Here is a 136,552-nt window from a genome sequence, read left to right as displayed (position 1 = left end):
GCTGCGCAAAGAGACGTCTGGGATGGAATGAGCAGATTCTGAAGACAAAGATATTGCTGAGGTTCAATTCGGGAGTGCCCCGTGCCTGACCTGGTCGGCCTGGTGAGGTGTCCAGGCTGGAATGGGCAGAGGGTGGCTCAAGGGAGTGCCCGGGCTGGGGACGTTGCTGGGGTCAATGCAGAAAGGGGGGCTGCTCAGGCCAGAGTCATTAAGGGGGTTGTCCAGGCCAAGGGAGGAGGTGGGCTGGTGGAAAGTGTGGGCATCCAGGCTGGGGGTGTTGTAAGTGCCATGGTGGGGGTGGAATGAGGAGGTTCCTGCCCGAAGTTATATGGCGGGAAAGACCACTGCCCAGGTTGGGGCACCAGGTGGGGAACATATCCATGGGCTTCTTATTGCGGAGAAGATGTGGAGCCCTCTCTCTGGATCATGCCAGGGGGATGAACAGGGCACAGTTGGGCTGGCTCTGGATCCGTCCCCGGCTTGGAGCAGGCTTGGGGATGGGTGTTGCCACCTTACACCTGCCGCTCTCCTCGAAGTCGGTCCAGCAGAGAGCGCTCTTCCCTCTCCTGCAGACAGGTGCTGGGCCGCCCCGGCTCACCATCTTCACGCCTTCACGTGGGCTCCTCACTGGAGGGTGCAGAAGTCCTTCAGGTGCAGCACGGAGGCACACGTGGCAGTTGTAGCTGGCAGCTCAGGGGAAACACCACAGCCTTGGGGTCTCCCGGAGCTGAGATCACATCCTAGCTTGGCCATTTACTCAGTGACCTCTGTCAGGTCGCTTATCTCTCAGAGCCTCAGTTTCCCCATCATAAACAGTGGTTGTTGCGAGGGTTCTGTCAGTGACTAGACTCGAAATCCTCTGTGGAGAGCCTGTTGCAAGCCTGGCCTGTAGTAAGAGCTTGGGAAAGAGTGGCTGTTGATCTCGGATGTTCTGAGGCCTGGGCCAGGCTGGGAGAGTGAGAGGGGTGGCTTATGATTTTAACCTGGGCCCTGAACCCTGGAGGTCACTTAGCTCAATTTGCAGCCTCCTGGCAAGATGTCCCCCACCCTTGACAACATAACAGATTCCTCAGCCCTAGGATATTTCTCTGCCACCCCCGTCACACACACACACAGCTCAGCCCTAGAGCTACGCTAATAGGATTGTCCATCCTTCCCTCTCACTGGGGATAAGCCATTTCTCGTGCTGGTCCAGTGACTTTGGCAGCCATCCCGGGTACAAAGGGTCTGTCCCAGGCTGCATATTCCTTCCGCTTGAGGTCCCAGGAAACCTTGAAGGCATCCTCGGCCTTGGTGGTGGCGGTTGCTGGTTGGTGCCCTGTAGGATCTTGGGGACTGGGCTATGTGAAGTCAAGCCACTGGTCAGTGAAGGCCATTTGTTGGCCTTGGAATGGGGCAGTGGGGTACCCTGGGGGTCTCAGAAGGCCCCAGGGCAAAGTTGCCCTTGTAGTTGGTGGTTCTGCTAGGGGCTTGCCACTTCCTGCTCCATATTCAGGTTAGGAAAAGGGGAGTAGTCCAGGAGATCTTGGTCCAAGTCCTGACTCCACCTCATTCCAGCTGTGTGACTTTGGATGCCTGACTTAGCCTCTCTGCGCCTCAGTTTCCTCGTTGGAAATTGGCAGGCGTAGGGGGTGGGAGAGATCGATAGCAAGTAGTTCACAGCATTGTACTGATTCAGTGAAATAATGTCCGTAAAGAACTCAGCAAGAAATACACACATAATGTGTAGTGGTTGTTATTATTTGAGGAAATACCCTGCTGTTTTCGTACTACAGTCTACCGGAAGTAAAGCATTCTTGGCTTCGTGGGAAGTGGAAAAGAGGTGATGATTCTCATCAGGGGCCTGACCCTTGGGAGGCCTGAGATTTTGTTTGGCACATGGGCCATGGGTTTGAAAAGACTGAGAAAGCGTGGCAGAAAGCCCCATCTTCCAGGCCTGGGGTGCACTCTTGGTCTAGCGTGCCAGAGACGCTGCCTTCTGCTCCCAGGGCGCAGGGTGCAGAGTGCCTTCTGCTGGCGGGTGCAGAGGGCCGGGGCCTGGTTGCAGGCCTGGCATTCCAGCCGTAGGCTTGCTTCCGTCTCATTTCCCAGAGCACTCTTGTGTGCGTTTCTCTGCTCACGGGAGCACATCCTTGTGTCTGACTTGGTCGTCTGTCTCTCAGCTCTGTGGAGGGAGCCTCTGGTATGTGTGTCGCTGTCCTTTCGCGGTGTGGATGGTGCCCGGGACCCAGCCAGCAACCAGGTGAAGACGTTCTCCTTGGAAGCTCTCGGCCCCGAGGGCTGTTGCCTGGGGTGCTGTCCTGCCATGGCATTCCGGAGGACTGAGGGCATGTCCGTGATCCAGGCCCTGGCCATGACGGTGGCCGAGATCCCCGTGTTCCTCTACACAACGTTTGGGCAGGTAAAGACTGGGGTGGGCTATGGTCTCGTCCTCTACACCCCTGGTCCCTGAAACACTGAGCCAGTCCTCCAGGCTCCCTCAGCATCCGAGAAAGCTGGGCCCTCCCTGCTCTCCCAGGTGTCCGGTGTCTCCTCTTTGATCAGAGTGAGAAGGGCTGGGTTAGGAGTCTGGGGCCCCGAGCCCAGTCTTCACCCACGGTCCTGTGACTCTCGACCTCAGTTTTTCAGTCTATAAAAGGGGACAATAAAGCCCTTCCTGCCAACCTCAAATGTTTGTGGCTGACCAGGCCTCTCGACACTTCCTGAAGTTCGGCCCTGAGGGATGCAGCCCCTCCCGGGGGCTCGCAGGCCAGCAGGCAGAGAGCGAGGGAGGAGCAGCGAATGGTAGGATGAGACTGCCGGGTGGAGTGAATGTTGAATGTCATCGTCTTCGAGGAGTCGTTAAGAAATGGGGTCAGCCAGCCTGGGTTCGATTTCTGTTGCTCTGTCACCTTGAGCATGTGTCTTAATCTGCGTGAGCGTCAGATGTCTCACCTGGAAGGTCCCAGGCCTTCAGACAGGTGGCACAGTAAAATCCTGGTGCAGTGCCTGGCATAGCGGGTGCTCAGTCGCTGGAGCTGTTAGAGTCACGGCTGATGGTGTTCAGATACCTGCTGGACCCCAGATGCAATCTCCTTGGCATTGTCATTTTGCCGTCCCCAGTGCCCCTCTTTACATTGCTGTGGTCCACATTTCAGAGGGGCTGGCCTGGTCCCCCCTGTCGAGGTGGTTCCCTCTCCAGGGTTCCTGACCAGCAAGTAGCCCCAAGTGCCCGATGCGTCCCCGCCCCTTGGGCGCTCCTCAGGGCAGCTCGGCCTGCCTCGGGGCTCTCTGGGGAAGATGGAACCCAGCTGCCTCCCGCTTCTCCTGCAGTCTGCATTCTCGCAGCTGCGCTTGACACCAGGCCTGCGGAAGGTCCTCTTTGCTACGGCCCTGGGGACTGTGGCCTTGGCCCTGGCCGCCCACCAGCTGAAGAGGCGACGGCGGAGGAAGAAGCAGGTCGGCCCCGAGATGGGAGGCGAGCATCTGGGCACAGTACCCCTCCCCATCCTCATGGCCAGGAAGGTCCCGTCGGTGAAGAAAGGTAGGTGTGAGGTGGTGGGGAAGGGCCTGACCTGGAGTCACCTCCCAGCTGGGCCCCTGTTAACCGTGGGGTCTTGGGCTAGTGACATTCTGTCTCCAAGCCGTGGTCGCCCCATCTGTGAAGTGGGGGTGACAGCAGAACCTCCTTCTCTGAGTCACTGTAAGGATTGGTGGGTGATGTGGCCAATGCTCATCTCCGTCGGTGACGGTTGTTCTTGTTATCAGACGACCCTTTGGGAGCACCCGGGTCCAGAGAGGGCTGGTGGGGCACAGCTCCTCTGTCCAGGGAGGGAAGTGCCCCGGCTCGGGTGCTGGAATGGCCCAAGTTTCCTGGGCCAGATGGTATTTTCCTCATCTCCCTCTTTTTTTAAAGTAAGGTTTGCTTTGCATACAGTAAGAGTCACCCCTCTTGGCATACAGTTCCATGAGCTTTGACGAACACGTGTGGTCATATAATCACCACCACAGTCGAAGACTGTTCTATCACGCTTTAAGCCCCTGCTTTGTGCAGCCCCCTGAGCCTGCGCAGATGCTGATCTGTTTTGTGTCTGCTGACGTGGCTTTAAAACCTCTGTGGCCCTGGGGCGGCCTCGTGGACAAGTGGTTAAGTTTATGTGCTCCGCTTTGGCGGCCCAGGGTTTCGCCGGTTTGAATCCTGGGCACAGACATGGCACCGCTCATCAGGCCATGCTGAGGCGGTGTTCCACATGTCACAACTAGAAGGACCCACAACTAAAAATACACAGCTATGTACCAGGGGGCTTTGGAGAGAAAAAGGAAAAATAAAATCTTTAAAACAAAAAACAAAAAAACAAATGCTCGTCTGTGGCCCCGTTAACGCTGTGACCTGGCCCCGCGGTGTGTGCCCCGCCTGACTGTGTCTAGATCACTTTCCAGGGCGAGGGCTTCACCGACGCTCTCCTCTTGGGAGAAACCTGTCTTAAGAAGCAGAAGTCTCCCCTAGTGAAAATGAATTTTAACTGTGAATTGTCATTGCGAAAGGGAAGTTCTCTCTTTATAATTAGGGAAAGAAGTTTTCGGTGAGTTGAGAGACGTGCGTGTGGCCGGGTTTCCGTGTGGTGTTGGCGCCCGGGAAACCTGGAGCCATTTCCGCACCAGCCTCGCGCTTGCCTCCCCTGGACCACCACCACCTCTGCTTTCACCTTATTTCCCTTCCCTGTGTTTCTCACTTTTAAAAAATCTTTTGAGTATGTAAAAATGTTGTTGCCTCAAATCCTGTTTTGGAAGGAGGAGAATTCCAAATGGGTCACTCAGTCAGCAACACGGGGGAGGCCGAGTGAAGAGGAGGCGAGAGCAGCCGGACCTTATCCTCAGCCTCAGCCCGGCAGGTCGGCGCCCCTCCTCCGGGCCAGGCCCTGTGCTGGGTGACAGGGATGTTTGGTCACGAGCAGGGCGACAAGCAGGGGCCAGCGCTCTTCTTCTGAGTGCATATGCTTGTGGTGCTCTGTCGTCACCCTGACTTCGACGGTCAGGACAGGTCCCCAGATGAAGAGGAAGGGAGGTGGCCCGGAGCGGGGAATGGCCTGTGCAGAGGCTGGGTGGAAGCCTGCGTGACCCCTGCCCTCGTGTTCCTCACAGGCTACTCCAGCCGGAGGGTGCAGAGCCCCAGCAGCAAGAGCAACGACACTCTGAGCGGCATCTCCTCCATCGGGCCCAGCAAGCACTCAGGGTCCTCCCACAGCCTGGCCTCGGTGAGGACCTTGGGGAGGGCGCCAGGGTGCCGGTCATGCCTCGGCTCAGTCTCTGGCCTCAGGGGGCTAATGGACTGGTAGGAAGATGGGATAAGAGATTTCAGTCATTCAGCCTCTCAGCCGTTCGTTCATCTATCTGTGCCTTCTGAGATTGTCCTTGATCACTCTCTGAGTGCCAGGCCTCGGTGAGAGGAAGGGGGCGAGGTGCAGGAGAGAAGCTGATGGTCTCTTGGGGAAGATACTGTCTAGGAATAAAGTACATGCGTTCGTTCATTCGTTAGACATTGAGCAAGCACCTGCTCCGAGCCAGGGCCTCTGCTAGGTGCCGAGGATGTAGAGATAAATAAGACAAAGGGACATTTATTTTCTCATGGGGAATGGCTTTGGCTCATTCACTCAGCTGGTCATTCATTCATTCAGCAAGCACTGAGTGCCAGCTGTGAGCCAGGCACCACCCTGGGGACCCAGAGGCGAGCAAGAGGTGGCTCCTGTCCTGGAGGAGCCCACAGCTGGCAGTTTCTGTGAGGTGTCGTCAGGTGCTTAGAGTTGTCAGTGGAACCAGGCTGTTCTGAGGGCTTGGCCGCTGTGGCGGGGGGCTAGCTTCAGGGGTAGTATTTGGAGAGAGCGTGTGGCATGTGGTCAGGCAGTAGGGGAGGCTCAGAGGTCCTGCAAACGGTCTGGGAAGCCCTCACCTCTTGCCCTGCTTGACGCCCAGACGGTGGCGGTGAACTCATCCAGCCCCATGGCTGCGAGTTCGGGACCATGGGATGCCAGAGGGATGGAGGAGTCCGTGACCACCAGTGACGGCAATGCCGAGAGCCTCTACATGCAAGGTACAGGCCAGGAGGCGGGCCCCAGGGCTCTCCTGGGGCGGGGTGGGGAGGACTGGCCTCCTCCAGAGCCAGGTCAGGCTCAGGACACTTCCCCAGGTGCTGCTTTGCAAACCCTTCGCCTGCCCCAGAACCCCCATTCAGTGGTTTCCAGCCATTTCTGGACGGGGCCATTCTCCAGGAGCAGATCTGGTCTGAGTGAAGGCCTGTAGACTGACCTGCCCTGAAAACGTGATCAGGACCCAGCCCACATGGTCCTGCCCGTTTTTGTCCTTTGGGGCCCTCCTGCCTCCTCGCTCTTCTGAGCCCCGTCTTGAGTGACATTGTATGGGGCCCAGCTGCTCCCCGTCTGCTGGGGGCCTGACTCTCCCTTCTCTCCCTGCCCGTGCTCAGGCATGGAGCTGTTCGAGGAGGCCCTGCAGAAGTGGGAGCAGGCTCTGAGTGTGGGGCAGAGAGGGGACAGTGGCAGCACCCCCACACCCGGGGACAACCTCCGGAACCCCGAGACTGCTTCAGAGGCGATGTCCGAGGTAGGTGGTCCTCCCCTGCGTCTTTCCTCCCCGCCCTGGAGAAGGTGGCATGGCAGAGGGACAGCCAGACTTTGGGAGGCCGGCCAGCAGCCCTGCCTTCTGCCAGCCAGTCACTTGTCCTCTTGCATGTGAGGGTTCCCCTTGGCGAGGATGTCGATCCAGGCAAGTGAAATATTCTTTTCTTGTAACATGCTTAGCACATCCTGGCCCTGGGTAATTATTCCATAAACGGCAATGGTGCTCACACCTGGTCCCGACTCTGAGGCATACTTGCCTTCAGGAAAGACCAGAGGGAAGTGGCTGTGTCCTTAGTGGAGTGGCTCACATGGCCTCGATCTTGGCTTCACAGTTTTTGGCACCGTCCAACTTTTCTACAGTGAACATTTATTTCAATATCAGGAAAAAGAAAGAAAGTAAAAAAGCTAAAATAAAAAATTTTTGTCAAAAGCACATCAAATATATATCCTAGGATGGGTGTTCACTGAAGCATTGTTTTGTAATAGTTGAAAACATGAAAAGCTGGAAACCATCTAAATGCCTGTCAGTAGTGTCTGGAATACTACACAGCCGTTAAAAGGCTGAGGGAAAGCTGGGTGGGCTGATCAGTTGCTTTCTCCACTGATGTATCGTTAAGTGAAGGAAGCAAGATGCCCCATGTCTATAGTGTGACCTGAGTGTGTCCACTTTTGAAAACACATCCGCGCATATGGGCACCTGTTGGTAACTGCGGGGGTGTGTGTACGCTTTTATTTTCCTCTGGGCAGATGCACGGGAATTATTAGTGCTGATCTGTGGGGACAGGGTCTGCAGGCTTTTGTTTTACTCTTCTGTACGTTTCAGTCTTTCTTTACTGTTTGACTTCTGTAATTTCAAGCACATGCTTATAGGCAGGGTTTGTGTAGGTGGTGGTATTGTGGGCTGTTTCTATTTTATTCTTTATACTTTTTGTATTAAAAAATACCCCCAGGGCCGGCCCGGTGGCGTAGTGGTTAAGTCTACGCACTCTGCTTCTGTGGCCCAGGGTTCATGGCTTCGGATCCTGGGCACAGACCTATACACTGCTCACCATGCTGTGCTGTGGTGGCATCCCACATACAAAATCGAGGAAGACTGGCACAGATCTTAGCTCAGTAACAATCTTCCTCAAGCGAAAAAAGGAAGATTGGCAACAGGTGTTAGCTCAGGACCACTCTTCCTCACCCAAACAAACAAAAAACCCCAAAAGCCCTTGAGCTCCTGTCCTCTGCTGGAGCGAGGTCAAATGTGGGGACACGTCTTTGGGGAGCAGTCTGACAGTATCTGGAGAGTCAGTCCGAGACTGGCCAGGAAATGGGAACAACTTCAGGTGTTGAAAAAGGAGGGCGTTGAATCTGGGGCATTGGTTGCACAGGTGAGGGAGTCACTGAGAGGCCCAGGGCTGGCGAGGGTGTGCCCAGCGCTCAGGAGCCAGGGACCTCTTGTGGGAGCTAACACCACGATGCAGGCTGACCAGCAGAGGTTGTCCCCACTTGGTGTGTGGGTGGGGGCAGGGATATGGTGTGAGGCAGGACAAGGAGAGGAGAATTGTCATGGCCTGTCCCTACCCACACCCCCCATCCCCGGCCTTCTTTCTTCCACCTGTGCCTCTGTTGGCCGGGGGCCAGTTGGCAGGGGATCTGGGAAACAGAGTTTGCAGTACGGGAGTGGGGGCATGCCTGGTACAGCCAGTAACGAGTTGAAGGTGTGTGTGCTGGGGGCATTAGCTCAGAGGCCTGTCACCCAGGCATGACCACTGTGGTTGTGGACGTGAAGGAAGCGTCTGGGGCTCAACAAAGCCTTCAGCGCCCGGGGGCACAGCTGCATCAGGTCACCTCTGCCTGTGGGCAGACGACGGGCGCCTGCAGGGGTGCATCAGGGCAGCGAGAAGAGGGCAGGTGGCTTGGCTGCAAACGTTCTATGTATTGTTGATGCTATATCTTAAAATTATAGAACTTCCGTTGTCTTTCTTGTTGTGAAAACAATTAAATATTCTTCCTAGAGTAGTGAAAACTACAGAAATAGAAAAGAGAGGAGAACAAAAGCACCCGGGCTCTAATCAGACAGCTCATGGTTGTGTCACGTGGGCAAAGGCCCTCCATCTCCCTGAGCCCTGGTGTCCTCCACGGGACAGGGTACCAGCTGTGTGATCCTGGCCCCTAGTCGGCGCTCAGTGAATGAGCTTTGTCATCAGCGTTATGATGCCTGTAACCCTTCATTCAGACAGAACCACTTTGTATCCTTCCAGGCATTTTTCTCTGCTAAACGTTGTTCAGCAGGTCTGTTGAAATATAATTCACATTGAAATATAACCCGCATGCTGTACATTCAGCAGGTTAAGTTGTGCAAGTCAGTGGCTTTTAGCATAGTCAGAGTCACGTGAATACGTCACAGCACCACAGTCGATTTCAGAGCGTCCTCATCACCCCAAACAGAAATCTCATAATCTTAGCAGTCACTGCCCCCCGTTCCTTCATCCCCTGCCCCAGCCCTAGGCAACCACTGATCTACTTTCTGTCTCTATAGAGTTGCCTGTTCTGGACATTTCTATAAGTGGAATCATCCAGTGTGTGGCCTTTTATGACTGGCTCCTTTCACAGTTTAATGTTTTCAGGGTTCATCCTTGGTGTGTGGGACCCTGTTTTGTTTCTGGTGATGGCTGAATGATATTCTGTTGTGTGGGTCGACCACATTTTATTTATCTGTTCATCAGTTGATGGACGTTTGTGTTGTTTCCACTTTTTGGCCGCTACAAACATTTATGTACAAGTATCTGTGTGGACATATGTTTTTAATTCCCTTGAATATATCCTCAGCAGAGGAATTGCTGGGTCATATGGTAACTATATTTCACATTTTGGGGAGCTGCCAGACTGTTTTCCAAGGCAGCTGCACTGTTTCACATCCCACCAGCGGTGCATGAAGCTTCCAGTTCTCCACATCCTCGTCAACACTTGTTGTCATCTGACTTTTTGATTCTAGCCATCCTGGTGGATGTGTCTAGCCGTCTCGTTGTGGTTTTGATATGTGTCTCCCTGATGGCTAATGATGTTGAGCATCTTTTCATGTGCTTATTGGCCACTTGTATATCTTATTTAGAGAACCGTCTATTCAAATCCTTTGCTTTATTTTTAAATTGGTAATTTATCTTTTTATTATTGAGTTGTAAGGGTTCTTTATATAGTCTAGATACAAGTCCCTTATCAGAGATAGGATATGCAGATCTTTTCTCCCATTCTGTGGGTTGTCTTTTCCCTTTCTTTTTTTTTCTTTTTCTTTTTTTTCCTTTTTCTCCCCAAAGCCCCCCGGTACATAGTTGTATATTCTTCGTTGTGGGTCCTTCTAGTTGTGGCATGTGGGATGCCGCCTCAGCATGGCTTGATGAGCAGTGCCATGTGTGCACCCAGGATTCAAACCAACGAAACACTGGGCCACCTGCAGTGGAGCGCACGAACTTAACCACTCGGCCACAGGGCCACCCCCGTCTTTTCCCTTTCTTGATGACGTCCTTTGAAACACAGAAGTTTTTAGTTTTGGTGAAGTTCAGTATATCTATTTTTCTTTTGTCATTTGTGCTTTTGGTGTCATATCTAAGAAACCCTTCCCTAACAAAGTCACTTCACAGAGAAAGAGCTGGCAGATCTCTGCCCAAGGGACAAGGCTCTCCAGGCCACGTGGGACGCAGTCTGGCCCTGTTGGAGAACTGAGCAAAGTGGCCAGTATGCCTGGGGTCCCTTGGGCCTGGGGTCGAATCCTAGCTCTGCCAGGCTCTAGCTGGGTGGGTGCAGCCTCTTAACCTCCTTGAGTTTTCTCTGTTAAATGGGGTCACAGAATACCCCCCTTTGAGGGCAACCGTGAGGCTGACAGCGAGGTGCCTGGTCCAGGACAAGAGCTCAGTGAAAGGCAGCCATTTCCATCTTTACCGGCCCCTTTGAGCTCCTCCGGCTCTTTCTCCCCAGTGGCCTCAGGCCCCAGCCAGCCCTGGTCTCCTCCCTGGGGTCTGGTTACCTGCAAGTGCAGCATCTGGCAGCCTTTGCGGAAAACAGAGTTGGGCCTGCCCTTGCCTGGCCCCTCAACCCAGAAGCTCCTGGGTTCGAAGCAGCAGTGGCCTCTTCTTCCCACGCCTTGACTTGGAGGCAGAGGGCAGCAAGGGTCACCAAGGGGACAGGCTGCTGAGCCTGGGTGCAGTGCCTTCGCAAGCATGCATGGTTAATAGCAGTGGCGTGGTTTGAACCCAGCTCTTTCTGGGCTCCTGGCTGCTCCCTTATTATAGTAACAAGTACAGGAATTACGGTAATAGCTAACACGTTCTGATTGTCACCCTATGCCAGTCTTGTGTGAAGGACTTTGCGTCTCTTATCTCCTTCGTGTTTTCCCTGAAATCCCAGGGAGTAAGCACTCTTATCTCAGTTAACAGATAAGGAAACTGAGGCTCTGAATGGGGAAGTTATTTGCTTGAGGTCACACAGCTCAGAACTGGTGGTGCCAAGGTCGGAACCCGGGTCTGCGTGGGTCCAGAACAGTGCTGTTCAGCAGGAAGCCCCACATCTCATTTAAGTTTCTAGAGGGCCGGCCCGGTGGCACAGCGGTTAAGTGCGCACATGCTGCTTCAGAGGCCCGGGGTTTGCTGGTTCGGATCCCGGGTGTGGACATGGCACCACTTGGCAAGCCATTCTTTGGTAGGCGTCCCACTTATAAAGTAGAGGAAGATGGGCACAGATGTTAGCTCAGGGCCAGTCTTCCTCAGCAAAAAGAGGAGGATTGGCAATGTTAGCTCAGGGCTAATCTTCCTCAAAATAAATAAATAAATAAATAAAAGTTTCGAGAGACCACAATAAAAAGCAAAAGGAAACAGATTAAATTAATTTGAATAATATATCTTATGTAATCTAGTATACCCCAAATATGATCGTTTCAACCTGTAATCAACATGGAAAATCACTGAGATAGTTTATGTTCTGTCTCTTTTTGGAGCTGTTTCGAATTGGTGTGTATTTATGCTTACGGCACATCGCAGTGGAACTGGCCACATTTTGGGTGCTTCCTGGCCACATGTGGCTGGTGAATCCTGTCCTGGGCAACTCGGGTCTAGATCTCTGCTCTTGCTGCTGGACCCCAGAACCTTCTCCCCTGTCCCCAGGGGCTAGGCCCCCATCATTGGTGAGGGAAGGGGCGGTTAGCACGTGGAGCTGGGAGGGCCTGGGGTGACGGTCATTGTGTTAACTGTAGCCAGAGTCACAGCGAAGGGAGTTTGCGGAGAAGCTGGAGTCCCTGCTGCGCCGGGCCTACCACCTGCAGGAGGAGTTTGGGTCCACCTTCCCGTCCGACAGCATGCTGCTAGACCTCGGTGAGCTGGGCCCAGGCATAGGCGGCGGGGTGGAGGCAGACGGGGGCAGTGGGAAAACCAGGGTGTGACTCCCTCAGTGCCTCAGGCAAACCGGGATCCCCAGGGCCCTCGGACCTTGTCTGATCCAGGGCCTCAGGGCACAGACAGGGAAACCGAGGCCCCTCAAGGGACAGAGGAGGCAGGCAGGAGCAGAGCTGGCATGAGGCCCCAATGTGCTTTGCCCCATGGCCTTGGGAGCAGGCCTGGGGTTTGTGTGTCAACATCTCCCCGATAGCTGCCCCAGCCTTTTGTTTTGAGCCCTGTCCTGCAGGCACGGGGCAGGCGGAAGGGACGGCTTGCATGGAGATTAGCCCAAGGCAGGCCAAAGGGCCAAGATCACAAGTCCTGCTGTGTCCGTCCCATTGAGGGAAAGCGGCATGGCCTCGCTACGAGGAAATGAAGTTACTCGGCCGAACAGCCCGTGTTGTCTGGTGCCTGTGGTGGGCCAGACCCTGTGCGCTGAAGGCTACTCCAGGTTCCTTCCCTGGGTGCTGTCAGCCCCAGGGGGCGACATTAGACCCTGAGTGTCCAGCTCTCTGTTTCTACCAGTGGGGACACAGGCCCAGCAAGGGCTGGCCAAGGTGACATGTCCTCCCGCGACCTGTCCCTGAGTGACTTTGCCTATTGGAGGACTCCTGCTTCCTTTGACCTCCCCACTTGGCAGAGAAGGCTGGTGGGCATTCAAGGTGGTGGCCTCTGCTTGTTTGTTCGACAAAACTTTCCTAAATGCCCTTGAAGTCCCACACCCCCAGCCCTTGACTGCGTGGGGATGATGCCAAGTGAGTGGCCTGTGGACTCCCTCGAGCCCTTTGGTGTCAGTGGCTAAGTTTCAGCTTGTCAGAGAGGGGAAGCAACTTGCCCAGGGCCACACAGCATGAAAGAGTCTGCTCCTCAGAGGAATTTAAAATTATGGACTAAGAACAGTTTAGTGGATACCAGGGGAAAGGTGGGGTGGGCACAAAGGGTGAAGTGGTGCACCTACAACATGACTGACAAACAGTAATGTACAACTGAAATTTCACAAGATTGTAACCTATCAATAACTCAATTAAAAAAAAAAAAAGGAGTCTGCTCCTCAGAGCTCAGGGGCCACGAGGCCTCATGGTCCAGTGGTGTGGCTGTGAGCAGGTCTCCTCAGCAGCTTTGTTTCCACACGTAGCTGTGCCCACTTCCAGGGATGTCGTAGGATGGGAGGAGGTCATCCCTGGGAGGCGGTGAGCCCAGAGTCCTCCTGCACAAGTGCCCCGTAAATGGGAGCTTTGCCGTCGGCAGCCTCGTCCGCCCCAGAATTGGGCGTTAGTGGACTTTGCTATGTGCATTCCGCAAAGCTCGGTCATCTGGGGAGTCTCAGTTCCGCCCTTCTCTTGCCTTCCCAGAGCGGACCCTCATGCTGCCCCTGACCGAGGGCTCGCTGCGTCTACGCGTGGACGATGAGGACAGCCTGACCTCGGAGGATTCCTTCTTCTCCGCCACTGAGGTGACAGGGCGGGGGGATGGGTGCAGAGGGAGGGAGTGGAGTGAAGGCCAGGCCCCTGGCGACCCTCTGACCCTCCTGGTGAGCACTGGGTTGTGGGAACGTGAAGGCATTTCCTCTGACGGGAGCAGAATTTGGCAGTCACCAAATGCTGCTCCCCCCGGGACTCAATGCAATTGCTGGGGACAGAGAGGCCTGAGAAGCCAGGGGCTGTAGGACCTGTGGGTGAGGGCAGGGGTCCCTGCCCCCACTGGCTCCAGCCCACGCTGAGCTATCCCTTCTCCAGACCATGTGTCCATTGCTTGGCATTAGACTCCTGCCATGGCCACTTGTGTCCACCTGGCCATCCCAGTCTGCGGTGGGAGGATGTGGCCGAGTGTCCAGTACATGGTCCCTTCAGGAAGGAGCCCTGGAGATGGGGATGCTGAGGGCCAGAGCTGGACTCGAACCCAGGCCTCCTGCCTCTTGGGCCAGTTCCCTCTGACACCCCGTCTGAGAGGTGGGCAGACGCCCTCACCCCCTGGGATGCTGCTGACACAGGCTTTGACGAGCTCTTCCTCTTCCTCTTCCTCTGCACCCTCCCCCAGCTCTTCGAGTCCCTACAGGTCGGAGATTACCCGATCCCACTCTCCAGGCCGGCCGCCGCCTATGAGGAGGCCCTGCAGCTGGTGAAGGAGGGCAAGGTACTCTGCCGGACCCTCAGGTGAGCATGTGGGGAAGGAGGCAGGCGGGGTGGGCCCCAGCCCCCTTGGAGGAGGCCGGAGAGGCCAGCGTTGCTGCTGAGGACGCAGCTGGGCCAGGCTGGCCGAGGGCTGTGGGAGGCTGGCCGCCGTTCCTGCTCAGCCGGGGAGCCTAAGATGCCCCGGAGTGCCGAGACAGGCAGCTGTGGCATTAACAGTGACAAATTAATAGAATTAACTAATAAAATAACAATAGTTGGTGCTTGTTCTGAGTTCTCAGAGAGGCCCGGCCACAGAAACACAGTGGGCACTGTTCCTAAGCCCTGTGTCCCCATACACCGCTTTCAGCGGCAGCCCAGAAGCCAGATCCGGGGACACACAGACCCTGACTCTCTCCACGTTCTGCCACTTGGTGGTGTGTGGCCCTCGACAAGTCACCTAACTTCTCCTAGCTTGTTTTCTCATCTGTGGTAGATTCGAGCTCTTATGCATCTTATGTTCGTTCTTCTGTATGATTTGACACTCAGAATTCGGCTTTTGGTCATGACTCCAAACGTAAGCGTGTGGTTAGAGTTCCCTGAGTGAAGATGGCGGAGAGCCCCGGGTGAAGCCTTGGTGATCTGGTTACAGGGGAGCCAGGCCAGGGTGCCTCCAGCTGCCCGGCAAGGCCAGCCCAGCCCAGAGTGGGTAGTGACCCCTGCCCTGGCGTCCTGCCAGCTGGCAACAGTTTAGCCATTTTGGTCTTTTACCCATGAGGTTCTTTTGCTGGTTGAGGCTGAAAGGAGGCCGAGGTCAGCCCCACCCCCAGTGACCAGACTTGCCAGCTCCGCCCCATGCCATTGAGGCGACATGTCCTCCTCAGAGAGCATCCAGTCAGCCTCTGCCTTTGGTTCGGGGGAAACTGAGGCCTAGAAGGGGGCAGGCAGCTGTCTGAGGTCACACTGCCAGGCCAAGGCAGGGCCACCCAGGGCTCCCCCCGACCCTCATGGGGGCCTCACTGGGCGGGGCCCACATGGTGTGACTGTCTGTGCTTCCCCCTCAGGACAGAGCTGCTGGGCTGCTACAGTGACCAGGACTTTCTGGCCAAGCTCCACTGTGTGCGGCAGGCCTTTGAGGTGCGCGTGGTCCAGGCCGCCTGGGGAGGATGGAGCCGGCACTGGGGGCGGTCACACAGGTCTCCCGCCGGGCCTGCTCCCACACCTGGCTCCTCTGGGCAGATGGGTCACCCGCCCAGCCCCTTCTACTGCCCTCCCCATCGGCTCTGGGGCCCGCCAGCCCAGTGCTCATTCCCCCCTTCCTTAGGGCCTTCTGGAAGACGAGAGGAACCAGCATTTCTTTGGGGAGGTCGGCCGGCAGATGGTGACGGGCCTGATGACCAAGGCTGAGAAGGTAGCTGGGCTGCGGGCTCCCTTTATTCAGCTTTTCTTCCCTCCTCGCCTTTTTTATTTTTATTTTTTTAACTTTTATTTGGTTCTGTGAAAAAAAAAAAAAGCCCAACTGCAATCCAGCTGGGGAGCTTGGACTTCCTCCTGTGGGTGTCAGGGAGATGGGAAAGCGTCGGGGTTTCTTCCTGTGCTGATTTAGAAAAACGTGAATCTGTATTGCTTTTTATTTCTGATCACAACATAATGCAGTTTTACAAAATTCACCGACCATGAAATGCAAACCATAGGTCCCCCGAACCCGTCCTGCTTGAGGGAGCCGCTGCGCCAAAACTCCCATGTCAGGGAGTCTGACATGTCCCTCCCACGCACTTTCATGGACTCGAATCCTTGAACATCGTTATTTAATTTCCAGAGCTCGGTGTGTGCCCTCCAGACTGGTCTGCAGCTTTATTTTGTTGTGTCAGAGTAGATTCTGTCCATCTTTCCACATCGGGAGAAGCAGTTACTTTTACTGACTGCGTGGTATTCCGTTGGGTGGCTGCCTGTGGTTTATGTGGTTCTCCTGTGGATGGACATTCGGACTGTGTCTGATTTTTCCTCATCACAGACACCACTATGATAATCTTCTACAGCTCTTTAAAGGTACCTGTGAGGTTTTCCGTGGGACAAAGCCTGAAATGTGGCAATAACTGGTCCTGGGCTCAGACATTTAAGAGGCTGCCAGATCTTGCTGGTTTGCCCTCTGAAACGCTTTGACAGCTCACGTCCCCACCAGCAGGATGAGAGTGTGTCTCTTTACATCTTGGCCGATGCTGAGTATTCGTAATCTTTTAAATCTTTAGTTTATCCATTGCACCACATCTCTTTGATCATTAATGAGGTCACGTGAATTTTCGTGTTTGTCAGCCGCTTGTGTTTCTTTTGTTGGGTTGGGTTCGAGTAAAGCCCTTGAACACGGCTCTCCCCGCTGAGTCCCTTCTCCCCACATGCTGGAGCAGTGGTTCCAAAGTGCACCTCTGACCTCGTCACCCAGCGCTTGAAACCCTCCTTGGCAGCTCCGGCTGCCCTTGGTGTGCAGACCAAGCTTCGTGCCACAGCTGCTGTTCTGTGCGCTCTGCCCTGCCCAGGCCAAAGGCCTCGCGAGACTGTGTCCCCAATTGGGGCCTTGGCATGTGCTGGTTCTTCTGCACCTGCAACACTGTTCTTCAATTCTTTTTTATTATTGTTAACAACTTTATTATAAAATATACATAAGAGACTGTAAAAGTGTATCTGTAGGATGTGATGAATAAAAAGATGAACCCCTGTGTACCCTGCACCCACGTTAGGAAGAGGAACATATACCAGTATCTAGAAGCTCCCAGTCCCCCCCCCGCCCCTTCCTTGGTCACCCATCTTCTGAGTCCCCACCAGCCGTCTCTTTCCCCGGGAGGGCTCCGCCTGATTCATCCCCTCGGGCCCGAGAGCCCCTGTGCTCATCCCACCTAGCATGGCCCCATCACCCCGTGTCCTGCTTGCGGGTCACCGTGTGCTTCTCCTCGTGACTGAGTTCCACAAGGGCCGGGCCCACAGCATTCCTGGCATAGGCGTGTGCCCGGCCCACGGCCTGGCCCAGGGCAGAGCTCTGTAGACATTGATGCTCGTTCTCTCCGCAGCTGCTCCCCACCAAGCAAGGAGCCCGCACTTTATCGCATTTCCGTACCTCCCGTGGCTCATTCAGCTTGACCACAGCCTCTGCCTGGCGGATAAGGAAGCTGAGCCTGGGGAGGTAAAGGGCCTCGCCAGGGTCGCTGAGCAAGGGAGAGGTAGAGCCGGGGTCTGAACCCAGGTCAGCCTGGCCCTGGCTGTGCCCTTATCTGTCCTCTGTGGCCGCCCCAGGAGGGTGAATGACGGACGAGTGAAGGACAGGAACGTGGGGCTGCAGTGGGCGCCGGGCACGCAGCACACCGCTCGCTCTCTGTGCTTGCTCCCACAGGGGTCCAGAGGCGAGACTTGCCTCTTCCGGGCCTCCGCCCAGGGCAGGACTTAGGTTTCATTTTTATTAAGAAATCAAGAAGAGGGGCCGGCCCTGTGGCCAAGTGGTTAAGTTCACGTGCTCCGCTCTGGTGGCCCAGGGTTTCGCCGGTTCGATCCTGGGCATGGACATGGCACTGCTCATCAGGCCACGCTGAGGCGGTGTCTGCATGCCACAACTAGAGGGACCCACAACTAAAAAAATATACAACTATGTACTAGGGGGCTTTGGGGAGACAAAGGAAAAAATAAAATCTTTAAAAAATCAAGAAGACGGGCCAGCCCTGTGGTGTAGTAGTTAAGTTTGGCACACTCCACTTCAGCGGCCCAGATTTGGATCCCGGGCGTGGACCTACACCACTCATCAGCCATGATGTGGCGGCAGCCCACATATAAAGTGGAGGGAGACTGGCATAGATGTCAGCTCGGGCTAATCTTCCTCAGAAAAAAAAGGAAAGAAATCAAGAAGAAGTTCAAATGGCTGTGTAGTGGCTCCTGGGTGCCAGAGCCTGCGCCAAGCCCTGGGACTGGAGTGGTCATGGATGCGCCCTGTTGGGTCCTTCCAGGCAGGCGGGGCTGGGGCAGGCGCGGTCTGGGAGGACTGGCTCTGTGGGCAGCGCCCAGGCCCTGGAGCTGTGGAATCGGCCCACTTCCTCACTGTGTGTCCACAGCCAGACGTGAAAGCTCTCCAAGCTTGGGTCTCCTCATGTATGAACAGGTGTGTCCCAGGGACATTGTGAGATGATGTCAGACATGCTCAGCAGCCCTCAGAAGCGGCAGCCCTTATCGTCATCGTGGTCATCATTTACACATGAGGAAACAGGGTCGGAGAGGTTAAGGCACAGCCCCGGGGTCATCCTAGCAAATTCTCTTTAAAAGTTAATGAAAATAGTTTTTTTTTTTTTTTAATGAGTACAAAAATGATTCATGCTCATTGCAGAAAAAACTATGACAGTACAAAAGAGTAAAAGGAAAGAAAGACAAATTGTCCCCATCCCCATCTTGTTCACATTTTGGTGTACATCTGTTTGACATCTCCTCCGCCCGTGGTTCTTTATGAACCCGCCTGTGCCCTTCTGTGTCAGCTCCACCCTTCCTGGCTCTTGGGCACTTCCCTGACCTCCCGAAGCCTCCGTATTCTCATCTGTAAAGTGGGTGTAATCTGGACCGTCCCTCGTAGGACCGTAGGGATTAAATGGGTTGATCCGTGTTAGAACAGTTCCTGGCACATACTGGCTTTCCTCGTGTCCATAAATGCACGTCTGCAGATCCTGTCATAAGCCCCAGCTAAACCTCATGGGCTCAGAGAGTGAAGGATTCGTCCCACGTGCTGACAGACTTAGTCCCTAGCAGCAGCTGTCTGACACGCTGTTCATTGCTTAGGTCCAGGTGCTGGGCTGATGGTGTTACCTCATGAGCTCATCAACGCCCCCGGAATAGCCCTCTGAGTATGGGGCTGTCACTTCTCCTGTTTCACCAGTGAGGTCCAAGGTCATGGAGATTTGAACCTTTGGCTGCTGGGCTCATGTCGTCACGCATCTTTCCAGAGCGAGCTCACGCTGTGGCGTGTGCACATCTTCTGGAAGGCAGGCGGGGCTCGGTCACCAGCTGGTCTGAGACACTGCTATGCGCCCTGGTGTTGGGTCTCTCCCAGACATGCCCTGGTCTCTGCAGAGGCACAGCGAGGTGGGCAGGGGACACTTCCTGCCTCGTTTTCCCCACGGCTGCTGCTCAGGGATAGGCCCTGGCCTTGCCTTGGCGTGTCCTCCATCCGTGGGCCAGCCTGTCCCTGTGCATCTAGTCCAACGGGGTTTGGGCCCCTCTCATGACCAGAAGAGCCTGTGCTTCTCCCCACAGAGCCCCAAAGGCTTCCTGGAGAGCTACGAGGAGATGCTGAGCTACGCCCTGCGCCCGGAGACCTGGGCCACCACGCGGCTGGAGCTGGAGGGCCGTGGGGTGGGTTGGCTTGTGCTGCGCCCTGGCATCCTGGGGTCCCTCATAGCGGAGATCCTGGATCAGGAAGGGGGTGCCTGTACTGAACTCTGCCTTGATTCTGGGCTCTGAGATGGTGCCATCACTGCTACAAGACCCAAGTTGCTGCCCTGCCTGGGCCCAGGCTGGGAGGGAGATGGCCCCGGTTGCCCCCATTGCAGAGCAGAGATGTGTCTGCTCAGCCGTGTGTTCCCACCCAGGCCCCTACACGCCCTAGCCTCCTCTGGCCTCAGTCTTCCCATCCGACAGCGCCCTGCAGCTCGGGCACTCTGGGCCTCAGAGTGCCCCTCCCTCCCACAGGTGGTGTGTATGAGCTTCTTCGACATCGTGCTGGACTTCATCCTCATGGACGCCTTCGAGGACCTGGAGAACCCCCCGTCCTCGGTGCTTGCCGTCCTCAGGAACCGCTGGCTGTCGGACAGCTTCAAGGAGACGGTGGGTGGCTGCCCCCACTCCCAAGTGCACACACACTCAGGTGACCCCATGTGTTTGCCTGGACCCCGCTTCCCTCCGTCCCTGGCTTTGGGCACCAGGGCTCCCCACCGTCAGGCAGCAGTCACCCCTGGGCAGGTTCCCTCCCTGCTGTGATTTGGGGCTGCAGGGCCTGGCAGACCAGGCGGGTGCCCTGGAGAAGCTTCAGGGGATCGCACTGCTCTCCTCTGCACCAGTGTCGAACAGCCTGCTGTGCGTTTTCCATGTGTTCTATGGTTTCACCGAGTGGTTAATTCGACTCATTCTGTGCTGGCATGAATTCTCTTCAATTTTAATGCATCCTAGTAAATTAAGTTAAACTATGGGGAAGAAAACAGGACGAGCAGGAGAGCATCCAGCGCTGGGCCCCCACCGGGGAGGTGTGCCACTCGGGCAGCTATGCTGTGTGGCATGGGAGCATTGGTGGGGTGGGGGGGGGTGGGGCGGCGGGTGCTGGTCATTTACTGGCAGTTTACAGGCAGTAACCATGGATCCCCACAAACACTGAAGGAGGTGGGGGTGCCGGGATATGGCCATTTTACAGAGGAGGATACTGAGGCCCAGAGAAGTTAAGTGGCTAGTCCAGGGACCCACAGCAGTAAGAGTTGGAGTCAAGATTCAGATTTAAGTGTTTCTGAGTCCTGATCGAGGGGAGGGAAACAGCAGAGCTCAGGCATCAAGCCCCATCTTCCTGCTGGGGTGGGGTGAGCTGGGGTAAGGGCTTGGTCCGGGGCTGAGGGATGGGTAGGGGCTGCAGGCTCGGCCCGTTATTCTGACACCCGGTGGGGTCCCATCTTTGATTTAGGCCCTGGCCACTGCTTGCTGGTCAGTCCTGAAAGCCAAGAGGAGGCTGCTGATGGTGAGTGACCCACAGGGTCCCTGGGGAGGCCGTGCTTGGCCCTAGGTGTGGTGCCCAGCTCAGCTGACCTCCATTCTGCATGTGCTGGCCCCTGATCTGGGGCGGGGTGGGGGGGGGGGAGGCAGAGGAATGGGGCTGGTGCAGGGAGGTCTTGCTGAGCCCAGGGGGGAAGGGTGTTGTCAGAGGGAGGAAGGGCGCATGCAAAGGAGTGGCGGCTGGCTTGGCTGGCTTGGCAGGGGCAGCGGGGTGGGGGGGGGAGGCCCCTGAGGCAGGCAGAGCAGCCCCCTCCCACCCATCAGGCTGCTGTTATCTGCACTCCCAGGCGGCCACTGGCTGCATCTCTGGCTGCCATCCATGTTGCCTCTGCCAGCCGGGCGCTGCTGCCCAGCTGATGCTGATACCAGCTGCCACTGCCACTGCCACGTGCCCCGGGCACTTCCTGAGCTGAGCCCCCTGGACCCCTCCTCGGGCAGTCCTCATAGCAGACCCATGGATACCCTGTTGTGCAGAGGTGGAAACCGGGGCTTCGGAAGCCCCAGTTCCTTGCCCGGGGTCATCCAGCCAGGGCGTGAGTGAGCCGGGCCTCCCTGTGAAGCCCAGCTCTTAACACGACCCCAGGGCCTGGCCGCCTCTCCCCGCTGGGTCCCCGCTCAACCTCGCGCCCTCCGCAGGTGCCCAACGGCTTCATCTCCCATTTCTACTCCGTATCGGAGTGCGTTAGCCCCGTCCTCGCCTTCGGCTTCCTGGGACCCAAGCCCCAGCTCTCTGAAGTCTGTGCTTTCTTCAAGGTGAGCAGGGAGCGCGGCGGCGGCTGTTCCCCAGCTCTGCCCGAGCCCCGGGACAGGAGCTCCGCGAGGTGCCAGGAGTGGAGCCAGGGCCTGGGGCTGCTCCCAGAAAGGGCTGGGCGGGGGTGCCTGCAGGGGGTGTGCTGCCCCTTCCCCAGGGGCTCTGGCTGGTCGGGAGGACACGGTGCGGGGGGGCAGGGCCTCGCCTGGGCCCACACCAGTGCTGTCCCCAGCACCAGATCGTGCAGTACCTGAGGGACATGTTCGACCTGGACAACGTGCGCTACACATCGGTGCCGGCGCTGGCGGATGACATCCTGCAGCTGTCGCGGCGCCGCAGCGAGATCCTGCTGGGCTACCTCGGGGCACCAGCGGCCAGCAGCGTGGGCCTGAACGGCGTGCTTCCCCGCGAGAACGGGCCCAAGGACGAGCTGCAGTAGTGGCGGCGCAGGCTCGGGGAGCAGGGCTGCTGGGGCCTCGTCCATGTGGCTGAGAGAAGGCTGCCTCTTCCCCTCCTTTGGGTCAGCATTGAAGGGCCCGGGTGGCCATGGCCGTCAGCAGTGGCAGAGCCCAGGCTGTGGTGGCCAAGGGCAGTTGCCCCTCACCTTGTCCCCCCCACCCCCGTCATCTGGGAGCCCCCAAGGCCTGGAGGGCAAACTTCCTTGGAGAAGGATGGAGCCCCTTGGGGCCTGCCTGACTGTCCTCAGGTGTCCCTGGGGGAGGCAGAGGCTGGACCTGGCCTGTGGGGCCTGTGGGAGAGGAAGGTAGCGAGAGAGAGGAGAAGGTGTCGTGACAATTGGGACCGGCAGAGCTGGGATGCCCTGGGCGTGGGACCCTAAAACCTCCCACCACCCCAGGGCTGCTGACAAGCGGGGCTGGGAAGGTGGAGGTGAAAGATGGGGGTGGCAGGGCTCTGTGGTGAAGGTTATGGATGTTCTGAGCTAGAAGGAACCTGGGCTGGACAGTCAGAATTTAAGCCTCTGGCTGGCCAGTCCTGACGGCCCCCCAAACCCTGCCACCACCTTAGAGAGTTTGCAACTCCAGAGAGTGATGCTGGGGGGCACCGTGGTGGATGGCAGGCCTGGACTTTCCAGAGGTGGACCTGCTTTCCTTGTGCTCACGTCTGGGCAGGGACTGGACCCTTGACAAACCCAAGCGCCAAACCAGGAGGCTGTCCCCTGACATTCCCTTGCCCTGCCAAAGATTCTCATTTATCTTCCCACCTCTGCCACCACCAAAGATGGAGGAGGTGGGGCTGGTCCTCCCGTCCCCACCCACCTCCTCTCTGAACCTGGAACTCCCCGGGTGGTGCTAGGCGCTGAGCTGGGGGCTCTGACCAGGGGTCATCCCAGGCTCGTCACCTGTGCTGCCATCAGTGGTGGCCCCAGGAGTGAGGGGGCCCGGGTACCATGTGAGGGGAGATCAGGGATGTAAGTGGCTGGCCCAGCTCCCCAGCCCTCGTTGGGACAAGAAACTTTCCTGGCACTTTGCCTTCAACTCGACGCACAAATGCTCTCGGGCACATGCTCTGAGCTGTGCAGCGGTGTGGAGCCTGCCTCGCTGCTGCAGACAGGGTCGTGGGCATTGTCCCTGTGCCAAGGGTTTGTCAGCCCTGCAGACGCACTTCTCTCAGTGTTTTCACCTGCGGTGAGATGTTTTATTTATTGCCTTAACACTTTATTTTGAGGTTCTGCCCCTTCCTAGGTTGAGAGGGCTATGAGAGAGAGAGACTCCTGGCTCCTCAAACTCTGGAGTTGGAGGACTGGCCATCAGTCTGCCCTGAATGGCAAAGGAGCCCCAGGGGTCGGCGAGCTTGCCCACATGGGCAGTGGGAGAGGGGATGTGGGAGGGGTGATGCTGGGCGGGGCCCACCATCTCTCAGCCCACTCCCCTCCCCAGACTGGAGGACCGCTGTGCACTAATGCTGGTTCTGTCTCCCACCCACCTCTTCGAGGTTGATGGGTGCCGAGGAGGGAGCAGCCTCCCGGCAGGAGGGACCCAGGGTGGCCTTCCTTCATCCCGACATTCCGCTCATTTGCACTTACCCTGCGCTGTGAATGTAATCTTGGGCCTGCACTCCGGCCCGCTCTGATTTGCTCCCGAATCACACAGAAGTGGCATTTTCATTTCATCTTTGTTTACACGCCCACGCACTGCCTCTGGCACGCGATCTGTTGCCGCTTCCAACTTTTGTATAGTAGAGCCCGTGTGCGTCGACTTTGAGTCAAATAAATGATTTAAAAGATTTCCTTCCATGTTGCTGTGCTGCTGGGAACACGTGGGGCCATTTGCTTCCTGGGCCAGAGCTGGGGACCCGCTCTCGAGGGTGCGGCTGGTGGCAGTTCCAGGACAAAGGTTGAAGGTGGCCTGGTGGGGGGCTGTGAGTCAACTTTGTGCCACTTGGCAGCCTGGCAGGGTCCACGTGTCCCTAGGCAGGGAGGGCCCCTGGGGATGGGGGGTGAGGGGAGGGAGTGGCCAGTGCAGAGCTCAAGGGCACAGATGTGGATGGGCAGCCTGGGTGCGGATCCAGCTCAGGTGGCATCCAGGCGAGGTCGCCCCTCCCTGGGCCTCCACGTCCACATCTGTAAGATGCAGGGCTTGGACCAGGGGCCACTGAGGGGCTGGCACAGGCAGAACAGAGCAGATCCGAGCCTGCCAGATCTTCAAGTGTTTCCACGGGCAGACGGACATCACAAAGTTTATTTGAAAGGTACTTTTAAAAACATCTGCACTTTGAAAATTTTAAATGTACAGAAAAGTTAGCAAGAAAACTACATAAAGAACACCCATAAAACCAACACCTCAAGTCAGTAATTAACATCTTGCCATATTTCTTTCTTGTAGATATTTCTTTTGTAAAATATTTTAGAGTAAGTTTCAGGTAGTACTTCGCCCCTGAACACTTGAACAAGCAGATCTTACAAACAAGATAGTTCTCTGGCATAACCACAATACCGTACTCACACCTAAACAATTGATCAACAATTCTCTAATACCTGCTGGGATTCTGAAAAGAAGAGCTTTTCCTGGTCACCTAGAGATGGACTCCCGTTCCACCTAAAAAGGGTAAATGCTCTAATCGCCCAATTTTAGAGACACAAGCTGATAGAGTCACTACCAATGCTGGCAAATAAGTGTGTTTGGTTTAAGCAGCTTTATTACGGTTTAATCTGTATGCCGTGTAGTGCACTCACTTTAATGACTTTTTTTTAGTAAACTTACAGTGGGGTGTAACCGTTACCACAACACAGTTCCAGAACATGTCCGCCACCCTGGAAAGACGGCTTGTGCCCGTTTGCAGTGAATCCCTCAGCCCCCAGGCTGCCACCAGTCTGCTTCCTCTCGACTTGCCTTTTCTGGACATTTCCTGTAAATGGAATCACAGAATATGTGGTCTTTTGTGCTTGGCTTCTTTACATAGAATACTGTTTTTGAGATTTGTCCATTTTATGGCACGTACCAGTATTTTGATTCTCTGTTGCTGAGTAGCATTCTGCAGTGAGTTTTTCCCCTTATTTTTTGAGTACCACGATGGACTCACAGGTTTTCATTTACTCGATATTTAGAGTTAGTTACAATCATTCCGATGCTCAAATGGTCACCAACTTGGCCAGTGGGAGCCCATTTGAGCTGGCTCCTGGGTCCTTTTACCCCGCCCCACCCCCCCATCAGTCTTCAAGCACTTCCTTTCTAGCATAACAAGATGTCTCAGGAAGCCCAGAATCCCAGGGACCACAGCTGGGAAGGCCCGAGGGGAGCCCTGGCCTATTTCCATGGCAGACAGTGGACTATTAGAATCACAGCCCCCAGGAATCATGCCTCTCGGCATCACGTCCTTGGATAATGCTCTCCCATATCAGCGCTGGACTTAGCCACGTGACCTGCTTTGGCCAGTGGGCCAAGAGCGACGTTGATGCAGGCAGAGGTTACATGAGCAGCTGTGCACTGGGGCTTGCCCTTTGGGGAGGCAGCTGCGGCCATGAAGGAAACCTGGCTCCTCTGCTGGGGAGGCCTGGCGGAGGAGGACATGGGCACCCTGTCCAGCAGCCCCAGCTCAATGCCAGACTTGAGGGAGACCCTCTCGGACCACACAGGCCCAGCCGAGTCGCCAGCTGCATGAGTGACCCCAGCAGAACTGTCCAGCTGAGTCCCGCCAAAATTGCAGCTCTTGAGCAATAAAACAGTGATGGTTTTAAGGCAGTAGGTTTTGGCCTGGCTTGTTACACAGCAGTAAATAACTGATTCCAGCTCCCTTGTTGATGAAAGGGGAAGTTGAAAGGGGAGGGGGACCACCCCAGTGCATACAGCGAGTCCACGGCAGGCCCAGGGGCACTCCCACGTGTCCTGAACCCAGCCCAGTGCTGTCCACGCCCTGTGTCCCTCACCTTGCGGTTATTTGTATTTCTGCTGGGTCACGAGCAGCCCTGGAGCTTCTGCTGCATCCCCATGAACTGCTTCTCACCAGCGTGAGAAGGGCTGTGGAAGGTAAGGTGTCGTAGTGCTGTCCTTGTCCCGTGATGGGGCTCACACTCTGAGTGCTGCATAAGCAGTTGTTTGAATTACAATATGAATGGTTCCCAGGACAGATGCACAAATGTGACAGGACAGTTGGAGGATGATCACGCATCTGTTCACCAAGTCTTTATTGTGCACTTACTGTGTACCAGGTCCTGCCCAGGGGCTGCAGAGGTGGTGATGGCGTGCCCTGGGGCCAGCTTGTGAGAGCTGACTACGCTTCTCTCCCAACTCCCTGTTCAGTACCTCATGGTGGTGGCTTGAAAGTGACCCCAGGAGACAGTATTGACACCCTAAATCAGCAAATGCCACAAACCAGGGGGCCTTGCAGCCCAGGGGATGAGCCTGGCAATTTGTCTTGAGGACTTTGCCCCATGGTGTTTGGAACCCCAAGCCCTGCCTTCCAGAAGCTTCTATCCTAGGAGACAATGATTGCCTCCTCACAGAGGTTTTGACAACCAAAACTGTCACTTCTAGTTTGAAACCACTTGTCTTTCTCACTGGCATCTTCAAGATCCAGGAGTTCCACAACCGCCACGGGAACGACAGTTTCTAGAAGGCAGTGCCCCTGCTGGTCATGTTCTGTCTTCATCCCCGATAAGAAATTTTCACCTATCAAGGTATATGGGTAGCTATTCTGGTTTAAACCTGATTCAGCCTGAACTAAAGAGGGCTGACTTACGGCCTGTCAAACATACATTGTCCGTCTGCTTTAACTGTTAAAGATAAAGGATCCATTAAATATTATCTCAAAGTAAAAGCACGTACTCTCCGAAGATAAGAATGCACATTTCCTTTCCTATGATGCCTGGATCAGCACTCCTGAAGATAAGTTTCCTTTCCTGGACATCAAGGTCATGCTGACCTGCTAATCTGTAACGAAATATCTCTTTGGATATGTATCCTGGACATGTTTGATGTATGTTCTTTGCTCCTTTTTTTTTTAGTGTTTTAAAAAATTATTTTATTGAGTCATACTGTTTTACAACACTGAGTAATTTCAGTTGTATGTTATCATGTATCAGTTTTTGTACAGACTGCATCGTGCTCCCCCCCAACAGTCTAGCTCTCTTCCGTCACCATACATATGTATGTGCCCCTTTGCCCCTTTTGTCCACCCTCCAACCCCCTTCCCCTCTGGTAACCACTAATCTATTCTCTTTATCCATGCGTTTGTTTGTATTCCACATACGAGTGAAATCATACGGTGTCTGTCTTTCTCTGTCTGGCTTATTTCACTTAACATAATACCCTCAAGGTCTGTCCATGTTGTTGCAAATGGGATGATTTTGTCTTTTTTTTTTTTAAGATTTTATTTTTTCCTTTTTCTCCCCAAAGCCCCCTGGTACACAGTTGTATATTCTTCGTTGTGGGTCCTTCTCATTGTGGCATGTGGGACGCTGCCTCAGCGTGGTTCGATGAGCAGTGCCATGTCTGTGCCCAGGATTCGAACCAACGAAACACTGGGCCGCCTGCAGCGGAGCGCGCGACCTTAACCGCTCAGCCACGGGGCCAGCCCCTGATTTTGTCTTTTTTTATGGCTGAGTTGCATCCCATTGTACATATACCACATCTTCTTTATCCATTCAACGGTTGTTGGGCACTTGGGTTGCTTCCACGTCTTGGCTATTGTGAATAATGCTGCAGTGAATAATAATAGTGAATAATAGGGGTGCATAAGTCTGTTTGAATTGTTGATTTCAAGTTCTTTGGATAAATACTCAGTAATGGGATAGCTGGGTCATACGGTATTTCTATTTTTAATTTTTTGAGACATCTTCATACTGTTTTCATAGTGGCTGCACCAGTTTGCATTCCCACCAGCACTGTAGGAGGGTTCCCATTTCTCCACATCCTCTCCAACACGTTATTTCTTGACTTGTTAATTATGGCCAGTCTGACGGGTGTGAAGTGATATCTTATTGTAATTTTGATTTGCATTTCCCTAATAATTAGTGATGTTGAACATCTTTTCATGTACCTGTTGGCTATCTGCATATCTTCTTTGGAAAAATGTCTGTTCATATCCTCTGCCCATTTTTTGATCGGGTTGTCTGTTTTTTGTTGTTGAGTTGTATGAGTTCTTTACATATTTTGGAAATTAACCCCTTCTCGGATATATGATTTGCAAATATTTTCTCCCAGTTGATGGGTTGTCTTTTCGTTTTGTTCATGGTTTCCTTTGCCTTGCAGAAGCTTTTTAGTCTGATGTAGTCCCATTTGTTTATTTTTACTTTTATTTCCCTTGAATGAGTAGCCATGGTATTCGAAAAGATGCTACTAAGACTGACGTCAAAGAGTGTACTACCTATATTTTCTTCTAGGAGTTTTATGTCTTCAGATCTTACAGACAAGTCTTTAATCCATTTTGAGTTGATTTTTGTGTATGGTGTAAAATAATGGTCTACTTTCATTCTCTTGCATGTGGCTGTCCAGTTTTCCCAACACCATTTATTGAAGAGACTTTCTTTTCTCCATTGTTTGTTCTTGACTCCTTTGTCAAAGATTAGCTGTGCATAGATGTGTGGTTTTATTTCAGGGCTTTCAATTCTGTTCCATTGGTCTATGTGCCTGTTTTTGTGCCAGTACCATGCTGTTTTGATTACTATAGCTTTGTAGTATATTTTGAACTCAGGAATTGTGATGCCTCCAGATTTGTTCTTTTTTCTCAAGATTGCTTTGGCTATTCAGGGTCTTTTGTTGTTCCATATAAATTTTAGGATTCTTTGTTCTATGTCGTTGGGATTCTGGCTCGGATTGCATTGAATCTATAGATTGCTTTAGGTAATATGCATATTTTAGCTATGTTTATTCTTCCAATCCATGAGTATGGGACATATTTCCATTTCTTTATGTCTTCTTCGATTTCTTTCAATAATGTCTTATAGTTTTCAGTGTACAGGTCTTTCACGTCCTTGGTTAAGTTTATTCCTAGGTATTTTATTCTCTGTTGCGATTGTAAATGGGATGTATTCTTGACTTCTCTTTCTGCTAGTTCATTATTAGTGTTTAAAAATGCAACTAGGGGCTGGCCTGGGGGTACAGTGGTTAAGTGTGCACGTTCTGCTTCGGCGGCCCAGGGTTCGCCAGTTTGGATCCCGGGTGCGGACATGGCACCACTTGACAAGCTATGCTGTGGCAGGCGTCCCACATATAAAGTAGAGGAAGATGGGCATGGATGTTAGCTCAGGGCCAGTCTTCCTCAGCAAAAAGAGGAGGATTGGCAGCAGATGTTAGCTCAGGGCTAACGGTCTCCCCCAACCCCCCAAAAATGCAACTAATTTTTCTAAGTTGATTTTGTACTCTGCAAATTTGCTGTAGTTGTTGATTATTTCTAATAGTTTTCTGGTGGATTCTTTAGGGTATCCTATATATAGAATCATATTACCTGCAAACAATGAGTTTCAATTCTTCCTTTCCTATTTGGATTCATTTTCTTTCTTATCTTGCCTAATTGCTCTGGCAAAACCCTCCAGTACTTTGTTAAATAAGAGTGGTGAGAGTGGGCACCCTTGTCTTGTTCCTGTTCTCAGAAGGATGGCTTTCAGTTTTTCATTGTTAAGTAGGATGCTGGCTGTGGGTTTGTTGTATATGGCTTTTATTATGTTGAGGTACTTTCCTTCATAAAGAGTTCTATTGAGAGTTTTTATCATAAATGGATGTTGGATCTTGTCAAATGCTTTCTCTGCATCTATTCAGATGATCATGTGATTTTCATTCCTCATTTTGTTGATGTGGTGTATCACATTGATTGATTTGCGGATGTTGAACCATCCTTGCATCCCTGGTATAAGTCCCACTTGATCATGGTGTATGATCCTTTTAATGTATTGCTGTATTCGATTTGCCAGTATTTTGCTGAGGATTTTTGCATCCATGTTCATCAGTGATATGGGCCTGTAATTTTCCTTCTTTGTGTTATCCTTGTCTGGTTTTGGTATCAGGATAATTTTGGCCTTATAGAATGAGTTAGGAAGCATTCTGTCTTCTTCAATTTTCTGGAATAGTTTGAGAAGGATAGGTATTAAATCTTCTTTGAATGTTTGGTAGAATTCTCCAGAGAAGCTATGTGGTCCTGGACTTTCGTTTTTTGGGAAGTTTTTGATTACTGTTTCTATCTCTTTACTTGTGATTGATCTATTCAAATTCTCTAGTTCTTCTTGATTCAGTTTTGGAAGGTAGCATGAGTCTAAGAATTTATCCATTTCTTCTAGGTTGTCCAATTTGTTGGCATATGGTTTTTCATAGTCTTCTCTTATACTCCTTTTTATTTCTGTGGTATCCATTGTAATTTCTCCTCTTTCATTTTTAATTTTATTTATTTGAACCTTCTCTTTTTTCTTAGTGAGTCAGGCTAAAGGTTTGTCAATTTTGTCTATCTTCTAAAGAACCAGCTCTTAGTTTCATTGAGCTTCTCTCTTCTCTATTGTTTCTTTTAGTCTCTATTTCATTTATTTCTGCTCTAATTTTTATTATTTCCCTCCTTCTGCTGACTTTGGGCTTTGTTTGTTCTTCCTTTTCTAGTTCTGTTTAATGTAGCTTAAGATTACTTATTTGATATTTTTCTTGTTTGTTGAGATAGGCCTGTACTGCTGTGAATTTCTCTTATAACTGCTTTTGCTGCATCCCATAAGAGGTGGTATGTTGCATTTTCATTTGTCTCCAGGTATTTTTTTTATTTCTCCTTTGATTTCTTCATTGATCCAATGGTTGTTCAGTGGCATGTTGTTTAGTCTCCACATATTTGTGACTTTCCTAGCTTTTTTCTTGCAGTTGATTTCTAGTTTCATAGAATTATGGTTGGAAATGATTTCAATTTTAAATTGCTTGAGACCTGCCTTGTTTCTCAACATATGGTTTATCTTTGAGAATGTTCTATGTGCACTTGAGAAGAATGTGTATTCTGCTGTTTTGGGATAGAATGTTCTTTCTCTCTCTATATCTATTAAGTCCATCTGCTCAGTGTCTCATTTAAATCTACTATTTCCTTGTTGACTTTCTGTTTGGATGAGCTATCCATTGACGTAAGTGGGGTGTTGAGGTCCCCTACTATTATTGTGCTGCTGTTAATTTCTTCCTTTAGGGGAGAACAGCACTTTAGGTCTGTTAATAGTTGCTTTATATATTTTGGTGCTCCTGTGTTAGGTGCATATATATTTATAAGTGTTATGTCCTCTTGGTGGAATGTCCCTTTTATCATTATATACTGCCCCTCTGTCTCTCATTGTCTTTTTATCTTGAAGTCTACTTTGTCTGATATAAGCATGGCAACACCTGCTTTCTTTTGCTTGCTATTTGCTCGGAGTATCATCCCTTCACTCTGAGCCTATGTTTATCTTTAGAGCTGAGATGTGTTTCCTGGAGGCACCATATTGTTGGATCTTGTTTTTTAATCCAGCCAGCCACTCTGTGTCCTTTGATTGGAAAATTCAATCCATTTACATTTAGAGTGATTATTGATATATGAAGGCTTAATGCTGCCATTTTCTCTCTCATTTTCTGGTTCTATATTTCCATTGTTTTTTGCCCCTTGTATTTCTGACTGCCATTTCAGTTTGGTGGTTTTCTCTTTATTTATGATTTGTGACTTTGCTATGATTTTTTATTTAATGTTACCATGAGGTTGGTATAAAAGATTCATAGATGAGATAGTCCATTTTTCTGATAGCCTCTTATCTCCATGAGCCTAGGCAGGTTCCATCCCTTTCCTCTTACCCTTCTGAGTTATTGTTGTCACAAGTTATTCTTTTCTGTGTTGTGAGTTTGTGACTAAACTGAAGTATTTATAGCTATTTTTGATGCTTTCCTTCCCTTTGTCTTTTATGTTATAATTAAGTATTTACTAACCTGTTCTGATACAAAGCTGCAATTTTCTAATTCTGTCTATTTATCTCCTTGCTCAAGGTTTTGTAAACCTTTGCTTTTTAGTTTCAGATGGGAGGGCTCTTTTCAACATTTCTTGTAAGGCAGGCCTAGTGGCGATGAGCTCCCTCAGCTTTTGTTTATCTGGGAAAGCTTTTATTTCTCCATTGTATCTGAAGGATAGTTTCACTGGATAGAATATTCTTGGCTGAAAGTTTTTGTCTTTCAGTATTTTGAATATATCATTCCAATCTCTCCTAGCCTGTAAAGTTTTTGCTGAGAAGTCCACTGAAAGCCTGATAGGGGCTCTGTTGTAAGTTATTTTCTTGTGCTTTGCTGCCCTTAATGTTTTTTCTTTGTAATTGACTTTTGCCAATTTTAATATTATATGCCTTGGAGAAGGCTTTTTGCACTGATGTAATTAGGAGTTCTATTGGCTTCACGTATTTGTAAGTCCAGTTCATTCCCCAGGTTTGGGAAGTTCTCCGCTATTATTTCTTTGAACAAGTTCTCTTCTCCTTTCTCCCTCTCTTCTCCCTCTTGAATACTTATAATCCTTATGGTGCTTTTCCTAATTGAGTCAGATATTTCTTGAAGAATTTCTTCACTTTAAAAAATCTTAGTTCTCTCTCCTCCTCCACCTGAAGCATTTATAGATTTCTATGCTCTAAATCACTAATTCTGTCCTCCATAACATCAGCTCCCTTTTTTCTGGATTCTAGATTATGTTTTATCTCATTCATTTTTGGAGTTTCAATCTCTTTGGTGAAGTATTCCTTCTTCTCATTAATTTTACTCCTGAGCTCACTGAACTGTCTTTCTGAGTTTTCTTGTAACTTGTTGAGTTTCTCTATGACAACTATTTTGAATTCTCTGTCATTTAGATTGTAAATTGCTGTGAATTCAGGACTGGTTTCTGGGGACTTGTCATTTTCCTTCTGTTCTGATGCATTAGTGTAGTTCTTCACGGTATTTGATGAAGTGGTCCTTTGCCGGCACATTTGTGATAGTATCAGGTCACAGTTTCCACCTGCCATCGCTGTGGGGGGAGGGGAGGGTGGGAGCTGTGTTTTCTGATCCCACCCCACCTGCTGGAAGTTGTGCTGGTAGGGCTGCTCTGCATTTGCATGCTGGCCACAGCTGCTTGACACGTCACGCACACCCACGCAGGCGGGGCCTCTCTGCTCCACTGGTGGGCTGCTCTGGTGCAGGACTGCTGTGCTTGGGAAGGGACTGGCTGAGCTGGTGCACAAGGCAGGAGGGGAGGGGTGCTTTCTTTAGTGTAGGGGCTGGCTCTGCACTTGCAGGCAGTTGGGCTGAGCTGCAGTGCTTGGTGGGGGCTCTCTCATGGGGGCTGAGCCATACCACTTAGTAGGGAGCATTCCCACAGGCAGGGCCGCCACAGCTCGGTGGGTGTTCCCCCGGCCAGGCAACCACTCCAAAAGCCTTTGCATATAAAAAGAGCCCCTGCCTCTTCTTACAGTTGCACCAGCTGCTGTGTGAGGACCCATGACCTAGATCATTGCCGCCAGGGAGGCAGAGGCATAGGGGTCTGCTCACCTAGTTCCACTGCTTCCCAGGGATCCAGTCCCCCCACCTTTGGATGCATGGCTGCATGGATCTCTTGGACATCCTATTGTGTTGTGTGGGGAATCCTCTTTGGTTAATGAAAGTCTGCTTAGTTGTAACTTAGAGGGGAGAGACAAAGGGAACAACTCACTCTGCCATGATGCTGATGTCACCTGTTCTTTGTTCTAAAAAGGTATAAAACTGTACTGAAAACCATGCTTGTCTAGAATGCTTTCTTCCTTTGTAGAAACTGCCTTACTGGGCTAGTCCTCAGCTTGGCTCAAGCAAAACTCACCTTATCTGTCTTATCAATAGACTGGTATTGGTTATTTGCGTTGACACCCCTGACACTTATACAGGGTCTGGCTCTTCTTACGAACTCCAGTAATTTCTGAAGCGAATGAATGAACCTCTAATCTAGAGGGCAGCAGCTGCCACATTTTGGGGAAACAGGCCCAGAGAGGGGAAGAGAGTTTCTGAAGGGATGGTGAGCACAAGCCAGGGTGGCTGGGGCACAGAGCACTTTGTGCCTCGGATCTCGGGGCTGCCCTGTCTGTGAACTCCCTGCCAGAAGAGAGGTGAGAGTGAAAGGCTGACCCTGCCTGGGACAGCTGGGCTCTGGAAAGGCTGGGGTTGTAGAAAAGCTCAGCCTCTGGAAAGGCAGGGGCTCTGGAAAAGCTGGGGCTCTGGAAAAGCAGGGGCTCTGGAAAAGCCCAGGTCTTAGGGCTTGTCTGAGGCCTCCTCCAGGCAGTGGGAGGAGGCAGCTAGCAGTTGGGGTCATGGGATGCAGGGAAGTTCAGAACCTGGGCCTGCCCATCAGGCAGACCTGGGTTCAAATCCTGGCTCTGCCTTATACTAGCCAGGTGACCTGGCAATTGGTGGGGCACTCCAAGCCTTACTGTCCTCAGCTACAAATGGGGAAATTAAGAGCTGCTTTGCAGGCTGTTGGGAAGATAAGCTGAGTGACAGGCTGGAAACCTCCCACAATGTTCAGAGTGATGCCAGGGGCATCACTGGTCTAACCCTCAGCTCAGGCAGAGGCAGGTGGGTCCTGTAGCTTCCCAGGGTTTCCTTGCAGCATTCACGCCTGCCCCGCCAAGACCCTCGTCCACACGGCAGGTCTGACTTGTCACCTCTGCCATCTCATGGAACCCTGCAGTGGCTCCTAGGCACATCTCCATCAGAAATGCATCCATAGGTACACCAAAGACATGCACAAGGACATTCCTAGCAGCACTACTTGTAACATCCCAAATCTAGAAACACCCCAAATGTCCATCAAGGGTCAAATGGAAAACAAGCAGTGGTGTGTTCACAGCATGGCATACCACACAGCAACGGGAGAGAACAAATTACAAGTAGAGGCCACAGCATGGCTAAACTTCACAAACACAATGCCAGTGAAAGAAGCCACACACAAAAAGTACGCACTGTAGCATCCTGCTTATAGGAAGTACAAAATCAGACCAACCTAATATACGGTGTTAGGAGTTGGGATGGTGGTCACCTGGGGTGACTAGATGGGGTTCGGGGGCTCCCGGGGCCCTAGTTCTTGATCTGGGGGCTGCTTTCACTTTGAACAGAAAGGTAGTCAGCTTTGTGCGACAAGCCCTCTCTCGATCAGGGGGCTGCCTGGTGTGTTTTGTTTGTGAAATTTCAAGCTGTACACATTCGACTTCTGGAAGTTCCTGAATGAATGTTATATTTTAATTTTTTAAAAAAGCAAAACGAAACCAACCAACCCACCAATCCTTCAAAGCGCCCCTCTGTCCTCACCACCAGCAGTGGCCCTCAGAGTTTGGGGGGCCCAGGCCCCGGCTGACCCCCTCCTCCCTCAGCAGCCCCTCCCTCCCTCTCGCCCCTTTCATCCAGCCACACTCCTGCCTCAGGACACTTGCTGGTGCAGTTCCCTCTGCCAGGAAAACCCCATGCGGGATAACGCCCTCTCATTCTGTACTTCCTGATCCTTGTCACTTCCTTGGAACGCTCTCCCTGAGGTGAGAAGACCCTGGAACCAGACAGGCCTGGTTCTCGGGGTCTTTGTCTCTCTAGGCCTATCTGCTCATCAGTGAAATCGTCACTAATCAGGGGCAACGCAGCCAGACCTGGGATGGCTGCCCTGTCCCAGGGAACTATTCTGGGAAACTCACAGCCCACTCCTCACACCTCCTGCTCCTCAGAAGCTAATAATGGCAGTGCCTGAGGAAGCCGGGGGCAGGTGACAGGGAGACGGGGCCAGCTGACCCACACAAGCCCAGGCTGGGCTGGCTGGGGAGCTGAGCACAGCCAAGGGAGGCCAGGGGGCCCTCCTGGCTGGCTGGTGGGTTCTGAGTCACCATCATCCCCCCAGCCCTCTGGGCCGAGCCCATAGCCCTGGCTCCAGCTGTCCTGCAGGCTCGGAGAGCGAGCCATTCTGCTCAGTGGGATTCCCTGGTTTATCTTCACTTCTCCCTACAAGCATTTATATCATTTATCAGGCACTTGTTCTAGGTCTGGCCTGGGCCAGGCTCAGATATGTAACGGGCCCTGTCTTCATGTTGTGCTGGGCTTCTCCAGGTGTGGCTAGAACCGCTTGTATCAGAACCCCAGTACATAAGAATGCAGACTCCAAGGCTCAACCCAGATCTGGACCAACCCAGGCCCCACTGGGACCCAGGGATCTGCATTTCCTACAAGCTGATCTTGGTGCTGCATGAAGTCAGAGAACCATTGAACCATTGCTTACTGGGACAGACAGACAAGGAACCGACTGCAGTCAAGTGTGGTCAGTGCTGAGGTAGGAGAGAGGATGCATCTGTGGGAGCCCAATGCAGGCTCCTCACCCAGCCACGAAAACCTCTAAGTGAGAACAAACACCTGAGCCAGACTGGGCCAAGCAAAGTGGGGCAGGAGGGGTGATGCATTCCAGGCAGTGGAACAGCATGTGTAAAGGCTAGGAGGCAGGAGGGGGATGGGCGCTTTACTTGGACTGTCAGTAATTCAATCTAGCCTGAGAGAGTAGGGGTTGGGGAGGGAGAGGTGGGTGGGAAGGTGTGGCTGTTTATGCAGGGCCTTGTAGCCCACCGAGAGGAATGTTTTGGAAAAACCGAGGTGTAGGTGGAAAACCAACCGGCTTCTTGTTTAAAACGCTCCCAAGATACTTCATTAAGCAGCATAAATGTGACTGAATCAATAAATCTTTGTTAATTGAATGAAAGGAGGAAAGAGACTTTAACTTCAATTAAGCTCCCATTCTTATCATCCCTTAAGCTTCCATTTTTTAAGGCGTTTAGGGCGCCAACTGTGCGCCCCGCCCCGGGAGTTCCCTCTCCCATCCCACACACTTTTAACAGAAAGGTGGGCGGCTTTGTGTGACCTGCCCTGTCGCCAGTCAGTAAATGGGCAGAGAAAAATAAGGCCCCTACGGGCCCCTATGGCCTCAGTTTACCCATAACTAAAAGTAGGTGGGTTCAGACCCCATCGTACCAAGGATGCGTCCCCGCTTGGAGCATGCGCTCTAACGAGCGCCCAGGTCCCGCCGACCCGAGGCGGGCTCCGGGTACCGGGAAAGCCTTCACTCGGCGCAGGTCTCAGCCAAACCAAAGCTCCCACCAAAGTTCTACACGTCCCCCAGGCTAGCGCCTGATTGGCCCGCCCTGCCCACACTGAGAGCCGGCATCACCTTCTGATTGGCTGCTCTGCTCTCTGCTGTGCGCTGGAACCCTCCTCTCCCCTGATTGGCTAGGCACCTACCTGCGCTCGTCCCGGATTGGGCGCCGGCTTGGCCGCTCGCAGGCTCCTAGGGGCCCCGCTCTCTGATTCGCCGCTCGGGCCAGCCCCACGGCCTGCACGCTGAATGGCTGCGCCGCTACCTGTATCGGCCTCCGATTGGGTGCGCGGCGCCTCCCCGGCGTGATAGGTCAGGACCACCGCCCCCCTGACTCCCCATTGGCTGCTCGGAGAAGCCCGGTCTCCGGGTAAGATGGCAGCGGACGGACAGTGCTCGCTCCCCGCTTCATGGCGGCCAGTGACCCTCACCCACGTCGAATATCCTGCAGGTAAAAGGCGGCCTCGGCTCCGAGGCTTCCTTCCTGGGGCCGGCCCCTCCGCCCTGGGTGCTCGGGCCCGCGCGAGCCCTCGGAGGGGGCGCCGGGGGGCCGGAGTGGGAACTGTCAAACAGTGAGCCCTGGAGGGGCTCGGCCGGCTCGCGCGCCGCGCAGGCGCAGTAGCGCGGCGATGAGCTGGGCGAAATTGTGAGCGGCTCGCTCGCGCACTCTGCGGCTGCGCGGCCGGGGCGCTCCCCCGGGTCCCGTGGCGCGGGTGGTCTGTAGTGGGTCAGGGGTCTGTGTGAGGCGGGAAAGGATCACTGGCCTGGACCTGGGGCTTTCTTCCCCGCCCTCCCCGGAGCCAGGGAGGCCGGACTCCCTCCTCGGCGTGCAGGGAGTGCCTGTTTCCTTCAAACAGTGCTCTGGGGCTGCCTGGAAGAGAAAGAGCTCCCCGTTGCTGGGAGTGTGCAAAGCGAGACCGGGCGACTATTCGTTGTTTGAGTACTTCTGGTGCTACGCCCTGAGCAGGGCATTGCTCCACAACAGTGGGGACCCGGTGAGGGGACAGGCAGCCCCCGGGATCTTGACTTCTGGAGCTTTCCATAAGATGCATCTCTAGAAGCGCAGAGTTTTCCAGCTGGGAGGTCCTTTAGCGACCTTTCTGGAGACGGTCTAGTAGAGTGATGCAGAGCTTGGGCCTTGGGGTCAGGGGTATCTGGGCTCAAGTTCAGGCAGAGGCCTTGTGCAGGTGACTTCACCTCTCTGCTCAGTTACTTCATCTCTAAAGTGGGACTCATTGCAGTGCCTGCCTTCTCGTTGTGGTGTGAGAATCAAATAACAGGAAGCATGAGAAATGCTGAGTGCAGTGCGTGGACACAGTAAACATTTAATGAGTAACTGCAGCTTAATAATGACTGATAATACTTTATCCCGCTTTCCCAGGGCCCTCTCAAGTCCGCCCCACCCTCCCTGGGTAGGATGGTTGGGTGTCAGGGGAGCCCCTCATTGAGACCTGGTTGTCTGAGGAAGGGCCTGCTTGTGCTGTGCTCATGGGCAGAGATGTGAGAGCCTGGCCCTGCTGAGGACCCCAGGGCGGGATGCCAGGGAGCTTTAGGCTGGGAGACTGGGTGTTCTGAGTTATACTGGGGCTAGGGCGGCCCTGCCAGGTCCTGGGCCCTACTTGCCTGCCTGCTCACCCACCATCCATCCAGCCAGCCAGTATCCACTGAGCGCCTCCTGAGGGCTAGGCCCTGGGCTGGCTCTGGTTTAGAATGGTGAACAGGCAGATATGTCCCCACAGTCCTGGACTGTGGAAAAAAACCCCACTTTACAGGGGGCAAGCTGTGGCCTGGAGATGGAAGGGACTTAGCTAAGGCCTCAGCACCTTCGTCACTTGCCCCCCACCCTCTGGCCTCAGAGGAGCTCACAGTCTAACCAGCAAGAAGAAAAGACCTGGCAGTTGTGAGCAGTATGATGCAGGCTGTGACAAGGGACCTTTGCAGGAACTGTGGGTGCCTGGAGGAGGGACCTGGCTGTGCCCTGGGGCATCTGGCAAAGTCTGACCCCCGGCTAACTCTTCTGTGGCCCCCTGCGCTTCTCCTTCGTACCCCTCAGCACACTGATCCTTGCTTCCTTCATCCATTCACTTAACATCGTTTTTGAGCTCTGCTGGGCTTGAGGGGCCCCATCCTTGCTCTCTCACGGAGCCTACCGTGGAGAGGGAGAGACAGACGCTGGCCCAATATCTACACTAACAAGCATATCGTGAGTGATGCCTGATTACTGATTCCTCCCAGACGGAGAGCTCCACAACAGCAGGAGCATATCTTTTTTTGCCACTGTGGTGGGTAAATAATTTATGTTGAGTTAACCTGGGCAGCATCCCAGGTGGAGGAACAGTGTGTGCGAAGGTCCAGAAGTAGGGCAGGGCAACGTGCGCTCAGGGAACCTGAGTTCGGTCCCTAGAATTGGAGCAGAGGCTGGGAGGGAAGCAGGCCCAGGAGTGCAGGGCCTCATGAGCTGGGCAGAGGGAGCCACACAGGGGCTTGGATCAGAGTGGCGAGGCCAGAGTCGCTGACAGCATCTGTAGGAAGGCCCAAGGGTGTTGCTGGCTGTGGGACAGGCCATGGAGATGGCCAAAGGTTTGGAGGCACCAGCTACGCCCTGTCCTCACAGCCCGGTGCCCTGGGCATCAGCTGGGCAGCTGAGAAACCCAGAATTTCAGGGCTACAAGGGACCAGGCCACTGTGTGGATGAAGAGACAGGGGTCCAGAAGAGGGAAGAGCCTCACCCAGTGTCACCTAGCAGGCCTGCAAGTGATGGCCCGAGAGCTGAACCATGCCCTCTGATCCCAGTGTGGCCACGGAGCTGCCCTGTCTCAAATGGTGGGGGTGGCCTTTGGACTCGGCATCACCTTGCCCTTGGGCAAAGGAGAAAGTGGCTCTTGTCTCTTGGCTTCAGTGTCCTCATCTCTCAGAAGGGTTGGTGGTCCCCATGCTGCCTCCCTCCCAGGCCAGTTAGGAGGGGAAGAAGCGAGAGGTCAATAGGTAGCCATTTCTTGCCAGTAGGAAGGCAGTGAGAAGCGGGGGTGGTGCCAGGTGGCCATATTGGGCTATGCACCCTCCACCCAACCCTGGCCTTGGGTCAACCCAAGTCTGTGTGGTGTCCAGAGAATACCTGGGTCCCCTGGAGGCTGAGGCTGGGCTGGGGCAGCCCATGCACCTGCCCGGCTGCCTCCTGGTACAGGGCTTGGGCTCAAGGGTCAGACGAAGCCGGGTTGAAATTCCTGCTCCAGCGGGGTAATGAGTATCGGGCCAGGCCACAGACTGGGATTTTAGTCCAGATCCCACCTCCTTCTGGCTGTGTGACTTTGGGCAAGTCACACAACCCCTGTGGGACTCAGTTTCTTCATCTACAGAGTAGGGACAGTGAAGGCACCTGCTTTAAACTCACAGTCTGAACTTCAGTGCTCAGGAAATAGACGCCGGCACGTTGCACCCGTGACCGAGTTGTTCCAGCCAGCTCGTCGACGGAGGCTGCCACAGCAGCCTGGCCCTGCTCCCGGGCCTGCTGGGACCTCCTTCCTGGCTCAGGCCCTTCTGATGCCCGAGCCCCGTCCACCTCCTATTCTGTCTCTCCCAGGTGATCTCTCTGGCCACCTCCTTGCCTACCTGAGCCTCAGCCCTGTGTTTGTCATCGTCGGTTTTGTGACCCTCATCATATTCAAGCGGGAGCTGCACACGGTGAGTGAGTCTGTCCCCACCACCCCTCACCGCCCCCCCTGCTCCCCAGTGTCCCCAGCACTGGGAGGAGGGGCCGCACCGCTTCATCCCTGCCGTGCCTCCACCTTTCTAGAGATGTGGGGAGGGTCCTGGCTGCTCCCAGGTTTACCACTTGGGTGGGGAGGTTCAGGTGGAGGCCCCATCTCTGGGGCTGGACGGCGGCCAGCAGGCAGAGTCCCAGCTCATTGCACATCTTCCCGGCAGATCTCATTCCTCGGGGGCCTGGCACTGAACGAGGGGGTCAACTGGCTGATTAAACACGTCATCCAGGAGCCGCGGCCCTGTGGAGGTAGGGCCTGGGCAGCAGGGGTCTGGGGTGCCCCAGGTCGGGGCTTCCCTGGGAGGCCTGCGTCCTCCCATCACTCCCTGTTCCTTCTCTTTCCCAGGCCCCCACATGGCAGTGGGCACCAAGTACGGGATGCCCTCCAGTCATTCGCAGTTTATGTGGTTCTTCTCCGTCTATTCCTTCCTTTTCCTGTACTTACGGTGAGCTTCTGGTCTGGCTGGGGCGGCCCTGCGCTGGCCCCAGCCAGCTCTGTGGGGCTCACTGCTAGCCTTTTGGATGCCTCTTGGGGTTGGCCTCTGTGGGGGTGGGAGTAGCTGCAGCCAAGGCAGAAGGTGCCCATGGAGCTTTGGGATGGGACCAGGGGCTCTTTGGGAGGGCTGAGGCTGTCTGACAGGCTTGTTTTCCCAGAATGCACCAAACAAACAATGCCAGGTTCCTGGACTTGCTGTGGAGGCACGTGCTCTCCCTGGGTCTCCTCACCGCGGCCTTTCTAGTCTCCTACAGCAGGTATGGAGGGAGCGAGAGCCCCCCCCCCCCCGACACCCTACCCACTGGGGTCTTGCTGGATTCTTAGTCCCTATTGAGCCCCATTGTGGACCCGCATCGCAGAGCCTAGAGGGCAGGGCGGGGAAAGGGGTCCCAGGCCTCTAGTTTTAAAGGGATGGGGCTCCAATTGCCCTTTCCAGCTTAGTCCTTTCTCTCTCCTCACGGCTGAGCCCAGTGTTCTAGGGGCACCTCCGCACGTCAGCTAGCTGCTCCCAGCATCCTGGAGGAGCCCCTTGTAGACGGACTCAGAGTTCCGGGGCTGGATAGAAGGGAGGAAAATCCCAGCCAAGCCATCCCTTCATTTCTAGACTCAGGGGAGCCCCTGGTGGGGTCCAACCCCCTGCCTCCTTCTGGAAGTAGATCTGAGGCTCTGTGTTCCCAGGAGTCTGTCCTGTCTGTGTGTGTCCCCCGTGTGCATGAAGAGGTCCCTGGGAAGCTGGCACTTGGCACGGGGGATTGTGCAGGCCTGCCTCTGGCTTGCTCTCATGAGCTTCCCTCTGTCCTTGGCCCAGGGTCTACCTGCTGTACCACACCTGGAGCCAGGTGCTCTATGGGGGCATCGCCGGAAGCCTCATGGCCATCGCCTGGTTTGTCTTCACCCAGGAGGTCCTCACACCGCTGTTCCCCAGGATAGCAGCCTGGTAACTGTCTCCTGTCCCTGTTGCTGTTCCCGCCTTCCTGGGCACTATGGCCTCTGCCCCCTCCTGCGGATGGAGCCATCAGTGGGAGGACCCAGGCATCTTGACCCCAGCCTCAGTCTCCCTGGGATGACAATAGTGCCCAGATCTCTGAAGGGCATAAGGCTACCGGCCTCACTTGCCTGCCTTCCCCCCCACAGGGGTGCCGTCCCCGGCCCAGAGGCCGAGTGCCATCCTCTGTCTTTGTCAAGGCTCTCTGGGACTTAGAAAGCAAGCTGAGTCCTTCTGGGCTGTCTGTATCCTGTGGCGGTGCCCCTGCCCTAGAGTCACACAGGTGACACATCTGGGTCTCTCAGTCTCAGGGGTCTATGGCCAGGCAGAGACTCAGAGCAGTGGGGGAGGGTACAGCGCCAGCCCCAGGCACTGGTGGAGGAGTCTGGCTGGTGACGGGCTCAGGTCCTGATGTGGCCCTGGCTTTCTGGGTGTCTGTCTCTCCAGGCCTATCTCTGAGTTCTTCCTAATTCGAGACACGAGCCTCATTCCCAACGTACTCTGGTTTGAGTACACAGTAACCCGAGCAGAAGCCAGGTGAGTTAAGGGGACGACAGTCACTGGGTCCTGGCTCCATGGGGCACAGCCCCAGGGCAGCCACTGCTTCCATTTTTGGAGGGCTCCCCAAGAGCCAGGCACCTGCCTAAGCACTGTTCTTGCACTGCCTCATTGAGTCCTCCCCTGCACCCCATTTTACAGATGAGGAAACTGAGGCTCAGAGAGGAGAGGAGGAGTCACTTGACTGAGAACTTACAGATGGTGGGTAGGGGAGCTGGGCTGCGACCCAGGCCGTCTAGCCCAGAACCAGAGAGCTGGGCAGCCGAGATTCCCAGGGCGCCTGTGTGTGGACTCCCCTTGGGGCTGTTTAGCCCAGACTCTTTCCTGGAAATGGGTAAACCGAGGCATAGTGGGTGAGAGGCTGCCTGTGGTTGCACAGCAAGTCGAGGCAAAGAGGGGTTTTGGAGCCTCTTGACTCGGCTGTCCCACTCCACTCACCCCAAATCCTGGGTGGGGTGCCTGCAGGGTGGGGCTAGGCCTGGCTCCTCCCCAGGTTCAGAAGGGAGCTGAGGGGACGTCGGGCTCCAAAGCAAGGCTGGGAGGTTTCCCAGGAGCTGGTGAGAGGAGCCATGGTGGGCAGGGCGTCGGAGCAGCCGGGAAATGTGTCTAGTGCATCATGGTCCAAATTATCCTAACGAGCTTAAGGGTAAAGTCCTGGATCGTGAAGAAAGGGGATTTGAGGGGGTTAGGGCAGGCAATCCCATTATTGGTGGAAAGGGCCCAGCTGGCCCAGGCCCAGCTCTCCACCTGGCTACCGGAGTGTCTCTGCCCCACCTGGCCCCGCCTGGCCCTGCCCTCCCCACCTGGCTGGCTGCCACCTGCCTTCGTTTCCCGCAATCTCTGTGCACATCTGCTCTGTGCCTGGCTGTGTGCTGGGTGCAGGCACAGAGTGAGACAGCCACAGCAGGCAGGGGGCACACAAAAGAGGCATCTACCCGTGTGATCAGTGCCCTGTGCTCGGGAGCTCGTGAGAGGAACCCGCTGTCGGGGGAGGTGGTCAGGCCTGATGTCCAGGGGAGACAGACCTGAGTGGGGAGAAAGAACAGGCCTGTTGGAGCTGGGGTTTGGAAGGGAGAGTGCACTCAGAGGGAACAGCATGTGTAGAGCTGCGACGTGGGAAGCTGGTGAGTCCACCCGACAGACAGGCTTGTGTGGCTGCAGCCAGGTAGCTGGGGGTGGGTGAGGCTGGGCCACATCATGCAGGACCTGTGGGCACAGTTAGGCTTCTGGATTCTACCTGGGACCCTAGATGAGCCCCATTCTTCTTTCTGAGCCTCAGCCAGCCCCTCTAGAAAATGGGGTGATTATTCCTACTTCCCTCAAGGATAATCCTGGCCCATCGTGGATGTAGCCACACCCCCAAACCAGGTATCCAGTCCCCTCTGTAACCTCTATCAGTAATCTCCTGCCTTTACTTACATCCCTCCCAGCCGGAGGGCTCACTACTTCCTTGTCTCTTTTGGTTGATGGTAACAGAGCCTGCTTGTGCTGGCTTATCTGTAAAGGGGAACGCCCCATCGTTAGCTGGAACCCAGCCAGGGCCCTCTTGTTCTCTCATCCAGGCCCCCACTCCTGCCCTAATCTCTTGGCTCTGTTCCTGGACTCCAGGGCTTAGAAATCTGCGATACAGGCTCAGCCAGAGAGATTGACCCTCGCTAGATCCCAAGTCCAGGGCAGGAGCTCTGACTGACCCAGCTCGAGTCAATCACGGGCTCCTGGGGGTGGGCATTCACCCATCTTGAAGGGACTGTGGATGGGGAGGGACAGCTGAGAGCGCAGGTCGCCGAAAGCCAGGAGGCCCTTCATCTGACCCCCAGGCATTCTCCCATCTCACCCCCTGCCCATTTTGCAGGAACAGACAACGCAAGCTGGGGACGAAACTGCAGTGACCAGTGAGTGTGGCTGGGTCTAGCCTACAGATCTGGCCTGCACGATGCCTTGCAGGATGGACGGAATGACAGAGGGACAAAGCAGAGACCTCTACAGACCCAAGTCACCAAGTGGAGCCTTTTTTTTTCTTATTTTAATTTTAATGAACAAGGTGGACCAAAGGGCCAAGCCAGCCCCTCCACCAGGACCCTGGAGGGCCTGCTGCCAGGGGGCCACATGGCCAGAGAGCCTCGCTGTGCTGCTGCCAGCCCCCGGTCGGGCGGAAAGTGCCCTTGCTGTGGGCGCCAGGGTGTGGGGTACAGGAAGAGGGCTTGCACCTCTGGTCTTGGGGCCAGGAAATCCAGGCAGCGTGAAAAATACTATTTATTTCTTGGTTTTGTCAAAGGCACACGGGATTTTGGAGATGGGGCTGGAAGAGCCTGCTCGGCAGTGGCTGCCCTGCGTACAGAGGGGCCCAGGTCAGCTTCCCAGGCCCTTTGCCCTGAGCCCAGGGGCAGGCTGCCTCTCCCTGGGCCTGAGAGGTGGCCTGGGGGCCCAGGAGGATGGGAGCACCCCTATGCCCTCCCTGCCACCATTGCCATTCCAGAACCTCGTTCAGTGTTTCCTTGTCTGGGGCCAGGGCCCAGAGAGCACGCATCTGGCGGCTGCTATCACTGCGTTCTACCCCATATCCACCCTACACCATAAGGGCTTTTTCTGGTCCCCTGTCCCCAAGACAATGGTCCTTTTCTGACAAAAGAGCCTGCACATGTGGGTGAGCACACCCCGGCTGTTTACAGCCCTTCCGTCCTGCCATCCGGAGCAGTTAGTCTTCATCTCCAGTCGAACAAGACGTGAAGGAACCGGGAGCCGCTGAGCACAGTGGGGCAGTGGGTGCCTGACGTCCCCACACTTCCCCTCCCTCTGGATGCTCTGAACATTCCTCGTCCTTCCTGACCCTCCTCCAAGACGCTGGGAGCCTGCTCGGGGTCACCCTTGAGCCCGGGAGGCAGGCTCAGATCCCCGCTGTCCAGCTCGGAAGACGCCTCTTCCTTCCTCAAGGGAGCTGGTCTCTCAGTTGCTCTGAAATGGAGTTGTGGAGAGGAGATGCTTCGAGACTCTTGCAAGTTTCTCGAACTGAACCAGGCTGCTTGGGTCCTGTGTTTGAATCCCTCTCCTGCCCTGCCTTTTTCTTTATGGAGGTTCCTAATCTGCTGCTGAAGCACAATATTTTGGTGCTTTCTTTTCTCATTTGTTGAAGACAGTGTCCAAAAGCCATTCCAGATGCCAGGACCAGGGGCCTATTTCTGGGGAAGCTTGGTCAGTCCCCACATTTTCCTCCCCTTCCCTTCTTATTTTTACTTTTTACTTTTTGCCTGAGACAAGCCAGGTGTGAGGTGATTTAAGAAAAATCAATGAAATTGTTTACTCTTGTTTTAAAATAAAATCTTGAACTCTGGCGGCTTGAGCACATGTTGACTGAGCTCATGGGAGGAGGCTGGGGGCCGTTGTGGGGACATGTGACCCTGAGGGGCAAGGATATGGTTAAGCACATAAAATCACGAGCATCTCCAAGACATCGAGTCCCTTCTAGCCCCCAGAACCGGGGTTTGAATGCCACTGCATATTCTCCATGAGAGTCTGGGGAGACCTCAGCGCCATTCAGAGTTAGGAAGTTTCCCCTTTTTCCAGTCCCAGTCAGCTCCCTGTGTGGTCCTGGCCGGCTCTGCCCTCCTAAGCCTAGTTCCTCCTCCACGTGACACTCGAGGACCGGGCACAGCCTCCGCCCGGCTGAAGGCCTCCGCTCCTTGTTGAACTCAGTCTTTCGTGAGTATGTGGACAGGGGAGTGTCTTGCTTTGGAAGAAGTAACTCTAAACAGCTGTGTTTTTGGAGGCCTTGGCGAAAGAGATGAAATGTCAAACTCAAGGGCCTGGCCCAAGGCAGGGAGTCTAATCCTTCCCCGATTTGTTAAACCGAGATGTGCAACGGCTGCCCCCTCAGGGTGAGGGTGAACCAGAAGTGATCCCGTCCTCACCTGGGCTGCAGGCTGGATTTGGGGGCCACAGTGGACCATGGAACCTCGCAGTTCAGTTAGGCGGCCGCCCCAGGTGTGTGGCAGAAGTGCACAGATCTCTGGAGGAAGGACCCTTCATCCTGGACTTCAGTTATTTGTATAGTTTTTAAATTACAATAACAAAATATAGACAAAGATGGCCACGTACCCAAGGAAATGACAGCATGATTGAGAACCAGCAGAAAACAGATAGTAGACCCACAAGTACCTCAGATCCTGGAATGACCAGACACAGACTGTGCATTGTTTTACCGTTTTAAAGAATGAAAAGACAAACTTGAAAATATCTGCAGGGAACAGGAAACGTTAAAATGAGCCCTGGCAGATTTTACAGTGAATCAAAACTGAAAAATATAATAGCTGAAGTCAGAGTTCAGTAGGGAGGCTGACACAGCTGAAGAGGACTGGAGGAAAGCTCAGAAGAGTCCAAAATGCTGCAAGGCGGTGCGGAGCGGGCTGCTGTCAGGTGAGCCGAGGGATGTTCAGCCAAGCTCACTGCTTTCACTCCGATTGGCACACACCCGCACCCCTACCCTCCGACTTGGGCTCTTGAAGAACCGCCCAGCACACTCACCTGTGGGTAACCCAATCCAGCCTTTCCAGTTCAGTTGGTCGCCAAGTCTCCTTGCACTCCGGCTCATAAGCATCTGTGAAATACTCAATTTCCTCCACCTCTCAGGCCACTCTGGGTCCAGGTGCCACCAGTCCCAGCCTGCGGGCAGCCAAGCCTCGCCACAGGCTTCTGTCATCCCCACCCAGTCAGGCCCCTTCCATCCATTCCTCAGCGTCTTCCTGAAAGCCTCCCATGTCTTGGGATAAAGCCCAAGTCTTTCCGCGGCCCCGGCCGCGAAGAGCCAGCGAAGAGCCAAAGTCAAGTTCATGCCAGCCTGCATAGAGACACTTCTAGAGGATCTAGGTAAAGGCCATGTAATCTTTAATTCATTAATTTTATTACATTCTCAAATTTCAAATGATGTATTGCACAAAATATATTAATTTAGAACCGTTCTTTTTCACTCCTTTTGCAAAAAAAAATTAAATCAGTTCTTCATGTGTGTCATTGGCATCACGGTTTGGTTGCCCAAGGGACCACCTCTGGGTCAGCTGACCGATTATCGTGGGTCCACTGGCTAAACAGTTTGAGATACAGCAGCACCTCTGGGTTCCATGTGTGACGCTGTCACTGGAAAGTTTATCCAAAGCCACAAGTGCCACTGGCACAACATTCAGGCAGCTGGGTTTTAAAAATCAATGGTGTAGGAGTGTGTGACCCCAACGCTTCCCTCCCGGTGCTGAGACCTTAGAGCCCGTGCTTGCCCCGCATCCCACCGTTGCAAAGTCTCAGGTCACACGTCACACCCTCAAGGAATAATTACTAACTCTTTATTGTTTCCTTGCCTTTTTCTCCCTTACCTGTTCCACTAGGGGACCTCCAAGCGTCCCATCGACACTGCCTGGGGTTGTTTAGGTCTGAGCGTGTCTTCCCCCAACAGTACTGGGCAGCTCTAAAGAACTGAGCAAGCCTCCGTATCACGAGATGTGTAACAACTCAAATGCAAGAGGATGCTCTCACTTCTGAAAGATTATTTTTTTGGGAAAAAACTCTGCCTTATACTCAGACCCATAGGGTTCTTAGAACCTGAATTCCGGGAGTCCTGGTGTCTGGCCGTGTGGCGGCCTGGCCTGGGTCCCTCTCCCCTCCCCAGCACTGCTCACACAGCACTCCAACTCCTGCCGTGGGCCCTGCTTCCCGGGACTCCCAGGCGCTGCAGAGGGAGCAGCGTACCTGCACTGTACAGACAAGACCCAGGCTGGGGGACGCCAAGGGCAGCCTAAGCGGGGCAAGGCGCGCCTGCTGTCGTGGGGGAATTCTCTGCCAGGTCCCCATGCTCGTGACCCCTGAACAGGCACTCACATCCCCCTTCCCCTGGCTTTACCCCACCCTGCTGGCCTTGCTGGGGTCCCGAGGAGCCACCAGGCCTAGGACAACACCCCCCAACCCCCATGGTCTGGGGTCCACTTCTTGTTCCCTGGGACTCTGGGTAAGTGGTATGCCTTCTTGGAGCCTCAGTTTCCTCATCTGAAAAATGGAGAAAACTCGTGACCATTGCAGGTCAGCCAGGCCACGAAGCACCTGGCTCACAGGCTCGGTGACCTTCCCGCCCTATCGCCCTGGCCTCTGCTCTTGGGTTTCACATGTGCCTTCCTCAGGGCCAGAGTGTCCCTCAGAGGGAGACTCTTCTCTCTACAAACAGCCCAGCTGACTTTGGGGGGACACCCTGCCTCTGCCAGGTGCATGGGGCTGGGGGCAGGTAGAGGGTTCTGATCAGGTGGCCCCAGGCAGTGGCTAGCGCTGGGGGTGTGTGCCTGCTCAGCCACCACTCCTGCTGGGCTCAGCTGGGGGTGGCAGGATGAGGCCTTGGGCCCTGGGTATCCATCACACACTTCAGCCCTCCAGACCCGAGGCTACAGGGCCCCACAGCCCCCTGGGAGAGCTGTCCCCACCCACAGCCCATGGGACTGGAGAGGCCCAAGTCATGGGTAGGAGGGAGCTGTCTGTGAACACAGCCCTGAGTCTGGGGCCATTCTGGCCCAGAGCCCTGAGGTCGGAGCTGACCCTTGGCTCCCTGACCCAGGCCTGAAGTCCCTTCCTCTTGGCTCCTCTGGGAGCCCTTGGGCCACTGGCTGCTTGGACACCAGCTCCCAGACGCAGAGAAAGCCGGTAGAAGGCGTCCGCCCCCACCCTGCCCCCCTCCTTGGCTGAAACACCTCTTCACCAAAAACTTCCCCCTTTATTAATCACCTCACATTTCTACGATACAACCAGGAACGTGGGTCAGGAACCGAGCTGAGTGAAAGCAAGCGAGCGGGAGCTCTTGAGCCACATTATTCAAAAGAGCACGGCAGCCACACTGGAGATGGCAGCGCGATGCAGGGTGGGGCTGAGGCGAGGCCTTGGGCGAGCCCTTCACCAGTATACCTCACATCCCGGCATCTTAGCCTTGGCGGGGCCTGGAGCCCCCAGCTCCAGGTAATCCTGCCTCTAGGTCCTCGGGAGCTTGGGGATTGGCGTATAGACCCCAGCTGTGCAGATGGTAGGGACTGGCCAGAGCTGAGCTGGAGAAAAAAGGTCCTCCCAGTCTCCCAGCCTGAGGGACGCTCAGCGGGTTCCTTCCCCGGGGGAGGCCTCGGTGGCCTCGCTGGGCTCCTGGCCTACGTCCTGCTCAGCCTCTGAACTCAGCCCAGAACTTGGCCCTGCAGGTACTGGGGATGACCCACCACAGGCACTTGGCTCTGGCCTGCAGGCCCTGCTGGGGGTGCTGTCCCTGGTTCAGTCAGACCTGCAGGGCCCGGGGGAGAAAGAGCAAAGGAGGGGAGCCCTGGTGGGTGGCCCACCCCAAGGTGGCTTGGCTGTGGCAGTGGCAGGCCTGAGCAGGGGAGGCTCAGAGCTTGGCCCGGGGGTGGCTCTGCAGCAGAGCACGCATGTCCAGGAGTGCGTTCTCCAGGTAGTGCGCCAGGCGGACAGCGTTGGTCTCGGCACAGCTGTTGTAGGCCGACACGGAGAAGTTGATGTGGGCCTCCATGGGGTTATAGCAGACACCATAGCCGTCTGGGACCACGGGCCCAAAGAACATGACACAGTCTGTCTTGGCAGGGACCTGGGGACAGCACAGGACCAAGGCTCTCATGTTTACCCCGCCGGCTACCCCCAGCCCCACGGTAGCTCTGCTCCAACTGTGCTCTGCCTCAGGTGCCCCGTTCTCTTCTCCAGCAACCTGGTTACTCGCGCTCATCCTTTAGGGGCAGTTCTGGTGTCATCCCTCTGCGGAGCCTTCCTTGACCTTCCTGCAGGGGGCTTCAACTGCTCCCTCCCTGGGACTCCCTGGACCCCCCAGCACTTCCTGGGGGGGGGGGTCACTAGTCCCTGGGGCAGGGCCAGTGGTCTGTCCCTGATGTGTCCCGTGCCCAGTACAGGCTGGCACAGATCACACATTCCTTCATGTCTGACCAGTGAATGAATGAAGCTGATTCTCCTGTTGCGGGGGGGGGGGGTCCCAGCGAAGCCCCTGACCCTAGCTCTTCTGCCAGAACTCAGCTTCTTCTCAGCGGGCCTGTCGTGGCCTGGGTGGGCCACATCACTAAGGTCTGACCACGTTCTGGACCGGGGCTCCATTCAGTGCAGCCTGTGTCCAGCTCTAGCTCCAGTGGGTTCTTCTCCATCCCCCCAGGGCAGTGGCAGAGGCCCAGAGGGCAGGGACCCCTAGATGGCTCTGGGGCAATGGCCCACCTGGCTGGTGGAGAGGTTGAAGTGCATGGCAATGGCGTAGGAGGTGTCCATGAAGATGTCTGGCATGCTCACCAGGTCCTCAATGGCCTGTAGCTTCAGGCCCAGCAGGTGCCGGTCGAAGGCCTCCCCGCGGATGGCCTGCAGGAGGGGGAGCTGTCAGGAGCAGGGGCCGCGGGCCCACAGGGTGCTGCTGCCCTCCTCAGAACCCGTGGCAGCAACACCTCTTTCATCCACTGGCCCCTTGGACTCATGAGACCAGAGCATCCAGGCAGGAGAGCCCTCACTTCACAGATGGGGAAACTGAGGCCCAGGGAGGCAGGACACTGCAAGATTTAAGAGCATAGGCCTGGAGCTGGGTGGCCTGGCCCCATCCCGGCTGTGGGATCTTGGCAGGTCACTTATATCTTGGAGCCTCAGTGTTTTCATCTGTACGATGGGGACTGTCACTGAACTCCCCTCATGGGATGTCTGCATGTAAGATGGGCAGAGCCTGGCAAACACAGGTGCTCGGAGCCAGAGCAGATGGGAGCCCAGCCCTGCATCCCCTTGACTGCAGCACAAGCTGTCAAAGGGCAGGAACCCCACTGTCTGCCAGACTGTGCACACCCTCAGCTTCCCGGCTCCAGGGGTACTGGGGAGAGAGCATGACACAAGAGCCAGAGGCCACGCCAGGACAGGGCAGCCACTGGGCTCGGCCTCTGTTTCTCCAACTTAAAAATGGGGATATTCAGCCTCACTCCGGGTGCACCAAAGCTCAGGGGAGGGATGGCTGATGCTGAGAGGGTGAGCAGCCATTTGCTGCAGGAATGGACAGACAGATGGACAGACAGGTGGGAAATGTCACAGGTCAAGCAAGTAGGGACAAGAGGGGCTTACTCACCCGATCAGTGTAGGCTCGGTGGGCCTGCACTGCCTTCCGCAGCAGCTCCACCTTCTGCTGCCCCTGGGGGGTGAGGGTAGGAGGGAGTTGCTGTCCCTGCCCTGTCCCTGCTGCCCACCTCAGCAGCCCACTCCCCACCTGGACCTAGATGCTGAGCTCCTTGAGAGCAGGAACCGGAACTGCCATCTCTCTAGTCAGTCCCCAGCCAAGGCCTGAATAGGGCAGATGCTCATTGCCGATGAGCAAATGAACGAATAATTCCTTTTTCTCTTTGGCTGCCAGAAAGCTCAGGACTAAACTCATGGCTCCTTTTTCTGTTAGATTCCCACTGCCCACCATAGTAGGTACTCAATGCACGTGTCAACAGAATGAACAGGAAGGGAGAGAGCTCAAGCCCAGCGCCCCCATCCTCACCCCAGACCTCTCACCGCCACATTGGAATCATCCATGGCTTTGACGAAGGTCAGCGAGTCTGTGGAGGCTGAGCGGATGGTGTCGGTACGGCCCAGGTGAAACATGCGCAGGGAGGCGCTTTCGTACGTGGCACAGGCCTGCCCATAGATCCTGGGTGGGAGACGGCACTAAGCACACCCCTGGCAGGTCGCCCCCACCTCTGCCCCAGGTCTCAGCCCTCCCTCACGGGCAGGCAGGGCAGGGCGCACCTGTAGTAGGCCAGCTGCAGTGCCATCTGGATGAAGGCATCCGGGCTCAGCTTCTCCGACTTGGGGAAGTCCTTCCCAAAGTGATGGAACATCATCACAGTGAGGTCCAAGTCCTGGATCATGCTGGGGAGGGAGAGGGCAGGTGAGGAGCAGGCACCTGGTGGCCCTGCCAACCCCAGGGAGGGCCCAAGAGTGGTCTCAGAATGAGCCAGGTATAACGATAGCCCCGACGGGAGGCTGTCAGGCCTGCGGCCCAGCGCCCAGCACCTACATGCTGAGGTTCTGCTTGGCCTTCTCGATGTCGCTCTTGATCTCAGGGGTGATGTTGAAGCGCAGCTTTTTGGGCATGGGCAGGGGCACCATGGGAGACCGCACGAGCTCAGGCTTCTTCCTGCAGGAGACACAGGGCCTCAGGCTCGTGCTGGTGCTTGGGTCCCTAGCCCACCCCTGCGATTGGGGTGGGGAGGATGCGTCCCTGAAGCTGGAGGGGGCCAGCCCCAGGAGACTCCTGGGTTTGCTTTTCTGAAAACTGTTTCACTCCAGCTTTCAAGTGGCCAAACGGAGGAGGCCAGGAGAGGGGAAGAGACTTGTCCAAGGTCACGGAGCTGGGAAGTGGCAAAGCCAGAATTCCAACCCAGGTCTGACTGACTCTAAAACCCAGGCCCTCTTCTGGCTCCCTTGGAAGAAACAGATTCCCAGGCGTAAGGGAGGAGCCAGTCTGTTGCCTATGTGTCACCTGTCACTGGAGCTGGGGACCTGGGTGGAGAGTGGCAGAACTACACTCACGTGAATTCAATGACGTGGTCCACAAGGGCAACGATGGGGGGCCCCTCTGCTGCTGCGTGCTCATAAACGAGCCCACAGGAGCCGTCCTCGGCCACGATGAACTGCGGAGGGAAACGGGGCATTAGCCAGGCCCCCGGAACCGCTCTCTGGCTGGGTCCAGTGGGAAGAGCCTCTCTAAAGCCACCTAAGGGGTTGTGCTGACATTACTGTTATGAACAACAGCTAACACTCAGCGGGGGCCCATCCCAGGCCATGCCACGCACGTCCCGTGCTGACATACCTCACTGAGTCCCTGCAGCTACCCTTCCGGGAGTCCTACCACCACCCCATTTCACAGATGCAGAGACGGAAAGTCATGGCTGAGATCGCACTGCTCTGCCTGGCCCACATCGCAGGCTCTCTCTGACGTGCTGCAGGGGTGAGTTGGGGGTGACAGCAGTTTCTGGGCCAGGCCCAGTAATGACATGCTGATGGTCTGGTAATTACAGCCGCGTTCACCTGCTGGCTTCCCACCAGCTTTACAAGCTGGGAGGCCGGGATGCTCAGGTGGAGGGGCAGGAAGTCCCGAGGCTGCAGTGGGCTGAATTTGGGTGTGTGTCTGGGGTGGGAGTCATGGCCCAGCCTGGTCCTCACCTGCAGCGTCTTGTCGAACCAGCGGTTGCCACTGTTGATCTTGCTGCCCCCGCCGTGGAGCATCTGGCCGGCCACGCGGCTGCGGTACACGTCCTCTGAGACCCGAGGCACGGGCGCGTCCAGGCACACGGTGAAGATGCTTTTCTGGATGGAGCGCACCGAGTCTCGGTTCACCTTGTCTGTGGAGGCATGGTGGGGAAGACGCAAGACGGGGAGAGTGTCAGGCCTGGGGAGGCCTCGGAGGCCTCCAGAACATTCACTGAGTGCTAAGAGCTGGCTTCAGAGCTGGATACTCACTAGGGCCCTGCAGCACCCCGTGAGGCAGGGCCCAACACCTGACCCACTTTAGAAGCGAGGAAACAGAAGCCCAGGGTCAGTGCGGCAGTCTGACTCTGGGGATGACGCCCGTGACCAACAGAGGATTTGGGGGGAATGTGGAGGTAAAGGTGGGCTCCTCAGTCTGAGGACTGGACTCTCATTGCAACTTGCTACTTAATAGAGGGAAACTAAATTAACCCAACTGAGCCCAGGATCCTCATCTGAGAGATGGAGCCGACAACACCCAACCTGAGTTGAGAGGACTCAGTGAGAAATGTGGCCGCCCAGGGCCTAGTGTGGGCAGAGGCTGGGATGTGGGCCTCCCTCCCTTCCCCATGCCCTCCCGGGGGCACCTTTGATGAGGGTGTTGTACGCCTTGGCCCAGGAGTTGCGGTGGTTGGAGGTGAGGATGCCCACGGGCTCTTTGTTGGTCTGCAGTGACGAGTTCCAGATCTTCTCCAGCTGCGTGAAGATCTGATCGGAAGTCAGGGGCGTCCCATCGCTGTGGTACACATCCAGCTCAAAAAACTGTCAGGGTACAGGCAGGTGGAGAGAAGGGGGCTGGTGGGGTCTCAGACTGGCAGCAGTCACCTCCCACCCCAGCCGCCTCCTGGCCTTGGCAGCCCAGAGGTCACAGCCAGCACCATCCCAGGCCCCGAGGAGGGGATGGGGTTGGGCCAAAGGTGAGACGGGGAGGACGTCCCTGCATTGCTCTCCCCAGGCTGTGGGGTAGGCCCACAGCCCCTCCTGCCCTCCGTCAGGCCAGGGCCTCGCCGGGCCCCAGTGGAGACGCCCAGGGCATGCCTATCCTGGGGAGTCCAGGGGCAGGTGAACTGGGGAAGCTGACTTTTGGCCTGGCGGCCTCCTCCCTGGTAGCGGCGTGGGCATGAGGCCTCAGGGGGCCCACCCACTTGGTAGTTGTGCACCACGGTGATGTGCATGGGCGGCTTCTTGGTCTTGCTGAAGTTGATGACCGAGTCCTGCTTGGGGCCCGGCACGCGGCAGGAGGACAGGATCTGATAGTACTGGTTCATGCACAGCGGCTTTCCCCCCAGGTACTCCACGGGCAGGGTCTCGCTGTGGGGGCAGGGGCATGGTCAGCGGGGAGGAGGGCAGGACCAACAGGGAGCTGCTGGGCCAGGCCGCGGGGGCTCACATAGCAGTGTCGCGCCCCTCACGTCCCTACTCCCACTCAGCATGAGCAGGGGGTCTGTCAGGGCTGGGCTGGGGTCAGGAGGCCTGCATTCCACCCTGGACAGGCCTTGCTTGTGAGTCACCCCGGATACTCCCTTCCCTTCTCTGCACTTCAGTTTGACACAGAAGACATGAAGAAGCGAGTCAACTCCCGAGGTCCTCTTTGGCTGGGATGCCAATTCCAGGGTCTCTCGGGATGTCACCAGGAAGAGGTCCCAGAAGCTGGAGCAGAGTACCTAGGCATCCCAATGCCCATGCTCTGTCTCCCTAACCCCAAAAGAGGCCAGGCCAACAGGAAGAGAAAGGCACCGGGCTCTGGGTCTGCCCAGCACACGGGCTGACGTCCTGGGCCAGGGCTTGGGGCTGGGCTGTCACTGGGTGAATAATTAGGTGGGTGGGGCAGGGGCAGGGCAGGGCAGGGCTGCTCACTTGTCAACCATGGCCTTGAAATCCAACACACCCTCGATCAATTTGGCAGCGAACCTGGGGAAACCAATCAGAAGCTGTGTGAACGTTCCAACCAAAGGAGGTCCCTGGGTCAGACGCCCGCTGGGTGAAGGGAGAGGCCGAGGCAGGAGAGGAGACGAACTGCTCCACTCCTCAGGCGCTGCTGCAGGATGCTGGGCCAAGTCCAGGCGCAGGACCTGTGTTCAAGTCCCAGCTCACCCTTCTGAACCTGCTTTCTTCTAATTTCTAGTGGGAGGACTGTCAGGAGGGCTCAGGGAGATGCTGGTGGCCAAGCACCTAACAGGATTTAGGTGCTAATAAATGGCAGCATGATTATGGCTGGATTACGGGTCAGTACTGGCTGAGTCCACCCCAAAGGGCCTGAGGCTCTGGTCCATATAGCCTAGAGTCTGGAAGGAGGTCACCCAGCTCTGAAGCATCAGTTATGGAGGGACCTGGGACCTCGGGGCAGGGGGAGTGGGAATGGGAGGGCAGTGGCTTGTGGTGTCCCCTTAGCTATGTCCCTTCCTGTTTCTGGGCCTCTGTGTCCCCCAGGCCACCTCCCTCAAGCTGGCCTTCCTCCCTGGACTGTCTGGGCCACACCAACCATGCCTAATGCCTGGGGCTGCCCCTGACCCCCAACATGGGGAACATGGGCTAGAGTTCCTGGCCCTGAACCCCTGGCCCTTCCCGGGGAGCCCTGGTCCCTTTAAGAGAAGCAGGTGGTGGCTGTGAGTGGCTAGCCCTTGGGCAGGAGATCCCTGTCACTGGTATTTTTATCCTAGGTAGGACTGGAACAGAGGCCAGGGCAAGTGACATGGCCGAATGTGGAAAAAGGGACTGTGTACAAAGGTCACCCTGGAGCCAGCTGAGAAGAGAGGGAAGGAGGGGTGAAGGGCCAGAATTGGGGAGAGGGGTAGCTTCAGGCATAGGGGGAGGGGAGGGACCTGGTCCCCAGTTTGGTGGTTAACAGTTATGAAGCTTTGGAGCCGGGAAAACCTTGCTGCCTGTCCCGGATTGGCTAATTCTGAGAAGTGATTTTGGGCAGGTCCCTTCACTGCTCTGAACCTCAGTTTCCCCATCTGTAAAATAGGGATGATGTTCCCTACTTCATAAGGCTGTTTGTGGGGATGAAAGACAATGAACAGGGCTGGGGCCCCTCCAGTCTCCTGGGGGAAGTGGCCCTCAGGGCCCTGAAAATGCCTGGAGCCCTGCTCCTGCTGCCCCCTGGCCCTGCCCCAGCCTCGGCCACTCACCGGAGCTGTCCCTGCAGATCCACAAAGTCCTGCTTGGGCAGCATTACACCAGGGCTGGAGTAGATGACCAGGGGCTGGCGGTACTGGAGGTAGGCTGTCTTAAGCCACCACTCGGACAGCTGGGCAAAGAACCAGAGCCTGTGAGGAGGGGTGGGCAGGGACCTGGTGCCCCATAGCCACCAGGCCCAGGGGACCAGGCTGGGCCCCCTCTGGCCTCTCTATGGAGCACAGATTCTCAAAGTGAATGCTCAGATCTAGAACCCCCACCCGCCTAAACCCACCAGCAGCATTCCATCATCTTCCCCTCAGCCTGAGCCAACCAGCATTAGCAAGAGAAGCAGTGAGGGAAAAGGGCTGTCAGGGAACCGGGTGGGGAGGGCGAGCGGGCAGGAGGAAAGAGGCAGCAATGTGAATCCTTTTGCTTTATCTTACAAATCTTTAGTCAATGATTTTACTACTTTTAGAAATAAAAATGCATGTCTGATAGACAGAAAGGAAAAAAGAAAGATACATAAAAAGGAAGTCTGCAGAAGGCGTCTCCATGGAGACAGGAGCCCAGGGCTCAGTGCGGCCCTTGGGACCCTGGTCCTCTGTGGCCTCAGTGTCGTGGGCGGCAGAGTGGGGAGTGGACACCCGCCTGGACCTCAAGGTCAGGGAGATCTGGAGGAAGCTCACTGTGAGCATAAATCATCACACTAGTGACAAGATGTGGGTGACCCACTCTGCATCTCCACCCAGCGGTCTGGCCTTTGCCAGAGGTGAGGCTGTTTCCACCAGGTGAGCAGTGTCTCTCTGGGGACCAGCCATGGACATGCTGTGACAGGCTCCCGTCTTGGGGCTGTGTAACTCACCCTTGGGCCTTATGTGCTGACTGCAACATCCCCTCGCTGTGCCCCAGAGCACAGGGCCAGTACAGGCCTCTCTGGCAGGTCCCTCAATCCCTGGAGACCGGGCTCCCACTGTGTTTCCTCATCCCATCTCAAACAGCAGTGGGACGTGCCTCTTCACCACAGATTCCCCTTGGGGACCTGATGGCCTGTGGCACCAGGCCACTAGTCATGAGCCTTTGGCAAGAGGCAAGGGAGGGCAACATGCCCAGGTTGCACAGCAGATCACTGGGCAACTGCTGTCTGCTGACTTGTGGCCAGAGGACATGGTCCCTGATCAGCCAGATCTCCTCTATAGCTTGGGACCTCCCTGAGAGCTGCTGTGTGGCTCTGGGCTTTCAATCTACCTCTCTGGGCCTCTGTTTCCTCATCTATAGATCAGAGAGGGGCAGCTAGGAGCTTCTTCCCCTTGGGGACAGCTGGGCTGCCCTTTAGCCAGGGGCCCCCCTCCACCAGGGATCTCAGAGCTTCTGGCCACAGTTCAGGAAATGGGGGGAACCCTGCAGATGTGGGCATTCTCCCAGAGAGAATCTGCTGGGCAGTGGCAGAGCCCCTTAAGGGGCCCTGTGAGTGTGGAAGGTGGGACCTCACCCCTTTAGCCAGAAGCTTCTGTTTGAAGAGGAGTTCTGGGCTAAACAAAGTTGGAAAACTGCCGGACCCCAGACTCTCTAAGCACCTTCTGGGGCCAGCTGCCTGATTCTGGAGACTGAGGCCCGGACCTGCCGAGGCTCAGAACGCACGGCCCACCCTCCTCTGTGCAGCCCCCACTCCCCTCATAGCGCCTCCCACTTTATTGTTCCAGAACTGGCTCGGTTCCCTCCCGCACCTGCTCTTTCCCGGCCATCCCCATCTCTCCCTCCCCCAGTGCAGTTAAGTCAGGCCAGAACTGCTCCCCCCACCCCCGGCCCCCAGCAGCAAGGGCCACTGGTGCTGCTTCTAACACACGTCCTGGCCCGAACGCCTTTCTACCCTGTCCGCGCCAGCCTCTCCCTCGGGCGATGGCACCAGCCTGCCCACCTGCCTCCCACCCCACTTTCGCTTCCCTCCCGGCAGCCAGGGTGGTCTTTTTCACTCTATGTTGAGGCATAAGACGCATACAGAAAAGTGCATGGAGCATCAGTGTAGACACATTTCCACAAGCTGAACGCACTGGCGGACAGATTGAGACACAGAACCAGGGCGATCTGTCACAAACACCGCAAATGCCCTGCTTGAAGCCAGCCTGTGGCCCCCTCTGAGCTCAAGCCCAAGTGACTTCTCCGGGCACCCCTGCCCTTGCTCTCCACTCCAGCCTCTGTCCCCAAGCAGGCCGGGCTGTTGGCACCTTTGTCCACGGTGTTCCCTTGTTCTCACTCACCCAGTTCTCCGTCTTCCTGGCCCTGCGCTCCAGCCCTTTCTGCAGGCGCTCCCCCACGCCCCCCGAGGTCTGAAACTCTTCCACCAGCTGCTTGGTTTGGGCCCACTCCTCCTCGCTCACGATGGGCTGCAGCGCCTTGAGGTAATGGTCCAGGGACTGCCGCAGCGGGGGCACGGGCAGCCGGGGCAGGGAGTCCTGGTGCGCCTTGAAGCGGCCGGAAACCCGCGTCAAGGAGGAGGGCTTGAGGAAGCCCAAGGGCTTCACCTGCAGATGGAACATCTTGATCATTCTCTCTCGGCTCTGGGAGGCCCTGGCAATCCCAAAGCTGCAGTCCTGGCACTTATGTGTCCATCCCTGGGGGCAGGGCCAGCCTCTTGGGTGGTGCCCGCCCTGGCTTCCCAGCCCAGAAGCGGTAGTTGTCCCCGCCTCTCAGGGGCTTGGAGATGCAGGTGGGGAGGGGGCGGGGGAGTGTGGCCACTGATCTTGGCAGGGCTCAGTGGAACTAAGGCAGGACGAATGGCACCTGTTGTGGATGGCACAGGTGAGGGATCTCTCACCTGTCTGGATGCACAGGGCCCTGCCTTTCTCATCCTGGGATGACGAGCCAGCCAGCAGTGAGGTGACTGCTCCCTCCCAGAGGTCCCCACTTCCTTTTCTCCCACCCTTGCCAGGTTATGAAATAAGAAGGAAGAAGAGAAAATCAGAGGGAGCCAGATGATGACAGCACGCTTCGGCGAGGGTGGAGGCCTTGGCCTTTCTCCTGTCTGTGGGGTAGGGGTAGGGGTGCCACGGGGACAGCGCTGCAGCAAGAGAGAGCTGAGCGGCCTGGCAAGGAGGGTGAGAAGTGGCAGAGCGAGAGAATCCAGGAGACTCTGGAGGCGGGCAGAAAGAGAGGTGGGAGGGTCTGAGGCTGCTGGCAGCAGTGGAGAGGCAAGTAGCAGAGGCTCCGTTCCATACCTTCTCTTTCTGCTGCCCGTCCTCCATGGCAGGACTGAGGTTCTGAGCCCTGTCTGTCTGCCTCGGCTGGATCACTAAGACTAACTGTGCTACCAAGTGGGCGAGCAGAACCTAGCAAGAGACAGCCACTTGCCCCGGCTGGAAAGAGAAAAGAGTCAAGATTCAGGGGGGAGGCAGAGACGGCAGTGGAGACTGACTCTGGTGGCTGTGGTGGCATCCAGGGTTGTGGCAGCAGCAGGAGCAGTTGCTCCACCCGCCCCAGCTTCTAGAAGCGGAGGAATCAGGAACAGGTGAGAGGGCTGGCTATAGGCACTGGAATAGGAGAAAACCTGGGAAACTTTCTCCTTTCTTCTCTGGATGGGCCCAGTGCCAGGGAGACAAGCCAAGAGGTATTAAAAAGTCCACCTGTTGGAATCTACAAGGTCTGTTTGATGAGGGAAAACTTGGCTGGAGAGCAGAAACTGCCTGGCTGCTGAGGTTAAACCACAACCCTGAAATCAGTCCTGAAAATTGGGGTTGGTGCAGGGGAGCAGACACGGGGAAGGGCGTAAGCGCACAGTGGCTGCAAAGAGCCCTGCCCACGCCCCGTTTCCCTCTAGGACTCCTGGGGGTCCTTCCAGGCTACCCTTCCACCAAAGCCTGGTTCTCTCGAACTTTGGCTTATTCAGCTGGGCACCAAGAGTAGAGGACTTGGGGGATTAAAAATAAACCAAAGAGGGGCCGCCCCGTGGCCGAGTGGTTAAGTTCGCGCGCTCCACTTCCGCGGCCCAGGGTTTTCACCGGTTCAGATCCTGGGTGTGGACATGGCACTGACCATCAGGCCATGCTGAGGCGGCCTTCCACATGCCACAGCTAGAAGGACCCACAACTATAAATACACAACTATGTACTGGGGGGCTTTGGGGAGAAGAAGAAGAAAAAAATAACAAAATAAACCAAAGGATGCTGGCTTTGGGATTGGGCTAGATTTGAGTCACCAGATCCAGGGGATTCTGGCTAAGTCTCTCCTTGCCTCAGTTTCCCTGGCAGTAAAGTGATCAGGCCAGCCCTGGTTAGGTGGTTAAGATTTGGTGCTCTCAAGCTGGGGATCGTTTCCCGGTCAGGGAACTCCACCCTCCATCTGTCGGTTGTGACACTGTGGTGGCTGCATGTTGCTGTGATGGTGAAGGCTCTGCCACCGGTATTTCAAATACCAGCAGGGTCACCCACGGTGGATAGGTTTCAGCAGAGCTTCCAGACTAAGACAAACTACGAAGAAGGACCTGGCCACCCACTTCTGAAAAATTGGCCATGAAAACCCTGTCAATAGCAATGGAGCATTGCCTCATAAAGCCCAGAAGGTGAGAGGATGGTGCAGAAAGATGGGCCAGTGTCCCATTCTGCTGTACACAGGAGGTGAAACTGGCTTGACAGTATTAACAACAGAACAAGTGATCAGGCCACCCGGCAGGTCCTGGACAATGGCCTAGATGCTGTCTGTGGGATGGGGGACACAACCCAGGTGGCAGTGGCAAGGGCGAGGTGGAGCCTTAGGGTCCTGGAAGACCTGCAACAGGCTCTCCACTACTGGCCCCAGATGGGTACTCTCAGCCCTCTGGGACCGGAATATTCTTCTTGGCCCAGAGGGAGATACAAGCGGAGATATGCTTGGAGTAGAGAGAGCAGGAATCCAAATCAGGAGAGCAGCACTGCTTGCTCCAGGCTGCCCTCGGAGGAGGACTGGAGGCTGGATGTGGCCAGGTTCGGGGAGAGACTGGTAGAGAGGGAGGGCATGGAGCTGCCACCTGCTGCCTCCCGCCAGTGCTGAAGATGTCTGAGCAGCCCAGCCCGATACCTCCACGTGAGTTTCTCTGGCCACACACAGTTCCCCAGGAGCCATCTGACAAGCCAAAGGAGGCTGACCAGCTGGATGGGGTTGGAGAAGTGGCTCTAGCCTTGGCAGAAACGGCCCAGGCTGAGCGTACGAAGGGTGTGTGTCAGAGAACAACCGTGAGAGAGGCACTCCCCGTCTCTCTGCTCCTTGGCTCGGGGTCTAAAGGTGAGATGCTGCCTGAGACCAAGGTGCCCACTGTCTTTTCCGGGTCGTTGGAATTTAGCGCCATCGGCCGTGGGTTCGATCCGGCCTCTGACCTTGAGCCTCAGCCTCTTGCCCGGCCAAATGGGGGAAGCCCACCTGTCGACTCCACCCCAGCGGCTGCAGGCTGGGCTGCGCGGCAGCTGCCCGGCCGCGTCGCCTCGACGGCCCGTTTCCCCCACTCGGGCGCAGGTGCACGGCTGGCCCGGCCCGCGACCCGCCCGCCCCGTCCAGGGCCCGCCAGGCCGGGCTCCCGGCCGCACTCACCACGGTCCTGGCTGCGAAGGCCAACATCCCTGCGGCCCGCCCGCGGACACACGGTCCGCTCCGCCCCTCGCACGGGACAAAGTCCGCGCCGCCGCCGCCGTCGGTGGGTCCCCGCTAGAGCTTCCGGGCCAAGATCGCCCAGTCACCGCCGCCGCCCAGGAGAGGCGGCCCCGCGCCCACCCTCGGGGCCCGGAGGGCGGCGGACTGGCAGTCCCGGGGCAGAGGACGCTCGGGGCGGGGCCTCCCGCTGGCAGCGAACCCCGCGGCTGACCGCGGGCGCGGGGCGGGGGCGGGGCCGGGGGCGGGGCCCGGCGCAGAGAACAGTTGGGGGACGCGCGAGGCGGTGGGGCCCGGGGCGAGGGGCGAGGGGCGGGCGGAGTGATGTCCAGCTCGCTCTCTCCCACCTCCCAGCGCCGTCCAAGCCGTTGGAGGCAGTGGTGTGCGCCCCTCTCATTCCGTTACTCTCACAGTGATAGGAAAGCACAACCAGATTGACAGGGCAATGTCCTCTGCTCTTCCTCGAGATAGGGTCAGAGCCACGCACAAAGATGGCAGGCGCGGACGGCCCCGCAAAAGCATGGCCGCCGCACTCGGGGGGCGGGGGGGGGGGCGGCCCCCCCCCCGAGCCGGCCGTCAGCGCGCATGCGCCGGGGCGCCCCGCACCAACATGGCCGCCGCCGCCCCGTGAGCGAGGCCGCGCGCGCGCCGGCCGTTGCCGGGCATGCTCCCTGAGTGCCCCGCACCAACATGGCGGGCGTCTCCGCGGGGTGACTCTAATTTTCGGTTTTCGGTTATAGCCGGCCGGTGCTCATCGCGCTTCACAAAGCTGTGAGCGCGTCGTGGGGCCGGAGAAAGGAAGGGTGGGTTCCAGGGCGAAAGGTGAGCGGGGACTGCAGGCATCCGGGCGGCTCCGGCGGGAGAAAGATGGCAGAGGGCGAGCGGCAGGCGCCGCCAGGTAGGGCGGGCTGCGGGCCGGGGGCGCGGGGGCGGCGCCAGGCGTGGGGCGGGGAAGGGGTGTGGTGTGGGGGCTCGGCAGGGGAGGGTCGGGAGACGCGGGAGCTGGAGGGGCGAGAGCCGCGGGCCCCGAGGCGGGACAGGGCTTGAGGGGCGCTCACGGGGGAGCAAGACCCGGGGCCGCGAAGGGCTGGTGGGTGGACTTGGGAGCCCGGGCTGCCCGGGGCCGGGTGGGCAGCGCCGAGGCCAGAAGGGGGGCCTTGTCCACCTCTGGGCTGCTCGGGCCTAAGTCAGCTCTTGACCTGGTGGGGAGGCTGCCGGGATGGGGCCGCCGCCTTTATGACACCGTTTACCCCCGGGGTACGGGGTGATGCTCCGTGGGCCTGGGCCTCCTCGACCCCCTTTCCAGCCTCCCGCACGTCCTGCCACCCCTCATCCGCCTCCCCTCTCTCCCTCTTGGAGGCCGGGCTCTGGAGTTTGCGGGGCTGAGAATTTATGGAGAGAAACTGCCCCTGCTCGTCTAAACCAGTAGTTTAAAAAGGCTGGTTGTGCAAGGAGATACGAGAGCCTCTGGCATCACCATCTGTAGCTTTCATTTACATTGTGGCCTCTTTTTTTAAAGATTGGCACCTGAGCTAACAGCTGTTGCCAATCTCCTTTTTCTTTTCTTTTTCCTTTTTTTTAAAGATTTGATTTTTCCTTTTTCTCCCCAAAGCACCTGCAGTACACAGTTGTATATTTTTAGTCGTGGGTCCTTCTGGTTGTGGCATGTGGGACGCCACCTCAGCGTGGCCTGATGAGCGGTGCCATTTCCGCACCCAGGATCCGAACCAGTGAAACCCTGGGCCGCTGAAGCGCAGCGCGGGAACTTAACCACTGGGCCACCGGGCCTGCCCCTGTGGCCTCTTTTTAATTCATTTCAAATGACTGGTGGAGGTGCTAGGGAAGGGGTCTCATAGAGATCCTTAACCTGGAGAAGGGACAAGCTATTTGCCCACCCCCTACCTTGAGCTAAAAAGGACTGATCACAGATCAGTTTTAAAATTTTGTCAGAGGGGGCCGGCCCAGTCTGTTAGGTCTGTTAGGTCTGTTATGGTCTGTTACTGCGTTCGGAACCACACGTTTATTTTATGTGGTTCAAAAACTTTTGTGCGTGTCCCCTTAGAAATCCTGGTAATGACATCAGGAGATACAAGGCAAGGTGAATTATCAGGGAGGTGACTGTCTCTGACAATGGGTGGTGGCGGGAGAGAATCTGCACTGAGAGACGAAGGCTCAGGCGGGCTGTCTATGGCTGGGAAGATTCAGGTTCCCTGGAGGGGGTCTGTCTGTGAAGTTTGAAACAGGATGTTTTGGAACAAATGGAAAGAGCTACTTAACTGCGTGGTGGTGAAAATCTTCGGTTTTGGAGTCACACAGACCTGGCTTTGCCTGGCAAGTCGCAGCCTCTGTGAGTCTGTTTTCTTCTGTCTTAAAATAGGGCGACTATACCTTCTTCAGAGTTGTAGTGTGTGTTCCATAGCTGATGTGGCTGAAACGTGGGCGTGGTGGGCAGTCAGTAAAGGCGGATTTACTGTTACCCTTCTCAGAGGTGGTCCAGGGTGAACATGTAGACCAGATCCCAAATGGTAGATGATAACACATTATCCTCTCTGGGGTTTTTAAGGAACATCTCTAAGACTCTGCAGGTTTCCATCTTATACTGAGATGTCGTAGGGGGATCCAGCTGTCCTGCGGCACCTTTGTCAGAGACCGAGTCTGAGGCTGAAGAGACTGTGGGTCTGACTTCATTTATCACAGTTGCGAGTTTGAAGGCTTGTTTTTCTTTTTTGATTTGGGATTATATGTTCTGGGGACCTGTGTGTGTTTCATCAGTGATTTGTTACATTGCTTCCTACAAGGTAGCCTCTCCCCTGGGACCATGTTGGGTATGGCCTGGAGGTCTTCCTCTTTGTGAAACATCCCCTTGCAGGTTCTCAGAGAAAGAGCGAGTTCCCGAAAGGGCATTCCCAAAGATCATTTGCAAGTTGATTAGTTGAAATGTGGAACATGCTTTCCCATAAAAACAATGCGGTTAGGTTCCCAGCCTAATAAAGTTTTTTATTTAGCATCTTACTTAGAGTAGCAGTTTACTAATAGCAGCGTCCTCAATTTTGGGTTCTGGGAACAGGACTTGCAGAACAGGTGGGAGGAGGAAGAGAATTTCTGGTCTCTTTCTGGGGCCCTGGTTTGAGTTTTGAATTAGGCAGAGGTTTGCATGGCTCTTATCTCAGATTCTCTGTCTGTCTCCTGAGGTCTCCTGGCACTTTTCCTTTCCTCAGGGCCTCTCCAGGCAGGCTCTATTCCCCCAAATGTCATGTGTTCCAGAATCTTCTTAGGTCCTTGTCCCCTTTTCTCCATGCACCTGATGTCAGTTCGGTTTTAGGAAGACGGTGGGGATGAGACAAATTTATACTATGTTGTGAGTGACTGGTAGTCCTTTGCTCTTCCGGGAGATTTTCGTTTTTAGAGGAAGATGCTTATTACTCTAACAAATCTCCAATAGTAGATTCAGTCCGCAAATCCCAACCCCAAACCCGAGAGTCAGGTGCATTTTGGGATTCAGAGTTTTTCAGATTTCAGAAAGCAGTGCCCCGTAATCAAACAAAAATATTCTGCAGCAAAACATAAGTTTCCTACGTGGGATACACAAAGCCTGTAAATGTTCTCATGTCACTTTAGGTTTAAGTTTAGTACCAAATGGTTTTGTGCCAAACTTATTAAAAAAAAACCTTTGGGTTTTTAAAACCTTTCGGATTTTGGAATTCTGGATAGGAGACTGAGGGCTGCGTCTCCCAGTGTCGCGGCGTGAAGGGATCCTGCAGTGTGGGGAAGATATTTTTGGCTAGGGAGGCCATTCGGAGTAAGCAATCAGCTTTGGTGCCAAGTGTGTGTCTAGGACGGCTCATTAAACTGCCCCGTGTTTTCCTTTCCCTCAACTTCTGAATATATAGAAACTCCACTTAAAATAGGTTTTTTTGTGGGGGCTGGCCTGGTGGCATAGTGGTTGGGTTCACATTCAGATCCCAGGTGTGGACCTATGTAACACTCATCAAGCCATGCTGTGGCAGAGTCCCACATACAAAATAGAGGAAGATTGGCAACAGATGTTAGCTCAGGGCTAATCTTCCTCAAGCAAAAAGAGGAAGATTGGCAACAGATGTTCAAGGCCAATCTTCCTCAGCAAAAAGAAGAAGAAGAAGAAGAAGAAGAAGAAGAAGAAGGTTTTTTCTGATTATAAAAGTACTATATGCTAGTTTTGAATAGTAATATGTAGGTTAGAAAACAGAAGTCCTTTATAAATTTCACCTCCTTGAGACAAGTATTATTAACTTTGGTGGTTAATGCTTTAGGTTTTCCCAAGGCATATGCTAATAAGTATACGTGTTGTTTATATTAGTATGTAGAGTTGGGGTTTTGTTTTTTTAGTTTTTTTTGGTGAGGAAGATTGACCCTGAGCTAACCTCTGTGGGCAATCTTCCTCTTTTTTTTTTTTCTCTCCAAAGTCCCAGTAAAGAGTTGTATATCCTAGCTGTAGGTCATTCTAGTTCTACGTGGAATGCTGCCGCAGCCTGGCTTAATGAGCGGAGTGTAGGTCCCTGCCCAGGATCTGAACCGGCGAACCCTGGGGCACCAAAGCAGAGTACATGAACTTAACCACGGGGCCACGAGGCCAGCCCCTGTAGAGTTGTTTTTACAAAAGCGAGATTATATTACATTTGATATAGTACAATTTTCTTTCCTCACTTATGAAGATCTAGGCTGTTTTTCCTATGTCAGTAATTTAGATTTTATTCTTTTTAAAAGCTAGGAAGATTTCCATTATGTGGGCATATCATTATTTGCCCATCGCCTGATCGACTAACGTTTGGGTTGTTTCTGATGTTTTCGATGCAGTTAGCACCTTTTTACACGTGTGTCTCTTTCTGCGAGTACATCTGAAGGGTTGATTCCTGGAGGTGGAACTGGCGGCTCAGTGGGTGAATGCAGGCGGGGCTGAGTTGCCCCCTTAGCAGCTTCTGCCACCTGAGACTCCCCCCAACAGTGCAGGAGAATTCCTGCTCCCCCTTCTGCAGCCACTGCCCGATGTTCTTGATCTGCCAACCTGGTTTGGAAAAGTGATCTCATCTAATTTACATTTCTTTGCTTATTTGGAAGGTTGGTAATTTTTTCAAATGTTTATTGGCCATTTGTTGTTGTTCTTTTTCTTCTTTGAATTGCCTGTTTCTGTCTAAAAGATCAACTTGGTTCTATTTTTCTAACCGTTCTGCCGGTTGGGCAGCAGGAGGTGAGGGCATGGCAGAGCCCCCAAATGGATCAGCTGTTGAGGGGTTGCCACTACTGCCTGGCCCCTGTCGGGCAGGGAGAGGCAGGAGGCCGGTGGGTTTGGCTTAACAAGTCACTACTCTGTCCTGGGAGCTTGATCTCGTTTATGCTGGCCTTGCGTGTTGGAGTCTTGGTTTAAAAGTGTGTGTGTGTGCGTGTGTGTGTGTGCGTGTGTGCGTGCTGGGGGGAGGATTCTATTGATCTGTTTGCCTTTGCATTTTCTTTATCAAGATTCTTCGGAGGATGCCCCTGCAGCCACTCAGAACTTCATCATTCCAAAGAAGGAGATCCACACGGTTCCTGACATGGGCAAGTGGAAGCGTTCTCAGGTGCCGGAGGGGTCTGCCCTGTGGGCTCGCAACTGGGATGAGAAGCTTAGGCTTTTCAAAGCCTGTGGTTTTCTGGGCATGACTGGGGCTGCGAGCTCCTGCCCCTTCTTGCTCTTGGGTGCAGAGCTGTTAGAAGCTGGGGAGAGAGGTGACGGGGAGCTGGCTGTCCCTCCTCCTCAGGGCAGAACTCAGAGACGCGTTAGTGGGGAACTCTCTGGGGCCGGGGCCGGAGTAACCCCGGAGGGTTCTGCTCCTGGCTCTCATAAGCTGCCGCTCCTTGAGTGTTGTACTGATTGAACGCCAGTGTCCTCAGTCACAGGGTGGGTCCCTTTGATTCTTGGTTGCAAGTACTAGCAAGTCTGGGAGCCAGCGTATCAAAGGGAGAGGGTATCATATGGAAGCCTCGCCAGGGAGGGGGCTGAGCCTAGAGATGCCAGGGAACTGGGACTGAGGGCACTGGGGGCGGACCAGCCTTCTGTGCTGCTCGGTCCACGTGGTGGGCAGAAGATAACAGCCTGTAGCTCCCAGGCTTCTGGAAAGACTGGGACTAAGAAAAAGAAAGCCACTTTCTAATTCCCAGGGAAGGCCTTGGGTCCCGCTCCAGCCAGGTGCCTCCGCCTGGTCTGGTCAGCTGGGGTGGGGACTGTCACTTGTCAGAAGGGCAGGCTCAGGGTCCCGGCAAGCTTGGTGGGCTCTCTTTCAGGAGTCTGCTGTGCTTGCCTCGAGCCCAAACCCTACAGCTGCCAGGCCTTGTCCTTGTTGGGCCTGGGGGCCGTGGAGCCTGTCTGGCTTCTCTTTCAGAGATGGTTATCCTGTCTTTTCTGAGTTGTATTCCTCGCCGAGGCTTCACCAGGGTAAACACTTTAGCCCCTTTTCTTGCTCAAAGCACATCATTTGAATACTTCGTCGTCCTGTTGCTGTAGCTCAGGGTTTCCCAACCTCAGCACTGCTGACATCTGGGGCGGAGGATTCTGTGTTGGCCTGTGCGCTGCGTGATGTTTAGGAACCTCCTGGCCTCTACCCGCTAGATGTCAGTAGCACGCCTGCCCCCGGTTAGCACAACCTAGAATGTCTCCAAACGTTGTCAGCAGTCCCCTGGAGGCGGAGAACACTGCTCTGCCCTGAGCTTGCAGGTTTGTCTGAATGCAGACGTGGCTTCAGCCCCTTGCTTTCCCCCGGATGTCCTCCGGAGAGGACTTGGTGTTTGGGCTGTGCCAGCACTTCAGCTCAGTTCATGCTCCCAGAACCGTGGGAGGCGGCCTCTCTACTCAGCTCCATTTTGAAGGTGAGAAAACTTGGGCCAGAAGGCCAAGAAATTTAGCAAGGTGGCAAGGCTACGAGTGGTTGAGCAAGTGAGTGTGACATGGCAAAGGTTCACGCCCCGGTGGCCTGGCTCTGGAGCCCCGTCGGGGGAGCCGCTGTTCCCGAGGCTGCAGGTCAGCAGAGGAGCACCTGTCAGCCTCACCTGGCCCGGGCCTGTTTTTGTGAAGAAAGTGTTGCTGGAGTGCAGCCACACTGCTTCATTGATATGTTGTCCATGGCCTTTCAGGCCGCAAGGGCAGAGGTGAGGACCTGTGTGCCAGACTGTGTGGCCTGTGGAGCCTCACATATTTACAGAGTTGGCCAGCCCTCTCCAGGGGCCAGCGCGCTTTAGGGAGTGTCAGCCACGTTTTCTTCTGGCCTGTGTGTTCACTCGCTGGGAAGCTCATCGTTCAAGTGGATGGACCTGTTGCAGCCATGCAGGTGACTCTGTGCGGTGGTCAAGAACAAGGGCCGGGGGTCAGAGAGGTCAGAGCTTCAAGCCCAGGGTTTCCATTTTCTCTTCTTGTGACTTACGCAAGGTGCTTAACTTGACCAAGCCTCAGTTCCTGCTGCCATAACATCGTCTGGGGGCTTAAATGACTGAAAGGCCGCAAAGCACGCGGCTCAGGGCCAGGCCTCCAGGGAGCCCTACTGAGCAGCACACGTGACCGTCGTTCTCTCGTGGTGACGAAATGGTGTCAGTGGAGACTTCGCCACAGTCAGGTTCCTAGGAACGTCCTGAGCTTTAGTCACCAAGAGCCCCAGACCTGTGTGGGAGCCAGCGCTGTGGAGGGTGACGCAGCCCCTGCTGCTCCCTCTCCTTGCGCCCCAGTGTACTTTGCAGGAATGATGGTGAGCCTGGCTGCAGTCAGGACGAGGGCTCAGACTGCCCTGGGCTAGGAGAGTGGCTGTGGGTGCCCCCCGGCGGCCAGGTGACGCCCCCTTCCCCTGCGGCCACTCCATGGGCTGCAGGAGGACCATGAGAGAAGGATGCTCCCTTCTAGACACTGGGGGTTGGTGCTCAGGGCTCATCTCAGGGCTGGCTGTGGATGCCCCTGGCACCCGTAAGGCTTGGATAAGGAGGAAGGAAAAAGCGAGAGATGAAAGGGATGAAGAAGAAACAAGATGGAAGGGAAGTCACGTGCGCCCAGACCCGCCTCTCCAGGGGCCTGCACCTCCGTGCTTTCTTCACCCTGTGCTGTGTGTGACCTACAGCCCTGCAGCGGGGAGAGTGCCCTGTTGGAAGCTGGTGGGTGTGTTGGGAGACCTGGTCATGCACAGAAGACAATTTCTCCTGGGAGTATGGCAGCTGCACTGCAAGCAGGCAGTCTGGCCCGTCTGATGGGGGAAACATCCGGGAGATGCCCGGGGAGGGACCCTTGGTAGTATTCCTTGGACTCCGGGTGGGCTGGTAGTAATGGCCGAAGACTTGGCCACTCTGCTTTGGAGTTTGGCTGGCTGGGTCCTGCTCCAGTCTGATGAGATCTTGGTCTTAGGAGACCTTGGGCAAGTCTCTTCTCCTGCAGTCTTGGTTTCATCTGTAAAATGGGGCCAGTGATAGTGGCTGCCTTGTGGGGTGGTTGTGTCAAGTGCTGGCAGCATCAGTGAGCACAGAGGAAACTCTGGCTGGAGGTCCCGGTGTCGTTGTGGTCCCCGGCCTGCCAGCAGTGTGGGAGGGAGGGTGGGGGCGGGCTGTTCGGCATTATCTTTCTACGGCCCCTGCTGCTGGCTTGGGAGCCAGGGGTAGCTTGGAGCCCTTTGATAACCGGGGGGCGCTGGGGGCTGGCCAGGGCATAGAGTCCGGCTCTGACACCACTCTCCGCATCCCCACACCCACTCTATTTGGTAGGCGTACGCTGACTACATCGGATTCATCCTCACCCTCAACGAAGGCGTGAAGGGGAAGAAGCTGACCTTCGAGTACACAGTCTCTGAGGTAGGCCGGTGTGGGCGGGCACCTCCTGGGCAGGGTCTTTCCAAACATAGCTCCAGGGTCACGTGTGCTCGTGCCCACAACGGGGCCAATGCAAAAAATGAGATTGCCCAAACACATGTGCAGTTGACATTTTGGTGTCTCTATTGCTAATCCTGTCTTATCTGCAAATAGGTGGGTAGTTATAAAATTGGAATCAAAGTAAATATACTGTTTTATAGCCTGCATTTTTGCTCACTGATGTCTTTATATGACTTTTTAAATTAAAAAAGATCACAAAGAAGTAAATGTGCTAACTGAAGAGATGACTGACAGCGACGTGCATGACACTAGCCTCCCGTACAGCCCTCCTCCCTAACTCCCAGGGGCAGTCCCGTTCGTGGTGTGCGGAGTGCCACCAGACCTGCCCCCCAGTGCCTTTCCTGCTGTGTACATGGCTGCCTCATTGAGCCAGCCCTCATTTGTTTAAACTGCCCCCTAACTGTGGGCTTTTAGGTTGTTTCCCTAGACATCGCTGCTCTGGACATCCTTGCACACAGATCTGTGGGCGTCCTTTCCTGAGGATTCTTCCCAGAAGCGGAAATACTGAGTGGCAGGGTGCATGCTGCTGTGCTGCTCCGTGGCCGCGGCCGTGCTGCAGAGAGGGGTCTGTTTCTGGAGGGAGGGCGGAGCTGGGAGGAGGCCGATACCCAGGGGAAAGTGTGCGCTTGCAGGCCGTCTGCTCTGGCTGGTTGCCATCTCCCAGGGCTGGGTCCCAGGCCTTCAGTGGCCTCATGGGTTCCTGTCACAGTTGGCCCAGAGCCACCTTGAGCCTCTTATCTCAGACATCAGGGCCTCTCGCAGTTCCTTGTCCCACCCGGCTCTCCAGCCCTAGCCTCGGCCTGTTGGGTAAGGTCTGTGCTGGCCCAGTGCCTCCGTCTGTCCTGAGGCTAGCAGTGCCCTCTTAGCCCTCCTGCTCCTGGGTCCTAGCTGACTGCTGGGTGGCTGAGGTTCTGTTCTGTCACTTCTGGCGAGCCGGGCATTCACAGCTTTCTTTTGGGAGCTGACCCACCAATGACTTCTTGGGTTCCTCTTGGGCCCACCCAGCGCCCTGGGACTTTGGCTCTGGCACAGATGTCTGGGGAGGGAGAGGGCTCCTCCTTGAGCCCATGGCAGGGATGTCCAGCTGTGCTCAGTGGGCTGGGGAATGTGGTGTGGGACGGCTAATTAAAGCAGAATACTGTAATTACCCCAGCCGATCCTGAGCTGCCAGGTCCCTCTCAGGTCCCTTAATTGCCCTTGAGGCTTTGATGGCAGGCGGTCCACACCCACCAGGTGTTGTCTTGGCTCAGGAGCTGTTCTTTTGGCAGAGTTGGCAGCGTGGTTAAGTGCTTGGGTTCCAGAGGCAGGCTGACTGGTTTTGATGACCACTCACTTCTGAGCTGAGTCGCCTTGTCCCCTCTGACCCTCTGTTTCCTCATCTGTAGAGTGGGAAGAGCCGCAGGCCTGCTCATGGCCCCTGGGGAGATTCGCTGAGCTCCTGCACGCTGAGTTTTTCTTTAGCACAGCACCTGGCACACACTAGGTGGCATTATCGTTATTAGCTGTTGTTATCATTAACTGTCCTCAGTTCTAATTTCCAGCAGCGTTGTTGTTCCTTCAGCTGGGGCTCTTCCTGAGCTGGGGCTCCTCCCACTGCCGGGTGGTGGCTTCCTCCTCACTCGGTGGACAGAGGTGACTAGTTTGGTCTCCAGAGGTCTTACAGCTTCTGCCCACAGCTGGCAGGGGCAGCAGGGCCTCGGCCCACAGGTGGGGGCCTCCTCCCGCCTGTGCAGCTGCTGGGCCTCCCTGCAGGGATGGCAGCTGTGGCCGCAGAGAGGGCCCAGTGCCTCTGGTGGCCTCGGGTGGCGGCTTCCGGACCAGCGGCAAAGGGAACAAGGAAGGGCGGTGTAGTGATATTGCCTAGGCCCATATGTAGAAGGCTCTCCTTCATTTTGAAATTGTGTCTGACCTGTTCTTTGGGGGTTAAAGTTTTTGCAACATAAAAGTGATAGGCAGTAGGAGGCTTATTTTTTGTTGTTGTTCTGTTTGAATTTTTAAGTGAGAGCAAAATGAAAAATTGGCAAGTAAAGTTTTGGAGAAAATGTTCCTGGTCCATGAAATCCAAAAAGGAGCCCTGGTCTGGGGAGAAGGAGGGGAGCTCAGAGGATGCTTCGGCCTCCTAGCGGTCTCAGCCCACAGTCCCCCCACCCCTCTGCCCCAGCGAGCCAAAAGTGGAGGCAGCCCCTTGTGTTCAGAAAGCCCTCTCCAGAAAGAGGAGCTGGGAGCCTTTTAATGATTCAGTGGCCCAGCTGAGCTAGCAGCTGGGGCAGCCTCCGGAGCGCCACCTCTGTGCCCTCGGTGTCACCAAAGACTGAGCTCTCCAGGGCCTCGGGCCTTGCCGGTGCTTCCTGGGGCCAGGATTGCTGGGCCAGCCCTCCTCAGTCCTAGTTGCTGTGTGGCGTTGGGCTTGCTCTGTCCTTGTCAGCCGTTCCTGGTGACCTGGTTCTTCATAAAACCAGGCTTTGGCAGCACTTTCTGTCACATTTCATCATGGCGGCTTTATGTCCCCTGACCGCCTGCCTCAGCCAGACGCAGAGGGACCTTTCTCCTCTGATAGGTAAGAGGGGTGAGGACGGGCTGCATTCAGGGCCGTTGTCCTGTGGCACAATGCCAGGGGGGCTGTACAAGGACTGCGATGTGATTTATGCCTCCTGGAGCTGTGCAGCCGGGGGTGACATGCATTCCTTAGCTCGAGCGCTCCTCTCCCCTCCCCACAAATATGCGGCCGGCTCTCAGACCACTTCTCTGCGGAGTCTCTGCAATGGCAGGCCCGCCATGATGGCCCTGCTGGTCACGACTTTTCCTGTGGGCACCACCCTGCTGGGTCCTACCAGCGTCGGCAGCTCCTGGAGGTGTCTCCTTGCACCATCTGTGCCAGTCAATGTGGCCAGGTCCGCTTCGGGCAGGGTCTCTCCTCCCAGGGCTGCCTGACTCCCAGTGTCCCTGCGTCTGCACCGTGCGCTCCCCGAGCCCTCCGTTGCCCTTCCTCCTGGCCCGTGCTGCAAGCCTCCTCTGGGAGGAACGCTTTCCTAGCTGCCCTCACAGACCTGTGTTTTGGGTGGACAGTGTCCCCTGATTTCCTCATGGAGTGACATTTTGTGTGCGCATGCACGAGTCGGCCTGTGACACTGGTTCCACTCCTTTGTCCTGCCTTCTGTGGGAAAGGTGTCAGTGAGGCGAGAGCAGGCTGTCACACCCGCAGAGCGTTCCCGCGTCCCTTCCTCTGAGCGGACCTCTCCACAGAGGCTGGGATGCCACGTTGTTCATCACAGTGCTGTTTGTGGTGGTGAACAATCGGAAGCAGCCCAGACATTGACCAGAGAGGGAGTCAGTGAGTAAACGGCAGCGCTTCGGCCCAGGAAGTGCTGTTCACTTGTTACAGGCTATCGTGACGTTGTGTCTGCGTGTGCACGTGCAACGAGGTTCGTGAGGAAGCTGAGCAGGCTGCGAAGCAGTGTGTGCCCCGTGACCTATGTTTTTGAGTCCGGATGTGTATAAATTTATACTATCACCTCTGCCAGGTGCTGCACTAGGCATTCTTTTTTTTTTTTCCCAGAAGAAAACATCACGTTTTATAATCTTGGAGTAGAGGAGATATTTCTGAGCATGACACAAAATGGAGAAGCCATAAATGAAAAAAGTAATAATGAATAGCAATTTTAAATACCTGACAAAAATAAATAAGTACAAACAAACGAAAAAACACAATCCAAGTCAAAGACAAAGGACAGATTAGGAAAAAAACACTTTGAACAGACAATGGGGTAATTTCCTTAGTATGTAAAATGCTCCTAGTAAACAATAACATCAACAACCCAGTAGAAGAATGGGCAAAGAATATGAAATACGAATGGCTTTTAAATATATACATGTTTATAATAAATTGAGATTTTTCCGGTTTACAAATGAGTATGTTAGTGGTAGAGATGATCACCATGAAAATAAATCAGAGAAAGACATTGAGATGTTCGACTACACTTCTAGGAAACACAAATGAAGCTACAGTGAAGTGTGGTTTCACGCCTCCCAGGCCTGCAGGATCGAGCATTGATTGGCAATGGGGGCATGAGCTCCCTCCTTTGCTGGAGGAGGGGTAGCTTGGTACAACCTGTTTAGGGATCACTTACCCGTTTAGAGATCCAGGGAAAGCCTTCTGTTTCCCCCCAAAGCCCCAGCACATAGTTGTGCATCCTAGTTGTAGGTCCTTCTAGTTCCTCTGTGTGCGACGCTGCCACGGCCTGGGGTCCGCGCCCAGGATCTGAACGGGCGAACCCAGGGCCGCTGAAGCGGAGCACTTGAACTTAACCACTCGGCCACAAGGCCCGCCCCAAGGAAAGCCCTTTGACCTAGCACTTCTGCCCTAAGGAATTTAGACTACAGAAATATGCCTGCTTGGGTACAAAGACATTTGTACAAAGATAGGCAGTGCAGCACTGCTTGTTACGAAAGACTGGAAAGAACCCGAATTTCTACCAAAGGGAAACATAAATAAATTAGAGTGCTAGCGAAGTACAGTGCAGTCGTTCAAACAGATGAGTCTGGTCTAGATTTGGGAGCATGGAGGACACTTTGCAACCTGTGCCGAGTAAAAGGCTCACACATCAACACGTTAGATGCACACGCACAGACTTGCTTTGTCGACACCCGAGAAACTGGCTTCTCTCTTCCCCAGGGCACGGGAGCCAGGCCGTGGAGGTCAGGGGTGGGAAGACACTGAGTTTTTCCCCACACCCTTTTGTACTCTGAATTTTTTCCTCTGTGTATCTGAAAACGTTTTTGTCCAACTGTAAGCAGTTGCTTTGAATGTGCTGTGTTGTGGGGCCCTGGCTCTCAGGGAGCTGACATTCTGATGGGTGAGAAGACTGCAGGCTCTGTGACAAGCGCAGGCCGGGGGGGGGGCGGGGGGGGGGGTCGGTGGGTACACAGCAGGGGGTCAGGAGGGGGTGCTTCAGGGAAGAAACACTGTAGCAAGAGACTGAGAAGAATTCAGTAGGCACGCTGGGGGCATCGGCCCAAGACCAGGACATAACGAGGGCATGTCAGTCACAAAGAGCAGCTTATGCAAAGGCTCTGTGGTGAGAAGGGCCGACGAGAGAGAGAGGACTACAGACGGTCTCTGCTCCAGTAATCACACACTCACATTCAGTTTTGCTTCTAAATGTCCTATATTTTCAAAAATGTCCTTAGGCTCTGAGCAAGAGGGGCCCGTGGGACTTGGAGGGACAAAGGGACAGGAACTTCACTGCCCACCCCCAGGCCACGGCGCTTCCCTGTGTTAGAGATGGGTGCGCCGGGACTCCACGACCCCAGAGTTGGGTCAGCCCAGAGGGTGGGTGGTGGCGGGAGGACTCGATAGGAGGGCCCTGGACGGGTCACCTCCCATCTGACGCAGTGGCAGCAGTGGCACAGTCCCGTGGCCTGCTCTTTGTGTGCCTGGGGCCCGTCCTAAACTCTTTGGACACCGAGTCTCCATTCCCAACCATGAACAACAAAGAGCTCTGCAGCGCAAAGCGTCCAGTGGCCACGCCTGGCCGGACTGGCGCGGAGTGACCCACTGCCACCCTGTGTGGTGGGGGCGTGGACACACCGGGATACGCAGGCCTGTGAGCCGCCGCCTCGGCGCGCCTCGTGGAGGGGCCTTGCGAAGTCCTTATCATCACACCCATTTTTGAAATGGGGAGCAGCCTCTGAGAGTCAGTCACTGGCTCGAGGTCTCGCAGCGACTAAATGGTGTTTCAGCTGGGCTTTGAATCAGGTCCAGCTGCCTCGAAAATTCTTACCATGGTGAGCGAGAGAAAACACTGTAAAAAGATGAAATAAAAGAGGATGTGAAAGTGTTAGTGGTGTTTATTTCTGGGACAGGATTACTGGTCATTTTTGTTTTCTCCTTTTTCATCTGTTTTCTGGGATGCGTAGATATTGTGTGCTGAACAGCAGACCTCAATAAAATCTCTTAGAGAAGGTCAGGGCTGCGTTCCGCCTGTCCAGCTCCTCCTGGATAGGCTGGCTGGAGAAACCAGGTGCTGAAGCCACACCTGTCCCTTCAGCCTAGTGCTGTCCCTTTCTGTAAAGCTCCCTCTGTTCCCCCAGCCCCTCCTTCATATTCAGGACGTTTGGGAAGAAAGGGGAGAGCAAGGAGAATGCGAGTTAGTGCCGTGGCTTGGGGTCATTGGCCAGCAGCTGTTGGGACTCCTCTGTGGCTCTGGCTCGGGGCCCCTGGTCATTGTGGCTTGGCCCCCTCTATTTTGCCTCCACAGGCCATTGAGAAACTGGTTGCTCTTCTCAACACGTTGGACAGGTGGATTGATGAGACCCCTCTGGTGGACCAGCCCTCTCGGTTTGGGAACAAGGCCTATAGGACCTGGTATGCCAAACTCGACCAGGTGAGGCTGCCGCAGGACAGGCTTGGGGGCGGGGCAGGGGGAAAGCTTGCAGGCGGATCAAAATCACTGGGGGGTTTGTGAAAATGGCAATTCCATTTACCAAAAGTATGAATGCATTTACCCTCTGCCCCAGCCGTCTTCTGGGAATCACCATGTGGATGCACAGTCCTCTGCTCGGGGCTGTTCATTAGGTCATCGTTTGTATTCGCAACAGGTGGAAGTGTCCCTGGTGTCCATTCTCAGGGGAAGAACTAAATAGACTGATAGGGGATCAGTCAAATAAAATCCAGCCAGCTGGCCACTCTCCCCCCAGGGTCTGTAAGAAAGAATAAGGAGACCGACTAGGGAAGTCAGGGAAGGGCTCTGCGATTTACTGTTAGGTCAGAGGAGCCAGGGCAGGATGCGCACGGCAAGCTGCCTTTTGATAGGAAAGGAGGAAAGATAAAGAGGTGTGTTTGTATCGGTCAGTTTGCCCAGAGAAGCCTCACTGGAAGGACACACGATGGGCAGGTGCAGTTTCTTTTTGAGGGCAGGGGAGGGGGGTGGACAGGGACGGGGTGGAGTGAGACTTCTCATGCCTCCCTTTTAGAATATGTTTATTTCTGAATCATAGGAAGGTGATACCTGTTCAAAGCAAACAAAAAATAAAAATGCAGGATTGCAATGCCATCCTTAGAAAGGCCGAGTCTGTGGGTCTGGGCTGGGCCTGGGAGTCCAGCTTCTCCCCAGGTCTCCAAGACACTCTCATGCCTGGGCCACCACAGACTGGACTCAGAGAAACTTGGGTCCTAATTTCTCTGGCCCCGTGTTTTCACATGGAGCAGAGGAGAGTCCCAAGGACCCAGAAAAATGCTGTCCCTGCCTAAGAACGGCCTGGGGCTGCCTCTGGACTCTAAGATGGCATATACTCTTGGTTTTTTAAAAGATTTTTATTGAATTATAACTTAAAGCTGACAAATCATAACTGTATAGTTTGATAGAACTTAACATATGTTTTTACCATTGTACCCACCACCTGTATTAAACCACAGAACATTCTAGCACTCCAGCAGGGCCCTTGTGCCCCTCCTAGCTGGTATCCCCAAACTTCTCTGACTTCTGCTCCATAGATCGATTTTGCCTGTTTTCGAACATCATATACATGTCTGGCTTCTTTTGCTCAATGTTATGTCTGTGCAATTCATCCAGATAGTTGTGTAGCAGTGGATCTTTTTCATTGCTGTGTAGTATTCCATTGTACAAACATATTACAGTTTATCCATTCTACTGTTGATGGACATCTCAGCTGTGGGTTGTTTCCATGTGTGGCTACTGTAAATAATGCTGCTATGAACATCCTTGCATACGTCTTTTGGTGGACATATGGCACAAACTCTGTTGCTGGAAGTATGAAGAAAGATGACCTCTATGGAGTGTCAATGAGTTACGTGATAGGAGAGCTGAGTGGGTTTTTTTCAGATCCCTCCTGTCTTGCCCCTGGAACCTTGTCCTCTCGAGAAAGTGTCAGCAGACAAAAAGCCACCCCAGGGTAGTCCCTCTGTTGTGTACACATAAATGCTCTCCCTCCTCTTCCTTCTGTGACCAGTTGGAGCAGGGAGCCAGGCCCAGCTCGCATGGCATCCTGGGCTCCAGCCAGATGCTGCCCCTGGGCGCTTGCCATCGGATGCTGCCTAATCTGCTGCCACCACCTTGTGTCTCTTGTGTTATCAGGAAGCAGAAAGCTTGGTGGCCACGGTGGTCCCCACCCATCTGGCGGCTGCTGTGCCTGAGGTGGCTGTTTACCTAAAGGAGTCGGTGGGGAACTCCACGCGCATTGACTACGGCACAGGTACCTGCCTTGCTGTGGTCTTTTCTGGGTTGCGGCTCTGGCTGGCTCCACCAGGGGGCGCTGGCACCACACGTGTGGTGCCTGTCTGTACAGAGCTGATTTCTGTTCTTTGTAAAGATGCTCTGTGAGCTCATCATCACCCAAACAATAGCTTACTGAGCACTTACTATGTCTCGAGGCCACCGCTCTCAGAAGCCTTGAGAAATGGAAGAGCTTGGGAGCCTCTGGCAGCGTTGCGGCGCACCCTCTCCCTGGGCCCCTTGCTCTTGGCCACCTTCTCTGTGCTCCTGAGCTCTTGTGGGGAGGCAGGGGTGGAGCCGTGGAGGGAGAGGGAGGGACCGGAGGGCTGTGGAGGGAGCATTCTCCGGGCCAGGGTGCTGAGGAGGAGCCTGCATGGGAGGCCTGCCTTTCCTTCCTCCACCCACAGCAGGCTGCACAAGACCTGCTGCTCTGGGCCCGCCCCTCGCCTGGGGCTCAGGATCCTCAAGAGGCGCCTGGACCCGGGGCGGACCGGCCTGGCTTGGGGGAGGTTTGTCGTCTGCTCCCCCTGTTGCTGGGGAGCAGGGGTGTGAAGGGTTTTGAGACTTCCATGGTGGGGCTTAGACTCAGGCCAGCGGGCGCCCTGTGAGGAGAGCCGGCCGGCAGGGTGGGTTCCCTCTGCCCTCAGGCGCTCCCAGGTGTGGGAGTGGAGGTTGCCCCTGAGCGAGGGTGGCCTGGACTGGGCTGCTCATGATCAGAAGCCGCGCAGGTGAAAGCTACAGCTCACAGGTTTCTAGGCCCTTGGAGGGGCCTTCATTCTGCTGAAATGGGACAGGAACTCACTGAAAGATTCTCTCCCCACCTCTCTCGAAATGTGTTTTTATGATGCCGTGAACCGTGGGATTCAGTCCAAAGTCCAGTCGGTGGTTTCTGTTTCTGTACTGCTGACCGTTCCTATTTGACATGACTGGGAAAGGAAGGGGGTGCCTTTTGACCCTGTAATGTGACCATGCTTAGAAGGTGACCTGCTTAGAAGCCTTTGGTGGCTCCCCATTGCTCTAAGGAAAACATCTGAGCTTTTTACTCTGGCTATGAAGGCCTATCTGATCTCCAGCCTCATCTTGTTACACTTTCTCTCTTGCTCGCTCTGCTTTAGCCATACCGGCCTTCTTAGGGTTCTTCAAATATATCATTTTTTTTTTTTTGCCTCAGGACGTTTGCACATGCTGTTTCTGCTGGCTAGAAGGCTCTTCTTGCTCCCCTCACCTTCTGTGCCTTGCCAAGTCTTATTCATCTTTCAGATTTCAAATTAAATATTACTTCCTTAGAGAAACATTCTTGAGCCCTTATATCAGGATCTCCCTGTGATATCCTCCAGTTATCACCCTATACTTCTCCTTCAGAGCTGGGGTCATAGAAGTGACTGTATATTTAATGTCTGTCATCCTGATAGATCATAAACTATCAAACGAGGGCAGGGACTTCTTCCCACTGTCCCCCTAATGCCTGACGTGGACAGTGACCCACAGTGGGTGCTCAATAAATAGGGTGGCATTGATGACTGACTTAAACCTACAAAATTCAAGAAAATGCCTATTTAAAGAAGTCAACAGCCCAGCCCTTTTAGGAGTAGAATTACAGTGCTAGGAGCTCCTAAAAGCTCCTAAAAGGTCTTTCTGGATAAGGAGGAGGCCCCGTGGTCTCCATGTCGGCCTCCCCCCTTCGAGGGCAGCTATCAGCGGCCTGGGCTCTAGTGAGACAGGGCATGTCCCACTGCTGTTTCTGGAAGGCTGTCAAGCTCGGCGGTTCCTCCCCAGGACACGAAGCTGCCTTTGCTGCCTTCCTCTGCTGTCTCTGCAAGATCGGGGTGCTCCGGGTGGACGACCAGATAGCCATCGTCTTCAAGGTGTTCAATCGGTGAGTGCGGGGAGGGCGGGGGGTGGCTACCTGGTGGCTGAGCGAGGGCTCTGCCCTTGTTCTTGTCCGGCTGGGGACAGGTGCCAGGGTTCCCTCGTCCTGTCTTCATCAAGCTCTGGCTGTGGACAGGTGTCCCAGACTCCTTACAGGTTCAACTTCCAGTCCAGACAGTGAAGGGAACGCTGCGTGATGACGGCTTGTGCTCCCGTGGCGGATGCCATGAGGAGGCGCGTTCTGAGCGCTTTCTGTGCAGCTCACGTAATTCCCACTGCAGCCCTGGAAGAAGCAGCTCTCGTTTCCATTTTATCGATGGGGAGGCCGAGGCACAGAGAAGTCGGGTCTCTTCCCTGAGGTCACGCAGCCATCTGAACCCAGCCAGTCCAGCTCTGACCTGCTCCCCTCACCGCCCAGACTGCCTGCCCGGCAGCACGGCTGTGTTTCAGTCACCAGAGAGTGACAAGTGCCTGTTCTGGGCTCCCCTGGCGATGCCAGCACGGGGGCTCCTGGGGCAGTCTGATGTACCTTTGATGACACTGGAGCTCCGCGCTGCGAGGGCCTAGGAGGTGACCTGCCCCGCCAGCGCTCCAACAGGCGAGCTGAAGTGGGGGAGGCTGAGGCTCCTGCCCAGGGCCTTACACGTTGTCAGGAGTTGACGGCACTAACCGCGCCCCCTCCATCCCAGTCGGTGTCTGCCCCTTTCCTGGGCCAGGAGGAGGCTGAGTAGGGGAGACAAACAGCTGCGTGATCTGAGAGTCCCAGCTGAGGCATAGCTTGGACACGTGGGTTGTCGCTGCAGTGGAGGCCAGCTCCAATCTGAGGTGGGCCCTTCTGGCCTCGATCTCTGAAGGGTGAGACTGGCTTTTTCCTTTTTGCTCCCCCGTCCCCCCTCCTCCTTTGTAGGTACCTTGAGGTTATGCGGAAACTCCAGAAAACATACAGGATGGAGCCAGCCGGCAGCCAGGGCGTGTGGGGCCTGGATGACTTCCAGTTTCTGCCCTTTATCTGGGGCAGTTCGCAGCTGATAGGTACTGAAGCGGGGCAGGCGTACCCCTGCGCCCCCCAGGGCGCGTTCTGTACCCTGCCCCGCCCTTCTCTCTTCTCTCCTCCCTTCTCTTCCTGCTCAGCACGGACAGTGACAGCTTGTAAAGCAGCCATTAGACCGGCTGTTGATGGGGGCTGCTCACTGTCCACCTGCTGCTGCCAGCCAGTGTGGCAGGCTGGGGGCGGTGGGGGCAGGGCGCCTCCGAGTTAATGGGAAGTGACGTGGCTGGAGCAGGGTGCTCGCCTGGCGCATAATGGACTGCTATGCAGTGCGCCCAGCTCCTGGCAGCAGCTGCGGGGTTTAATGTTGAAAATGAGGGGCTCCTTTGACTCGGTGACCAGTGTCATCTGCTGTTATTATGGAGCCATGAGCAAGTGAGCCCTTCAGGGAGCTGCCACCAAGTGCTGCGCGGTGGGCCGCTCACTGTGGGCCCCCTCTGGGGGTTGCCCCCCACTTTCCCCAGGCAAGCCGGAGCGAGGGAGGGATCTGCCGGTGGGCGAGGCAGGTGCTAACTTCTGGTTTGGGGTAGGTTAACTCCCCTCACAATAATGCTAATAAGTGACTGCTTGTGGAGGCCTGGCTCTGGGCCAGGCGCTGCTCTGACCGCTTCAGGTCAGTTGGCTCCCGGAATCTTCTCCGGGACCCTGCCACCACTGAGCAGCACTTCCTGTGCAGGCCCCATGGCAGTGCTTTACGGTGGCTGTGATTGTCAGGCGCTACCCAGCAGCCTATGAGGGAGGTGCTGCTCTTAGCCCCGGCGCACAGATGAGGAAACTGAGTCACACGGCTAGACAGAAGCAGAGCTGCAGCTTAGTACACTAGAGTACACACGCGGCCATTTACTCTTCCTGCAAGGCCAGGTGTTGAGGGGTGTGGGCCGGGCTGTGGCCCTGGGCTGGGTGTGGTCCACCCTGGGCTGAGGCGCCCTGAAGGTGTGAGCACCTGGTTCTGAACCCCAGGCCTTTGTGCTGTTCCCAGACCACCCGTATCTGGAGCCCAGGCACTTCGTCGACGAGAAGGCTGTGAATGAGAACCACAAGGACTACATGTTCCTGGAGTGTATCCTGTTCATCACTGAGGTGAGGGCAAGGGGGTGCGCAAGAAGCGCCAGCCGCCTCCGGGCTGGGCGAAAGGAGGTAGACAAGCCAGAGCTGCTGCCCAAAGGTGGTGGGCTGGCCGCAGGAGGCGGCTTCTTGCAAGGAAGCCTCTCCGGGAACTTAAACAGCTTCTGACCATCCCAGAGCTCCTCCTGCATCAGTGGTCTGGGGGTCCCTACCTGAGCCGAGGACTAAGACTCAGTCACTAGGCGGACTCGGTTATCCATAGAGCGGGTCTGAAGGGAGGGCGGGTATTGTTGGGGGTGCGTGGGTGTCAGCATCTTGTGGGGGGGCCCACAGGTCTGGGAGCTGTGTGTGTGTGTGGATGTGTAGGGTGAACCCATTGCAGGAGTGGGAGGGACTGGAGTGGACAGGACAGACTTCTGCTGAAGGGACACATCTCTGTCAGTGCCGGAGGACATGGGCCAGGTGACGTGCCGGAGGTGAAAATGAGCAGGCCTGGTCCCCCAGCCCACCCCGTGGGGGTCGTTTAACTGGGTGGTGCTGTCTTGCTAAGGCAGGATCTCCCACAGTGCGGCCTTGGACCACTTCCTCAAGATTGCCTGGGGAGCTTGTTAAAAAGCAGGTTCTTGGGCGCCACCCCAGCTTTCTGGATCAGAATCCTAGTGAACGAGAGCTGGACCTATGTTTAAACACACTGGCCACATGACTGTGCATGAAAGGTGGGGACCCACTGTTCTCAGGGCCTCTCTTTCGGGAGGTGTTGGGACCTTTCATCCTCCCTTCCTGGTATACAGTCGTGTGTGCCGCCCCCGCTTCGCACAACTCCTGAAGCTCACCCCAGCTCTGCTGTCTGGAGAAGTCCTTCCCCCATTCTCTTCCCTGATGCCGGCATGCATGTCTGCTGGCCCAGTGACAGCCCTGGCACAGCCATGGACCTCGCCCCCTCCCCCGTGGGGGCTGCTCTCTCTGCTGCCCATTCTGAGCCCCCGGAGAGGGGTAGAAGCCTGGTTAAGCAGCCAGGGCTCCAGGCTCCTGCTGGTCAGCATTCGGCTCAGGCCTCCACCAAACTCCAGAGGCCAGAGGGGAATGACACGTTTTTCTAAGTCAGCAAATGGCGCGGGGCTGGCGCTGGGGGCCACCACTTCATTCTGCGAGATCTGCTGCCTTCAGCAGAGTAGCCGGCCCAAGGTCGGGAGGACTCCAGGGCGGCCTGGCTCACTGCTGGGAGCGCAGTCACGTGCGCTCCCTCCAGAGTGGGATGCGGGGTCTGCGGAGCCCCGGGAGACCCCGGGAGGAGCAGGAGGAGCCGGGGGACGGGTGCGTGTGCTGCGCGGAGCTGCGGCCTCACCCCTGCTCCGGTAGGGGTGAAAGGCGGCGCTGGTTTGGCTCCCTCTGGTGGCTGGCCGAGCGCCTGGTCCCCGTCAGTGACTGACAAGGACGAAGGCCAGGCCGGGCCTCAGGGGACGTGGGAGCTGACTCCAGGTTAAAACTTTGTATTTTTGTTTGGTTGGTTGATGGTGCCGGTATAAAAAACCAAAAGCTTTCCCAAAGTGTGGGACCCAGTTCCCCTGCTCGAGGAAATCCTCCAGTGGCCACTAGGTGGCGTTAAAGGCACGTTGAACCAGGAGAGGGTTTTGTGACCTTTGCTTGGGGAGAGGCGTGAACTGGGAGGGGGCAGGCCGAGAGCTCCTGGGGGTCCCGCACCCTCTCTGCAAGGCCTGGTTTTCTCTTTGGGGCTGGGTGCTCAGGCTTGGTGGTCCGCCACGGGGTGCTGGCGGTGTGCCCCAGAGCCGGGGTGGCTGTGATGAGGTCCCCTCCACCCCTGGCCAGGGCGCCCGCGCCAGCACACCTTGCGCTAGTTCTCAGCTCTGTCTGTCCCCCTCCCACCCCCCCGCCCCTGTCCACCTCAGACATGTTTGCAGCCCCTCGTCGGTGGGTGGGTGACCTGGCCTGGCTTCCCCTGACAAAGGGAGGCCGAGGGCCTGACCCTGGGGCCCAGGGACCTGGAGGCCTGCGTGCAGTCTTGCGTGCTAGGGTCGGCAAGGGGGCGGTTGCCCCTGCAGACCGGAGGTCTCCAGGGCCCGTGCCACTAGGAGGCTAAACAAAACAAGAAGAAGTTGGAAATGGAACCGCCTTCTCCTCCTGGTCTCACCCCGGGGACGGCCGGGACCGCCCTGGGAGCCCAGGGCATCCCGGAGGATGGCCGCCCCAGCAGGGCTTCTGCCGCCTTGGGAAACGCAGCCCTGGCGCCTTTAAGAGCCCAGGGCAGCAGGAACAGAATTTCAGCCTCAATCTGGCTTCTAAATTTGGAGTTTTGGGAAGGGAGGGATCGGATTTCAGCTGGAAGGGAAGGAGCTGACAGGAAGGCGCTGTGCAGCCTCCCACCCCCGCCCATCCCCCGTCACTGACAGAGGAGCCATTTACAAAAGGCCGATTCTCCCGGGAGTGGAGAGGCAGGAACGCGCCTGTGAGTAATTTCCTGCTCAATATGGCTGCTCTGACTCACACGATTCCCCTGGGGTCACTGCGGGACTGCGGCTGCCTGCTCCTTCTCGTTCTTTCTCTTCTCCCTTTGTGGCTAGAATGAGCTAGATTTTTTTTGTCTTTTTGCCCCTGATTCCTCTTTTCCCTGTTTCCCTTTCCCAGAGTTGCACAGTCTCCTTCTGAAGGACTTAGGGAGACCTTGGCACCCTGAAGGGGGTGCGCAGCCCCTCTGGAGAAACAGCATCTCGGGCCTTTCCACGGTGCGGGCCCAGCCATGGGGCTCCGCCGGAGCTCGGCCTCCCCTGGCTCTGCCAGTAGGCCAGAGGGGCCTTTTGGGGCCCCCCTTCCATGCCCCTAGTGAGTGAGGCTGGCCCAGGAAGCAGAACCTCTTGGTTCCCCGAGTCCACCCTCCGGCCCTGGCCTGGGAGACCTTGCTGAGCAGCCCCCTGGAGCTGCTGCTGTGGGATGAAGCCAGTCAGGGTCCCTGCTGGGTAGTGTGTCATGGGCCCTGTCCAGAGTGAACCTGGTTACACAGCTCCAGTGGTCCCTGAGCTCCTCAGCGCCTGGAAGTGTGCAAGAGAGAGCTGGAGCTGGTGCTTGCCCCCATGGCAGAGATCCTGGGGAAGGGGCGGGGTGGCCAGAGGGTGGAGCCTGACTGAGTGGGACTGTTGGAACAAAGCTCCGCGGAGGCCTGGCCCCAGTAGGAGGAGGGAGCCTTAGAGCCAGGAGCGAGCCTTAGATAAAGAGAGGAGGGGAAAGATTCTGGGTGAAGGGACTAGCCCAGGAGAAGCCCTTCCGGGACCAGAGTGGGTTTTGTCTCTGGCACCTTGGGCTGTGGCCTCAATGTTGGTGGAAAGTACTTGTTGTCCCTGTTACTGAACCCATGGGAAGAGACAGGCTTTTTGGGGACTTGGACTAGGGGAGGGAGGTGACCAGGGTAAATGTCAGCTTTTTTTCTTCTTTTTTTGCTGAGGAAGATTCGCCCTGAGCTAACATCTGTTGCCAATCTTACTCTTTTTGATTGAGGAAGATTCATCCTGAGCTAACATCCATGCCAGCCTTCCTGTATTTTGTATGTGGGTTGCCGCCACAGTGTGGCCACTGACAAATGGTGTAGGTCTGCACCTGGGGAACTGAACCCTGGGCCGTCAAACTTAATCAATAGGCCATGGGGCTGGCCCCGAATGGCAGCTTTTTTTGACTTAAGTCTTACATTTTTGGAGTTGGCCTGCTGGAGAAGTGAGGGGCCTTCAGGAGTGGGCCACCAGGTAGAGACTACAGCCAAAGGGTGGGGCTTATTTACTTCTGGGCCTTTACACTTAAAATGTCCAGTATGGAGAGATGGCTTTGGCCCATCCTTTCTGCCTGGACCAGCTCTCCCCCAGCCCCACCTCCACACACAGCTTCTTCTGGAACCTTCTACCCGCTTGGGTCCAAGTCTCCTCTTCCTTGCCAGCTCAGCCTCTTTGCTTTTCAGGCGCCTTCTTCTGACGCTTTCTGGGGCTCAGGGTGCTGAGCCCTGTACCCCAGCGTCAGGGCTGCTTATCAGCCCGGGAGGGGACGTGCCGAGGGGGACTGTGAGCTGCTCGTTAGTAAATACAGGTGTGCTGTCTGCGGGGACTCTCAGGCACATAGGCTTCCCTGTCTCGGTGCTGTGGTTTCTGATGTCATGGGAACTCCACTGGGCTCGCTGCAGAATTTCTCTCTTCCTTCTCAGAGACTCAAACTCTTTGGCAAGAGGAGGGACCAGGAATGGAGCTGTCCTTCCTCCTGCCTGTCCCTTGCCGCCTGGTTGCCCTCCCCTCCCCAGGTCAGGCTGGCTTTCTAAGCAGACCCTCCTCCCGAGCCTGCTGCAGGGCCCTGGCCATGTCTGCCCCTCTTCCTCCTCCCCTCTGCGGGCAGTGCACAGGCCAGTGGGATGTGTGGTTTGCTCTTACCCGCCTCGGCCCTCCCCTGAATGGCCCCTCCCTCGGCTCTTCCCACTCCCCCTGTGGCAGATGCAGACTGAGTACCCTATGGTGGAAGCCCCCTGTGTGCGGGCCTGGGGGTCAGGGTCCAGGCTGCTGCCGCTGCTGTTTACCTGAGTGGGAGGGGGTCCTGGTGCTGGCGGGCTCTCTGTGGCTCTGGCGAGTGGTGGGAGCGCACCAGAAGCTTGGGTGGAGCGTTGATTTTTCTGAGGCTGCTGGATGCGGTGGACAGTGGGAATCATTTCCCTTTTTTGGCTGTGGAAGAAAGAGGGTGACTGTGGGGCTCACATTTTCCCGGTGGGTCTTACAGGCCAGGAGGGTCCATGTCTTTGGCACTTATGTGTGCCTGTGCGTGTGCACTCCCCACAGGCAGGTGTTGTAGCCTGGTCCCCTTGTGTGCAGTGTGTGTGCACGAATCTGTGCATGCATGTGTGTGTGTGTGCGTGTGCGTGAATCTGCGTGCATGTGTGCACGCATGACCTTGCTGCAGGGGAGCAGGGGCTGGGCTCCCAGGTGGCCCGTTCTCCAGCAGAGGGACTCTCTCTTGCAGATGAAGACGGGCCCCTTTGCAGAGCACTCCAACCAGCTGTGGAACATCAGCGCGGTCCCCTCGTGGTCCAAGGTGAACCAGGGCCTCATCCGCATGTACAAGGCCGAGGTGAGCGGGGCTTGCGCTGCTCTTGGTCTGAGGGCTGTTGTTCCCTCACCCTGGCTCTGCTGTTTGGCTCTGCATCTTGGGCCAGCCCCTCTGACACTGGAGGCCTCAGTCTCCGTCTGTGGGATGGGCTGTCAAAAAAGCACTGGCCTGAGGCCCAGCTCTGCGCTGTGACTGAGCAGGGCCCTGCTGCTGGGGTGGGGGTGGGGATCATCTCTCTTCCCACCTGGTCACCCGCAGCTCTGTCTCTCTTGGGGACATGAAGACCCAGACACGCTCGGAAATGGTTTTGTCCCTTGGATGCCTCATCCAAAGTGGCGCTTCTCACACTGGTGTGTCTGATCGCTGGGCGGTGGGAGGTCTGTGGGCCCAGGAGCTCTCCCCTCAGAAAGGCAGGGAGAGGCTGGTCTCCCAGAGCTCCCCCTGCTGGGAGGCGGCCCTGGGCTCCTGGGGCATCTCATGCTCTCTCCTTGTCCTGCTTGGCACTCTTCTCCCAGCCAAGGACGTGGCTTTTTCTCTTGCAAGTAGGGAGGGGACATTCTCTTTCCATCCTGTCCCTTGCACTAGCTCCTTCCACATCTTGGGCAGACCAGTCCTGGAACTGCTTCACCTTGGCCAGGGGAGGGCCTGGGTGTGAATTCCCTCACCTGGAGCAATGGGTCCCCAAAGTCCCCTCTTTTCGCCCTAGGGCTGGTGGTCTCAGATGCCCTGTGGGTGCCCACCTCTTGACCCTGGGCCATCCCTCTCCCGTGGAGGGAGGGAGGTGCTTGGTCTGCTTCATTACGCCCAGATCTCACTCAGACCCGGTCTCCAGAGGTGGGGAGCGGGGAGGAAAGGGTGGTAGAGGGCTGGGTGTGGCTTGGTAGGACAAGTGCCTCCAGTTGGCCAGCTCCTCTGCCTGCCTGAAGGGGTTAATGGCGCTGGCCCTGGCGGCCTGGCCCCTCTCCCTTCCGCCCCTCCCCCTCAGTCCCTTCCTCTGGACTTCACATCCTGTGTTTAGGCTCCAGCCCACATACCTCTCTAATCGGAGAGGAGCGTTTGCTGGGGCTGCGCAGGCCCCTTCCGCTGCAGTCGCTGGCCCTGTCCCGCCTGGAGAGCACAGGCCATTGCCCTCTGGGTGTCCTGTTGTTCCTGACACCCCCACTCCCACAGGCCCACAGTGGGTGCTGATGGGGAACCCCGTCACCCTGCCGAGCCCTCCCTACTCCTGCACACGGCCCCCCAGCCTCCCACCCCACCCAGCGTGTCCCAGGCAGAGCTCGCTGGGATCTTAAACACTGTCCTTCCTGCAGGCTCTTATTTGAGTGACTAAACTTCTGTTGACCCAGGCCCCTGAGGGCTGAACAGGGGACCCTGCCACCTTTCCCTACCTGCCCCTTCCAGAGGCAGGAGAGGTCCAGGCTGACAGGAGGAGGGAGGAGCAAATTCAGATCTGAGGTGGTGACAGGAAGGCAGGGACAGAAGGTTCCTGGGGTGAGCGCTGTCTGTATTTCTACGGATGGTCAACATAAGCAGGGCTCCACTGAAAACTCCCCCAGCTCAGGACCAGACAGGGAGCACGAGTGGATGACAGTGCCCTCCTGAGAGCAGGGCCAAGCCCACTCGGGGCACGTGGGCGCGGCACGAGCTTGCTGCCCGGCTGGCGCTGTGGGGCGGCCAGCCTCCTTTGTTAGGGCCGCACTGGAACTCTGACTAGTTTGGGAACACCACGTCTCTGGGGTGTTGGCACTCATTTGACAGCCTCCCGCGGGTAGCCCATAGTCTCTGGTCCCCGAGAGCCCAGGGGGTCGCATTCTCCCTGCCCAAGGTGTGAGGAGAGGACTTGCTTTTTCGTTCCCGTTCTCAGCCCACAGGGAGGCGCTTCAAGGCCCACCAGTCTTGAAGTCCAGAAGGAGGTTAGAAGGGGGTTAGCAGGGCCAGGGCCGCTAGCCAGAGTTGGCTGCTGGAGGGCAGCCTTGTCCCTGAGCGGCCACAGAGGCCTGACCAGGCCTGGCATTAGGTGGCCTCCAGATTTGGGCCCAGCTGTCCGCATCTCCACACTGCCTGGCCTGGCCTTCCTGAATGAAGAGCCAGATGTGTTCGGGGCCCCTGGGGCTGGGGCCTGTCTTTGCTGAGGGCTGTCACTGTGTTGGCACTCCCTTCAGAAGGCCTTGTCAGGGCCCAGAGGGCCCCTTCTCCCCGCAGTCACCGGGACCTGGTGTGTGTGTGTGGCGACAGGCTGAGGCTGTTGCTCTGCCCCATACGCGGGTGGGGTGGGCACTGTTAGCTGGGCAAAGGGCCTGACCAGAGGCCCCCTTCTGCTGTTCCCCTGAGCCTGGGACTTGCTTTGCCCCAAACCTCCTCTTGCCTTTGACCCTGCTCCTTGCCTCTCCTGTGGCCCTGGGGAAGCTTGAGTGGAGAGAACTTCTGCCCCTGCCCCTCCCCCTAAGCTTCCTGCCCTCACAGCCTCTGTGAATAAGAGCTAGAAGCAGGTTGACCTTTGACCCTTTTTGGAATTCCAGGGCCCTGGGGGGGCCCCCCCTTTTACCAACTCCCACCACTTCCTCCATGACATAAGCACAATGGCAGCTGCCTTTGCCTCTGGCCTGGTCTGCTGCTCCTCCTCCCCCAGGGACCACTCCTGGCTCCTGCGCCCCGCTTTCTCTGCCCCAGGCCCACGAGCCTGGTTCTGGCCCGGAGCTCTGCTCCCACACTGAGCTGGGTTCCCGTCCTTCTTCCACTGCACACAAAGATTTCCCTTTTCCTGCTCCCCTCCTGGCCCCCCTTGTCCTTGTGGACTGACCCCACCCTGACACACACACTGGACCGAGATCTCCTTGTTTCTGCAGCCGGTTGTTGAGGTGAGGGAGCCTGGCCGGTCATGGCGGGCCTTTGTCCTTCAAAGTTAGTTGAGACCACAGTCACAGAATGGGACGGTCACCCCTTCTAAGGCCATAAGTCTTATTCCATGCCAGCCAGGGGGTGCCCAGCACATTCTGGTTGTTTTGTGGCCAAAAGTGTTAGAGGGGCAGATTCTCACATGCCTGGGGCAGCTGCCTGTGAGAAGCAGCTAGTGACCAGGGCCTGGGTGGCAGGCACAGCAGGGCTGCTGCGGGAGGCTGGGAGCTGGGCCCTCCTCCCCTTCCTGGTCCTGTGCGGTGCTGACGCCGTGCCCGGGCCGGAGGGCAGAGGCGTGTGGGTCTGGGGTCTGGCTGCCTGTGGACCAGGCCAGCTTCTGGGGTGCAGGCCCTGCCGATTTCTCCATCTCCTCTTCTCTGCCAGAGCCCTGGGGCTGAGGCCGCTGCTGGGCTGGGTTTGGGGAGTAGGGCCATCCCCCAGCTCTGCCACCCTCGCCCCACGCACTGGGCTGCTGGGAATTGCCGGGGGTGGGGGTGGGGGCTCTCAGCTGGTTCTTATTGTCTCGCTCTGAAGTGCCAAGATGCCTTTTTCAGTCCAAAGAACTGAAAATTGGAGAAAGCGGGCCTGGGACTCTTCTCAGGCTTGTGTCCAGTGTCCTCACACCTCTTCTCCAGGCCTGGGACCTGGCTACAGGGTCCCCAGTGATCTGGAGGGTTCTTTTCACCTCTGGTGTCCAACTTCTCCCTCTGGGCCAAGTGATGTCATTGGCTGCCTCTCTTGGCTTCTGCTCTGTGGGGTTGGGCTGCTTCTCTCCCCCTCCCTCTGTCACTCTCATGCTCGTTACTTGGTGGATCTGATTGTCATGGAGTGGGGTCTTTGGGTGGGAGGCTGTGGTCGAGAACAGCTAGGAAGCTGCCCCTTCCTCCAAAGCCTGGGGGCTGTTCTGAGATGGCCACTTCTTGGGTCCTGGATGGAAACTTCCTAGAACTGCGCTGGACAGAGCCTCGGGGCTGTCCGGGGGCCCCTGGAGGCCCGAGAGGCCGAGCAGGCCACGGCAGGGGTGTGGTGCAGCCCTCACCTCTCTGCTCTCCCCCCTCCTTCCTCACAGTGCCTGGAGAAGTTCCCTGTGATCCAGCACTTCAAGTTCGGGAGCCTGCTGCCCATCCACCCTGTCACGTCGAGCTAGGAGGGGCTGAGCAGCCAGAGCCATCCAGGCCGCACTTCCTGTGCCTGCCCCCGACCCCAGCCATGGCCCCCTCCCCGCCCCCTCTGTTCTTTCTGTTTGACAAGAGGCTCTTTCCTGGGGTGGGGGGTGAGCATGGTGTGAGGGAGGCTCAGGGCGTGAGACTGAAGGACCCCAGTTGGGAGAAGTGACCAAGTGACTTCTCCTGTGGTGGGCAGGCAAGAAGAGAGGGCCTGGGCCAGGGTCCCTGGGCCTGCCCCGGCTCCCGCTCCCTCTGGTGCAGCGCACCCTGAGGCCTGGGCTGCTCCGCTCCTCTGGGGAGGGCTATTTCGCTGTTTCTGTTGCTTCTTTCCCTTCGCAGGCCCCTTGTCTTTCTAGGGGTGGAGCAGTTGCTCCCCGCAGGATGGGTGGGTCCCCAAGCCGTGTTTGGTAGGCATCGGGGGATTTGAGGGCTGGAGGCTGAGGCTGGTGGCCAGCCTGGGGGCGGGGGTCAGGTAGGAAGAAGCAGTAGCTGTTCTGGTGACCCCTCCCAGCTCCCCTCATGCTGCCCTGGGCCTCTGGACACCTGTGTCCAGCGCCTCATCCTGGCTTTTCTGTTCTGACTTTCCTGCCACAGCCACACCTGTTTCCCTCCCCAAGGGCAGCCTCTGGAAGCTGCCCTTTGGGCGGCCGCTGGGCTCCTGGGAGGGCCCCACAGGGCTTGCTCACCGGCTGACTGGGTGAGGCCTGCCCTTCCGAAGCTCTCCCTGGCTGGGAGGGGGCCGGGACTTGGGGAGGGGCTTGGGGCCAGCAGTGGTTGTGGAGAACCCTGATTCCTCTTGGCAGTCTTACATCCGGCAGCTTCTGTTCCCTCCTCACTCTGCTTGCTTCCAGTGCCCTTGGCCCTGCTTCCCGGCCCCTGTGGGCGGTGGGTGAGCAGGCCACAGCAGGGCTCAGAAAGCAGCAGCCCTTCTCCTCCAGCCCCCCGACCTCGCCCTGTAGCATCCCAGGATGAGGGAGTGATGGCGCCCTAAGCCTGGACTTGGGCCCTGAGGATGGACGGGGGCCAGGCTGGGCAGGCCCACCTGAGGGGTGACGGGGTGCTGGCGGCAGCGGGCCAGTTCCAGAATCTTCTAGGGCTGCTCCCGGGCCTGGCTCTTGCAGCCTCTCCCCTGCCAAAGCCAAGGCCGGCCTTCTCCAGCCCCCTCCCCATAGCTGGGTCCACACACCCTTTGGGAAGGGGGAGCACCCGAGAAGCACAGTCCAGGGCATTGACCCTTGGATCTGGGCCAGTGGCCTGCGCAGAGGCTGGACAGGAGCCACAAGAGTCACAGAAACAGTTTTCTGAGGAGAGGCCCAGTACCTGCCTCCCTCCCGGGACCCAGACCACCGCCTTCCTGGCTCCTCTGTCTCCGTGCCCCCTCGGGCCCCCAGCCCCTGCGCCTTCATTGCTGTTCCGATTAAAGCCTCTGTTTTGCACCTGTTACCTGTGTGAGATGCGTCCTTTCATGCCACATGCTTGTTCCATCTCCGCATGACTGTTTGTTCCTCCATCGAGTCCCCTCCCTGGCCCTGAGGTTGGGGCTTGGGTGGTTGCGGTGGGGTCTGGGTTGGTTCCTTCCTGGGCGGCAGGAAGGCACCCAACTGAATGTGTGATGTTGCTCGAGGAGCTCGGAGCAGAGATCTGGGTTCAGATCCTGATTGTCTCCACCCCGAGCTGCAAAGTCCTGGGTGAGTCACTGAATCTCTGAGCCTCAGCTTCATCGATACAGTGGGGACCGTCACAGGGTGACTACAACAGTGAGTGAAGGGTGCAGAGTCCTCAGCCCAGGGCCCGCGGTCACTGCGGCTGCCCTCGGTGACAGCAGCCCCTCTGGACTCTGGAGTCAGCCCCAGACTGGCCTATGGGAGCCTTTGGCCTGGACCTAGCTGTGAACCGTGTCCAAGCAGTGCTTAAAGGGGGTGCTCTCCTGTCCCGCCACCCCTTGTGTCCCTGTCGTGCTGGAGTCGGGAGACGTGCTGCTCTGCCTAAGACTCTTGGACACTTCCTTGGGAATTCCTGTTCCTGGGCTTCTGTCTTTGGATGAGTCTCCTCAGACAACAAGAGCTTCCTCCTGGCCCTGGAGGCCTTGCAGAGGTCCCAGGATAGCCTGGGGCCCAGAGCCCGGCCTCTGCAGTCAGGCGGACCTGAGTTCAACCCGAGGCCCATCACTTAGTAGCAGGAGACCCTGATGGTTGACTCAGTCTCAGCTTCCTGATCTGAAAAATGGGCATGACAACAATTAGGACATGGAGTGTGAGATTCATTCATTTCTCAAGTGGTGGCTGTGTATTCCTCATTCTAGTGTAGACGACACCAGTAAATCCCTGAATCCCAGAGTGGTAGGTAGTGGTGCGTATTTTATGAAGAGCATACCAGCAGTTAGGGTGTGAGGGGGGTTTACAGGAGCTACCGGGGTCAGGAAAGACACCCTGGACAGCGTGTGAGCTGAGACCCCCAAGAGGAGGAGCAGCCTTGGGGAGAGCCGCAGGGGGAGGGGCAGCTGGGGAGAGCAGGCCGGGCTCCAAGGCGGCTGCCTTCTGGGCTCTGCCCGGGGGTTCGGGGTCTCATCTTAAGTGTTCTCTGGGAAGCTCCTGGAGGATTCTGTACCTGAGAAGGGCTTGGGGTGTGTGGGGCAAGAGGGGAGGTGGGCACCGTGTGGGAGGAGCCCTGGATTAGAGTTCAGAGTGGAGGTGGTGAGAGGTGGTCCCATTCAGGCTGTGCTGGGAGGTATTGCCACAGGAGGGAAGGTGGGAGGGGAAAGGAGCAGCCAAGAGCAACCCAGTTCTTGATGCCGGTTATGGAGCTGGGCAGACTGGCGAGAGGGATTTGCTGTTGGCGGCTCGGGGCTGGAGGAGGCAGCTGGCTGTGCTGTCCAGAGCGGGGCAGCCGGGGGGTCAGGGAGGGGTCTGCAGGGCTCCCCAAGGGAGCAGTGGGGATGAGGGAGAGAAGAGGGCTGCCTGGGTGGGAAGCCCACTCAGGACCTGGGAGATGCGACGTGGTGAGGGTTCACACTCCTGCTCATGCTGTGCTTGCTGCAGGATGGCTGCACTGCTGTCGTCCCTGAGGGTCAGCGGGGCCACGAAGGGAAACCAAGAATGGGGTGGCTCCCCAGGGCTGGAGGCTTCCCGCCATCCCGGGCCCCAGAGGCCCCAGAGAGCAAGGTGAGCTCCAGCTGTGTTCCCTCCTGGCTCGCAGGGGCCGCAGCCAGGCTGTGCTCCCAGGAGGTGAGGGCAGAGGCCTTTCCTGGGAGGAACCCCAGGCAGGAGTTGGGGGTGGAAGGAGAACATGGTGAGGGCTCGGTGTGCCCAAGGCTTGCACCCAAGTCGGGTGACATGTTTTTCTTGAGTCCAACAAGCATTATGTCACAGGCATTTGGGGGAATGTGGAGATGAAAAAGGTGAGAATCCTGCCTTCTGGAACCTTCCAACCTAGTGGGGGAAACAGAGAGACAGTGGACTAGCCATGGAAGAAGGGGGACGATGGACTCCAGGGGGAGCTCGGGAAGGTTCTGTGGAGGAGGTGGCATTCAAGCGGGGCCTTGAATGATGGGCACAGACAGAGGGCATTTTGGTGGGAGGCTGTGTGAGTGGAGGTGTGGGGGCTGCCGCAGGAGGCAGAGCTGGGAAGGCAGGTGGAGGCTGGCCTGCGGAGGGCTCTGTGAGGGGCGCCCACAGCGCTCAGCTCATCCCCTCGACACACAGCACAACTGCTTTAATTACCTGCAGAATGTATGCGTTGAAGGAATGTCTTCTCTGCTGGAAGATGCCACAGGAGGGCAGGGACCCGCTTGCTGCTGTATCCCAGTGCCAGCAGAGACTGGCACAGAGAGGCACCCGGTACACGTTGAATCAGTGACCAGGGAGGATGTTTAACTGGGTGTGTGTGTGTGTGTGTGTGTGTGTGTGTGTGTGTGTGTGTGTGTGTGTGTGTGTGTGTGTGTGTTGGATTGGAAGCTGGGTGCCAGCGACAGGGCTGGTGCCTGGGCCCAGGTAAGAGATGTTGACGGCCCTGTGCAGGGCAGAGAGGCCCCGGGCTGGGAACGGGGAGATCCAGGTAGGATTTGGTGCTGAGGGAGAGGGAGGAGTTCTCAATGACTCTGGGGACTGCCGTCTGTGCCTGGGAGGAGCCGAGGGGCAGGAGCAGGCCTCAGGGAGGATGCTGTGCTCAGCGGGAGTGTCGCTCAGCTGGTTTGAGGAGCTCTGTGGGGTAGGCTTTTGGGCCTGGCTGATGCTGAGGCTGGCAGGGCTGCTGAGACCCAACCCCCAGTGGAGTGGGGGGCCGGGCTGCAGGGACTTCCAGAACCCCCACCAGGCTCCCTCCCTCCCCCTGCGCTCTAGGTTCCGGTGCACCGGCCTCCTCTCTCTTCCTCAGACTCTCCGGGCCACTGCACACTTAGCATTTGGCCCTCTTCCCAGAACCCTTTTCCTCACTGGAACCCCTGGTCATTCTTCAGGGCTTGGCTGAGGCCTCTCGTCCTCTGGGAGTCCTCACCTGGCCCCCACACCAGGGCAGGTGTCCTGGATGTGCTCACATGGCCGCATGCCTGTCCCCGCTCTGAGCGCGTGGCACCCAGCTATGGGAGCTGCACGTGTCTGTGCAGCCCGGCAGCTCCGGGATCTTCAGGGCCGGTGGGAGGGGGAGAGGTGCAGCCACCTCATTGGAAGATAGGTGTGATACGGGCTGTTTGCAGACACAGCTTCTCTTTACTTAGGGTTCCTTGGTGGGCGGCTGGGGCCCACCCCCTGTGCTCAGCACCCAGCACCGCTCCTCCCTGCACGGCTGTCCTGTCTCCTGCCATCCCTAGGAGGGTGCTCACACTGCAGATGCTCAGGACAGTCTGTGAGTGGCTGTAACAGAGTTAGAGGCCTTTCCTGTGGAGGGATGATGGAGGCACAGAGTGGGCTGGATCACCCGGGAGAAGCCGGTGGAGGAGAGGAGGCGGTGGCACCCCGTCTGGAGGCAGAGAGATGCCACTGAGCGGCAGAAGCGGGTGCTCAGTGTGTCCACTGCTGCCCTGAGGCCAGACCGCCAGCACTGAAGTTGGGGTGTGCTGGGGACCTCAGAGAGAGCAGTTCTGAGGGCTCTGAGGCTGAAGTGGAAGTGCAGTGGGCTGGGGAGAGATGAGGGTGCGGTTAGGGCGGAGGGGAGAGAAACTAGCAGAGGGAGGAAAAAGCAGGGTCCAAGGCAGCCTATTGGAGCAGCCCTGGGGAACCTGAGAGCAACTGCAGGCTGAGGACCCAAAGTCCTCGTGGGGACCATCAGGGCTGAGCCGGGAGGCTGCTTACTGTGGCTCGTATTGGTTCACTTGCCCAGCAGACATCGCTGGAGCCCTCTCTGTGCCAGGCACCAGGATGCTACGGTGAACAGGACAGACAGGACCCTCCCTCCTGGCACATATTCTAGCATGACTTATCCTAATGAAACATTGGAAATACCCTATGTGTCCAGCAGTTGGGGATTGTTAGAGGCCGGATGGAGCAGTCATACAATGGGCCATCAGATGACGCGCTTATCCGTTTACTCTTTTGGAAAGATGCTTATGACCTATTGTGAAGCAAGGATAACAGCTACAATGACTGTAGGTAAAGTACAACCCCTTTTGGTAAAATATCTACATTTTTTATCTGTCTGTCTGCCCATCTCCATGGACAAAGGACCAGAAGGCTGTTTCTCCAGGAGTTAATGTGCTTATTATCTCTGGGTGGTGAGGATGTGAGGGTTTTTGAGAAATCCTTGTTGCTTCTCCCACTCCCCAAAGATGCTTGTGAAAATGGTAAACATTCCTGAACCCCGGAAGAAAGAGAAAGTGATTGTGGTATGTTTTAACTTTGCTTTTGTTTTCCGTAATTGATTTTTAAATCTACAATGTCCACATATTATTTTATAATGAGAAAAAAAAAGAGAAACTGATTAAAAGAAATGTTCCCCTAAAGAGCACTGGAGTGTGGTGTACCTCTGGCCGGGAGGCAGGAGGGAGAGAGGGGAGGGGAGAGCTCCTCAGGTGGATCAGGATAAAGGGCGGGAGGGAGCTCTCAGCCTGGGGTTGGCTCAGAGCCTCTCTGAGAGGGAGGCAGACATGTGGGCTGGGGCTTCTGGGAGTAAAGCACCTGTGGGACCAGTGATGGGGACTCCAGAGGCCGCACCCAGCGAGAAGAGGCAGCTGGGCTTCCTCAGAAAGCCTTCGGACAGGGAGAGTTGAGGTCCCCGCTGGTGACTTCTGGGAGCCAGTCCCTGCTCTCAGGACCCCGGCAGACATGAATGAGGGGCAGAATTCAACCCTGGAGTTGAGGTGCACTTTTTCCTGCCTATCGCCTGGACTGGGGGAGCTTATAAACCAAGGGACAAGTGGTTCCATTCTTCCCAATGCTTGCAGTACTGCAGGGGGTAGTTTCCTGAGTCCCTGCTTCATCCATCACCCTCCTCTGAGCTGGGGGCGTTGAGGGCACTGTGCCCAGGACCAGGGACACCAGGGACACACAAGGTCTCTAGGGCACGTGATAGTGGAAAGGATCTGGGAATCAGGCAGACCTGTGTGACCTCAGACAAGGGCCTTCACCTCTCTGAGCCCCTCTGTTCTCTCATCTGCGAGTGTGGATGGCAGTCCAGAACCGTGACGCTGAGCTGGAGTGTCCATGGCGCCTGGCACGAAGTCGGCGCTCCATGCATGGAAAGGCGTGGGAGGTGGGTCCCTTCCCACAGGGCGGCCCACCGTGTCCCTGGCTCTTGTCTCGATGCTGTCCCCTCTGTCTGTGCCACTGCTCCAGGACACTTAGCCCCCTCTCCAGCTGGACCTTTGCTGACCTCTTGATAGATCTCTTAGCCTGGGTGTGGACAAATCCCTTTTCCCTCTGTGTTTGCTTGGGACGAGGTTGGGGCTTTTCCAAAGGACACTGCAAAGGCAGGCAGAGTGCGGACGCCTCATCCCCGGAGAACCAGAGTCCAGCCCCAGTGGGAGGCCGTGGGTAGACAGACTGCTCAGACCTTCAGTGGGGGACATTTGGGTCGGCTCTGCTGCCTGGGAAGACCCTTCTAGAGCTGCCCCCAACCTCTGCAAGGGGTGGGGAGTGTCATGGTCAAGGTGTGTGTGGGCTCTGGGGTCAGCTCTTGCACCTCCTGCTGTGTGACCTTGAGTCAGTTCCTCAACCTGTCTGGGCCCCAGTTTCCTCAGATAGAAATTGGGGTAAATAAACACAGCCTTACAGGGTTATTGCACGACCCACAGAAGTTCACCTGACGATCTCATCTCTTCTTTACAAGCCACCCTATGGGTGGGCGTGTGGTGCCCAAGGCACAGCAAGGTGAAGACTGCCTTGGTGAGAGGTATTCACAGCTGGCCATCGGCCCCACACAGACTTCTAACCACTGAGCTCAGTCATGGCCTCTGGTTCCTCATGGAGATTTCAGGAGGACATGAGAGGGCCTGCAGGGGGCCATGGGCACTGCAGAGGACCGGGGGGATGGCCCCAGCAGAGAGGACCCCTTGGGAAGGCTCTGAGGTGTAGCCAGGGGCTGGGCATCCATTGCTGCTGCTCCCCCAGGCCCGGCCTCCAGGCTGGACCGTGCTGGCCTGGTAAGCCCTCCGGGCTGAACGAGCTCCTTTAGGAGCTGCTTCTGCCCCATTCCATGCGAATTCCTGCACCATTGCGCCCTCATTTGCCACCGCTGCTCAGGCCCCGGAAGCCGCCAGCACCCTGACACCTGGGGGTGTCCCCAGAGACCTGGGTGCGGGGGGCTCCTGAGCCCAGCCTTGCGTCTGGCCCTGGGTGAAGTGCTTAAAATGATGTCTCGCCTCTTCCTCACCATGGGCCGCCTGTGTCCCCGTTCCACAGAGGAGGAAACGGAAGCCCAGGTGGCTGGATAGGCGAGGCGTTGGTCTCTTTCCCATGGAAGCTCACGCACCTGCAGCCCCTCCCTGGGGCCTGACCTGAAGCCTCAGGGTGGCCCTGGCTGCCTTGTGCTGTCCCACCTCAGATGGCTGGGGAGCCCTCGTCCTCCCCCTGCTGGACCCGCCCCAGACCTGTGTCCTGTCTGAGAGGCTCCTTCCCGCAGAGCTCGGTTTCTTTCCGGGAGGCAGGGCTGGTGCTCAAAGATGACGAAGCAGCAGGATAGCAAGGACAATGGTGACCATTCTGGGTGATGGCCACACGTGTGCCAGCCTGCAGGACAGGCTCTCCATGCTCCCTCATGGAGTCCCTCCAGCGAGCTGAGAAAGCGGCATCACCTTCCAGGTGGGGATGACGGATCGGGGCTTGGAGGTTTCAGGGACAGCCTGGGGCCACCAGCTCCTCCTGTGGGGCCAGGTGGAACCGGGTTTGTCTGACATGGGTCCTAGTGGGTCTTTCCCACTCCACGTCCAGCGATGTCACACTGGCAGCTTGAAATTGCCAAGGTGGGAGTACTTACGCCACAGAGATGGGCAAATGCTCCGACTGAACTCTGCCTCCCAATCAGTTTTCAGTATTCGAGTTGGGGACTGCCACGAGCTGACTTACACACCGCCACGTGCGAGAGAATGGACAGTAGGAGGGGTGAAACTAGGAAGACTAGCAAGCAGGTTAGAGCCGTAACCCAGGCAGCGGCGGCGTGGCTGGACCAGGAGAGCGAGAGCCGTGATGGTGACCAGAGGGTGGGTTGTGAATCTCTCCCAAAGGAGAGCCGCCAGGATTTTCCCAGGGACCAGATTTGGGTTTATGGGCAAAGAAGCAGTGGAGATGTTCTGAAGTTCTTGACCTCAGCAACTTGCTGGTTGGTGATGCCATCGACTGGATGGGAAAGACGGGGGAGAAACAGGTGCTGGGGTGGCTCTCAGGGGTCTGGGTCCAGACAGGTGAGCTCTGAGGTGCCCGGTACCCCAAGAGGAGAGGTCAAGCAGGGCCGGGCCCCCTGAGCTGCATTCAGCATAGAGGTCCCGGCTGGAGATGGAGGTGTCTGCGGGTTGATGCACAGCACGAGCTTGTCCAGGAGAAGGAGGCCAGAAGGGAGAAGGCGGCCAAGGCCTGAGCCAGGAGCCTCCGTGGCACGTAGAGGAAGGAGAGGAGGACCCTGCAAAGGAGATTGGGGTGATCTGAACCAGGAGAGTGGAACGAAATTGCTCCCCTGCCCAGTGGTTTCTTTCTTATTTTTTAAACTAAGCATGAAGAGTATGTAGAGAAAGGACAGCGGGGTTTGGCGGCTGTGCAGTCCTCATTCCTCTGGGAACAGAATCCCTCTTCTCTATGGAGAACCCATTGGAAGGGGTGAGGTGAGCCGACAGGCCCTCTAGTCTTAGGGATGGACACAGGCCCAGACCTGCCTCCCCCTTGGCTGTGATTGGTTCAGGGGTGAGCATGTGAGCCAGGCTGTGCCAATGAGCGCCAGCCCTGGTACTTCCTGTCAGAGCTGTTGGGAAGATACCCTTTCTGCCAGGGTTGCTAAGCTGGGCGGGTGTTGTCCTGGGGATGCTGGTGGCAGGGCCAGCTGCGTAATTGTGGGGCCCAGTGCAAAATGGAAATGCAGGGCCCCTTGCTCAAAAAAGCAGGAAACAGAGACATTAAAGGCATACAGAATGCTTTTCCTTCCTTCCACAGACTCTCTCAACTCGACATGGTGTTTTTTATTTGCCATTTAATGTCATCCCAAGTAAAGAAAAAATCAAAATTTTAAATGTTCAGCACACGTTTTATCATTCATCTTTATATTGTGCAATATTGGTTTTAAATGCAAATATCAGAGCGTTTAAGTCATGTGCAGAATCACTGAAATTACACAATTTGTATTTTGTGGCTTGTCCCTGAGGGTACCTTGAACTCGCCAGAGAAGATAAACACGAGCCAGATACAGGAAGGTTGTAAGAGGAGGAGAGGGTCCCCAGGCACGTGGTGCTGCCAAGGGGGTGCTCCTGGGCTTGGGGATACGGCAGACCCTCCCAGGCACCCCTCCCCCTGTCATGCATGCCCATGTGCATGCTCCCTCACTCCCTTGGACATGCCAGTTGCTGAATTACCCCTTCCATCGACCACCAGCCTGATGTCTTGAGCCCTGGCCCGAGGACTGGGCCTGGGGCAGTTGACCAGGCAGCTCCTCTTTCCACAGGCCCGTACCTCAGCCCAAGGCAGAGGGCTGATCCCCAAGGATCTCAGGCCACAGGTGAGGGTAGGTGAGACCCTTCCTTGCCTAGACACAGTCGCTGGTTGGCTGCAGACAGGCTGTAGTGCTGCCAACACAGGGCAGCGATGGCTGCTACCACACCCAATGACGCTGCTGGGCATGCACTCCTGACCATAACCCTCCCTGTGTCCATGCCCAGTGTGAAAGGGGGCAGTGGTCACGGGGAGGGGGAGGACAGGCAGGGCTGGGGTGCCAGGGGATAGGGTTGTGGCGACAGAAAACCTGTCCCAGGGAGTTGGGGAGGTGGCAGGAGGCAGGACGGCACGTGAGGTGAGGCTCACACCCCTCGGCGCATCATCCCATCAGCCATCGCTTAAAAACACAGATTCAAAGACAAAAGAATTATGGATTTGAAGACAGCAACTGCAGAGCATTCCACTCCAAGCATGGGGTCTTTTGAACACGGAGCCTGTGGGCTGCTCTGGTCACATGCCTGTGAGGCTAGGCCTGGCCGATGGCCATCTTGCTCCCGCCCCAGAGCAAACCTAAAAAGAGGCCAAGGAGAGGCAGCGAGCGGCCCTGATGACGTCATGTGAGCCTCACAGTCCAGCTGTGCCTGGAGCTAAGACACTATGGATTTCCTAGTTTTTGAGCCAATTAATCCCTTCTTGCCTTAAGCCAGCTTTCCTTGAGTTTCTGAGGCCCGAACAATGCAGGACTCACAGAGGTGAGGAGCCAGGCCTGGGAATCCGGACGCCCTGCTTCCTTTCCTGACAAAGAATTTTGGAACCGTCCATCCAATCGGAATGTTTGCAGGTCACTTGGAGATCTAACTGCCCCATCCCCACATGGACCTGTTCTGCTGTCAGCCAGGTCCTTTATCTTAGGCCTCCGGTTCTTTCTCCAAACAAAGGGAAGCTTTATTCCTCAGCCTTCCCAGAGTTCTCCAGGCTGGTTGATGTGGGTGTCAAAGGAGAGCCTCCAATCCCACTCTGGGATGGTTTGTGTGTGTGTGCGTGTGTGTGTGTGTGTGTGTATAGTGGCCTGGAGGGTGGCTGGGAGCTGGGGAATGCAAGTGGGAAGGGTGCCTGGGAATGTTCAGGAAATGGCTGGGTTGGGGGCAGGAGGGGGAGGAGTTAGAGACCCAGGGGGCTGGGGGTGGGGAAGGTCCTGACCGGGATGGCAGAGCAGGCAGGCAATCTCTCACCAACTGATTCCCCTTTACACCACTCCCCGGAACAAACAAGTAGTCCACTCACCCATCCACCCACCCATCCACTCATTCATCCATCCTTCACTCGCTAGGCAGACGTCCTGTATGAAATTGTTAGACACGCACGGAGTCCGTGTTGACCGGCAGGCACAGCCAGGCCCTGAAATAGCCCAACACCTTCCTGGAGATTTACCTTTTTAAAAACACGAGTGCCAATTTATGGAAAGATGAAAAAGAAAATCCAACAAAGTTCATAGGGCACTTCCTCCGTGCTCCCTCCCCAGCCCCAGAGTAAGAAGATCTTGATTGGTTTGTTCTGGAAAGGGCACATCTTCTTACTTGTTAGGTCATCAATTCTCTCAGCAGGAAAACGTCCTGCCTTTTGCAGTGAAGTTATTATCCGGGCAGAGCTGACCGTGACCCTATCACAGCTCTCGTTTATTGGGCACCTGCTGTATGCCAGGTGCAGTGCTGTAGAAGGCTCCGCACACAGGTGGATACTCACGTGCATCCTCGTTTTGTAGACAAGGGACCAGAGACACGGAGAGGGGATGTGAAGAGTCCATTGTCACCTAGAAAGTGGCAGGGCCTGGTTTGTACTCAGGTCTGTGTGGCTCTGGAGCTGAGCTTGCAGCCACGAGCCTGGGCCTTGGCCGGTCGGCCCCGCTGGGGGTGGCCCTGGGAAGCCCTCTGCGCTTGGCTTTGTGCCTGCCGGTCCACATTCACGCATCTGATGTTAACAACTAACAAGGAGGGATGCTGCACAAGGAATCCTCACGCGGCCCTGGGACGACCCTCCCATCCTCCCTCTTTGCTGAGGGTCCCCGGGATGGGTGTGTCCACGGGGCTCAGTCCACCAGGAAAAGACACAGAGCCCAGACTGGCCTGGAGCCTCCGCCTGCCTGGCGCAACGGGGAAACTGGTGGGGGCAGCTGACCCAGACTGTGGTTAAACTGGTTGATTCTCTCCCTCAGCCCCCCAGGCATCCCACTGATCTGGGGAAAGGAAGGAAGTTCCTATAACACCAGTAGTCGCTACCATTTCTTGAGTGCTTGCTGTGTGCCAGGCACTGTGCGAAGTCCCTGCATGGGTCGTAACTGAATCTTCCTGTCCCTGCCTTTCTTTCCGGCCCCATCTCCTGCCGCTCTGCCCCTCGCCCTCTGCCTCAGCTGCGCCAGCCTTCTTCTGGTCCTTTGAACACATCACGTTAGGTCCTCGGTTTAGTCTTCACACTCGCTGTTCCTTCTGCCTGGAACGCTCTTCCATCTTTGTTCGTCCAGCTGGTGATACAGAGACTTAGCGCTCCCCGGTGTGCGCCGCCCGTCTCCCCTTCCCTTGCAGTTAGGCGGGGCCATGGGACTAATCCTGGCCACTGGGCTGTGAGTGTGAGTGAGGAGTATCACTTCCCTTGCAGGACTCTGTGGCTCCTGAGTCCCTGAGTCACCACAGGGAGGACGGCAGCCTAGGAGAGCTGGCCGATTTACTCACACTTTGCACCGTCAGGAAATAAATCTCCGAGATTTGGGGATTAATTGTTACCGCAGCATAGCCTACCCTGTCCTGACAAATACAGCTGACCCATTCAGGCCTCAGCTCCAACACCACCTTCTCCGATCACCAGCTCTACAGTGGGGCCACCCCCTCCTCGCCAGTCCTCTTGAGCCCTGTTTTTATTTTCCCAGAACACTTACTGATTGTTTACTGGTTCACTTGCGCATTGTCGGTCTCCCTCACTAGAATGTGAGCGCCATGAGGGCAGGGCCCTTGTCTGTCTTGGTCACGGCTGTGTCTTCGGTGCCGGCCACAGTGCCTGGCATATAAAGCGCTCAATAAATATGAATGAATGAACGCACACATTTCTTGAATGAGTGAGTGACACAGGCAGATGACCATGTTCACAGATAGGTGTGGAATCTGATATTGCCACCTGCTTTTTTCTTGCTGTGACGGGACACCGGCCTCAGATCACGAGGAGGCTGGAAGCAAGGGTTGCTTTTTCAACTTTTAAAGCATCCACACTGGCTTAAGGCTTTGCTGCTCTCCTCTCACTCTATCTTTGCAGACGAGGGAATGTGGGCCTGCCAGGAAAATGATTCATCCCAGGTCCAAGGTAAGCCCGTGGCAGAGCCAGCACCTGCCCCTGGGTCTCCAGACTCCTGCCCCTGTGCTCTTCCTGCCGGGCTTGCCACTTCCTCTTTAGTTTCAGCCTAAGTTGCTGAAAACATTTTCCGAGCACATTTGCCTCTTCCTACCCACCCCACCAGGTAATCCTGCAACTCTGAGCCACTGGCCCTGTGACGATTGATGGCTAGGACTGGGCGGGTCTGGGACTGCGGAGAGGAGAAGGAACAAGGCCCCTCCGGAATGCCTCCCTTGCACTGAGCCTGTCTGACACTTCCTTTAACAGAGACAGGGCGCAGGAGGGTGGGTACCGGCGAAGCCAGGCTTTCTGTTGGAGCGTTCTGTTTCCCCAGGGTCGAGCCGGCCCCAGATGGGTTGAACACAGCTGCTCCCCCTCTGCTCGGTGGCACGCTGTACATCGATTATGCCGCCTGTCACGTCACATTTGAAAATGTAGTGTTCATTTTTCCTTCCAAATAGAAAAGTGATACGCGCTCATTGTAGAAAATTTGGGACATCTAGAAAGGTATGAAGGATAAAACAAAAGTGGCCTGTAATCCGCCCACCTGGTAACAACCATTCAACATTTTTGAGCTTCTAGTCGGCCTTTGTCATCCACACATGTTAACAGGTAATGCTCTCTATTCCCCGGATGTCCCCAGACCCCACCAGCTGGGGTAGAAAAGTGGCCCCTCAGCATGGCCCCTCCCCTCCCCTCCTCTAGGCAGCACCTCCGCCTCCCCTCCAAAGCCTTTGAGTTCTACCTGGGAGGGCCTGGGACAGCCACCGACCAGCTCCAGCCAAGTTCCTCCACTTTGGCCTCCTTGAGGATGTCCACTGCCGTAAGTCCCCTGATGGTGGCCCCTGTCACCGTCTCTGCCATGGAGCCTGCTGGGAAAATCTGGCCCCCTGCCCCCGGGGGCTGCAGCCTCCCTCCCCTGGAGATTCCAGAGGGGTGAACCCGGGAGGCAGTGGATGGCCCTGGAGCCTCACTGTCCTGGCTGGGAGCAAAGAGCAGTGTCCTTTCCCAGAGCTGTGTTGGCTGCACTTAATCACCCGGGCCTTGAGGCAGCCATGCCTGTGCCCTGCTGTCCCCCATCCCACAGGCAAAGGCCTCTGGTGGCTCAGCTGCAGCCCTTCTCTCTGGAGGACGTCTTGGCCCGTCACCTTCTACCACACGTTCCTGAGAAGCGCACCCCTTCTCTGCCAATAAGCTTCTACTGGGGGCTACCAACGCCCTCTGACTCCGGCCACAGGTTTGGGACAGGACACAGGTTTGGGACATGACAGAGTCCTTCCCTGAGATTTTCTGAGTTGAAAATAAGAGAAGAGGACTGTCCCTCTTGGGTGGCAAAGCTGCGAGATGGGAAGTCAGGAGCTGCCCCCTACAGCTGTAATGAGAAGTGGGTCTGCAACAGGAGAGGCGGAAGATCAAGTGCAGAGAAGGAAGTCACAGAAGACAGCAAGAGGAAGAGAGTGGGAGCATCTTGGAGATTTGTCCCTGGATCCAATCGTACCTGAAGCCAGCTGCACCTTGCCCACTGCACAGTTTACTGCCAGGAGCCAAGAAATCAACCTGAAGCCCAAGCTGGTTCCAGTTGGGTTGCTGTCCCCTACCACAGGAGTCCTGACAAATACCAGGAAAAGGTCATTCCCTGCCCTGGGTGGAGTGGGACACAGACATCATTGTCCTGTGTCTCTCCATCCCTTGTCCCTGGGACCCAGAGCATGAATCATTGTGTTTGTATGTGTGTGTGTGTGCTCCCAACCAGCTAGTTCAGGCTGACCACATCCCAGAACCAGTGTAGGCTCAGCTGGAACTTATCAATATCACTATTTAGACGACATCAGGGTCATTTGCCAGCTCGCATTGTAATATGTTATAAGTTCTTCCCCACTAGACTGTGAACTCCAACAGGAAGACTGGCCACTTCTTAGTCCTGTGACTTCGGGCAAGTTTCCTCATTTCTAAAACAAGAATGCTAATAGTATGTATTTCACAGAGTGGCTGGGAAAATTAAATGAGTGAATCCATACAGAGGGACTTGCTGTTCTTCTGTTTGCTATTATTTTTCACAATGGTCAGCTCAGTGCTTTGCACAGGCTAGGCACCAAGTGGGCGGTCTGTCAATGTGTGTCCAGTGAATGTAGATGCAGAAAGACACAGCTCCTGTTGTGCACGCCCTGCACCAGAGGGATATTCATAGACACACACACACACACACACACACACACACACATCTGAGTGCATCATAGAAGCACTGAGATCTTAGCACCCTGCACAGTGGCCCTCCTGGGAGCCTGGGGCATCCCCAGCCCCCGGCTCGTGTGGAGGGCAGCCTGCAGCTCTCGGAGGCTCTGTGCTGTCATCCCGGCAGCTCCATGTTGCTGGGAGCGCAGCTTAGAGTCTGGCTCAGCCCTACACCACGTATCAAGGGCAGCAGGACCTGCGGTGTTCTAGGAGCTGGAGGAAGAGTGTGCATGTGTGTGCGTGCTGGTGACCCTGGGGGGACGAGGGACTTGCTGGAGCTCTCGCTTCCAGAGCTGCTGTTTTCTGGAAGCTCCCCCTCATCACTCCCTGGGTCCCTCAATCTCTTCTGATCTCCATACGTCCCGAAGCAGCACCCCCAAGTCCTGCCTGGGGGCTCTTGTGGGGTCTGGCTTGGTGTTTTTACTGGAGAGAGAGGGGCTTGTCTGTGGACCTGGGTCTGTAGACTCCTGGGCTGCCTGCCTGGCCCCTCCCCTCCTTCGGAGGACCCTCACAGTCAGCGCCCCCACCCCAAGCCTTTCAGTCGCACTGTGCCTGGGAGTTCTAGTCTCTCAGGATGCTCTGGGCAGGCTGTGCCAGTACTCCGGGGCTTGAGCAGAGTGACGATGCTACCTAGGGTGTCTCGTGTTGGGGAGAGTGTGTTGGGCCGGGTGTGGCCCTCAGGGTGGTGTGCAGTGTGATACCAGGGTGGTGCTTGTGTTACTGTTTTGTGTGGAATGTCTTAACGTGAGATGTGGATGGCCAGTAAGTTGTGTTTTGGGTCACTGCACATGATGCTCAGGGCATTAACCTTTTGTGTGGCTGCCCTGGGCCCTGAAAAGATAAGAGCGGGGAAGGACATCTCTCCTCTGGGTGCTCCCAGAACCCTCCATCGCTATCCCTCGGTTTCACCAGCTCCCAACGTGCCTGAGGCTCTTGGCGCAGCTGAAGCTGAGAAAACCTGGCAGAGGGGAGGAGAACCCTGGTCCGCGGTCCTGCAGGGTTTAGAGCTTCTATTTCGCAGCCCACCACCCACACTCCTTTGCTGTAGGGATCCGGGGGGCGGGCCGGGTTTCCCAAGCTCGGGTCTGCACTCCCAACAAAGGCGGCCGACCACGTGCCCTCTCCTCGACGCAGGCCTGGCGTGGGGACGCACGCTGTCCCCCGGCTCCGGCTCCGGCCAGGGCTGGATCCCGACGCGGCGCGGCGCCCCAGGTGGGCGCGGAGCGGCCCCCAGCAGCCCGGCCGCCCCCGGCTGTGCCTCGCCCACTCCCAGCCGCAGCCGCTGCAGCGTCCTGGAAGCGGCGCTAGGGGGAGCTCTGGCAACTGGCTTGGTGGATTGAATCAAAACGGTGCATCAAACAGCGACTCCGTGGACTTGCGGGGAAAAAACCGGGAGGGGGGAGACACGCCGTTCCCTCTCCTCAGCAGCGCGACTCTTCCCGTGGGAGGCCGAGAAAACAGTCTGAGGGGGTGAAGGTGCCTTTCCTCCCTGTAACTCACGCCTCCATAACCTCCCTCTTCCCCCACCCCCATCGCGGACCTTCGCTGACCCCCGGGCTCCGGAGTGTCCCCGAGAACTTCGCCTCGCTCGACACCGGGACTCAGAGCCGAGCGGACCCCTGGGACTGGCCTGCGTCCGCCTCTCCGAGTCTGGGGTGGGGGCTTCCCGGTGACAGCCCCTCCTCTCGCTGCGGGAGGCGTGAGGGCTGGGGCGAGGGGCGTGAGTCGTCCAGTGGGGTGGCTCTTGCGGAAACGGGGAGCGCAGGGGCGAGAAAGAGAGCGAGAGAGCACTGGGGAGACAGCTAGAGCCAGAGAGACACCGAGAGACATTATCAAACAGAGAGCAAGCTGCCACTTTGCTTTTTTTTCCTCTCTTTTTTTTCAGCCTTTCTTTCCTATCCTCTCTTTGCAAGGCTGGAACCACCCGCGCGCCCCCGGGCCCGAGCCGCGGCTCCAGATGTGAATTCGGTTCCAGTGGGGAGAACGCGAGCTTCCTCGGGGCCTTGGCACATTCTCCCACTCTGAGGTCATTCCGTAGGTGGTCAGAGGGGAGAGCGCGCCTGGAGCCTTCCTGCCTCCATCCACTGGGGAGGGAAGAGAGGCAGGCGGAGGGAGGGGAGAGGGAGAGGGGAGGGGCGGGAGGAGGGAGGGAGACGCCGCCAGCACACCACCAAGTGGCACCGAGCAGTGATAACAAACTCAACTTAAAAAAAAAAAAAAAGAAAAAGGAAAAAACTTCCCCAAGTTGCAGCCTGAGACGTGCGGACGTGCCGGGCGGGGAGTGTGGGTGGCCCAGAAGCCCCCGGCGTCCCCCGGCTGCTTTCCCCCGCCGCAGAGAGCTCAGACTTGAGGCCGACCAGGCTCTGCGCCCTGGCTGAGCAGGAAATGTGCTGGAGGCTGGCTCGGCTTCCTGCTGGAGACGCCGGGGGCGGACGGTTCCCGACGAGAGCCGGCTCCTCTGGGGAAGGGGGCCCGGGAGGCGGGCGGCACCGGCTTCATCCCCAGCAACAAACATCCCCTCCTCGATCCCGCTCCCACCCCGGCCCTGCGGATGTGGGCAGATCCCGCCCGCCCAGGCCCAGGAAAGCTGGGGTTTGAATGGGTGTAGGGGTCTCTTCCCACCGCCCCTACCTTCCCGCCACCTCTAGGCCGACTTGAAAACAACGCACCACCATCCTCTATAACGGACTTTTTATTAAGATTATAAATTTAAACAAATAATCTGAACAGTTTTACCCGGTGATATACAATTCAGTATGCACAAAAATACAGAATGAGGGAGAGTGTCAAGAGAGGGAAGGTTGGCAACTTGTTTTGGAGTCCACATGGTGCTGATGGCAGAGAACCAGAGGGGCTGCGAAGGAACCCCACCTTTTTACAACAAAAGGCTTTAAATTAAACAAAATCTATCGAGCTGAAGACACAGGACGGGGTTCTCAGTGGCTCGAACAATGCTGGTTTCATGAAATGCAACCGAAGGCTGAACCAGGACTGTGCAACTTAGAAGCACGCACACAAACACCACATCTGACCAGGAACTTAGCGAAAAGTCTCCAACGCCGTCGGCGGTCCCTGCCCCTCCCTCCCTCCCTCCCTCGGGGCCGCCGGGGATCCAGGTGAAGGAATCGACTTCCTTTTTTGTTTAGTGAGGACCGCAGTGCTGGGCATGATGGGAAATGTAGTCCGCGGTGCCCGCCCCCCACCCCTTCCCCAAACAGTGTCCGAGAGTGTCGGGGTGTCGGGCGCCACCCCCGAATCCGGGAGATGGGTGGAGGAGGGGAGGAGAACGGAGCCAGAGGGGCGGGGAGGGGAGGGGTTCAAGACACCCGCCCCGGGAAGAAAAGAAAAAAAAGTTGAAGTGTTTTCATTTCTGCCTTCTCATTTTGAGAACTTTGGAGGCCGCCCCCAGAGAGGAAATGTGACCCAAACGTCCCTTTCGGAGATAGAGTTTGCCTTTGTTTTTGCTCAGGATTTCACAAGACCTATTCCTCACCCCACGGAGGGACTCGCAAGAACGGAGCGCCGGGCTTCCTGGGTCTGACAACTGATTGGAGTCGGCGTCCTGGGCCCCGCGCCCTCCTGCTCTGCGCCCCCGGCGCGCCCCGGTGGCCCAGGCGCCCTGCTTCGCCCCCAGCTGCCCGGCACCTCCTCCAGGCAGCAGCCCTCCCTCACGTGGCTGGCTCCTCGCTAAACACCACTGCAATCACTACAATAAAAAGAAAAAAAGAGTAGGAGAAACACAAAGCATACTTAAATAGGCGCTTTTTCTCTCTGCAAAAATAAAGTCCAAGATCTTAGATTTCTTTTTTTTATTTTACAATTTATAAAACATCAGCCGCCTCCCCCTACTCGCCCCCGGCTCAGCCCCGAGTGGCCGGGCGCCCGTTCGTTCCTTCCTCTCGCCCCTTGGCCGAGTCTTTGTCTGGCCCCAGCCCCGCGGGGCCCCAGGTCCCCGTGCCCTCGGGGGTCCCTAGAAGGCGACAATGGCTCGAGTCCAGGCGCCGAGGCTGGCGAGCGCCTGCTTGGCGCACAGCTGCCCGTTGAGCGGCGGCGGCTGCTCCGAGGAGTCCGGCTGTCGGCTCACCAGCCCAGAGAAGCCCGAGCCAAAGATGGAGATCAAGTTTGAGATGTTGGACGCGTCCGGGGACGAGTCCGGGCAGAAGTCCTCGAAGCGGGCGCGCTTGCAGGGGGCGAACGGGGCGCCCCCGGGGGGCTCGGCCCCCAGGTCGCCCGCGTCCTCGTCGTCGTCGTCGTCCTCTTCCTGGCCAGGGTAGTACTTGCGCTTGCAGCCGGCGGCGGACGCCAGGCCTGGACCCGGGGCGCCCTGGCCACAGCAGGGACAGTGGGCGGAGGCGCAGCAGTCCTGGTGCAAGTAGCCGTTTTCCACCGTGGTCACCACGTGAGTGTCCAGGTCCAGCACGGTAGTCTGGCTGCTGCAGTGAACGCCGAAGTCCGAGGGGGTCGGGTACGCGCCCCGGTAGAAGCCGGGGGAGGAGGCGGGGGCCGGGGAGGCGGGCGGGGAGGCGGCGGCAGCGGCCTGAGGGGCGGCCCCTGGGGGCGCGGAGGGCGCGGAGCAGGCGGCAGAGGCGCGAGGGTCCCGCGGGCAGAGAGCGGAGGGCGCCGGCGGCGGCAGCGGCACAGGACCCGGCTGCAGCGGCTCCAAGGGCTGCCCGCGGTGGGGCGCGCCGTGCGGCGGCTGGAGCGCGGCGCACCCGGGCAGCTCCGAGAGCGCCCCCGCGCCGCCCGCGGGCGCCCCGGCCGCCGCTGCCGCGCAGCCCCTGGGTGCCGGGTGCTGGTGCTGGTGCAGCTGCTGCTGGAGGTGCAGCTGGTGGAGCTGGTGGAGCTGGTGCAGCTGGTGCCGGGCTGCCGGCTCGCGCGCCTCCGCGTCCCCGCCGCCGCCAAGTTGGAGCGGGCCGAAGTCGGCCGCGCTGGCCGGCATGCCCGGCGCCGCGTACGCGAGGTGCTGGTGCTGGTGGTGGGGCGGCTGCTGCTGTTGCTGCTGCTGCTGCTGCTGGCGCCGGTAGAGCTCGGCGTAGCGCTCGCTCAGGTAGAGCTGGCGCGCGTTGCGGAGCACGTAGGACACCAGGAGGTTCTTGTGCAGCTTGATGCCGCCGCGCTGGGTCCGGGAGCTGTGGATCTTGCGCAGGGAGATGCTGATCAGGCTCTGGGCGTCCAGGGCGCACTCCATGCTCCCGCGGATTCGGCGGCGGCGGAGCAGCCGCGGCCGCTGCTGCTGCTAATACTGCTGCTGTTTCGGCCTCCAGCCGGCCGCGGGGCGCGCCGGACTGAGGGAACGGAGCCCGGGTCAGCGGGTCGGCTGCGCTCCGAGAGGAGCCGCCACCACGCGCCGCGCGCCACCCGCGGGCTCGTGCTCCCCAGACGGCGCCAAAGCAATGAGCCTCGGCCGGCCCCGGCCCCAGCTATTTAGCCGGGCGTCCGGGCCCCGCCCCACACCTTATGAGCCAATAGGAGTGCCGAGAGCCTCCCGAGTGACAGGCGCTGCCCGCCCCGGGGCCACTAGGCTGGCCAATCAGACCAAGGCGGTTCCTTTGTGCTATTCAAATACCGAACGGACCCCGGGCCTCCAACGCCGCCGCTGCCTCGAATGTTCTCCCGGGGCTGCCGCGCCGCGCGGGACTCGGAGCCGCTGGGGCCGCTCCCTGCAGCACGGGTCGCCCCGCAGCCGACACGTTGGAGGCCGCGGCCGCCCTCGGCCTGCGTCCTGGGAGCCGGTGGTCGGCTCACCTGCGGGCGGCGGCCGCGGCTCCTCCCCCTTCCGCACGGCTTGGCCTCACCTGCGGCAGGTGCGCGCCGCTCCGCACACCCGCCGCGCGCCTCCTCCTTTCCCACCTGGCGCCCCCGGGTGGCCTGCGGGACCCAAGGCCTTTGCAGGAGACTAGTGGCGCTGCCGGCCTGACCAGGGGGACCCTCAAAGGAGAGAGGTTTGGAGGCACCCTCGACCTCAGAGAATGTTTGGCCTAACTCCCTGACTTTTTGGCCGAGAGGCCTCAGGGAATACTTGGGGAAGAGCCATCCTTCCCATCTGTCTGACGGGAAAACCCCAAACCTCCTGCCTTTTGGTCGTTTCTGATGGAGGAGGTTCCGAAGCATGCTGCAGAGAGTGCGTGAGCCCTGGACCCAGCTGAGGGCCAGAGCGGCTGTGAGGACCGACACCAGGTGTCCTAATCGTCGGCTCCGTAACCTTTCCTTTCCTTCCTAACTAATAATAATGACAATAGGGACTATCATTATGTTCCTAGCATGGGGCGGGCCCTTGCCGGGAACGCCCTGAATCCCTCACTGTGAGAGCTTGCAGAGCGGGGACCCGAGTCTCTGGGAAGTGGGGTGACTCCTGGGGGATCACACAGCCCCGAGGGGGTGGGGCCGGGATCTGTGCCGAGACTGTGAGCCCCAGACGGGAGGCGAATACCAAGGGCTGAGGAACTCGCCAACTTCATTTTTGTTGACACTGTTTGCTTTCGTGTCCTGAACCGTTCATGGGCCACCCGCTCCCAGCTGCGGACTGAGAGAACTGGAGAACGGACGGACAGACTTGCGATCTCGGGGCTCTCCATCCGGACTAGGAGGTCTAAAAAGACGGTGACTGCTCCTCTGGGAGGGGGGTCCAAGGCCCGGGGAGTGGAGAAGGTGGCTCCTTGAGGTGGTCAGGAAGTTTGCCTGAGGAGGGGGCCCTTGAGTTGGTCCTTGAAGGAGGAACAGACTTCACAGAGACTGTGGTAGCCAGGCGGGCCTTGTGGGGATGGGGTGCGGGGTGGTCCCAGGAGCAAACTGCCTGCTGTTTCACCCCCCCTCGGGGTTTCTTCTGAGTCTCCTCTCTCCTTGAGCCCGTTGTCCTCAGCATCGACTTCTTGAGGGGAGCGAAGACTCAGCCAGCCCATCCTGCGGTTTCTGGGCCTCCTTTCAGTCTGAAGAATTCTCCAGATTTGTTTCCTCAAACAATTTCTCAGCATCTACTCAGGGCCAAGCATTAAGGGTGAAAACAAGGTTAAGGAGCATTTACCCTGTTTTTCAGATGAGGAAACTGAGGCACTGACAGTGGCAGGGACTTGCCTGAGGTCCCACAACTCCGGCCCCTGTCCTTTCCATGCCGGCTACCAACAACCTCAGACTAGTCCAAGCTCTGTGACCAGTTGCACCTCTCCCTGCCTCGACCCAGAGAAGCCAGGATTGACATTTTAGGGGGACTGCAGAGAAAGGGCATCCTACTTCCGTCCTCTTGGTGATCTGGTGGTAGGGACGCCCAAGAGTGGAACTTGCCCGTGTGCTAACACCTGCAGGAATAAGAATATACAGCCCCGCACTTCCCTGGGGCCTGTCTTACAGACACACAGAGGCTTCACTTATTTATTTCTGAAGTCCACTGTTGAGACATCACTAGCAGGTGGAGGGAAGCAGGAGGTCCCCTCTGGCTTTACAGCTCTGAGGACTCGGAGTGCAGCAGTCGAATCTGAGACCCGTGGTGTCTGGCCTGTGGCAAGAGCCCAAGAATGTATTATGAATGCTGAGTTTGGGCCTTCATGCTGTCCTTGCCCAGAATTTATTGAGGGAAACTAAGACTTCGGGTTTATGTGTCTTGCTCAAGGTCACACAGCCAAGAAGGGGTGGAGGCAGGATTTGAACCCAGGGCTGTTTCCAGGTCTGGAACTCGCTCTAGGTTCCTTGGAATCGGCTGCTTGCTTCTGCTGTTGGTGGATCTGAGTCCAGTTCTCAAAGCTCAGCTCAGGGTGATCGTGACCTTGATTTGGTTGACATCCCACCACTGTCCTGCCAACGGCTCTGAGACCAGGGCCGGCAGGAGTCCACAAAGAAGCAAATATCTGTCGCAGCCTCAGCTCATCACTGACAGCCATTCTCAGAGCTGCACCCCACGACAGGGCTCTGGGGGCCCAGGTGGGGAGCCGGTGTGGGGATGGAAGTGGATTCTCTAGCCACGGGGTGGGGACAGGGGAGCCAGGCCCCTCACTTGGGCAGCTCCCCTCGGCACTTCCCAGGCCCCTGCTCAGCCTCTGCCACGAGGTGAGTTGGGTTCTGCTAAGGCTCTTTCACTCCCCGGGGCTAGCTGAGAAGTGGTCAGCCCCAGCTGCATGGCCCCGTTCTTCAGGCCCTCTTATCTGGGGCCTACAGTCCCTGGGTCTCCCCTCCTTCTCAAGAATCGAGAGGGGCAAGTGGGGAAGCCTAAGCAGTTGTCTAGCTTAATAAAAACCCTTGATCTTTTTGGGGGTGGCCTGCGAGGGGGGGTTGCCGCAGCTGTTGTACGAAAACACTTGCCGAAGGAGGCCCTGGAACAGCTGAGCTCTTTGGTGCCCTGGGAGCAGTGAAGCTTGGGGGCACACAGTAGGAATTCACAAATGTTTGCAGGATGGGTGGGTCGCACACGAGGCTTCTGTTCGGATGCAGAATGGCTCAGAGCAGGGTACCACAGACTGTCCCAGGCAGCAAGTGTGTACGTGTGTGTATGAGTCTCAGTGTGCACATGTGTGGGGAGGGGTGGCCCTCGGATCTGCGCCCTGCACTGGGGGCCAGGTCGGAGTGAGACGGGCTGCTTGGGGTGCGGGGCTGGCCCTATTTGTCTGGGCACCTGAGAAAGGTGGGGGTGCTTACCTTTCCTCCTGGAGCTGGGGGATGACATGTGGCCTGGAGTCATTGCTCCCTGGAGGGAGTTAATTAATGCCTAAATATTTACTGAGGGTCTGCGGGCACAGTGTGGAGCAGCGCAGAGAACCGATGTGGACCTGGGCTCCTGTCAAACCCCAGGTGGTGTCCGTGCCACACCAGAGCAGTTAACACCTTGAAAATGGCACATATGCTTTGTGGGCAACTTTTTGTCACCCGGCTTGGAGGAGGGAGCCACAGCTAGGAAGGTTCTCGGTGAGCAGTGGGATTTGCCCGGTGGGCTCCAGGGACTGGCCTGGGGAGGAGGGTGCAGAGGCAAGAAGCTTAATTGAGGCTATTCTGTTAGGGGGAGGAGAGAGGGGGAGAGAGATTTGAATTCGTGTATTCATTCATTTGTTCATTTGCCCAACAGACAGTTCCAGAACCCTCCTCTGGTATCCCCACAGATGGGTCAGGGAACCAGACGTGATCCTGCCCTCAGGAGCCCACGATTCAGAGGGAAGCAGACAGAATGAATAGACTGGATGATACAGAGGGATAAGTCTGTGATAGGAAGGAGGACGGGGCTGGAGGAGGGCAGGGGGAACCCAGGGCTGGTCCGGGAAGGCTTCCTGCAGGAGGCTGTGACTTGGAGGCCAAGGAGGGGAAGGGGCCTTCCATCAGAGAGAACACCCAGGGCCCAGCCAAGGGCCTGGTACACAGCAGGCACTCAATACATACCGTGGAATAAATCAGTCAATGAATGCAAGTATTCAGACGATGCTGTTAGAGTCGGAAGGGCCCCAGAGACCAGGCTGCCCCGACTTCTGATTTCCAGGTGGGTAAACTGAGGTCCGGAGTGGAGGAGGGGTGTGCTGAGGGTGTCAGCCTGGAGCTGGGGCTGGAACCCGGATGTCCCACCTCCTGGTCCAGCCTCTGGCTGCCACAGCTCACTGTCTCCATGGCTTGGAGTGGGTGTTGCTCCATGAGGACTGAGACTGGGGACTGCGGGCAGTGGGCAGAGAAGGTGGTGGGTCACTGTGGAGACCTCTCCAAGGCCATGGCGCCTGTGGTGCTTGGATGTGGGGGCCCTGTGCTGCACCCCAAGAACGCTGTTCTCTGGCCAGTGGGTGCTGGGGAGCTTATCTGGAGTCTCAGAGTCCAGGCAGGTCCCACATCCCGCCCTGCCCAACTGGCACCTTGTCACCATCCCAGGTGGAGGTTAATGACCCACTAATGTCTGTGCTTGCCCAACATGGTCCTGGCAACAGGCTCAGGGCCCAGAAAGACCTGGTGGGCCCTGGCTTCGAGGTCCTTGAGTGTAACGAGAAAGACTGACAGGAGCCTGGCCTGTCAGAGCTCTGATCTGTGCCGGGCGCTGGGCCCAGTGCTCCCCATGGGGGGCTCCTGGAATCCTCATGCCAACCTTTGAGGCGGGTCCGGTTATAATCCTCATTTTATGGATGAAGCAGCTGAGGCACAGAAGGCTCGGGTGACTTGCCTGGGGTCACACAGCAAGGAAGAAGTGACTCGGATCCCAGGGCTCTGGGGAAGTGGGAGCTCCATGAGCAGCAGGGGAGGGACGAGGACCCCTCCTGCTTCTTTAGGATACATTGGCCTTTTGAACAAATTCTGTCCTTATCGATGGAATGTGCATAGAGGGCAGATATGATCTCTCAGCTGGGGTCTCTGCCCAAGCACCGGGCACAGGCTGTGTCCATTTGCTCATTCATTCATTCATTTATTCATGCAGTCACTCAATAACCATGGACTGAAGGCTGGCCAACGTGCCGGCGCTGGGCTAAGCCCTGGGGAGAACACTGGGCGGCTCCCAATGCCCAGAGCAGGGCTGCGGATCCTTTTAATCTCCCAGGCCAGTTCTGGTTGATTGGTAGTGTCTGGCTGGAGCCCTGGTTGGAAGGGATTTGGCATGTGCCCCAGTTGATTAGTGATGTCTGCCAAGGGCTCAGCTGGGAGCCTGTGTGACCAGCCTGCTGGGTAGCTGCCCCTGGGATGAGAATGGAGGGTCTGTTGTGCGCGTTGGACATCTAGGGTGGTCACGCAGACAGAGGAGGGTCTCAGGGTTGGGGGAAAGGGCTTCTAGCCCCAGATTGGCCTGCTAGCCTTAGGTATTACGCTGCACCTCTCTTGGGCCTCAGTTTCCTTATTTGTCACCTTCCTCCAGGAGGTGCTGTGAGCATCAAATGACACGAAAGTGCTGTGAAGTGTTGAAGGGATTAGGATGGAAACGAAATAGGAAACTTCTCCCCTCCCTCTCTCCTCCTTTCTCAAAATCCCGGCCAAAGCTGAGCGTGCTGGGCAGGCCAGAGTTAACCCTGGGCGGCGCTGGGTAGGTGTGTGGGGGAGGAAGGTGCTGGGCAGATTCGGTGGTTCCTGGCTCTGAGCTGTTTTATAACTCACTTAGTACACGCCTTTGTCCCCTCCCCAGGCAGCTGGGAGTTTCTAAAGAGCGGGAAGCTCCTTGGATCTTAGGAACGGCATCTTGGGATTTCTCTTTTCACTTGAGTGGTGGGAGCGGGTGTCTGTGCTGCCAGCTTCCCCCACCTCCCTACTCAGTGAATAAAACCACAGACCATTTTGCCAGACACAGAATTCAGTTAACATGGATTTGTTTTTGTTAATCCTCAAAACGATCTAACGAGGTGGGTAGTACCATGGTCCCTGTTTTACAGCTGAGGAAACTGAGGCCCAGGGAAGTGAAGTTCTGGGGTCACACCCTGGCTGCGGTGTGGGTACCAGCCTCTGGTCTTAGCTCCAGAAAGATCCACTCACGGCCAGCTGCGCCTCCCTCTGCCCTCTTGACCATTCATCCATTTGCTCGTTGATCCACTCATCCTTTTGTTCCTTGCAAATATTAAGTGCCTACTGTGTGCCAGGCTCTGCATCAGCCCCTGAACCACAGCTGTCCCTGTTCTCATGGACAGTACATTCCAGACCAGCTGGAAACAAACAAGAAATAAGTAAGCAGATAAATAAACAAGATTGCAATGAGGGTGATAAAGGAAGTAAGCAGGCTTGTGAGGGGGTCTGGGGGAGGGGAAAGTGACCCTCCTCACAGGCTCACTGGGCAGACGGTCCCCAAAACCCTGCCCCTCCCCTGGGGGGGGGGTCTCCTCCCCAGCCTCACCTGCACCTGAGTGCCTGCTTCACCGGCCCAAACTCTCTAGCAATCTGTTCCGAGCTCAGGCTGCGCTCCTGGCCCTCTCGCTCCCCACAACTGGTGAATTTTTAATGCTGCTTACGTGGAATGAGCAGAGTTTTTGTTTTTGTTTTGAGAGCATTTTTCAAAAAAATCATTTCTCAAGTATGTGTGTGTGTGTGTGTGAGGAGAGAGTGAGTACTAATTGTCCTCAATTCATCCCCTGAGCTCCTTTTTCCTTTTCAATTTTTAAAAATATGAGGCCAAAGAGGATTTCAGTTCTGGACCCCGCGTGGGTGAAAGGGCACCTGGCAGGGCCCTTGTCATCCATGACCTCAGTGAACCCACCCAGCCCCTTGGGGACCCAGGCGCTGTTATCACCTGTGTCATACAGATGAGGAAACTGAGGCACAGAGGGAAGAAGCAGCTTCTGTACAGGGACCTCCTGCTAATGAGAGGTGGAGTGGGAGGGAGGATTCACATTTTGGGCTCTAAGCCAACCTCTTTCCACTGCTCCACACTGCCTGCCCCATCATGCGCATGCACACGCACATGGACGCACGCACACACGCATGCACACACACATGCTCAGGGCTAAGTGAGCAGCTCTGGCCTCAGCAGGGGTGGGAATGAGGGAAGGAGCCCTCTCTGTGACCTCAGAGGAGCTGGGATTAATCTGGCTGAGAGGGAGAGGATGGGGAGAGACTTCCAGGAAGGAGAGTGGAGCCTAGTGGTTTGTGCTGGCGGGGGCAGAGCCTTTTTCCAGACCTGACCCCAGGATATAGCAAAGTGGGTCTCTGCCTTGTGTCCTTGATGGTGGCTCCCAGTGCCCTCCTCTTAGCCTATTTATTGAGCGTTTGCTGTGTACTACCCACTAAGTCCTTTACATGAGTCATAGTGTTGAATCTATGACTCAGGTACTTTAATTATCAAGCCCATTTTACAGACGAGGAGGCTGAGGCTCAGAGAGGTGAACTGACTGGAATCTAAACTGGTTCACCTCCAGGGCCGGCACTTTTAACCCTGACACCTGGGGAGGCAGGTGGCAGGGAGAAGAAGGTGGCCTCTGGGACTTCGAGAGCTGGGGCTCACCATTGTCTCTGTGAACCTGTGAACCTTTGATGATGTTCTGGTTCATCTTTTCAGTCTGATTTTACCGGTTTTTAGCTCGGGGTTGGGCTATGCTCTGCTGCAGTAACAAATACTTCTTGAAATCTTAGAGGCTTGACCCATTAAAAGTTTCTTTCTTTCTCACACCGCAGTCGAATGTGGGTCAGACAGCTTTCCTCCAGGATGCAGGCTCCTCCCCTTGTGGTTCTCCTATCTGAGATGGTAGAGGTTTTTTTGCTTGTAGCCTTGCAGAAAAGGGAGGTGGGAGCGAGCATTTGGATGCTGCCACAGGATATTTTATAACGAAGGCTGAGATCAGCATTCCTGCCTTCCATTGGCCAGAATGGAGTCACGTGGCACTACCCTAGCTGCAAAGGAGGCTGGGAAATGTAGTCCTCGGATGTGCTCAGCAGGCAAATGACTGGGTTCAGGGAATACACAGCTTTGTCACCGACACAAAAGCCTTGAAGAAAGCAAAAGGGGAGCCTTGACCAATTGGTGGATCACAAAAATGAACTAAAAATGAATAAAACGTTCTTAAGTGGGGGCAGGGTGGAGAGGGCTTCTCATCCTGCAATGACCAAAAAAATGTTTTTTGTTTTTTGTTTTTTTTCCATGTGTGTCTGTCTACCCCTCTAGACTGCAGACTCCCTGAGGGCAGGCACATAAGTTTCTGTGCCTGGCAGCTTATTCAGTCTCTTGCAAATAACAGATGCCCGATTAGTGTTTGTTCAGTGAACAAACGTTCTCTGTGTGAAAGGACCTCGATGAACAACTGTGGAGCTTTGCAAGTATCAGATGTGTACAAAAATAGTTTTAACATCAGTCCAGCACGGAACTCTCTCTTGAAAAAAAAAGTCTTAACCAGTCTTGTCCTGCCCCTAGTGGTGAGCAGTTTTGAAATCAACAAGCTTCGTTCACTGTTGATTCATTCATTGGTTGTTGTACCAATGGAGGGCTAGGTTGATTCCATCCTTCATCAGATAGTTATTGAGTATCTCCTGCGTGCTGGACCCTTTACAGGACACAAGAGGAGGGCGTGGGCCGTCGGTTCTGCAGTGGCATGCAGCGTACTCCAGAGACAAGGCAACCCCAACTAATGGAATCAGACAACATTTAATTCTGTGAAATCGCAGCTCGATTTCTCACCTGCACAATCATACACTGAATTTAATCTATTCTAAGGCACGCACTCCCCCCATATCTAACATCTCTGAAATCAGGATGAATCTTAGATTTGACAAAGTCTGGATATTTGACTCGTTGGGCTCGTTAACATTTATAAGGCACATCAAACAACATATCCCATCGCCCCACATTTAGTGGCCAGCTCTGTCCGCACGTTGATTAAGGCAGCCTATTGGGTATTTTGGGGTCGTGGAGAAGGAAGGGGAACCATTCCTTGCCGAGCACTGAGTATGTACCAGGCACTGCACTTGGTGGTTCCCGACACGGGAGTTTTATACACCTGGTCAGGCAGCTTGTGCATCGTCCCCATTTCACACATGAAGAGACTACATCCTTTCTAGAATCCCTCACTGGAAGAGCCGGGGTTCCAGCTGCCTGTTCCAGGGCCCGTGCTCTGAGTCATTCTCCCCTACTCTGGGCAGACGCCCACCTGGGATGTAGTCATCAGTCCTGTCTCCCCAGTGAGGGAATCGAGGTGCACAGAGCTTACCTGCTTTGCTTAAATTTAAAGAGTAGGAAAGTGGCAGAGCAGGAGTTTTGAACCTGAGTCTTTTCTTCCCCAAATCCAAATGCTTCATGACTCTACTCTCCTGCCTTCAGCTTCCTCATGGTTTTGAAAATGAGGCTGGACTGACTGGGGAATCGTCCTGAAGCCAAACCTCGAAGCGAGTCTGCTCGAGCATCCCACCTCTGGGGTTCTGGAGAAGGATGCCCACCAGTCTAGTCTTGGGTGGGAAGGACTCAGATACTGACGGAGATGGAAAGGCAGCTGGTAGCATTAATGATGCCAGCCTCGCTTACAGCACCCAAGGGGCTTGGAGAATGGGAGGTGATCCTTGTAGTGAACATGTTAGTGGGACTTAAGCAATTTTGGAAACTTAGTAACTAAATTTGATGGTTAACAAGAATATGTGTCACACTGGTAGTGGGCTTTGTGGTGGACTTCCCAATGCAGGTTCCAACTCTTCTCCATCAAGGAACAACCCCGTGGTTCGGGTGGCATTGGCTCCAGCCCCAGCTCCAGGGCTGGCAACCCCATCCGCTCACCGGGCAGCAGTGGGACATAACCCAAGTCCAAAGCCAGCCAGCACAGGGTTGAGGTATGGTTAGGTTAGAGGAAAGCTCAGGACTTGAGTTCCTATGAGGTAGGAATTTTCATCAATCCCATTTTACAGACAAGAAAACCGAAGCTAAGAAAGTAGACTGGATTATTGTTCAGCAATTATTCACTCCCTTTCTCCTTGAGGCAGAATAGGTTTTCCTGCCCCACTGACTGTGACTTTGGCACACGACTTGCTTTGGCTGATGGACCGTGGGTAGGAGAGAGAGCAGGCCTCTAAGAAGACCCCTGGGAGATATTGTCTGTTTCTGCTCTACACCCTGCACACTTGTGATCTGTCACCACAAAATATATCCCATTTAGCTTCTGATCCAAAATGAATGTGGAGACACATGGGGCAAACTTGAACCCAACCGGGAACCTGGAGCCAACTTCAACTGGCCCACAGCCTGAGATACAACTACCTAGTCGAGTCCAGCCTAGACCAGTCAATTCTGTCAACCTACAGACCAATAAGTGTGAGAATAAATGTTTGCGTAGGAAGCCTCTGAGAGTTTGAGGTTGTTTGTTACATGGCATCATTACGGCAAAAGCTGACTATTACATAAATGTTAAGTGACTTGATTAAGGTCACACAGCTAATGAGGGGAAGAGCCAGAATCTAGAATTTTGACCTTATTGTACTCCCCATCCCTGAGGCTTTGGGTAAAGGCAGGCAGTAATGAGAACAGGACTAGGAGTGAGGGTACTCTGTAGGCGTGATGGACTTTCTCTGGCCTGATTTCTCTATCTGTCTGATGGAGATAGTAAACCCAGTGTGCATTGATGCATCTCTGCTACTTTTAGAATTTCATCACCATACTCAAGTTTGGAGATGGAGAGTTTTAGGAAAGAAAAACAATATATTAGCAGTTTTTCTGTTGTGTATGAGCTTTAAGGAAACATGGCAAGACAACTAGACAGGAATTTCTCCCCTTATCAGGAATTGTTTGATGAGTAAGTCAACTTTCTGTTAAAAGAATCTCTTTCTCAGGAACTTAAAACCTCTTAGGTATGTTTATGGATATGAATTTTCCTTTGAGCGTTGCTTTGGCTGCATCCTATAAGTTTTAGTATTCAATGCTCACATTTTAGCTAACGTTCAAATAGTATGAAATGTCTAAATAGTATGTACTTTCCTTTTGAATTCCCTCTATATCTCAAGAGTTATTTGGAAGAGGATTTTCAAATTTTCACCACCAGATTAAAAAAACTCTAGCTATTAATTTTAAATTTTTATTTCACTGTGTTGAGAATGTGTTTTACTTTGGAATTTGTTGAAATCGTCATTGTGCCTGAATATCATGATCATAATTTAAATGTTCCATGGGATTATTCTTTTCATGAATGCAAGGTTTTGACAGCTCCAAATACCTACGAATACTTGCAATCCAGGTAAATACAATCATACCCACCCCTCTGCTCCTTGGTATCATACACGAATAACCAAAAATTGTGGTGTGTTTGTTTTAACAGAAAACTCCCCAAGGTCCAACCCAGCTGGGTGTCCATTCCATTGCTGACTCTGGGCTCGTCTGAAGAGAGGGGTTTTGTTGGTCGGCTCCTGCGGCGTTTGTTATAACAAACACGAATGGATCCTGCAAACAGGGGGCCAAGTGGAAGAAGCAGTTAATTAATATCTGACTCCTGCTGGGCATGTTTAGAGGCGGGTGGAAGAGGCTGATTTTTGGTTTATTCACTTTCTGCTTTCCTCTCTGCTAATTACTGCATTAGGCTCTCCTCTTTGTTGATAAAATTTGCATTTAAAAAATGATCTGAGAGACCATTTGGTCATGATAAACTTTTCACAAGTAAAATGATCCTTCAGCTTCTCTCACAGCCTCCAGGCCATTTCCTGGGTTACGTAGAGGTCAGGTCCATCGCCTCATTGCTGTGGCCGGCCACTGGTCAAGTGCGGAATAATAATCCCCCTCACGTATTTGCAGGGGTCTTCCCCCGTGCTGGGCACTCCCACGCGCCATCTCATCATCATCACAGCTATGCTACATGGGTGGGACTCAGATGCCCCCATTTTCCAGATAAGGAAACTGACACCTGCGCAGAGTAAGTCTGTGGTTCTCAAACCTGGCTGCAGCTCGGAACCCACCCAGGGGCTTGTTAATCATGCAGAATCTTGGGAGGGCGGGTAAGGGCCCACTGACCCTAATGTGAGTCTAACCCCCAGACTTCCTCTGCCAGCTGATACTCCCTGTCTTCCTGGTGGAGCGGGTGATTCCCTGGGCTGGTGGGAACGTAAGGGGTTCAGAGGGTGGGTGAGGCAGGACAGGTGAGGGCCCCTCAGGGAGGGAGCCGCCTTGTACGCCACGTGGGGGCCCTGCGAGAGCACCTGCCCTGCTCACCCCGAGGTGCCCTGGGACCCAGCTGAGCCTCATGCAGACTCCTGACCTCCCTCCTCCTCTGGCACATCCACAGTGGCCAGAGCGCAGCCTCCCTCCCTCGCCTGAGCTCCTGCTTGTGCCAAGTCCTGAGGAAGACGCTGGACCAGCACATAGTCTGATGGGGGGAACAGAGTCACGGGCCGGCTGCCTCCACAGTCAGCCTTCTCCTACACTCAGAGAACACAGCGGAGTGAGTGCCCAGCCCTCCTGTGGGACCCTCAGGTGTGAAATACAATCCCTTCCCTGCTCCCACCCCTGCAAAATGTCCCCTCCCAATGATGCTTCCTCCACAAAGCCTTCTTTATGTCTCCATCAGAGCCATTCACTTCTCTTTGTTCCATGGCTCTGAGCACCTCTGCTTAGCCAACGTTGCATGGGCAGGAGTCACATTGGTGTCTGTCTGTCTGTCCTATCCTTCTGCCCCCACCACTGGCCAGCTCCTCCTGCGAGGGAGATGCAGGGGTCAGGGGCACCTGCTTTGGAGGCAGGAAGACCTGGAGTCTGGCCTGTTGGATTTTTCCCTGAGACCTTGAGAAAAATGACTTCATCTCTTGTAGGCCCCCCCTCCCTCTGCCCCCATAACTTGGGATCACAGTTATGTCCAGCCTTGTCCCCTCAGCTCTCTCGTCCTGGCCCTGCCACACATGCTCACCTGGTAAATAGGCCAAGCTATTTAACGCCCATGCCTCAGTTTCCTCATTTGCTCAACAGGGATATTATTAGGGGTGTGAAGCTTCACAGAAGTGACACATGACATTTGGCACAGTGGGTGCTGGGTCAAGGCCAGCCCTTCCCAGATAAAAACCAACCCCGCAGCTTCCTCCTTTATTGTCCCTTCTATGGAATTTGGGTTTGGTGAGAGGAGCCCCCTTCCTCCACCACCAGAAAGAACTAAAGAAGAGTCGCGGGGGCCACTGCCCGGGAATATGGCTGCTCCCCTGGCAGACCCACCCAAAGCCCACCAAAGCCCACGCTCTAATTTTTCAGCTAGGAAAACTGAGGCCCAGAGAGGGGAAGGAACTTGATCAGGGCCACACAGCATGACCCGGGGAGGGCTGGGCCAGGAATCCAGGTCTCCTAACGCTGATGGAATTGTCCAGCACTTCCCCTTCGGGCTGAGTTTGCAATTCGGGTCTCAGGGCTGCAGGGCACCTCAGAGGTCTGGTCCGCCTCGTCCATCCATTCACTCCATCGCTCACTCGTGTTTCTTAAGCAGCTGCTCTGTGCTGGCCCTTCTGCTGAGTGCTGTGAGGGTCTCTGAGGTGGCCTGGTGATGAGTCTGGATTTCTACAAGTCACAGAAACCTGACCATGATGGCTTAAACACAGACAGTCTTGCAGGAGGCGGTTCAAGCTGTGGCAGCCTCTTGAGATGTCCTTCTGATTTTCTGCTCCACTATCCCCAGCATGTGGATTTCATCCTTATGGCACAAAATGGCTGCTTCACCTGCAGGTACCACGACAGCATTCCAGGCAGGAAAACTGGTGTGAAGATTGGAAAAAAGTGAAGGACAGGGGACAAAATGCCCCTGCCAGGTGAATTCCTCTTTTTATCAGAAAAACAACTGATTTCCTGGACCTTCCTAGCAGGAGACTCCGAATTCCATTTCACTGGCCAGCAATGGGTCAAGTGGTCCAGCTAGCCGAAGAGGAGTCTGGGAGGTGAGTCTTTTTATCTGAGCCCATTTGCCCACTTGAGCAAAACCAAGGTTCTGTTAGGAGGGAAGACAAGGGTGAAAGGGCCGCCCAGTTGGCCAGCAGTGTTCCTACCTGCTAAGCAGAGTCTCTGTCCTTGAGGGGCCATATTTGGGGCCCACATATATCAGAACGTTTTCACTGTAGTATAAACTAGGAAGCGGCTGGTATGGGCCCTGGCGAGACCCCCAGCTCTCTTTTACCCTCGGCAGCGGCAGTGTCCTTTGCATCGGAGCCCCTCCATGGCCCCTGGAGCCAGAGAGGCTGGACGTGTCCACTTTCGCCCCAGCGCCAGGTGCTTTTCCCATCTTCTCCTAGCCACGCCGAGAGAGGCAGTGCCAGCACGGCCCCTTCCACAGAGGGGGAAACACGAGGCTCAGTCGCTTCCCCAAGCCGGTGAGTGGCAGGTCTGGGGTTCGGACCCAGTTCGTCCAGTCCCAAAGCAGCCGCCGACCTGCAGAGACGGCCGACCTGCCTCTCCTTCATCAGGAGGCTCCGGGCCGAGGCTGGGGAGGGACGGGGAGCTTCCCAGGGGTGGGAAGGCAGCCGTGGTCGGGAGGCCGAGGCAGGAAGGGTGCACGGGGTCGGGGCCGCGCGCCAGCAGCCACCCCCGCGGAGGGCGGCTGCCCTGGGCCTGCGCCCGGCGCCAGGACCCCGGAGCCGACCGGCCGGCGCGTCTCCTTCCCTCTCGCTCTGCTCGCGGACGCGCGGGTCCCGGCTGCGGCGCCGCGTGCGCTCCGCGGGGAAGACTTGTCGTCGGTAGGCGCGGGCGCGATGACTCAGATGTCATCGGGGAGCAGCCGCCGGTGTCGGGCCGCGCTGCTCGCGAGCTCGAGTGTATCAACCGCCCTGAAGACGAAGAATCCCACGCGAGGGCTGAGGGCTGCGCCCTTCCTCGGGGGAGACCGGGAGGAGGGAGGAGGGAGGAGGGATGAGGACGGGGTGGAGGGAACGGGCCGATCTTGCTGAGAGTCAGCCCGGAGCCCCAGGGCTGTGCAGCCCTGCTGGCTGCGCTCGGCGTCGCTGATGCCCGCGCGTCTGGGCAGAAGCACTGGCCGCCCCTTTGCTCCTGGCCAGGCAGATCAGACCCGATGCGCTGCCTTGGTTTGGTTTTTCTTGTAGCAGGGGGAGGGGTGGGGTGGGTGGGTCTGAGGTGGTCCCTGCCCTCCAGACAGGGATCTAGGCTGGGACTGTGCCCAAGGCCTTGAAGGAGTATCTTCCCCAGGGCTTGGCACACAGTCAGGAAGGAGTGCCCATCATTCATTCATTCAACAAACACATTCACGTGTGCCAGGCACTGGCCAGGGAAAATAAGACAGTCCCTACCCTCTTGGAGCTTATGTCCTGGAGGGGGAGACGACATCTAACAGATGAAGATGTGATGACCCTGCAGTTAGCGTGTGGAGGGGCAGAGGAGGAGAGAAGCCAAGAGACACCGGGGCAGAGCTGGCCCGGCCTGGTCCAGGAGTCCGGGGAAGGCTTTCCTTTGAGGGGGCGGCTGAAAGAAGAAAGAGTGGGAATGTCCAGCTCCCAGCAAAGAGGGAGAGAGAGCACAGCAGGCAGAGAGCAGCATTAACGAACACAGGACTTAACTCATCCGGCAAACCTTTAGTGAGCGCCTACTGTGTGTCATGCACTGGGGCTGCAGAGGGGAGTAATACAGGCAAAAATCCCGACCCTCCCATGAAGCTGGTATTCTGGATAATGAGCAAATGAAGTAACTATAAAGAGAAAGCATCAGCAATAAGGAGTGGTGGTCAAAATAGGCACGGTCGTGCGGTGGAGGTGCCTGGGGAGGCTCCCTTAGATTGTGCAGATGACAGGGAGGGCCCTTCAGAGGAGGGGGCATTTAGGCTGAGACCTGGATGGTGAGAGGAGCCAGCCATGAGTAGATGTGGGAAGTGCAGAGGCCCTGAGGCAGGAGTGAGCTCAGCCTGGTCAAAGAACCAAAAGAGGCCAGTACAGCCGCTAGAGTACAGTGAGCCCCAAGGAAAGCAATTAGATACGAGCTCAGTAGGGGCCACTCATGCAGGATCCTGTTTACAGCATCATATTTATTGCAAATAAAAAGCTCTACTACAGCGGCTCTAACAGATAGGAGATTTTGACTTAGACAACAGTGAGCCTGGGGTGAGCAGTCAGGGGTTAGATTAGGGGCTTAAAGGTGCCACCAGGCACCCTGGCTCTTTCTATCTTCCTTTTCACTATCCTCAGCATGGAGACCTTGAACTCACATTGCTACCTCATGGCTACAAAATGGCTGCTGAACCTCCAGGCCTCATGTCTGTGTTCCAGGCATGTCTTTTCCAGGGGAAAGAGCAAAAGGCCAAATAGCAAAGGGTGAAAAGGCCTTTTCCTTGACAGACTCCATTTCTTTAATCAGAAAAGGAATTGCTTCCCAGGGATTTCTGGTCTATCTCATTGGCTAGAATTGGGTTACACAGCCACCTTGAACTGCAAGAGAGGCTGGGAAAATTGAGTTTAGAAAACTTGCTCGTCTCTATAGCAGAGGAAGGAAACAGAGAGGGGCTGGAATGCCTTTTGGGTTGCCAACCCGGAGCTTTGGCCAAAGGCCCACCAAGGCCCCTAGGACGGAAGGGCTTGGTGAATTCTGGTGCAAGGAGTGGGCAGGGCCCAAGCTAAGGGGTGTGAACTTCATCTGCAGGGCTGCAGGGAGGCATGGATGGCTTTTCTGGAAGGGTGGCATGGCCAGATTTGCGCTGAAGCTCTGCTATTTAAACTGAGCACCTGCGACGTGTCGCGGAGGGAGACACGTCCCCGGCTGCCCTGGAGACTTGACTGGGGAGTCCTCGGGGCTCAGAGGACACCGTCACTCCGAGGAGAGGGGCTTCCAGCCCCCGGGGTCTCCTTCTTGCACCTCCTGCCCTGGCAGCTGTCTGCCAGTTGGCACCCAGCTGCAGCCCACAGATGGCTCCTGGCTGTCCCACGGCGTCGCACTGGGGCACAGAACAGAAAGTGACTCACACTGGCATCTCTCCTGCTTGTAAAATGCTGGTTTCACATCCATCATTTTTGGTTTTTCTGCTAGAACGACCCCACGAGCTGGGTGTACTGTGCTCTGCTTCATTGACGGGGATACGGGCTCAGGGAGGTGAAGACCTACACCCAGGAAGGGCTGGGCCCTGCCACATGGAGGGAGGACCCTGGGCAATAGATGTCTGCTGCCGGACCGCCTCCTCACACCCACTGCGTGCGAGGCCGATGAGAGGGGTTTGTGTGTGTGTGTGTGTGTGTGTGCGCGTTTTGGGGGGGGGGGGGGTGGTTCTAGAAGACACATGAGACCCAGGTCCCGTCCTTGGGGAGTCTGACATCTGGGGCTGCCTCCTTGGACCAACTTCCTCTGACTTGCTGTGTGACTTCGAGCAGGTCCCCTCATCTCTGGGCAAATTTCTTCTTGGGGATAACGAAGGGGCTGGCAGGAATGGTTCTGGATTTTCCCACCCTGCCCATCAAATGCACCCTTTGAGTTTCAAAGATGCCAGTCCATCGTCTTCTCTGTGTGTCTGTGCTCGGAAAACATTCCATCTCCTTCCCTGTCCTCCTGCTGTTACAGCCTCATGCCCTGCTCCTTTGGGCCCAGCACAATGAAGTATTTGTACGATGGAATGTCCCATGTCTGTCTCCTTGCTTGGACTGTGTGCCAGCAAAGACGGGACCACGTCTGTCTTTATCTCTGGCCTCCAAGAGATGAGCACAGGGGCGGGCACACAGTAGGTGCACACTAAATAGAGTAGCTGTTGTGATGATGATGATGACTGAGAAGAAACAACGCTGGGAGACAGCTGTGGGAGTGAAAGGAGCCCCAGCCAGGCTGGCAGGCAGCCAGCGTCCTCAACCCCTCCCTACTAGTGGGCCGTGGAAGCTCCTTATTTCCCCGAGAGAACGCCCAGACGCCCCAGTCCCCAGGCTGCGCCCCTCTGGGGGGAACTACAATCCCCAGAAGGCCGCGAGGGGCGGTGCCGCCGGCGCTCGTCCACTCGGGCCCGCCGCAGGGAGCGGCATCATGGGAGTTGTAGTTCAGCCCCACGGACCCAGGCGCGCCGCCGCTGGTGCGGACGTGCACGGAGCAGCCGGGCACCCGCCGGGCTCGCAGTTGCGGGGGCGTGCAGGGCCCTCTTCCTTGTTGGGGTCTCCTGTGGAAGGCCGTTTGAGTTAACTCTCACGACCCCGGGAAGCTCTGGACGGCTCCGTCGCGTTCTCCGGGGCCCTTTAAGGGGCGGCGCCGGGCGTCCGCCCCATCCGTGACTCACCTCCTTCTGCTCAGAAACCTCAGCCCCCAGTTCCCCTCCCTCGCCCCCCCCCCCCCCCCCCCCCCCCCCCGCGCGGCGTCCGATCCCGCGCTTTAAACCCGTGATCTCGCTGAAACCTTTCCAGTCTCCGTTGGCCAAGCATTGGCTGTCAGCTGTGTGTCTGGCCCTTTGGGGTACAGCGCTTACTGTCGGGGTGGGCGTGAAAGGGGGACCACAGACTTTCAGCCGTCAATCACACATCAGATAGACCCTGAGTCCCGGGGTGTGGGCAAGTCTTCCAGAGGATGGTGACATTCAAACTGGGCCTGGATTGGCCAGGTCAGGAGCAGGGAGGGGCCTTCCAGTCGGAGGGAGCAGCACGAGGCAGGGCTCTGGGCCGGAGGGGACTTCGGGTTTGGGAGAAGCAAGAGATGCGGGGGCTGGAGGGCGGAGAGCAATGGGGAAGGGGCCAGTGTGAGTCGGGGTGAGTCCAGTGGGGGCGTCTGCAGGACCTGGAACCATGGTGAGGAGTGTCCATTGATCTCAGATGAATGTGTGACTGTTTCTCAGGCAGGATGGCTGGCCCAACCTTGACCAGGGGTCCGTGGCAGAGCCTGGATCCAGCCCCCAGGGTGCTGTTTCCAGGTTCTGGCTTGTCCCTAGGGGCAGGGGGCATCCCAGGGCAGGGTTGCAGCAGGAGCTGGCTCAGTGCTGTCCTGGGCCTGTCCCAGGAGCCAGGCAGGGAGATGGGGGTGGGGGGAAGCTCAGCATCGCTGTTGCTTGGAGGGGAGACAGACTCTGGCAAATTCCTGCTGAATGGACGTCTTCATGAGACCCAAGAAAAGCCTTTGCCTCTTCAGACTCATCGACCATCAGGAACCGCTCCTGGGAAATAGGGGAGGGACATTTTCACACCCTCCCCCCATCCCAGATGTGGCAGAAGCAAGAAGAGTTCAGGCCAGATGCTGGGGGGTCCCTAGCTCCAGCGGGCTGCCTAGGGGCGGAGGCTGCCGTGTTTGGGACTCTGCTCTTGGAAAGGAGCCCTAACTGGGTCGCTGCTCTCGTTCTCCCTCCTCTGGCACTGTGGCCCAGAGACCCCAGGGGACATGCTCTCGGGTTCTGGTCACGTCTAAAGAGAGAGGCAGGAAGCCCGGGCCTCAGTGCTGGCAGCACCCGGGCTTTGCTGCCATGGTGACCTTGGCATCTTGTTCTCCTCCTGATCTCTCCCCCTCACCTGGAACCCTGTCTCCCTACCTGGCACCTCGCGCCCCTGGACTTCTGGAAAGTGTTCTGGACACTTGAGAAAGCTCGGCCGGAATGAAGCCCCCATGCCCCTTCAGAAACATCGGGGTCTGTGCTCTGGGCGAGGATGGCATCATCTCTGTGGCCGCGGCCCCCAGATCAGAGGCCTGGCTGGCTGTGGTTTGTCTTTGATTAATAAAAAATGGGGAAGCAACTCAATTACCCCTTCAAAATGTCATTCAGACAGTAGGAAAGAATGTCTCTCGAGGCTTGGGAGCCTCTTCTCCGTGAAAAGATTTGAACGTACAGAAAGTGTGTGCTGAGACCCGCCCCTGCAAACCGTGGTGCGAACTGTGCGTTTGTGCCTGAACCGGGGAGGGGACTCTGAATACTTAAGTTAAAAACTTAGGGTATGTGAGGCCACAAGGAGAGGGGGGGAAGGACAGGGGGGCATTGTCCCTCAGAGGTCCCTTTCCCAGTAGGACCCTAGGGCTGCTGAGGAACGGGAATTATCTCCCCCCCGAATCGTCACCCATTTGGTGGGATTTCTGGGTTGACATTCTGGAAACCAAATGGTTTCCCCAGATGCCTGCTGGTCCGGCTGTGTTGGAATCTCCAGGGAGACTGGTTCAAGGCAGATTCCCGGGCCCCTTGTGCCCTGAGATCCTGAGGCAGAGGGTCTGAGGAGGGGCCCAGGAATATCCATTTTTACGCAGCTCCTGAGGCAGAGTGACTGGCCTCCGAGGATGGAGCCACCTCGCCAGAGTGAAAGGCGGCAGCGAAGCGTCGAGGGCATAGCTCTGGGATCACCCAGACCCGGGGCTCCAGGCCCTGCTCATCTCTTACTGTATGACACTGGGCCGGTGACGTCCCTTCTCTGATTCTCGGGTCCTTGTCCATAAGGCAGTGATGGTATGGCTCCCAGCATTGCACAGGGCTTGCAGAATGTTCACGACATGGCCGTTATTATTATTATTGTTGTTGTTGGGAGGGAGGAAGAGGAAGCGCCTGCTTTTGGACTTTTTCACTGCCATCTAAATGACTCCAGTTACTGTTGCCTCTGATGCACACTGTGGGGTGTGGTGCCCTTCCCGCGTGCACTGAGGGAAACACTGCAGAATCGGGGCCAGTCAGAGATGGAGCCTCGTGGCCTCCTCTTACTGGGGTCTGGTGTATGGCCAGGAACATCTGCCGCATGGGGGTGGGTGGCACGGGCTATCCCTGGGGGAGGAGGGTCTGGGAGGCACGGCCTTGGCATCTCCTCCTCCAGACAGCCCTCCCTGACCACCCCAGGTCCAGGAGCCGGCTTCCTCTGCAGACGCCTTCTGCGGGCCATCTGCTCGGCTCTGATGCCGCACGGTGTGGCTCCTAGCGATGTGTTTACTGGTCGGTTTCCTTTTGGGGGCCGAGTTCTCTGACTGGGCCTGCTGTCTGCTCCTTACGCTCCCACCAAAGCAGCAGGCTGTGCTCCCCCAGACCTGGCCTGCTGATTCCCCCGGGGCTGAGACTGTGAACGTGGGATGTGGCTGTTGTTCTTACTGTCCAGCACCCACCCTAGTCCTCAGTTCCCTGGTGCAAGTGGTTCCCCGTCCTCTGTTGGGGACGAGCATGTGATCCTGGCCTGGCCGTCACCCAGCCAGAGGGCTTCGTGGGTGTCATCAACATGACCCAAGGCAGTCCAAGGAGATGTGTTCCTGGGACGTGGGCTCAGATCAGGGGGAAGTGAGGTGCTCTCTCTGCTGACAGTCTAGGCTGGGAGATCTAAGGCTGGAGCCGCCAGGGTCAACCATGTGGACAGCCGGGGCAAAGATGGAGCCAACACAGCTGGGAGCAGCGCTGAGAGATAGACAGAAAAAGAGATGACATTGTTTGAACACCTGGATCCAGCCATGCCTGATCCATTCTAAGGGTTTCTGTACTCGCGACCAGTTCTGACTAATGCAGAAAGCTTGTGTCACCCATTTGTCTGTCCCTCTGTCCACCCATCCATCCCACATTTGCTGAAACTGCTGCTCCATACCAGCCGCTATGCTGGGACCTCAGCCCTCGGCCTGAAGGGGGAGGTGAAAAGCTGACGCAAGCTTTTTAGCGCTTGGGAAACTAGGAGCTGCCACAGAGGTGAGCCCTGGGGGCTGTGGGCCGAGAGTCTCTGTGTTGGGGGCAATCTGAACGGGCTCTGCGGAGGAGGTGACCTTCGGGCTGGGCTTGGAGGCACAGGCAGGACTTCACTGGTTTGAGAATCAGGGAGGGGACCTTTCAGAGCAAGAGTTACAAAAAGGCGGGTAGAAAAGACCAGGCGCACTTGACCCCTGCTGCCTGGGGTGGAGGGGTGGCGATGCTGTGGGCTCGCAGGGCCTGTGTAATAATCGTGTGCTGTCCTACTACTCACGGTCAATAGCCAGCATTTGCTGAGCCAGCACTGTGCGGCTGGCCGAGCCCTCGATGATTCTCCACGATTTCCTCGCTGATTCTCTTCGCCTCCCTGTAGGCACGGGCATCATCTCCATCTTACAGGTGAGGAAACCGAGGCCCAGAGAGGTGACAACCTCCTGCAAGCTTTGCAAACGCCAAGCGGCCCCAGGGGCTCTCTGCCTTGTGTCTCGAGTTCTCTAGGCCCACCTGGGTTCTTTGCAGCTCTGCCTTTTCAGCCACGTCTTTCTGAACTTGTCAGGAAGTTGGAGTGGAGGTCACAGACGCAGCCCTGGACGTTTCTGGAGTTTCCAGTGCTGGGGTGGGGAGGGGGAGGGGCTGGCCCTGTCGGTGGGCTCCCAAGTTGGGGATGGAGACTGGCTGATGCTGTGGGACCCCACACAACCCCTCTGCCCCCCTGCAGCCTGACCCCTCCCACTTCTCATCCTCACCACAGCA

At 56.3% G+C, this 136,552-nt stretch overlaps 5 protein-coding genes across 8 annotated transcripts in view; 3 read left to right on the top strand and 2 right to left on the bottom strand.

The window, feature by feature from the left end:
- MIGA2 (mitoguardin 2) overlaps positions 1-23,900 on the top strand; it is a 24,309-nt gene extending 409 nt beyond the window's left edge. Inside the window, exons 2-16 of one of the 2 annotated variants that reach the window (XM_044778596.2) lie at positions 2,163-2,401; positions 3,313-3,523; positions 5,122-5,234; positions 5,950-6,067; positions 6,458-6,594; positions 11,839-11,956; positions 13,372-13,472; positions 14,057-14,172; positions 15,192-15,264; positions 15,452-15,538; positions 19,405-19,503; positions 19,840-19,974; positions 20,816-20,869; positions 21,541-21,657; positions 21,888-23,900. In XM_044778596.2, the coding sequence (XP_044634531.1) occupies positions 2,306-2,401; positions 3,313-3,523; positions 5,122-5,234; positions 5,950-6,067; positions 6,458-6,594; positions 11,839-11,956; positions 13,372-13,472; positions 14,057-14,172; positions 15,192-15,264; positions 15,452-15,538; positions 19,405-19,503; positions 19,840-19,974; positions 20,816-20,869; positions 21,541-21,657; positions 21,888-22,094 (1,782 nt within the window). In that variant the 5' untranslated portion in view covers positions 2,163-2,305 and the 3' untranslated portion in view covers positions 22,095-23,900. The remainder of the gene's footprint in view (positions 1-2,162; positions 2,402-3,312; positions 3,524-5,121; positions 5,235-5,949; positions 6,068-6,457; positions 6,595-11,838; positions 11,957-13,371; positions 13,473-14,056; positions 14,173-15,191; positions 15,265-15,451; positions 15,539-19,404; positions 19,504-19,839; positions 19,975-20,815; positions 20,870-21,540; positions 21,658-21,887) is intronic. The other variant, XM_070518532.1, reaches the window with a different exon arrangement.
- A 13,496-nt stretch (positions 23,901-37,396) lies between these two features.
- On the top strand, positions 37,397-46,313 carry DOLPP1 (dolichyldiphosphatase 1). 2 transcript variants are annotated; one of them, XM_014863495.3, is made up of 8 exons: positions 37,397-37,637; positions 40,767-40,867; positions 41,111-41,195; positions 41,293-41,392; positions 41,601-41,699; positions 42,251-42,379; positions 42,875-42,964; positions 44,838-46,313. In XM_014863495.3, exons 1-8 carry the CDS (start codon positions 37,562-37,564, stop codon positions 44,872-44,874), a joined length of 717 nt encoding a protein of 238 aa, XP_014718981.3. In that variant the 5' UTR covers positions 37,397-37,561; the 3' UTR covers positions 44,875-46,313. The 2 variants fall into 2 exon arrangements, with proteins under 2 accessions (XP_014718981.3, XP_014718982.3); XM_014863496.3 differs by lacking the exon at positions 44,838-46,313 and adding an exon at positions 43,127-44,109 and having other exon boundaries at positions 37,433-37,637.
- Positions 46,314-47,840: 1,527 nt separating this feature from the next.
- CRAT (carnitine O-acetyltransferase) lies at positions 47,841-63,203 on the bottom strand. 2 transcript variants are annotated; one of them, XM_044778594.2, is made up of 15 exons: positions 62,936-63,179; positions 60,595-60,732; positions 59,638-59,901; positions 57,394-57,512; positions 56,120-56,173; positions 55,408-55,573; positions 54,850-55,024; positions 54,179-54,357; positions 53,546-53,646; positions 53,031-53,150; positions 52,760-52,882; positions 52,526-52,661; positions 52,098-52,160; positions 51,218-51,355; positions 47,841-50,588 (listed from the first exon to the last, which is right to left on the bottom strand). In XM_044778594.2, the coding sequence occupies exons 2-15, from the start codon at positions 60,619-60,621 to the stop codon at positions 50,373-50,375; spliced, it is 1,881 nt and encodes a 626-aa protein (XP_044634529.1). In that variant the 5' UTR covers positions 60,622-60,732; positions 62,936-63,179; the 3' UTR covers positions 47,841-50,372. The 2 variants fall into 2 exon arrangements, with proteins under 2 accessions (XP_044634529.1, XP_044634528.1); XM_044778593.2 differs by lacking the exon at positions 60,595-60,732 and having other exon boundaries at positions 62,936-63,203.
- A 374-nt stretch (positions 63,204-63,577) lies between these two features.
- PTPA (protein phosphatase 2 phosphatase activator) lies at positions 63,578-94,701 on the top strand. The gene is made up of 10 exons (XM_044778592.2): positions 63,578-63,890; positions 68,486-68,583; positions 71,735-71,821; positions 78,157-78,282; positions 79,993-80,110; positions 81,907-82,006; positions 82,907-83,031; positions 84,027-84,127; positions 89,111-89,218; positions 93,162-94,701. Exons 1-10 carry the CDS (start codon positions 63,860-63,862, stop codon positions 93,237-93,239), a joined length of 972 nt encoding a protein of 323 aa, XP_044634527.2. The 5' UTR covers positions 63,578-63,859; the 3' UTR covers positions 93,240-94,701.
- Positions 94,702-112,723: 18,022 nt separating this feature from the next.
- On the bottom strand, positions 112,724-114,257 carry IER5L (immediate early response 5 like). The gene has a single exon (XM_044778590.2). The coding sequence runs from the start codon at positions 114,115-114,117 to the stop codon at positions 112,900-112,902; it is 1,218 nt and encodes a 405-aa protein (XP_044634525.1). The 5' UTR covers positions 114,118-114,257; the 3' UTR covers positions 112,724-112,899.
- Positions 114,258-136,552: the final 22,295 nt, after the last annotated feature.

This window comes from Equus asinus, chromosome 10 (genome assembly GCF_041296235.1).
Source record: "Equus asinus isolate D_3611 breed Donkey chromosome 10, EquAss-T2T_v2, whole genome shotgun sequence".
NCBI lineage: Eukaryota > Metazoa > Chordata > Mammalia > Perissodactyla > Equidae > Equus > Equus asinus.
The sequence above is the reverse complement of the archived record's forward strand: the minus strand, read 5'-3'. Positions and strand labels throughout refer to the sequence as shown.

What these genes read in the sequence shown, in the direction of transcription:
- DOLPP1 (XM_014863495.3), top strand. Translation starts at nt 37,562, where the DNA reads ATGGCAGCGGACGGACAGTGCTCGCTCCCCGCTTCATGGCGGCCAGTG. An exon ending in GGAGCCGCGGCCCTGTGGAG is followed by an intron (nt 41,196 to 41,292) that starts GTAGGGCCTGGG and finishes TCTCTTTCCCAG; the next exon opens with GCCCCCACATGGCAGTGGGC. An exon ending in TTTCTAGTCTCCTACAGCAG is followed by an intron (nt 41,700 to 42,250) that starts GTATGGAGGGAG and finishes TCCTTGGCCCAG; the next exon opens with GGTCTACCTGCTGTACCACA.
- CRAT (XM_044778593.2), bottom strand. Translation starts at nt 62,962, where the DNA reads ATGTTGGCCTTCGCAGCCAGGACCGTG. An exon ending in CCGTGGTGCACAACTACCAA is followed by an intron (nt 55,025 to 55,407) that starts GTGGGTGGGCCC and finishes GTACCCTGACAG; the next exon opens with TTTTTTGAGCTGGATGTGTA. An exon ending in GCCAAGCAGAACCTCAGCAT is followed by an intron (nt 52,883 to 53,030) that starts GTAGGTGCTGGG and finishes CTCCCTCCCCAG; the next exon opens with CATGATCCAGGACTTGGACC.
- PTPA (XM_044778592.2), top strand. Translation starts at nt 63,860, where the DNA reads ATGGCAGAGGGCGAGCGGCAGGCGCCGCCAG. An exon ending in GCGCATTGACTACGGCACAG is followed by an intron (nt 80,111 to 81,906) that starts GTACCTGCCTTG and finishes GTTCCTCCCCAG; the next exon opens with GACACGAAGCTGCCTTTGCT. An exon ending in TCCGCATGTACAAGGCCGAG is followed by an intron (nt 89,219 to 93,161) that starts GTGAGCGGGGCT and finishes CCTTCCTCACAG; the next exon opens with TGCCTGGAGAAGTTCCCTGT.
- IER5L (XM_044778590.2), bottom strand. Translation starts at nt 114,117, where the DNA reads ATGGAGTGCGCCCTGGACGCCCAGAGCCTGATCAGCATCTCCCTGCGC.